Here is a 144,179-nt window from a genome sequence, read left to right as displayed (position 1 = left end):
AGTCTTATCTGAGGTATATTTATGCTGCCCAGGGCGACCCCCTGCGCCCTGCACCCTTACTGTGGCGCCTGTGTGTGTGAGCTGGGAGCAATGGCACGCAGCATTAATACTGCGCGTTACCTCATGAAGATCATGAAGTCTTCTGCCGCCTCTGAAGTCTTCTTTCTTCTTATACTCACCCGGCTTCTATCTTCCGGCTCTGTGAGGAGGACGGCGGCGCGGCTCCAGGACGAACGGCAAGGGTGAGACCTGCGTTCTGACTCCCTCTGGAGCTAATGGTGTCCAGTAGCCTAAGAAGCAGAGCCTATCATTTAAGTAGGTCTGCTTCTCTCCCCTCTGTCCCACGAAGCAGGGAGCCTGTTGCCAGCAGTGCTCCCTGAAAATAATAAACCTAACAAAAGCTTTTTCAGAGAAACTCAGGAGAGCTCCCCTGCAGTGCATCCAGTCTCCACTGGGCACAGGAACTAACTGAGGTCTGGAGGAGGGGCATAGAGGGAGGAGCCAGTGCACACCCATTCTAAAGCTTTACAGTGCTCATGTCTCCTGCGGAGCCGTCTATACCCCATGGTCCTTACGGAGTCCCCAGCAGCCTCTAGGACGTAAGAAAAATATAATGTACAGTAGCAACCTTGCTAATGATTTATATTCTGTAGGAAGGGTCCAGACGCAATCAGGCAATCAGAAGCGGTTGACGACTGTCATCATCATCAGCACTTAGTTTGCACCAGGTGTCGAGCACACACAAAAGAAATTCTTATAGATAGATGCTTATGCATGAGTCCAGATCTAACATTTATACAAATATGCCCTTACGTTTGCAGGCTCTTTCCAGTCCACCTAAGTGCAAAGAGTTTACTTATGTGTAATATGCAACAGAATATGCATATGGACAGAAATGTAAGCCTGTAAGTGTGCATGCCCGGTGATTAAATGCCTATTTTCTGTAAGAAAAAAATGCATACAGTATGTCCAACTCTACATCTGGTCCATAGACTGAAGATAAAAAGGAAGTAATGATACAAAAGAGAACTCCAATCATGAAGTAGGTTACCTGTGTACAAATGTAAACAGCAGCCCTAAATATAAACGTATAGAAGCAAACAGAATGTCTTAACACCCATGTTGTTATAAAATCACCCATAATCCATATATGCCATATAAAGTTTGCATGCACTGTCATTATGGTATAAGCAATGGTTTATACATTCCAGGGAGTCCCCTCCACCCCCCTCCCGTATTATGTAATTTGTGAATAGGTTAAGGAAAATATTGATATGAGTGCATAATAACAGGGATGGACAATGGTAATAAGGGCCACACTAGCAAGATTCTGGGAAATGAGAATAACTCCCACTTACGCCCTTTACTTCTTGGAATGCTGTGCGTGAGAGGGTTCTTATTCTTGTCCATGAGTTGAGTAAGTCAACATTAACTTAGTTTCCATACTGGTCCAATAAAGAAATCTCAGCCTGAAGACCTTCATGGAACCATAATTATGTAATTTGACAGAATATTCTTTTCCCCTTCTCTCCTGTACATGAAGGCACATTTGAGGCACATTTGATTTTGCTTAAAATGGGACTCATCCTACTGTTTTTTTTTTCACAATTACAAATCACTGCAACATGTTTGTATGTGTATTTTGTTGCTGCAGTTATGGAATGTATTTTCATAAAGATTAGTAAGACCACAGCTAAACAATATTTAATTTCATATGCAATTTTGTGATTGAGTTTGTCCCAATTTAGCAGAAAAATGTGGAGGGAAACTTTTAAAAGTACTTAGCAGCGCTATTATTTGAAACAAAAAATTGACTGTATATTTTTATAGCGTTTGAAGTTTGTTGATGAACTTTTAGTGACCCTACTATTCAGTTACCTTTTGTGTTTGCTGAGGGTCCTTTCAACATGGTGAAGAAAAACAGTGGAGTCAAACACAACTTTGTACAAAGGGAAATTCATACATTAGACTTGTGGTAAAAATCCCCCTTTTTAGTATAATGTTAAGCCATCAGGCACCATAGTCTTCATGCTGTGGTGACCATAGTTTCCTATTAAGAAGCATTCTGTACAGAGTATCATCATCCAGATAACACAGTGTTCTGTGACCAAGAGGATCCCCGAGAACGTAATCATTTTAGTTTGAAGTTGATTCTTTTCACTCTTTGTATTAGTTACCATCATAAGATATTCTAACCCTCTGTTCCACTTCTACCTCATCTGTGTAACTCCTGTCTGTCCCTCCCCTTTAGAATGTAAGCTTTCTTGAGCAGGGCCCTCTTCCCTCATGTGCTTTTCCCTCTCTTATACCATTTTCTTCCCCATACTCCCTACAATGGATCCTTACCCTCAGTTTCTGCCACTATGAGGATTATTTCAGTGTCCTGTCCCCTGAAACAGAAATGTTTCTATACATTGTACTTGTCCTACATTATTTTTTTTTTCTTCCAAACTGTTTTTATTACAATCTCACACAATACAGAATAGAGATGCAACATTTCGAGACATAGGATATACAGTTAGCATTACATAACAGGATAAACATAAAGTCATCCTGTCGAAAGACAGGAAGACATAGAATATTCAGTCTCATGTTATATCAGGTAGAGATCAAAACATATTTTCAAACTTTTCTTCACATAAAACCTTTAAACATTCCAAGAAAGGGAACGTATATATAACGAGTGAGAGCGGGGAATTTATAATATGGTTAAATTGCCGAAGTGGAGAAAACTAAAGATAAAAAGGGATAGATCAAACAGTGGTTCTCCACCAGCATAGGCATATTACATTAAAATCCCTAGATATAAACGCAATACCTAAAACATAATAAAATAAAATAAAATAATATGTAGTGCCTGCCGTGGGTCACGAGCCGTCGATCCATCCACAGAACTATCTCCAAAATCGGGGGTCCATATCCCCAATCAACCCGGCAGACAACAGAATATAGAAAGAAGTGGAGGGGGGATCCAGAGAAGAAAGAAGGGGGTAAAGTAGTCAAATGTCCAAGGGGTTAGGGTGGTCTATAGTGTGAAGGAGATACCATGAGGTAGATTGGAAGCATTTTTTGATGGCCTGTTTCGTATGTAGGGGAAGTGTCAAAATGTAGGTGTCCCAACACTGGAACAGAGCAGGGGTGAGCCTTTCCTTATGGATAGAGGCCTCCAGCCAGTCCATGGTAAAAAAAAATAATAATCTAGAGGTCACCATCGAGAGATTGGGAGCTACGTTGTGGATCCACTGCTGTAAGATTGCTTTCCTGCCAGCCGCTGATAATATCATAAGCAGTTTTTTGTTAGACCTAGGGATGTCCGGCTGGTCAGTCAAACATCCGAACAGTGCCCAAGAGATAGTGCAACGAAAAGATATGCCTAAGGACGTAGTTCCATAATGATGTACCTCATGCCAAAACCGTGACACCGAAGCGCAATCCCAGAAACAGTGGAAGAGATCAGCCCCATCTATTAAGCATTTAGTGCATTTAGCGTCTTCCGAGATGCCCATTAAGAGTCGGCGTTTAGGTGAAATATATGCCCTATGGAGCATTTTATAGGCCATTTCTTGGTATGAGCTTGCAGGAATAAGTTTCAGGGTCAGCTGAAAGTGATTTAAGAGGGAGTCAGGGGTGACCGTTGAAATGTGGGAGGACCATTGGGACAGTTCTGGAAGGTTCGTGTCTGGAACAATTTCAATACGAATACGTGTATAAATGGTTGATATAGAGTAGCAGGCCTATTGGAGAAGTGTGTCTAGAGAATTAAGAAAGTCGACACCTGTCAGTTTGGATAATACAGTTTTAAGATAGTGCATTGCCTGGAAATAGGCAAACTCGTGGTGAGGAGGCAAACCATATTTCTCCCTTGCCTCCGCGAAAGACAGCGGGAGGCGAGAGGAATTAAGTAGGTTGCGCAGGTTACGGATACCAAAGGAATACCAGGCAGTGAAGGGCTGTAGAGCCTCCCCCTCCTGAAACTCCAGGTTACCGATAAAGGGTAGTGAAAGTGAATAGAGATATCGAAGTTTGAGAGATTTCCTCGCCATTTTCCACGCCTGTATTATGGGAATTAACAACAAATTAGTAGTAATATGCAAGGCCAATTTGGAGGGTCTGGCATGGAGAAGATAACTGAGGGACAAGGGAGCGCAAAGCTGAGAATCTAGACTAGAATCCGTGTAATAGTTATTGTCTCCAAGCCAATCCATAGCAATGCAGAGGAGGCATGCAAGATTGTAATGTTTAATATCAGGTAGGTTGATTCCACCTCTAGGTATCGTCTGGGATAATTTTTTCATGCTAATCCATGGGCGCTTACCAGCCCAGATGAACTTGGAGATAGAGGCATTCAGAGAAGATAGATCCGACTTAGACAGTAATAAAGGGGTCATCTGTAAAACATAAAGAAGCTTCGGAAAGCTGGCCATTTGTCCTACATTATCTTATCCTGTAAGTAATTTTCCTGTTTGGCTCATTTATTTCTGTATTTTGTGAGGTACTGCGCAACCCTTGTGGTGCTGTGAAAATAAATAATAATGATGATGATGATGATGATGATGATGATGATGATAATAATAATAATATTGATACAGATGAAATTACAGATAAACCCACAGTTGTGCAGAATGCTCCACATGTTGAAATTCACTAAATCAAGAGGTGCAGAAATAATAAAATGCTATTGAAAAAAAATAAATAAAACACAATAATAAAATAGCAAGTTAAAAAGAAAAGCAATTTCTTTAAGTTACACAATTAAGAAAAGAGAAAACATTTTGAGCCTGCATGCTATCTGCACACAATATTAATATTTACATACTGTAGTTGTGCCATTATGTGTCACTGCCCGTGCGCAAATATTTTGGAAAACTTGTAGGGTGCATGTGCCACACAGAGTGTATGCGCAAAGGTTCTTTTGTGATCGGGACAGAGAGTATCAGAAATGGGGTGGAAAAGTGATGTGTTCCTGGGTGGTTACTGGTAAGTGGCTAGTAGTGCACACAAACATGGGCTGTTCGGTGGGCATATTATGGGCGTTTCATGGACGTGTCAATTTAAATGACTGCATTCCCAGACACTCAAACCGCTTACATAGAAGGTCATAGCCAGAAGGAGAAACTGCACCTGTCATAATTTTAAATGGGGAGACCGATGGTGGCATATAAAGATGCACCAATCGGTACTGGTTCTTGCACATTCAGCTACATGAATGTACACAAGGGGTTCGGAGTTCATTTGCTCACAGATGGGAGAATGCCAGTAGATGCAGCTTTGTGCACTTTTGCATTTGTCTCAGAATCAGCACTTTTACACATTATTTTGCTGTGGCCCAAAACATACACCAACCCTCCAATAAAGTGAACTCTTCAGAGTCCAATAAATAATCTAATAAACTAGAGAAAATAACTCTATTATGAGCTTTTGGGACATATACAAATATTTGATTATTTTGGTTGATGTACATAAAATCTGACCACCAATACAGCAAGATCTAATGACTCTTGTAATACTAAGTTATTGAGCTGTCATGTTTGCGGCATTATGGTATAAAAGTCATCCATCTCATTCATTGCTATGATGGACTGAGAAGAAGATTGGCTTCAATTGGAGGAAACAGAAAGACAAAAAATAAATATACAGTCGTATTCAGGGGGTAATTCAGACCTGATCGCAAGGATGCAGTTTGTGCAGTCTCTGCACAGCCCAGGACTTACTCTGCCGCTGTGATGTTTGGGGCCAGAGCTGACATCACGAATCCTCCCACAAAATGCTGGGTCCCTCCTATGTTTCTCCAGACACTCCCTAGAAATGATTAGTTGCCACCCACAAATACCCTCTTCCTGTTAATCTTCTTGCAATCGCCAGTGCGATCGGATTTTTCGCACCATCCCGTCGCTGCCTGTCACTCCCCATCATGCCTGCACATTGTGGTGCATATACATGTGCAGTTCAGATGTGATCACCCTCTGTACAAAAACGCACAGCAGCGATAAGGTCTGAATTAGCCCCTCAGTGAATACATATAATGGGCAGTGGAAACACATGTTGGCTAGGTTCATATTCTAGTCTGACAACTTCCTCTCAATCATATACAGGTGCTGACTCATATATAGTGGCATCCGTGTATGTGTTTTACTGGTTCCTCATCTGCAACATTAAGCTAATACCGCTAAATGCCTTTACCTTGTGTGCAACTGTTTCAGAGACCTCACACTATCCCAGACTGTTCAGATGACCCTGCATTTTAGACTATTGTTCAGAGCGCAGTAATTCAACACAACGCACTGCCACCACCTATGAAAACATTAAAAAGGTGGTCACAGGTCAACACCTTTATAAACAATTGCACATAGGCTGTGATATTGCCCCTTACTTTGGTAATTAATTACATTGTATAGCCTATTCTAACGGTCTACAATCTCTTCAAAGGATTGGGTTCTGGGAGCACATATGAATTAACTTACAAAGAAAAACTTCATTTTCTAAAACCGTAGAAATCTTATTTAGAAAAGGTTGTTACAAATAAAATGGTTATAAAAGTACATACGGTACATGCAAGTAAATTTCAACTAAAACAGGACAAAAACATACATATTAACATTCAGAATATCTATCACGGGAATAACGCCAGAAATGCAGGGTGAATGCAGGTTTAAGCTTCAATGCCTCATTGATCTCCAAGCATGAAACCAGAACAAAAGGTGTTCATACCTTTTATCAGCAGAACATCACACCTTTGATGATATCACCCAAGCTCCTGCTAATTGGTTGTTGATGATATAATTAAGCCTGAGGTAATCTCTTAACTGCTCAACTCACTTTTAACTTAAATTCACATAATTGGGCATACCTTTCCTTGCAAAATGATGACCTGAAATATGTGGTGTCCGTATTACTCTCTGCTATTTAACTGTAGATACCTATGCGTGTAAATGTCCTGTGTTTTTGTGATGTATGATGGTTGAGATGTTTTATATCCTGGAAAATGCAGATATCTCTTTATAGAAACTGCTATGCTCTTAGTAATTATGTAAATATAAATTTTACTTTATAAACCATATCCAGTATGATTTGACTTTAATCTAGGCTAGGTAAACTGTGCATCTGAATACATGTGTGCCCTGATTACCTCCTACCGGGTTGCTTCCTTTAGATGCAAAAATCAAGAGAACATGCATTTTACATGTTCCGTCAGACAATGTGACTCTTCCTGCTGACTGACTTACCATGATTAAATGTACAGTCAAACTGACAATCTTGGAATTATAGGAAAAATAGTTTAGCGCATACCTTGTACCTTAGTAAAAATTTATAAAAAATAATTCTATTTTATACCTTATTATTAAAAAGGAAATCTTATAATGGTTTCTTTGAAAGCAGAGCTTATTAATTGAAATATAAAAAAAGAAATACATCTTGTCAATCTTCTTGCGTTCGACGGTGCGACCGCTTTCTTTGTACAGTCCGTCGGTGCCCATCGCATGTACTGTTCAGACCCAGCGTGCGATCGGGTCTGAATGACCCCCTATGTTTGGCAGCAACTTGGATCTGAGAAGGTGTATCGCAGTCACCCCAGCAAGTCTATTCACAAATTGACAATCTGCCCTGGAATTCCACAGTTCACTATTATTCTAAATTTCTGTATGGACAGACTAGTACATCAAAAGAACCTAACAAAGGCCTGGGGGTGTACATTTACATTGGGCATCCGGTAATAAGAGTCTTCTGACTGTAATTAATCAACGTAGCATCACATGAGAACTATAACTTGCAATATCGTAATATTCTCTATTTAATATCTACAGTATATTCCTCACAATAATAAAAAAAATGTGTGAATGAATGTGCAAGGACTGAGACACCACTTTCAGTGTCCTTAGAAGCTGAAATACTGCTTGATGCATCTTTACCACACCATCTGACACACCACCAAAACAAGTCCTATGCTAGGGGCACATACTTTGAGTATGGTCTACAATGTGAGGTATTAAGTGTCTGTGTATGGAAACAATTCAGTAACACACCTAAGAAATTCCCATAGCACACCCATAACATGGACCAATGCCATGCATCTCAATGGCTACATCTCAGTCACCACTCAGGAACAGCCAATACATTTTCAGTACAGTTCTATGGGCATGTGTCTGAACTCTCAACTGTGACTTTGTATGAACACAGTCAGGATGCATGTATAGTGCAACTTAAATGCACTCCTCCTGCCTCCAGATTTCTCCCACACTGCTCTCTATCTTTAAACGTGTCCTCATAATTCATACCTTCATAGAACCCTACTACCACTCCTCCTAAATCTCCAAAATATTCACTAACCAACTGTACCACCTTTCCCTCTTTGTGTCAAAGTGTAGCCATTCTAGAATGTAAGCTCTTGTGTGCAAGTTCCTCTCTTCTTTTGAGGTCACTATGTTCATATCTAAATTGCGGGTTGAAATTATGTTGTCGAAGTAAAAAATATTACATACACACCACATACAAACTCCAAACAGATGGGTCTCTGTGCGTACGCATACACGCAGCGTGCACAGCGATATATGGTAGCATACACATTCACACAGACAAGCCACAAAGATATATTCAACACATATTTCATACAACACATAAATTACACATAGACAAAACATGTCAAGCACTAGACATTATAATGTATTTATATAATTGAGTTTAACATCAGATATATATGTATTATTGGAACGGAACAAGATAAACAAGTCATGCTTGGTGACAAAGTGATCAGGAGGATGTGTGTGTTGATTTGATGGCTATGAGTAGATTGTAGCACATTGCAATGATTAGTTATGACCAAATGTATGAAACTCAAAGGATTTCCTGAAGACACATGTGCCAGCAGCCTGAGACAAAAGCCCTCAAACTGACCGATCTCCCTCCCCTGGACCAATAACAGAAGACTCAGTCCCAGGCGGGTGTGGTTCATCAAATCGACAGGGTTTCTAGATCGACATGTGCTAGGTCGACAGGTCTAAAGGTCGACATGAGGATTTTTTTTTTGGTGTCGTTTTCTTCGTAGAGTGACCGGGATCCCAAATTAGTGCACCGCGTCGCCTCGCTTCGGGCATGGTGCCTTCGCACCGCTACCGCTATGCTCGGCACACTTTACCATTCCAATCGTAGTCCACATGGATTGTTAAGTATGAAAAAATTCAAAAAAAGAAAAAAAAAGTGAAAAACTCATGTCGACCTTTAGACCTGTCGACCTAGCACATGTCGACCTAGAAACCCTGTCGACCTTCCATCCATGTCGACCTAGTGACTGTCGACCTATAGTGGTCGACCTAAACATTGTCGACCTAGACACTGTCGATCTTCAGACCGGATCCCGTCCCAGACATGTACTTCCCCCAATACACAGTATATAGGTATATTCCCTCACCCAGGAAGCTCTGTTTTGTTTCGTTGCTGTTGGTGCAGACTCAAAGATGAAGAGGACTGTGCATTGAGGGACAGGGTATGCTGGCTGTAATTGATCCTTATGTAACTACAACTGCTTCTTGTGTAATTGTAACTCTGTAACCATATATATACTGTACATATGTTATATTGTATGCATACCCATTTCATATCAAATATATACATCTCTGAGTGTTGGACCTCAGCATATAATGTGTGTGTGTTTTCTCTTGAGGGATATAGTGTTTGCGATGTACAGTTAACTTTTATCGTATATGGTAATAAGATGCGCCTTGCGTCCGCAGCATATATTAACGCTGGCATTTGAAATGTTTATTTAGAAATAATCGGAAATTTACAGTTGGGGGCTCGCAGCCAGGATATCACGTACTTAATGATGTACAGTACAGACGCTGCTGTGGTCTACCAGCTAAGGATGGACGCATCTAGATGCTGCTGAACCGCATGCTGTATTTTTGTGTTATCAGTAAGGCGCTGATATGAATCAAGGGAAAATATATTTCTTTGTTGTGTGAGTGTGATAAAAACGCACAATATTAGAAATGCTACAGCGTATTTTTATTGTTGCTAAACGAGGTTCGATAAGTCATATTGTGTTTGATTCAGATTAAATTGTTTATCTGTTAAGTAAATTTAAAGAGCATTTAAAAGTTGGTGAATACGTATGATATAGCTGTGTTAGCATGCTGAGGCCTATTCGCATACTGCTAACATAGGCCTGAAGTAACAGACTTCCGGTGCTTGTATAACTTGTGATTTATTAGTGACAAAGGAGCTAGTGTTTGTATTTCTGGCCACATGGTGTGATCACCATTTTGTCCATGCACATGGCTTTGGAAGGGGGAGGGGCAGTGGCCATTTTATGTACGTAAGGTCACTCTCTATACACTTAGCTAACAGCTGACTTTCAGTTTGTTTAAACAATCTGTTTCCTTTGTCAAAAATAAACAATTTATATGTACAAATCCAACATCACTTAAAAGCTACCCAGGAATTTAACTAACCCATGCCATAGTCAAATATAAATAGTGTTTCAATTGGGCCTAGTGAGAGTAATAGTAATAGTGAGATAAATACTTGGCTTAATGGAAGAATTACACACAGATGAAGAGTTTTGTTTTTTTTCCAGGATTTGTTAACCCTCTGTTTGCTACAAGATAGGCAATTGAAATGTTAATGAACCTGTTCAACCACTCTGGTACAACAAGAATGTTAACATCTGTTGATATGCAAATTAGAGGCTCTGTAGAAACTACATTCATTCAGTATGTGTGTATGAATACATATGCTGTGTGAGGGGTTTCATAGAAGTGTAATAAATAATGTATATATATATATATGTATATATATATATATGTTATATTATTATTATATTGATATTTATATCAGTGTATGTTCTGCAAGATAGCTATCCAATCTGAATCATAGCATTTAAATTATAGTCAATAGCCATACTCTATTGAAGTGTTTTAAAATTGTTTGTTAGGGTGGGATTGTTAATGAAAATTCGCTAAATATTTGCATTTCAAAAGTGAAGCTCCGTTCCTGCCTAAAAGTTTAGGTAGCACATAGCGGAAGCTTTCCGACAGGGGACTTCCGGTGCTCAAAGGGAACGTGGAAGCATTTATCTAACTACTACAATACAATACAAATAGTGTTTTGTTCTTTTATTGTATTGCTAGAATTGGGTAAGACAGTGTGGCAAGCTGCGTGCAAAGGTACGCAGCGATACACATTTACATACGCAAGTATACACGTGTCATAGTACAATAGTACGTGGACACGTATATAGCGACGCACAGGTACACATGTGGACGCACAGAAGTCTGAAAACGTGAGTGCATATTTACGCAAGCGGAAGTTAGCCGCATAATAGAAATTGATTGTTAAGGAGGGATAAAACACATTTTAACAGGTAACTATCCGATTTTAAAGCACATTACTATAATACTTTGTTTAAAGTGTAATACATCTGAGGGGGATGTTATCAATCACTGGTAAATTATATTTTTTTTCTGTACAGAAAACATTGTGTATTAGTGTGGGTTGAAAGAAGGTGTGATTGTATTGAATCCCGGAATTCAGGTTCCCGTAGAAGACACTGAGTTAGCAGAGGCTTGGTGGCGTGAAGGCTAGTGACCTTACGTATTGAGATTGACGCACCTAGTGAAAAAATGTGCGGAGGAGCGTGATTTGATGTTACGCTCTGGCTGTGGAGCGCAGCTAGTAGAATTTGACTCCCGTGATTGTAGGGCGTATAGATAACAAGTATCTATAAGCTGTGCGATTGGACCGCACATCTGTGCGTGCAATACGCGGTGCAACGTGATAACATTTGCGTTATTTTGCGCAAATTACGTTATCATACGCACTGTGGTGGCATACGCAGACGTGATTTGTGTAAAGAAAAGGAAGTTTCACTGACTCTCTCTCAGGAAACATTCCAACATACTTTCAACCTCCACTGAAAAAGGTGCGGTATTAATTCTGTTAATGCTTCATACTTCCAGTGCAGGGGTCTGGTAGGGATCCTCAACTGGGCACGCAAGGGGGGCACTATTGGAGTGAGCCATAGTACATTCCAGCGGAGAAGGAGCGGGTGAAAAGCGCTCGAAGGAACTTTTCACCATCGTCTCGTGTGGGACATTTGGTGTGTTGTGAAAAAAGCCCACAATGGGAGCCAAATGGGCATGCAAGAGGCGTTTAGGAGCCAGGGTTCAGACTGAGGAGCAGAGGCCAAGAGGGTCCCCCCGGTATATTATGTATGAGAAATATGGTCCATACACAGAGGCTTTTTGTAATGATTGAGTACGTATGAATGGTGTTATATTATTTCTAGTGATTGGTGGTTTTGATCCTAGGGTATTGCAGGTAGTATGTTTAACCAAAGTCATATAAGACAAGAACAAAAACATAATAACTGTTTGAACTCGTAGCAACAATAAATAAATAAAAAAAGAGAAAGCAATTACACCACCATATGTGGATGTGGAAGCAGTTACACCCAGCATACAAACTATAGAAAATAATAAAAATAAAAATATGAATGTAACCTATATATGTACTAATGAATGTCAAAGTTTTATTTAGGAGGAGAAGGTGACCTGACTGGTTTCAGCCATTTCTCATGCACTCAGAGGAGTAGTATCCAACCGGTAAAAGAGGAGCTGTAGCCTCAAAAGGAGCTGTAGCCTGCAGGGGAAGTGGCTGAGACCAGTGGAACTGGTAAGTATGGAGCCATTCAAGTACATATATAGTAAACCCCAAAAATAAAATACAAACAATCAAGAAAGTAATGTCATAAATGGAGAATATCCTGTCCGCACATTAGTATTTCCCAGTAGGAAAGCGGACAGAGATGGGGTAACCCCCAGGGTATTTCTTTTTAATTACCACATAAGAAGTATTAATTTCTAGGAATGCCCTTGTCTAGATAAGCTCGGAAATGTTTGTTGGACCATGTACAGACCATTAATACGGTATGAGAAGGATTGAATGAATACTTTGCATGACCTAGAAGTTTTTTTTTTTTGCAGTACTAGAAAATTCTCCGTCAGGATAAGGTCACTGGTAAACACTGATTCGGCAAATGGGAGGAATGAGAGAAGTGCAACATTACCCTTTGACAAAACCTGCTGAAGTTACGATTGGGCCTCTATGATGCTAAACCCTTTTCTTTTTTTTTCCTAGCAGCAGTTGCCCCTGACTAACTTAATCGACTGAGATTTTGTTATGTAAATTGAAATGTGAAATACATACTGTATATTGTACTCCCGCTCAGGAAGTACAAGGTATGTTAGATACTCCTCAAAGACTAATGTTGCATTCCACTGTTCTAGATTCATGTCCATCACAGGTAGAGGAAATTATCTCGCAGATACCAGGTTTCCTATGAACTTAGGATGGACAGGACACTGGAATGATGGCTGAGGTAGTCCCAGTAGTGACACAGTAAGCACAAGATTTAAGGGGGGTAGACCAAGTAGTTAATCAATTCCCCATAGTGCCCAATCCAGTTGTCATTTTAATAAAATCCTTTCCACCTCTACAAACTTATCTGTCACCAACCTCTATTGTGTTTTTCTTCACAGTTTCCTCTTCATCTTTTGCGTTCACAAGGGGGGTACAATACATGGACCCGATTCTCCCAAGGTTTTAAGTGACAGCCTGAGTATTTTCTCCCAAGCCCTACATGACTGTTTACAGTCCTTTCAGCCTGAGAATGGGTTGGTGCTGATACAATATGTTGATGACTTGTTGTTGTGCGCTGATTCATTTAAGTTGTCCCTGGCAGATACAAAGCAGTTTCTGTTACGTCTCTTCCAAACAGGACACCAGGGGGTAAATTTACTAAGAATCGTATTTTCCCGTTTGAGGTCAAAGTTCAATCACGAATGACATCGAAAGTGTAAATATGCAACTTTTTGAATTGATTACGACTAATTTACTAAGCTGCCGTATTCTGCATTTTCGGTTTTTCCGATGTCGATGTCATTCGTTTTTTTAGGCAGTGTTTTACGTGAGTGACTTGTAAAACACTGCCGACTTTAATACAATGAATCTCGGCCGGATCTGAGAGATCCGTGCTGGGCTTCATTGTGCACCTTGTAAAAAAAAAAAAAATGTTTAAACTTAAAAAAAAAATTGTGTGGGGTCCCCCCTCCTAAGCCCCCCTCCTGGGAACTTTGTGGTCAGCGGTGAGGTTACTTTCGGTCACCCGCTGACCACAAAGTTCCCACCATTGGTTACAATGGAGCGCATAGGCGCTACATTGTAACACTGCCGTGTGCCGCCTGTCAGACAGTACAGGAGCACACAGCCTATCAGGAGGGTGCCACAACGTGGCGCTCCCTGATTGGCTGAAGAAAGCCTCTTAGACATAAGTCAGAGGGGGTTTCTGGCATTCGGGGAAAGGGGTCCCATGTGAAAACATGGGGTCCCTTTCAGTTCGTGGTCGGGTGTGCGGTTTTTTATTTTTACAAGTACGTGGATTACAAATGGATTCCCCGAGGAGCCCTCTACACTGGATTTGGTGAGTATAATTTTTTCAACAGGTACACCATGGATTCTACATGGAGAAGAGGACCGACCCTCGTGTGAACATAAGGTAAGTATGTGTATATGGTGGTGTGTATGTATGCATTAAAGTTATACTTTCAAGGTGTGTGTGTTATGTCTTTATTGGGGTATTTTTTTAGTAGTAGTACTACAGGTACCTGCGGGCCCGGTTTTCCGCCGCATGCTGGTACTTGTGGTTCTCCAAGTACCAGCTTGCGGGGGAGGCTTGCTGGGACTTGTAGTACTGCTACTAAAAACAATATTCATAACTTACAACAAAGGCTATCAGCCCCCCATCCGCAGCCCATTGGATGGGGGGGACAGCCTCGGGCTTTACCCCTGGCCCTTGGGTGGCTGGGGTGAGGGGACCCCTTGATTTAAGGGGTTCCCACTCCTCCAGGGTACCCCGGCCAGGGGTGACTAGTTGGGTATTTAATGCCACGGCCACAGGGCGCTGTATAAAAGTGACCCCCGGCTGTGGCATTATCTGTCCAGCTAGTGGAGCCCGGTGCTGGTTTCAAAAATACGGGGGACCCCTACGCTTTTTGTCCCCCGTATTTTTGGAACCAGGACCAGGCGCAGAGCCCGGTGCTGGTTGTTAAAATATGGGGGAACCCCTGTCAATGTTTTTCCCATATTTTTGCAACCAGGGCCGACTCAAAGAGCCCGAGGCTGGTTTGGCTTAGGAGGGGGGACCCCACGCAATTTTTTTTCAAAAAATTAACACTTTCCCATCCCCTTCCCACTGATATACATGCACGGATCTCATGGATCCCTGCATGCCTATCCAAACACGGGATAAAAAAGCAGGTCTGTTTTTTTTTAGCACTTTTTTACGATTTGTATTTCTGCACGGCAGTGTTTGGCTATTGTCGGCAGTGTTTGTGATTTGCACTTTTTAGTAAATTCCCGATTTCTACCAAATTGCAGGCGTATTTGACCGATGGTGTATTGATTCGTGATTTTTTCCTAGGACTTCCAAAATATTACGAATGCCCTCATCACTGCCGTGATTTTTGCTTAGTAAATTACCGAGATGACACTTTGAGGAAAAAACGGCATCTCGGTCAAAATCGGGACCTTAGTAAATATACCCCCAGGTCTCAAGGGATAAACTGCAGTTGTGTAGGACAAGGGTCAAATACCTAGGACGTAGTACTGGTACATGTTTTGACAGTTCATACACCACATGCCGTACTAGTCCTTCAAAGTTCTGCCCGAACCCTGTATGTCTCATCAGCACGATGACACCAGTATATTACTGCAGTGTGCCTTGTCATGCACAAAGGGTGGAGGATGAGAATACTGGTGAAGGAAAATTTTGTATAGACTCTGATATGCATGATGGTGTGGAATATCTGAATCAGACCTTTACTACGAGACCAGTCATAAGTGACAGCCCGTTAGTGAACGCAGACCTGATATGTATTTTTTTTCTTTTTCCCTCTAGAGATGTTTTTTTCTTTTTTTTGAGTGATGCTCATGGTACTCTACATTGCAAACACACAACAATTAAATTGAGATGCAAATTTTTGTTCCCTACAGGAAAAGGAGGTCTGGAAGGTGAAGGGGTATGGTCAGGAGTCCTCAGGACTCTGAAGAGATGGACAAGGTAAGCCAGAAGCCCCCAGGACGTATCTCCCAAGCCTTGCTGAGGCGGCACATGGTCTGACTCACCTAGGGTAAGGAAGGTATGTGCAAATTGGTAAGAGCTTACTGACGTGCACCAGGTTTCTCTTCTCAGGCAAGCAGGAAAGCAATGACCTGTCTTACTTGCATGAGAAAGAACATTTGGTAAGGTAGCACTGACAGAGCCATCCCATACTCCTCCTACAGACGGACCTTTTCAGGTAATACAAATCAACTTCGTACAGTTAACACCCTGCAGGAATTTGAAATATGTATTGGTGTGCACTGATGTTTTCTCAAACCGGGTAGAGGCATTTCCTGCCACCACAAATACTGCTGTGTTTACCGCAAAGAAAATTGTGCAGAAATTTGTGTGTAGATATGGTATCCTTAGGAGTTGGGGCAAAGTGATAGCTTGAAACTGGACTATTGTGGTCATAGACACTGCCACTAGTGTTACGTAGCATCAGCAGTCACTCCTCCCTCTCCCTGCCCCAAGTGCAGGCTCTGTCTCAAAGTGTGAAGAGGGGGCAGTGGGACCCGGGAACCCTTCGTGCGCCTCCTACATGCCCAGGCCAAGAGTATCCACTCCCCCTTGCCCCTCTCAGCACCACTATGCGTGCACTATGCAACCAATTCTTCATCAGCACCAATGTGTGTCAAGGGAAGCTGGCATTGCAAAATGTCACTCCTTCAGAGAGTTGCATAGCCATTTTGAGTGTAACTATAGCTTACTATTCCTTCTTATCGTTACTTGGCCTGTGTTTTCTTCCCTTTTAGCTTATGTCCCTCCTTTGTATTCCATGTGATTTTACCCATTAAATGTCAATCTGTTATCTAAACTAAAGGGGGTACACATGGAGTGATGTTCAGCTAATTTCTAAGCAATCTGACTAGATTGCTTAGAAATCTGCTGAACATCGCTCCGTGTGTAGGGGTGCCGGTGACAGCGATGTGCGGTCCTGCGCGTTGCTATCGCCGGTGCTAGATTGGCCTGCATGCAGGCACAATCTAGCAGGTCGCTCATTTCACCACTGGGTGAAATGAGCGGCCCCCCGTGTCCGTCCCCCCTCCCTCAGCACATCGCGCTGTGCTGAGCGGGGGGAGAGATATGTGCTGAGCGGTCTGTGCTAGACCGCTCAGCACACATCTCTGGGGAAATCTCCCCGTCAGTACGGCCCTTAACATAAGCTTTGATCATTTAAAAGGTTGCATACTGTATAAAAGGCTTAATTCAAGGTTGATTGCAAAACAACATTTTCCTCTAATGGGCAAAACCATGTGCACTGCAGGTGTGGTAGATATAGCATGTGCAGAGAGAGTTAGATTTGGGTGGGTTATATTGTTTCTGTGCAGGGTAAATACTGGCTGCTTTATTTTTACACTACAATTTAGATTTAAGTTTGAACACACCCCATCCAAATCTAACTTTCTCTGCACATGTTACTGTATATCTGCCCCACCTGCAGTGCACATTATTTTTCCCATTAGAGGTAAATTTTGTTTTGCAATCAACCTTGAATTAGACCCAAAACACTAATTTTATCTATTTTGGACTTTATTGGTGACAATCTATTGATTCTTCCTAACGTGTTAAGAATACTTTCTGACAAAATAATGATTTTATAATATTTACTGTTTATAATGACAAATAATAATTGTTTGCTAACAGTCTATTGCATGACTACTAATTCACAGTTTAAAATTACAGACAAAGGGGGTAATTCTGAGTTGATCGCAGCAGCAAGTTTGTTAGCAATTGGGCAAAACCATGTGCACTGCGGGGGGTGGGGTGGGGGCAGATATAACATTTGCAGAGAGAGTTAGATTTGGGTGGGTTATTTTGTTTCTGTGCAGGGTAAATACTGTCTGCTTTATTTTTACACTGCAATTTAGATTTCAGTTTGAACACACCCCACCCAAATCTAACTCTCTCTGCACATGTTATATCTGCCACCTCTGCTGTGCACATGGTTTTGCCCAACTGCTAACAAACTTGCTGCTGCGATCAACTCAGAATTAGGCCCAATATTTCACTTACTGAGAAATGATCACCTATCTACTACAGTAATTTATTGATGAAGAATACAGACAATATATCACCTGCTGACTAATTATCACTCCACTGATATTCACTCCTCGGTTCCAAGATACTCCAATCACTAACTGCTGTCTGTAATTTTGTAAAGATCAGCACTCACCTGAGTCTGCGTGATGTGGGTCTGATGGTCACTTGGTCTGTTTACAGAAATGGTCATACTCCCTAGTATTTCTCCCACTCACTATTAAGTTTATAATGCAACTCCCTTCAATAAAGAAACCTAAAGTCCTCCCTACATTTACAATTGAGTCCCAGTTATAATTACCCAAATAATAATCTGTAATACAGATATGCAGCATGGATTAGCGAAATCCAAAGGCAAAATGGATCTGATAAGAATCACAGAGACCAATCTTATTAAAATAAGTAAAAAATTAGAAAGATACAAGGCTTAAATTGTATAAAAAACAGTAAGAATGACATACAAAGAAATCATGGGGAAATCACAGTCTTATAGACCAAAAATATTTTTTATAGAACATTGGCCCTCATTCCGAGTTGTTCGCTCGCAAGCTGCTTTTAGCAGCATTGCACACGCTAAGCCGCCGCCTACTGGGAGTGAATCTTAGCTTCTTAAAATTGCGAACGAAAGATTCGCAATATTGCGATAAGACATCTCTGTGCAGTTTCTGAGTAACTCGAGACTTACTCTGCATCTGCGATCAGTTCAGTGCTTGTCGTTCCTGGTTTGTCGTCACAAACACACCCAGCGTTCGCCCAGACACTCCTCCGTTTCTCCAGCCACTCCAGCGTTTTTCCCAGAATCGGTAGCGTTTTTTCACACACTCCCATAAAACGGCCAGTTTCCGCCCAGAAACACCCACTTCCTGTCAATCACATTACGATCACCAGAACGAAGAAAAAACCGTGAGTAAAATACCTAACTGCATAGCAAATTTACTTGGCGCAGTCGCAGTGCAGACATTGCGCATGCGCACTAAGCGGAAAATCGCTGCGATGCGAAGAAATTTACCGAGCGAACAACTCGGAATGACCCCCATTCTCACTTACATGAATCTGTTTGCAGGGAGATGCAAGAATATGGAGCAATTCCCAATGTCAGATTGGCTCCCAAGTATTGTACAAAGTTTCAGAGTTCTACATAGGATTTTATGCTTACTTTGGCTTTCCTGCAATGTTGATTGCTAGTGTAGATGCTAATTAGGTTTAAAGGCCCAGCCCTTTATCCATACTGCTTTGGCTCATTTATCACTAATCTCAGTCTGTAAGATATTTATTACTTTTTTGCCAGAATTGGCTCAAGCTCTCCATGGCTCCTTCCATTTCTTGTTTAGCTGCCCTAGCAGGAGCAGCAAAAGGCTCACTGCGTCCAGCTGACCAAAAAGGGGGAAGCGGCACATAACACTTAGCACTGCTTAATAGCAATTGCCCATTATTTACCAAGTTTATTTATCCATACTTTGCTGCTTTGTAGCCTCAACATCATCAAACTTTTTTGAAGTGAGTGTAAACTACATTTTTGTTATCGTTTATTGACACCTTCTAATGCACTGCAACTGTTTTCTGTGCTAAAATTATACTTTCCAATAACTGAACTAATATGAATGGATTGTTCACTTTCCTTTAAAGTTTTCATGTCTTATTGAGTACATATTCTCTAAAAGAAGCTCATTACATTCCTGGTCTACATTGTCATATACAGTAGTCCTGTTGTTATCTTCCTCTCTCTAAACAATATCCTCATTGCACTTCTGAACTATTACTCTAATCTTGTAGATCCTCCACAAACCACTTGAAGCTTTTGTTCAGACAAAAAACAGATGATGTTGGGCCTTGGTAATGTATCTCAGCAAATTACACCTATCTGTCTCTTTGTAGCTGGTCCTATACTTAGGACATGAACTCTCTTACAACCTAATCACCTTTTGTCTTTCTAGATTCTAGCATTTATGAGCAGGACCATCTCATGACCATCTTAAGTTAGGTTTATACATTGTTTCACATAAATATATAGTTAAAAAAAAAAAAAAAAAAAAATATATATATATATATATATATATATATAAAATAAGATTTTAAACCTACCGGTAAATCTTTTTCTCGTAGTCCGTAGAGGAGGCTGGGGACTCCATTAGGACCATGGGGATAGACGGGGTCCGCAGGAGACATGGGCACTTTAAGAAAGACTTTAGATCTGGGTGTGCACTGGCTCCTCCCTCTGTGCCCCTCCTCCAGACCTCAGTTAGAGAAACTGTGCCCAGAGGAGACGGACAGTACGAGGAAAGGATTTTGTTAATCCAAGGGCAAGATACATACCAGCCACACCAATCACACAGTATAACTTGTGATATACTAACCAGTTAACAGTATGAAAACAACATAGCATCAGTCCAAGACCGATGCACTATAACATAACCCTTATGTAAGCAAAACTATATACAAGCCTTGCAGAAGTAGCCCGCACCTGGGACGGGCGCCCAGCATCCTATACGGACTACGAGAAAAAGATTTACCGGTAGGTTTAAAATCGTATTTTCTCTTACGTCCTAGAGGATGCTGGGTACTCCGTAAGGACCATGGGGATTATACCAAAGCTCCCAAACGGGCGGGGGAGTGCGGATGACTCTGCAGCACTGATTGAGCAAACAGGAGGTCCTCCTCAGCCAGGGTATCGAACTTATAGAACTTTGCAAATGTGTTTGAACCCGACCAAGTAGCAGCTCGGCACAGCTGTAGTGCCGAGACCCCTCGGGCAGCCGCCCAAGAAGAGCCCACCTTCCTAGTGGAATGGGCCTTGACCGATTTTGGTAACGGCAATCCCGCCGTAGAATGCATCTGCTGAATCGTGTTACAGATCCAGCAGGCAATAGTCTGCTTTGAAGCAGGGGCGCCAATCTTGTTGGCTGCATACAGGACAAACAGTGCTTCTGTTTTTCTGACTCTAGCCGTTCTGGCCACGTTAATTTTCAAAGCCCTGACCACATCAAGGGACTCGGAATCCTCCAAGTCACGCGTAGCCACAGGCACCACAATAGGTTGGTTCTTATGAAAAGATGACACCACCTTAGGCAGGAATTGAGGAGGGGGTCCTCAATTCCGCTCTATCCATATGGAAACCAGATAGGGACTTTTATGAGATAAAGCCGCTAATTCCGACACTCGCCTAGCCGTAGCCAAGGCTAATAACATGACCACCTTCCAAGTGAGATATTTTAACTCCACCGTTTTAAGTGGTTCAAACCAGTGTGACTTAAGGAAACTTAACACAACGTTAAGGTCCCAAGGCGCCACCGGAGGTACAAAAGGAGGCTGAATATGCAGCACTCCCTTCACAAAAGTCTGTACTTCAGGGATAGAAGCCAATTCCTTTTGAAAGAAAATGGATAAGGCCGAAATCTGAACCTTAATAGAGACTAATTTTAGGCTCCACTCCAGTTTGTAGGAAGTAAAGGAAGCGGCCCAGATGGAATTCTTCCATAGGGGCATTCCTGGCCTCACACCAAGAAACATATTTTCGCCATATACGGTGATAATGTTTAGATGTCACGTTCTTCCTAGCCTTTATTAGCGTAGGAATGACCTCATCCGGAATACCTTTTTTCGCTAGGATCCAGCGTTCAACCGCCATGCCGTCTAACGCAGCCGCGGTAAGTCTTGGAACAGACAGGGCCCCTGTTGCAAGAGGTCCTTTCTTAGAGGAAGAGGCCACGGATCTTCTGTGAGCATTTCCTGCAGATCTGGATACCAGGTCCTTCGTGGCCAATCTGGAACAATGAGAATTGTTCTCACTCCTCTTTTTCTTATTATTCTCAACACCTTGGGCATGAGAGGAAGAGGAGGAAATACATAGACCGACCGGAACACCCACGGTGTCACTAGGGCATCTACAGCTACTGCCTGAGGGTCTCTTGACCTGGCGTAATACCTCTGCAGCTTTTTGGTGAGTCGGGACGCCATCATGTCTATCTGGGGCAGTCCCCACTGTCTTGCAATCTGTGCGAAGACTTCCTGATGAAGTCCCCCCTGTCCTGGATGCAGGTCGTGTCTGCTGAGGAAGTCTGCTTCCCAGTTGTCCACTTCCGGAATGAACACTGCTGACAGTGCGCTTACATGATTCTCCACCCAGCGAAGAATTCTGGTGGCTTCCGCCATCGCCATTCTGCTCCTTGTGCCGCCTTGGCGGTTTACATGAGCTACTGCGGTGACGTTGTCCGACTGGATCAGAACTGGTTGGTCGCGAAGTAAGGTCTCCGCTTGACGTGGGGCGTTGTATATGGCCCTCAGTTCCAGGATGTTGATGTGAAGACAAGTCTCTTAACTTGACCAAAGACCTTGGAAATTTCTTCCCTGTGTGACTGCTCCCCAACCTCGGAGGCTCGCGTCCGTGGTTACCAGGATCCAGTCCTGAATGCCAAACCTGCGGCCCTCTAGAGGGTGAGCACTCTGCAACCCCCACAGGAGAGATACCCTGGGCCAGGGGGACAGGGTGGTCAACTGATGAATCTGTAGATGTGACCCGGACCACTTGTTTCCCAGGACTCGAGTGCAGTGATGCACTGACACCTGTTTTTGTTTCAATAAGTTCCTGATCAGAGTCATGAGTTCCTGGGTCTTTTCTATCAGAAGATAAACCCTTTTCTGGTCCGTATACAGAATCATGCCCAAGAAAGTCAGACGAGTCGTAGGAACCAACTGCGACTTCGGGATATTGAGAATCCAGTCGTGTTGCTGTAACACCTTCAGTGAAAGTGATACGCTGTTCAGCAACCGCTCTCTTGAGCTCGCTTTTATGAGGAGATCGTCCAAGTACGGGATAATTGTGACACCTTGCTTGCGCAGGAGCACCATCATTTCCGCCATTACCTTGGTGAAAATTCTCGGGGCCGTGGAGAGACCAAACGGCAACGTCTGAAATTGGTAATGACAATTCTATACCGCAAATCTCAGGTACGCTTGATGAGGTGGATAAATGGGAACATGAAGGTATGCATCCTTTATGTCCATAGATACCATAAAATCCCCCCCTGGTGATGACCGCTTTTAGCGATTCCATCTTGAACTTGAACCTTTTCAAGTATAGGTTCAGGATTTTAAATTTAATATGGGTCTGACCGAACCGTCCGGTTTCGGGACTACAATTAGGGTCGAGTAATATCCCCTTTCTTGTTGAAGCAGGGGAACCTTGACCACCACCTATTGAAGATACAACTTGTGAATTGCATTTAACACTATCTCCCTTTCCTGGGGAGAAGATGGTAGGGCCGATTTGAAAAACCGGCGAGGAGGCAACTCTTCGAATTCCAGCTTGTAACCCTGAGAAACAATTTCTATTGCCCAGGGATCCACCTGCGAGTGAACCCAGATGTGGCTGAAAATTCGAAGACGTGCCCCCACTGGGGCGGACTCCTTTAGCGGAGCCCCAGCGTCATGGGGTGGATTTTGTAGAGGCCGTGGAGGACTTCTGTTCCTAAGAACTAGCTGTGTTGTGCAGCTTTTTCCCTCTGCCCTTACCTCTGGCAAGAAAGGACGCACCTCGTACTCTCTTGTTTCTCTGTGATCGAAAGAACTGCATTTGATAATGTGGTGCTTTCTTAGGATGTGAGGGAATATAAGGCAAAAAATTCGATTTACCAGCTGTAGCTGTGGAGACCAGGTCCGAGAGACCTTCCCCAAACAATTCCTCACCCCTGTAAGGTAAAACCTCCATATGCCTTTTTGAGTCGGCATCACCTGTCCATTGCCGGGTCCATAGGACTCGTCTAGCAGAAATTGACATAGCGTTTATTCTACAACCCAGTAGACTAATGTCTCTTTGAGCCTCTCTCATATATAGGACAGCATCCTTTATATGCCCTAGGGTCAATAAAATATTATCCTTATCTAGGATCGCAATCTCCGCTGATAAGGTATCTGTCCATACTGCTACAGCGCTACCAACCCAGGTCGACGCAATTGCCGGTCTGAGTAAGGTACCAGAATGTGTGTAAATGGACTTTAGGGTAACCTCCTGCTTGCGGTCAGCAGGATCCCTGAGGGTAGCCGTATCCTGGGATGGCAGCGCTACCTTTTTGGATAAGCGTGTCAATGCTTTGTCCACTCTAGGGGAGGATTCACACCGTATCCTGTCCGTTGGCGGGAAAGGATACGCCATAAGAATCCTTTTGGGAATCTGCAGTTTTTTGTCTGGAGATTCCCAAGCTTTTTCAAATAATTCGTTCAACTCATGTGAGGGGGGAAAGGTTACCTCAGGTTTCTTTCCCTTATACATGTGTACCCTCGTGTCAGGGACAGGGGGTTCCTCTGTGATGTGCAAAACATCTTTTATTGCAATAATCATATATTAAATACATTTAGCCAATTTTGGCTGTAACTTTGCATCATCGTAGTCGACACTGGAGTCAGAATCCGTGTCGGTATCTGTACCAACTATTTGGGATAGTGGGCGCTTTTGAGACCCTGAAGGTCCCTGCGACATAGGGACAGGCATGGGTTGACTCCCTGACTGTTCCCTAGCTTCAGCTGTGTCTAATCTTTTTGTGCAATAAGTTTACATTAGCACTTAAAACATTCCACATATCCATCCAGTCAGGTGTCGGCGTTGTCGACGGAGATACCACATTCATTTGCTCCTGCTCCTCTCTAGGAGAGCCTTCTACCTCAGACATGTTGAGACACGCGTACCGATACACCATACACTCAGGGAATCCTCTTATCTGAAATCAGTTCCCCCACAAGGCCCTTTGGAGAGACAGAGAGAGAATATGCCAGCACACACCCCAGCGCTATATGACCCAGGAAAACAACACAATAATTTTAAGTTTACCCAGTAGCGGTGTATTCACATATATATATATATGCACCTAATTATGTGCCCCCCCCCCCTCTTCTTTAAAACCCTCTTTCTACCGTGGTATAAGCAGGGGAGAGTCCGGGGAGCTTCCTCTCAGCTGTGTTGTGGAGAAAATGGCGCTGGTGACTGCTGAGGGAGAAGCCCCGACCCCTCGGCGGCGGGCTTCTGTCCCGCTCAAATACAGTAAAAATTGGCGGGGGCTCTTATATATATACAGTGCCCAGCTGTATATATATTTATTTTTGCCAAAGAGAGGTTTATATGCTGCCCAGGGCGTCCCCCCTGCGCCCTGCACCCTTACAGTGACTGCCGTGTGTGAGGTGTATGGGAGCAATGGCGCACAGCTTTACTGCTGTGCGTTACCTCAGTGAAGATCATGAAGTCTTCTACCGCCTCTGAAGTCTTCTTTTCATCTCATACTCGGCCGGCTTCTATCTTCCGGCTCTGTGAGGAGGACGGCGGTGCGGCTCCGGGACGAACTCCAGGGTGAGACCTGTGTTCCGACTCCCTCTGGAGCTAATGGTGTCCAGTAGCCTAAGAAGCAGAGCCTTGAAACTCACAGAAGTAGGCCTGCTTCCCTCCCCTCAGTCCCTCGATGCAGGGAGTCTGTTGCCAGCAGGCTCCCTGAAAATAAAAAACCTAACAAATATACTTTCTTTCTGATAGGAAACTCAGGAGAGCTCCCTGAAAAGCACCCAGTCTCCTCTGGGCACAGTAGTAAACTGAGGTCTGGGGGAGGGGCATAGAGGGAGGAGCCAGTGCACACCCAGATCTAAGTCTTTCTTAAAGTGCCCATGTCTCCTGCGGAGCCCGTCTATCCCCATGGTCCTTACGGAGTCCCCAGCATCCTCTAGGACGTAAGAGAAATATATATATTTGTTTATTTTAGTTTATCGCAGTTCAAAATATGTTAACTGTTCATAAATAATAATAATAATAATAATAATAAATGCCACTATGTCATTGTGTTGCTAAGAGTTTCTTATAAAGAAATACAGTGATACTGGTCAATGGGGGTCATTCCGAGTTGTTCGCTCATTGCCAATTTTCGCAACGGAGCGATTAAGGCAAATATGCGCATGCGCATGGTACGCAGTGCGCATGCGGTTAGTATTTTAGCACAAAACTTAGTAGATTTACTCACGTCTGAACGAAGATTTTTCATCGTTGAAGTGATCGGAGTGTGATTGACAGGAAGTGGGTGTTTCTGGGCGGAAACGGACCATTTTCTGGGAGTGTGCGGTAAACGCAGGTGTGTCAGGGAAAAACGCGGGAGTGTCTGGAGAAACAGGGGAGTGGCTGGCCGAACGCAGGGCGTGTTTGTGACGTCAAATCGGGAACGAAACAGCCTGAGCTGATCGCAATCTGTGAGTAGGTCTGGAGCTACCCAGAAACTGCTAAGAAATTTCTATTCGCAATTCTGCTAATCTTTCGTTCGCAATACTGCTAAGCTAAGATACACTCCCAGAGGGTGGCGGCCTAGCGTGTGCAATGCTGCTAAAATCTGCTAGCGAGCGAACAACTCGGAATGACCCCCACTGTGCAGTATGTTTCTAATTCACCATTACAGGTATCAGTGCATTGCATATAAGGCTGATATAAAGTTGCAGACAGATCTTGCGATGTTACTGGGCATCTTTAATAGAAGTACTTTTGGAGCATAGAGTAAGTATTGCTGATTAAGAGTTGTAAGCACTATTTTCCACCAGTATGCCAGCAGTGGGGCGTGCCCACGCTGGGGCACGGGGGGCTCGCTACGCTCGCTACACGTTATATTCTCCCTGTATGAGTGTCGTGAACACCTACAGATGGGGAAAACCCTGTGGTGCCGGTGTTCTGGTGGCAGCAGTTCACCGCCGGTTAGAATTCCTGCATCGGCATTGTGACCACCGGGATCCTGACAGGCAGTCTCGTGATTGCCTCCTATACATAGTACACATATTTTGTGCTTTGATCATATTAGCAGTGCCAGTGGTGGAACTTATAGGTGGTGGGTCCAGGTGCAAAAATATAATTTCGGCCTCCCTGCTCTACCCCAACGTAAGTTCATAATATGCCTCACGGCAGGCAGTGGGTGACAGGGAGAGGCAGAGGGTGACAGCATAAGGCAGTGGGTGACAGAGGGTGACAGCATAATGTAGGTGAAGCTGTGACACTCACGTTGTGGTAAATGTATTGGTTGTTGTGTAAGGTAAGTATCAGGGTAAATTAACTTAATAACTGATGGCTGCCTGTGTGGAAGGTAAGTATCTGAATAAATAGCCCTTATCGAAAGTTCATCAAGTTAACTTTCAGGTTATTCGCCGCAGTTCCCCTCGCTCCGTGGTTCTTCAGGTAAGTGAGAGTGAATGAGCCGACTCAAGAGGTCTACTCCACATGAATACTACAACAATTTTATCATAAAATTAAATACAAGGCATTTAATACAATGACTGTTACATTAATGCCAATAAACAACTTTTATTATTCTGTAACGTATGGTCATTGTTTCTCCTTGTTCAACACAAAAGAACACAGCAAATGACAATAATACCCACTAGCATTTACATTAACTGAAAATACAATTAAACCTTCTCCGCATTATATCCACTACATTACAATTCAAGTTTAGGTACCGGTACTATCAAGTACTAATATTTTACATCGAGGTAAGTACCTTTAGTCTTACTGAGCTCTCTGTAGGTGGTGCACATTTGAAGTATATTTTGGGTGTTAATCAAAGACTCCTTGTGTCCTTTCTATTGGGTCTTAGAACTCTCTAGATAAATTCTCCTATATAAAACTCCAAAAAGGTTCACTAACACTGCAATAGGCTTCCTCAAACTCCCTTTTTCTTTTACAAATCAGCAGGTTGGTCGAGGTTAATGCACTTAGCAACAGTCTCTGGTTGTTGCGGAATTATAATAGTTTTGTAATCCTGCTCTATTTCTGACTGTCCTCTGATAGAGCAATAAGGGGAACACAGAGTAGTAATTTCCTGAATGATAATAGCAAGTTCTGCTCGTAGCAAGAATGTGTGTAAATTAGTGATCTATTAGTAGTAACTCAGATGCTGCAGACTAATAATCGTTATATGTCTGAGGAAGTTACTGTCTACTTCTGTGAATCCAAGTTCTCTCTTGTTCAAATCTCCCTCTCTCCTGGTTTAGGGGTAATTAAGTCTATTTATGGGACATTTATAACAGTGGGGCACCACAAAGCCAGAGGGTGAGAAGGGGAGGCACTGGGTGACAGGGGTAAAAGCACAATGTCCTACACAGTGTAGAGAAGAGGGAGCATGTATCTTGGTGGGGGCAGGAACACAGCGGCCTCTGCTCTGTCTGTAACAGGGCCCCCCACCTCTTGTGCTTTCCTTAGTTTGGCATTTGGGGTACTATTCATGAAATAGTGAAAAGAGTGGAGAAGTGAGCCAGTGGAGAAGCTTCATATGGCAACCAATCAGCAGTGAAGTAACATTTATAATTTGCATACTATAAAATTATACAGAGAAGCTGTATAATTTTATAGTATGCAAATTATAAATGTTACTTCAATGCTGATTGGTTGCACTAGGCAACTTCTCCACTCGCTCACTTCTCCACACTTTTCACTGCTTCATGAATAGAACCCTTGGTTAGACAGACTCTGACAGTTACACCAGTTGTGAGCGGCCTTTAATTCACAGATAGCAGTGAATCAGAAATAATGTACAGCTGTCTGTTAATTAGAGGCAGTATGAGGCTTGGAACATCAGCACCGATACAGTAGGTGGCAGGACTCCTCTATCAGTATGGCACACAAAAGGGTACCTGTGCCTACCTAAGGTAAGGGGCAGGTCCCTCAGGCAGTGGGACCACCCCCTGCTCTCTGCAATGGGCCATTCATCTGACATTGCTCAAAATATTCTGCAGGGGGGCCAGGGTATAACTCATTGCTGGTCTGGGCAGCAATGGGCCCCTTTGTCCTCAGGACCCCCGGTGCAATGCACCTGCTGCACCAATGTTAGTTCCGCCACTGAGTAGTGTTTAACAGGCACAAATTCAGAGAACAAATATTGAACAACAGGAAGCATAGTGCAACACAGTTGCGTTTTCATGGCAAGCTAAATGTTGCTTTTTGCTGTGATTTGAGGATAGGTGAATAAGTACGCATCTTTATGTAAACTTTAAAATTCATGATATTTGACCTGTTTGAGTATTTACCGATTTTTTAAGAATTGTTTTGCTAAAAATAATTGAAATGTTCAAGTGAGTGACTAAATGTTAACCTTCCGTTCCTTTTTTCTCAGATTTGTTTAAGAACCCTGTAGGATCTATTGGTTTTTCCATGTGTTGTGTCAAAATCTCTACAAGTCATACACATTTGCACCTGGATATCATCATGGTAGATTTCAGGTTTTTTTGTGGGTATTGGCATAATACAGACCACTCTATGGAGAGAATTACAGGTCATAATTTGTGAAACTGAGACACACATTGGGGGCTCAAATTACAGCAGCCTGCCACTAATTTACAAAATGCACAGATAAAGGGAAAATGCCTCATTTTGTACAAATGCTTTACCTGTTTTTGATTTCCAAGATGAAATTGAGAATAGTAAATGCATCAGTTACACATATTGAAATATTCTACAGTGTAATGAAAGCCTGTTTTAGTTTTTTCACATTTTTGTGTCTGGGTGCTCTTCACGGTATATTTGGTGCAGACCCTCTGAAATGTCCCCTTTCATTGGATACAAAATGCTCTGACTTTGCACCTGAACTTTCCAATTTATTTACTATTATTTACCAGTGCAAAATGGTAAATTGTATGAGAGACGGCTCTCATACAAATAATAACTAAGGAGTGGATTAGAACTAGAAGTATATCCACGTTTGTCCACTTCTAAATAAGTGGGTAATGTACATACATTTACAAGATGAGCGCGTCTGTATTAGGCCAATTAGCCCTAATGATACAATAGCTCTATGCCGAGATTGTACATGAGTACGAACGTAACGATGTCATATGCCGAGATTGTACATCAATATTAACGTAATGATTTGTTAAAAATTGATGATTTATTAATAATGATTATTAATTATTAATTATTAAAAATTAATTGTTTATTTTGGGACCTTACATTGGGAGAAGTGGATGTTCATTGAACTCATATGATACTTATGATAGTGTCTGACATGCAATGTGTGTGAACATTCTTCTCTCCTCCTTATTTTAGATTGGTATAGAAATAAAAGTTAAGTTTTAACATTTAATCACTAATTCTCAATATATCATATTATATATTATTTATTTATTATTTCAAAAGAGTGCTCCAAAAAAGGAATTTTCTTTGAGGCTAGTCCTCACAATAGTTCTGATCAGTGCACGAGTGTCAAGTGTATGGTTTTTCCGTAATTGCTCTTCTCCCTGATGTCATATTGAGATCATACAGTACATACTGTACCTCAGTTTCTTTCTAGGTCACTAAGCTATACAATAGTGAAAATGCAATACAAATTCATCCAGTAGTTTTTGCGTGATGCCGGAACAAACAGACAGACAGACAGACAAAAATTCTGAATTTCTTTTTTTTTGTTTGCATAGTTCATAAAAAGTCCCTAGAAGTATATTTCTGAGAAAAAAAATGTGCTGTGTACAGACACAACCATCACAGTTTTATTATATCTATAGGTATATATGGTGGGATGTAATGAAGTCCGAGTTATGAAGTCACATGAACTCAGACATAAAGGGGCAATCATGTACATGGTTTAGTATTGTACATGATTGCCTCTTTAAAAAGAAATCCTAGTTCAGTCGGCATCCTGCTTGGCTGTCGAACTCGGACTTCATTACTTCCCAGCGACTGGTATATACAGTATGTATATTACAACCTAATATGTGTAAATAATGAATACCGATACCTGCTGCAGTGTCAGTTTTTGTTTACAAATGTAGCCCCGGCAGATGGCATTAACCATTGTAGCCTACAGTATAGGTTACATAATGCATATTTATTTGGGACAGGGATCCTGTATGCTTGTATATGTGAATGAATGCTCAGTTGCATGGTGGGGGCCTGAAGAAGGAAGCATATGCAATCACTTGGGTGTGGTATGGAAGGTCGACCACACTTAGGTCAACGGTGTCTAGGTCGACCACTATTGGTCGACAGTAACTAGGTTGACAGGGATTCTTGGTCGACAGCGTTTCTAGGCCAACATGGTCTAGGTCGACAGGTCAAAAGGTTGACATGAGTTTGGGTTTTTTTTGGTGTTGTTTCCTCCGTACAGTGACCGGGAACCCAAATTAGTGCACCGTGTCCCCTCGCATGGCTTGCTTCGCTTGCCTTGCTTCAGACAAGGTGCCTCGCTCCGCTACTGCTACGCTTGGCACAGGTTACTATTCTCAATCGTAGTTCACGTGGATCGTTAAGTATGAAAAACTATTAAAAATTTTGAAAAATTCATGTCGACCTTTTGACCTGTCGACCTAGAGACCCTGTCGACCTAGAAACCCTGTTGCCCTAGTTACTGTCGAACAATAGTGGTCAACCTAGACATTGTCGACCTAAGTGTGGTTGACACGGAGACCGGATACCCAATCACTTTACTTCTTACTGATTATCAGGCATGGCTAAATCTCTGAGTTTATGGCATACAAAACCGTGCCATACATGGCGGGATATAGCAAAGATGTATGTGGACACATCTGTATATCTCTTTTAGCAAGTCAGAAATTATACATTTAGGAATTACGGCGATAAGGAATCTTTCCTTTCAGTGGCAGACCACAGTTAATAATAAATGATCTGCTTTGGTCCTGAAAGAAAAGTTGTTATTCATTATTATTATTTTTAATACATACCTCTTTACATCTGGGATAAACATTGCATAAAGCATTTGTACAAAGGTATTTTTTAAACAGCAAAGTGGTTGTGAATCTATGTTGGCGCTTGGCAGTAAAATCTGTGCATTTGTTCAAGGCCTGTTTTGTAGCTTTGGGAGGTTTCCTATAGTAACTTTATAAGTGCAGCTGCTCCTGCCGGGTACAAGTATGCAAGGAATGTGTTAACAAAAATCTGCATAGAAGCAGAATGAAAATTAACATGCCTTCATGACTTTGATGAATAGACCCTTTACCTGCCAAGGGAGTTCATTAAGCTAACACAGAATGTTCTGCAGACAATTTTTCATAGCATAACATTCTCACACAACACTCTGGCTTTTTTTTTTTAATAACCTAATTCCATGCCAGGATTAGCTGGGTAACAAAAAGACCAAAGCAAGGACATAATAACATAGTATTAAAGGTGCCAATTCAAACAAAACATAGTGGGTAGTCTGCAACAGATCAAAAGCTCTTGTGAAATGAGCAAACCAGTAGCCTTGGCACTGTGTGAAGTCAATACTTATTCCCACTAAATGTGACACTACTTTTATGCACTGTAGCTAGAACTCAGCATGTATTTTTTGCAATACATTGTCCAGCCTTAATATTAACAATAGACTCACAATATCCAAGGTGTATTAATTCTCATGGTAATTATACAGATCTAATTGATTTAGTTCACTCCCTACTGCTCCATGGCTTTCTTCATTTTACTTGCTGCTGGTGGGAGCCAGTTAAACTTTGTATAATATGTCCAAAAAGTACTTTCCCATTAACAGTGCTGACCTGAAATTTCACAGCCAGTGCTGTTATTTAATTATACAAGTCAGCAGCCATGCTTTTTCTTTTAATCAGGATCAGACTCAAAAAAGCACTTTCTGAAAAGCAGATGATTGCCTTCAGTTTACGTATTATACTCTTCCCAACATTAATCATTTTATGCTAAATAGCTCATGGTGAATGTCCCTGGGAAATGTGCTACATCTGTAATGCAGAAGTAGACAACCTACAACGCACAAGAATTTCCTGTCATCCAGCACATTATAAGCCAGGGAGCAAAAGTGTGAATATCTGTGATGAATATACTGTATATGCATACATTTGCTAAAAGTGACAAAACAGGGATTGCACAATATACTTGCTTCAAGTTCTTGGGAAACTGCACATGTTTATACATTATAAATAACAATAATAAATAACAAGAGCCTACATACAATTCCACACATGCCTTCACTAGTTTAGTCATTCAAAAGGTACTAATACTTCTGAATTACCATTTTTTTGTAGCTTAGACTAGTCTGGAGTTGCCCTTATGCACAGTTGTGTTAAAAAAACAATTGGGTAAAAAATATTTTTCTGTTTTCTGGTTTCAAATGTGGTTTCAATTCATACAACAGTGGCTGAGCATGATATTGCTGACTCTGTGGGATTCAGTAAATCTAGTGTTTCAAGGATGCTTAAAACTCATAGCAAAACCCTACTGATGACATGGAAATGGATTTAAAACAACTTTTCAAGATGATATACTGTTGATTACAAAAATTGTTATTTATGCTGATAAAACTTTAGGCTGTAATTAAATTTAATATTTTTAATATTAAATAATGTTAATGCTATATTAAATGATATTTGGACCCCTTATTCATTACAAATAATAGTAATACCCCCATTCATTTTAATAATGTGCTTTGTGTATTTATAACATTAATATTTAATGTAGCCCCCTTTTTTATGAAGACTGTGGGCTGATTCTGAGTAGGACAGAGTGAGATTAATTGCTGAACACAGCTGCAAATGGTGAGTGTTTTCATAGATTGTGTGTGCATATACAAATTTACACATGTCCATTTGATGGTTTAAATCTGTGCATGCATCCAAGACACACTGTGCTGGTGTCTTGATAGTTACTGCTGGGGGGATGCCATATCGGAATTGCTTGGAGATCTATGCAATTTTTATAGGCAGAGAGTGGGAGGGTTCTTTCAGCAGCCGGCATGTCGGTGGGAGTGTTGGTTGCATGCCAGTGTCAGAGACTTCATCAAAAGACTCAGTTCCACTGGTACCATTGGTCATGTACCATCGAACAGTCTGAGCAGCCACAGGGTTGCACTAATGATGCCAATATCCACTGGATGGTGCGACTTTCAACACACCACAGCAGTTTAGAGCTGCAGCCAATGGGCGTCTCAGTAGGAAGCCCATTAACTGCAACACTGGCATAAATTTGTAGTGGCAGTGGCAGCCACTACTGCCCCTCTGTCTACCTTTGAATCGGGCCCTGTGTCTTCAGATCTCTCCCAGAACTTTGTATTACCTGAGATTTTCCAGACAATAAACAACCCTTTTCTTTATCCAGACATACGGTTTTGAACAAAAACTATTTTCTGTAAAATAAACTAATCTATATTAGTTTCATGAAGTCATCTTCTACCATTGTAATATGGGGGTCTTCTAGTTTTTGGTATCTGGTTTAGGTCTTCCATCATCTGAGTCCAGGTCCTGCCATTTTTTAATCATTCTGAACCATATATGGGACGAGCCATTTTGTCACTTTCCAGTGAAAACGTAATACAGCTGAGCATACTCCTGATAAGTATCTTATGCTTCCCATCTTTTATCATCTTTGCTAGATTCACTTGTAGAGTTCAGATGTTCGTCAGTTGTCCACTTTTTGATCCCTTTTATGGGGAGGAAAAACATGAACTCTTCTGAGAAAGATCTTCATCCAAGCTTGATTAGCTGTCCCCTGTCATACTCTTTTTTATCTATGATTTTAGTTCTGTCCGCATTTTTTAAAATAATTACTTGCTATGTTTTGCGAGTGTTACAGAACCTCAGATTATTTCAATAGTTTAAATTTTGTACACCACTACATATTTATTTATTTATTAACAATTTCTTATATAGCGCAGCAAATTTCCATTGCGCTTTACAATTGGACACAATGATAAAAGAAAACTGGGTAATAACAAACAGTCATAGAGGTAGGAAGGCTCTGCTCGCAAGCTTACAATCTATAAGGAAGTAGGCATTGATACACAAGGATAGATGCTATTGGATAGGTGTTGTCCACTGGATTGCAAAGGATCTAGGTGGGCTGCTTGATATCACGTCACAGCAATGATGAGCCATGGTCAGAAGGAAGTGAAAGCGAAGAAAGAGAAAATATGAGGCGGATATGTGCGGACTGTACAGTGGGGATATAATTGGATTGGAAAGCTTATGAAGGTTGAGTGAGCGGTTGTAGAATGTGATAAGTTAGCCTAAAGAGGTGAGTTTTCAGGGAATGCTTGAAGGTTTGGAGACTAGAGGAGAGTCTTATTGTGTGTGGTAGGGCAATGCAAGTTCTGCAATCGTGCATGGGAGCAAGTAATGAATGTGGATGACAGACGTAGATCTTTTGAACAGTGGTGAGGTCGGGTGATATTTTGAGATAAGCAAAGAGATGTATATTGGTGTAGTTTGGTTAATGGCCTTGTGTGTGAGTAAAAGTATTTTATATTGAATATGGTAGAATACAGGTAACCAATGGAGGGACTGACAGAGTAGATCTGCAGCCGGTTAACATCTAGCGAGGAAGATTGGCCTCGCAGCTGCATTCAGAATGGATTGTAATGATGAAAGTCTCTCTTTGGTAAAACCAGTTAGAAGACTATTGCAATAATCAATTTGGGAGATAATGAGAGCATGGATTAGAGTTTTTGCAGTACATATGTTCTTTAGCTTCCATCAGCATGCTCCTGTTAACACTACAACACCAGATACAGTGTCTCACCTGGGCTTGTTGCATCGCTAATTGGATCCTGGAGGACTGGCAACAAGTGTTGTGGGGCAGATCCCATGAGGCCATAGATGACATTTGTCTCTAAGGCACGGTGCAGGCTGGTGGTGGTTCAGTAATGGTGTGGTGTGTGTTCACGTGGCATGGGTTGGGTCTGCTGGTCCACCTGAACATGTCAACTGGCAAATTATATGTTGAATTGCTTGATAACTGTTTGCAGCCCTTCATGGACTTTATGTATGAGAAGTGTGCAAGTTTCTGGATGTGCAGTGCATAGGTAGAAATGTCAAGGCACAGAACATATATAATCAGTACTGCACACTGAAGAAGTGAGCATGTTCACTTCCTTCAAGAACTCATTATGGAGCTCAACAATTTCCACTGGAGAGCTATGGCCTTCTACGACTACAAGAGTGGTCTTTGACAGCATGAGAGTTTTGACTGAGTGCGAGCTGCTTGTTTTTAGGAAGAAAGCACTGTCCCAAACCACTGTGTTTAAGTGATATGTAGAATTTCTGTGTGGGAGATAGCTCTTATAAGATGTGGAGTGCTGCAGCCGACATTTGTCCGCTATCACTAAGGACATTGTTGCTGCTGTGCGGGCCATAGTTGAGGTGGTGACTGTGGCCCAGTTAGAGAAGGAGATAGCCAACTCATTGGGCTCCATCCTCTTGATACTCCACAAAAAGCTTGCAATGAGCAAAGTTTCTGCACTCTGAATATCCCATCAACTAATTCAAGAGCAGAAGGAGGCTTGGGTGACTTGGTGCCACAACATGCTGGTCAGGTTTGATGGCGGTCACTCAAACTTTGGGAAATCATCAGTGACAAAGAATCTAGGTTCTACAGTTTTGACCCCAACACCAAACAACAGTTGGCCCAGTGGACCGCAGTTGTAGCAGGGCGGGTGCCCGGGGAGCTGCAGCCCGCGGGCACGGCCGCATTCACCCCGCAGGCACCCGCCACAATGCCGGAGTCTACAGCGCCATGCAGAGGAGGGGGCCCACCCGGAGGTGCACAGGGCCCCCTCCTCTGTAGAAATGCCCCTGATTGAAAGGCTCTTTATTTTATGAAAAATTTACAGAAAACCCATCCATATTGTGCAGGCATCACTGGAAGGCAAGCTTAATTATGCAGTGGCTACAGGAAGCCCCTCTTTATTGTACAGGGGTAACAAAGACTACATGTACTGTACAGGTATCACTAAAAGGCTGTCTTTATGGTGCATGGGTTACTGGAAGGCTCTCAGCACAGTACAAAGGTTATTGTAAAGCTCTCTGCTTTGTGTAATGTCACAAGAAGGCTTCATGTAATGTTTACTGGTTAAAGTTATACTTTATTGCACAGGTGTTACTGGATGGCCATCTTTATGGAGCAGGGGTTATGGGAAGGCTTTCTATGTGATGCACAGATCACTGGAAAGCACTATGGGGGGGTCATTCAGATTTAACTGTCCTGCGTTCAGATAGTCGCCGCCTACAGGGGGAGTGTATTTTCGCTGTGCAAGTGTGCGATCGCATGTGTAGCAGAGCTGCTAAAAATCAGTTTGTGCAGTTCTACGCAGCCCAGGACTTACTCTTTCAGTGCGATTGAATGAACTAATCATCAATAGGGAAAAATGTGGAGTACAGTAAGCAATCATAGAATTACTCAATATGCCATATAGATGGGATCATTAATAAACAAAGTCAAGAAAACTCATTACTAAGGACATAAGGTATGGAAAGGCAGGGTTGCCTTATTGAAAGGTGGAGATCCGCTGCAGACGAAATCATCAGTGTTCTAATACAGATGAGCATTCAATAAACATCTGGCAAAACTTGTCTCACTCATTTTGGTCCATAGAACTGGGGGTTGAGGATTCCATATCTTGTTTAGGAAAGCTCTTGCATCATCTACATTTGTGAAGTCCTTCGGACCCTGTGGTAAGAAAATGTGTAGTTGGGCTGGGTTGAGGAGGGCAAATTTAACACCCGATTTGACCAGTTGGGCACAAACAGTAGACATCTCGCGACGGGCTCTGGAGACCTCTGCAGAGTAATCTTGAAAGACAAAAAGCCTCTGAACATCCCATTGGAGAGTGCATTTGGCTTTATCCGCTGACCATATCATTTCATTGTGATGGAAATTCAAGCATTTAAATATGACTGGTCGAGGACGGGATTGATTAGAGTCTCGCGGAGGGCCTAGTCTATGTGCTCGTTCAACTTCCAGAGATGATAATTCTTCCTGGATCCCAAGTAACTCGGGCAGCTCCGATGTGAGGAATTTAAGCAAATCTGGGCCTCATAGATTCCTTCAGACCTACAATCCGTAGATTGTTCCTCCTTGATCTATTTTCAAGATCATCGAGTTTAGATAGCATGTATTGTCGAGAAGGCGACAACAAGGTCATCTGCTGTTTTAGGTCTTCTATCTCTTGAAAGTTGGAACCGATCCGATTTTCATTGATCGATATCCAGCGAGACATGGTACCAAATTCCAACTTAATGTCAATGACGGCCGACATAAGCTTGTCAGCTTGCGCTTGTAATAGCGGTTCAACTGTCTCTTTTATAGCTTTAACAATCTCTGCATATGAAGGAGGCATAGGAGGAGCTTTCGGAGGCATTGCATCTGTTGTGTCAAGTTCTATTTCAGAATTATGTAATGACAACAAGTTAGAGACTAAGGTTGCAGATAAATCAGCTCTCCGTACTCCACTCTTGGTACGTTGAGGTTTAGGTGTAAGAAATTTGTCCATAACACTAATAGGAGATGGAAAGAGCAAAGCTCAGTGAGACCAGGAAGTGACCCACATTGAGATCACTGTGTAGAAGTATCACGGTTGCTACTTGACCTAGTGTATCAAGTAAACATTATAAGGAGTAGATAATATATAGCTAATTAGTAACACCACCGGGTGGGAGGAGCTGTGAGATGATAGAAGTGCAACTGGAAATGGGCTGAGTCAGCACGACCCTCTGTATAGAGAACTCTGTGTCACCTACGATGATCTGTCCAGCAGCACCATCAAAGCAACAACAGTCTGTATATAAGCAGAAAGCACAGATTTCATTCCACTTACAGGGTGAGGTGGGGGGTTGAAAGATGGTAGTAATCATATGGTGGATGGCTGGTTAAGTCAGTGATTGCAGAATTTCTAATAGAGAAGATTTAGAGATAGTAGGGGTAGCTGCAAATAAACTTCCCTCTGTGGCAACAGTAGCAGTGGTGCAGTGTATTATTGACTGGCAGCCAGGAGAATGAGCCACAGGTACACACAAGCATCTCCCCTGTAATAATGTAGAGGTCTGGCAGGAACACTGGATTCTGTTGAATACCCTCCTGAGCATAAGCACTACAGGGGGCAAAGTCACAATTTATATGCAGGAGGAGGCTCGGTATAATCCCTGTCCCTCTCACCTTAAGAGCCTGTCACATATAGTACAGGCCGTTTCTGTGTGTAGGGTAAGATGGGCGCTATGCAGGGAGATCAGGCTGAGATGCATCTCCAGTGCTGCGTACAGAGCTTCCGAGCGGCCAGCAGGAGGACACCCAGGCGGCAGGTAGAGACAGGGGTCAGGGGGATATTCCAGCACCGAGCCAAGGAACGATATGCATCTGCAGTCTGCCGCAGCTGCAGGTCCACGATTCCCGGTACTTGAGGTCCCGGTCTCGGAGGGGCAGGAGGGCAGCAACCTGCACAGATAGCAAGGGCTATCTCCCGGCTCCACAACGCACTTCTGTCACCTCCAGCACCCGGGGCAGAGGTAGAGGGGGCTGCAGATGGGGGATTGGGATGTGATAGGGGCTGTTGTCAGGTCTTCTAGGCAGGAGCTCACCAGACTCGCAACCTCTTCATCCGCCAGCCAGGCCTCGCCCCCCACATCACCATCTTTACGTGTACTGCTCCCCAGATGTGCAGATAGTACCGAAATGGTGGAAGGAGGTGAAAGAGGCTTCTCTTTGTCAACAGTATGAGAAATGTCAGACTTACATATAGCTAATGTGGACACTCCTAAATGTTCCTCAGCAATGTGTGACACTTTAGTTGTTTTCATTTTTTTGACCCCTCTTCTAGACTCTGAGTGAAAAGTTCTTGTATCATCATGAGAAGCAGAAGAACATGCCTGACAGTTGCAGAAACACCACTTATAAATAAAGGCCAACACCTTAGTCTTTCATTGCCACTTTGTGTGGTAAATGGCATATTGCCAATGTTATCTTTCTCTGTAACTAACTTTATTTTTTATAATTTTTTTCATTATCACTGTAAAATGATAAAATGGTACTGCTTCTTTGATTTTACATACCCTGACTTAAGTCGTCTATGGCCTTGGTCATCGTCCTTGGCAGATGACGTTGACGGACTTGTATCGTCATGACTAGTGGCAGCACCTGAACCATTAGTATGTGCTACCTGCTCTCCTCTCAGTTGTTCATCATCCATATCTATCCAGAAACATGAACAAAGTTGGGTACAGCACACACCACAATTTGTGCAAAAATATACCACCTACAGCAGGCATTCCCAACCACGGTCCTCAAGGCACACTAACAGTGCAGGTTTTAGTGATATCCAGGCTTCAGCACAGATGACTTAATTGGCAGCTCAGTTATTTTGATTTAATCATCTGTGCTGCAGCCTGGATATCACTAAAACCTGCACTGTTGATGTGCCTTGAGGACCGTGGTTGGGAATGCCTGACCTACAGTGTCACAATACGTGTATGAGTCAGATATAATAACACAGGTCTGTGAAATTTAAGTTATTGAAAGTTTTTTTAATAATACTTTTATATTCTTAATTATACTCCTGGGAACATCAAGAAATAGTATATAAAACAAAATGACCACATCACATTTACCTATAAGGGAATTACATAAATTTTTAAGAAAAAACAAGAAGTTCAATTGTACTTGACATTTATTGTGAATTACGAAGAAGTGTAGCTGATATCACTGTGTTTTTGTCTTAATCACCTAATAAAATAACAATAAAATCAATCAATAATAGAAACAAAACCATAATTATTGAAAAAATCATAATATCGCTTTTCACTTATACTTTTTTTCTGTGTCGTCTCTGTGTATCATTCAGCAGTAGTCAGCCATCATGCTGATGTCCCAATGCAGCGCCGTAACTACCTATATGCCAGGTGTGCCTGGCACACAGCGCAGTTACACTGAGGGCGCATGGACCGTGGCATGTAATGAGTCAAATTTACTCATTACATGCCATCTGTTGTGTGCCGTGCGCCGCGCTGGAGAGAGAGCAGCAGCCGCGCCAGAGGCAGATAAGGAGGAGGTAGGAGGGGGACTTGAGCCGCAGTAGCGCTATGTCATTGGTAGCGGCACCGCTGCAGCACTCCCCTCTCCTTCTGTATTGGCTGCCCGGTGCTGCTGTGAATGCTGGGATGCGGTTCCCTCATCCCAGCATTCTCAGCAGCGGGCAGCCAATGGGGAAGGAGAGGGGAGTGCTGCAGCGGTGTCTCTACCAATTACATAGCGCTGCTGCGGCTCAAGTCCCCCTCCCTCCTCCTCCTTCTCCCCTGCGGCTGCCCGGGATCTCTGCCAGCACGAGGAGCCTGACTGCCAGCGGGAGAGATGGTAAGTATATCTCTTTCTTTCTTTCTTTCTTAATGTGTACAAAAAGGGGACGCTGTCTGCCGTAATGTGTAATAAGGGGGATGCTGTCTGGTGTAATGTGTAAAACGGGGGATGCTGTTTGCTGTAATGTGTAATAAGGGGGACGCTGTCTGCTGTAATGTGTAAAACGGGGGACGCTGTCTGCCGTAATGTGTAATAAGGGGGACGCTGTCTGCCGTAATGTGTAAAAAGGGGACGCTGTCTGCCGTAATGTGTAATAAGGGGGATGCCTAGTTACGGCACTGTCCCTACGACCCTGGTATCTTCTTTCTACACCTTTAACGTCTTGGTGGAACCATTCACCCTGTTCTTCACTGTAGTCTCCGAGATTATTTGTGAAAAACTCAATATGGGAATTTATAAAATTTACCTTTAATCTAATATTGCAGCCAAGGTTTCTGTAACTATTATGCATTTCCCTGACAATTTTCTTTGTAGTTTGGATCCTTGACATTGCCCAAAATTTTTTAAATCACAGTTCTATGATGTCTACTTGATGAGTAGCATCAATTAGTGTGTATACTGTACTGTATGAGTTATGTGTACTGTATATGTACTGTGTGTGTGTGTGTGTGTGTGTGTGTAGTGTGTACTGTTTGTGTGTGTATATGTGGTGATGTGTGTGTGTAGTGTATATATTTGGTGGTGTGTGTGTACTGTAAGTGTGTGTGTGTATATGTGGTGTCAGTGTGTACTGTCTATGTGTGTAGTGCGTACTGTGTGTGTATATGTGGTGGTAGGCAGGGGTTAAAATGAGCCGGCACAGTGCAAAACTGTGTTGCATCTGTTGTATTTGGTTCGCCTTGTAGTTGTTGTGTGCAAGCAATGTTCCTTTAGACAGTATGAAGTTTAGGCTCTTTTTTAAATTTAATCTCCAAGCCCATGTGGACCTGAATCTGGCACTGGGTGGTGGGAAGTTTTAGGACGAGAACTGAATTGCAACATTCTATACTACTGACTGAATTCATTTAACACAATGTTTTATAATAAATGTAGGCAGAATACATTTATTACTTTAATGAATATGAAAAAAATGACTTATTCATAAATACACGTTTTGCAGAAAAACATGATGTGATATGCAAAACGGGAGTCATTTTCATGTTCAGAAGCCAAAAATCTATAAGTATCACATAAATTTGTTAAAAAGCTTTTTCATCATAGACCTGGTTATCTAATGCTGCGGTTTAATTTCTCCAACTGTGTCACAGAGTATGTGTATGAGAAGAGTATGAAAAAATATATTACTGTGATACCACCTTCACCCACAGTGTCGCACAATACATGTATGAGTCAGGAATAGTTATCAAACACTGCGGTTTAATTTCACCAACAGTGTTGCACAGTCCTTGTATGAGATGAGTACAAAAACATATTACTGTGGTACCACAAAAAAGAGGCAGACTTTCAAAGAATTTAAATCTGATGGAAAGGTGGAATCATTCCATTTCTACAAGGAATGTACCAAAAAAATGCAAAAAAGAAATCAGAGCAGCTAAAATACAATAGAAAACGAAAAACAAATTACAAAGGAGAGTAAAACAAACCCCAAAAAGTTATTTAAGTATATAAACTGTAAAAGATTAAAGAAGGAGAATATTGGACCATTAAAGGGCGAGTTAGATGTCTTGATTAATGATGATAGGGAAAAAGCAGATTTATTGAATAAATTCTTTTCATCAGCATTTTTTACGAGAGGACCAGTTGACGAGAGTAGTGCACAACATAAGCTATTATAATGACCTGTTGCTAAGTATGTGGTTAAACGAGGAAGTAGTCCATAAGAGACTATATAAAATTAAGATAAATAAATCTCCTGGTCCAGATGGACTTCATCCCAGGTTTCTTACGGAACTTAACTCAGAGCTATCGAGGCCCCTATATTTGATCTTCAGTGAGTCAATTAATTCAGAAATGATACCGGAGGACTGGCATATAGCAGAGGTAGTCCCAATATTTAAAAAGGGAATTAAAACTCATCCTGGTAACTAAAGATCGGTAAGTCTGACATCTATAATGGGGAAAAAACTAGAAGACATAATAAGGGATAGCATACTAGAGTACTTGGATACCTCCAAGGTTATTAATAGGAATCAGCATGGTTTTGTGAAGGACAGGTCATGTCAAACTAACTTAATAAGTGTCTACGAGAAAGTGAGCAATAATATTGATCAGGGTAAAGCAGTGGATGTAGTCTTTTTGGACAAAGTCGCACATAAGAGACTAATTTTCAAAGTAAGAGAGCTTGGGGTAGGAAACTCTATTTGTACTTGGGTGAGTAATTGGCTGTACAACAGGGAACAGTGAGTGGTGACTAATGGGATGTTCTCTAAATGGGCCTCAGTGCTTAGTGGAATACCGCAGGGTTCAGTACTTAGGCCACTGCTGTTTAACATATTAATGACCTACTATAGGAGTGGGCCTAGATAGCACAGTGTCAATTTTTGCAGATGATAATAAACTATGTAGAGTAATTATTTCAGACAAGGATGTTGAGTCTCTACGGAATGATTTATCAAGACTGGAGGTCTGGGCAGACAAATGGAGAATGAGGTTCAATATAGACAAATGTAAAGTTACTGTATGCACTTTGGGACTAAGAACAATCGGGCAGCCTATAAACTAAATGGGGAAAATGTAGGGATAACGGTAGTTGAAAAGGATTTGGGTGTGCTCATCGATAATAGACTTAGTAGCAGTACGCAATGTCAAAATGCAGAATCAAAAGCAAATAAGGTGTTAGCACGCATAAAACGGGGGATGGAGACAAGGGATGAGAGTATAATCCTGCCACTGTATAAATCATTGGTACGGCCACACCTGGAATATTGTGTACAGTTATGGGCACCTCACTATAAAAAAGATATATTGGAACTCTAAAGGGTTCAGAGGTGAGCCACCAGACTTGTTAGGGGGTTAGAGGCACTGAATTATGAGCAAAGACTTATAAGGTTAGATATGTTTACACTGGAAAAGAGGCAGCTGAGAGGGGACATTATTAACATTTAAAAATATATAAAGGGACAATACAAGGCTTTATCAGACAATCTGTTTATGAAAAAAAAAGCTACACAGGACACAATGACACCCCCTGAGGTTAGAAGAGAAAAAATTTCATACACAACGAAGGAAAGGGTTCTTCATAGGAAGAGCAGTAAGGATTTGGAATTCTCTGCCAGAGAAGGTAGTAATGGTGGACTCCAGCAATAAGTTTAAACATGGATTAGATAAATTCCTAACTGAAAGAAATATCCAAGGATACAGCATTTAAATTAAATAAAATGTTATAATACAGGTTGAACTCAATGGACATTTGTCTTTTTTTAACCTCAATCAAACACTGTGGTTTAATTTCACCAACAGTGTCACACAATACGTGTATGAGGCGAGTACAAAAATGTATATTACTGTGGTACTACCTTTACCCCCAATGTTGCACAATATGTGTATGAGTATGAAATATTAATATACTGAGGTCTGACCGGCAGTGTCACAGTACTTATGAAAATAAAGTAAAAATTGTATAGTACACTGGGGTACAGCACAAACAACAACAACAACAGCAAAATTATAGAAAGAACCTCAAGGAACGAATAGCATATTCCGACATTAGCCCGAGAGTGGTAACCAATGCGGGCTGGCTCAACTTACAAGTAGGATCATACAAGTGCGGTTCTTGTGCCAATTGCAGTTATATGATGACAGGGAAGAAATTTGTTCATCCGACCAGGGGTGATATATACGCACTGCGGCACAGAATGACGTGCGAGACAAAATTTGTCACATATGCCATCGTATGTCCTTGCAAAAAATTGTATGTCGGCAAGACAATACGCATGCTCAAGGAGCGAATATCAATGCATCGATCCTCGATCAAGAAGGCTATAGTTAAAATAGAACCAAGCACTCCTCCGGTAGCTAAACATTTTGCTTTGAGTGGACATACTGTGAAAGACTTCAGATGTATACCTCTGGACCATGTCCCGCCCTTGGGGAGAGGTGGTGACAGAGGCAAGATTCTGCTAAGGCAAGAAAGTAGATGGATTTACCAACTGAAATCACTTGCTCGAGAAGGCCTAAATGAGGAGTTTCTGTTGACACCTTATTCATAGGTTAGCTGTATGGTGGGTACTTTGATTGATCCGGGCCCGGTATAATGAGGTGACCAGTGTATACAGTTGATTTTATATTATATAAGATTATTCTGTATCTAATATCTGGTTGTCATGTAGCTATGAATTTCATGATGCGCTATTGTGTTTTTATGGATGTTATGTTTATTTAGTATAATGGATATGTCGTGAATTGGTACCAGAGTTGCACAGTGTCAACCAATACCGTTGTGTTATTTGTGATTAAATTAGATGTAAATATATTACAGTGCACCTATGGTCCAATTCAGACAATGTACACACACTCCGGTTTACTCTTGTCACTGATGGTTGAGGATGGGGCTAATAGATAGAATATCAAAATCAATGCCTCTTGTTTCATGTGGTGTTTGGGAGTATCAGGTAGTTTGTGGATTTTATTTTTAATTGTTATATTATATTACTGCTGTGCACTGATCCTTTCCGTAACACCGACAGGGGGGAGCGTGTCATCGTTGCTAAGCAACAAGAGGAGGTAACCTCCAGCGTCACTGTTTACATATGTGATGCTCCACGTCGTATTGAGCGTGCCTGTTACCTGGCATCGTGGGCGCTGGTGCCGCCACGTCACAGCGTGATGACGGCGGGGCCGGATGCAGTGGTGCATAGTGCAGATGGGAGGCTCACCTCGGGTTGCCTAGCAACGCGGGGATACCATCATGAGCGTCGAGCGTTAGTGACGTCATCGTGATGCGCCCCGGGGATGCAGACGGCCGTGGAGTACGAGTGGTAAGTTTGGTGGCGGGAAATTTCGGAGCATTACACAACAGGTGGTCAAAGTGTGGGGGTAATTAGTAAAGGTAGATAAGGATACACATGTAATTAGTATGTTGGATTCTCCCCTGATGACGGCGTTGCCCGAAACGGCTGTTGGGAGTCACCCCTGGTCAGGATTGCATTCCCCAGGTTATGTCGAGCTTCAAGGCTGATAAGTAGCTGTACATAGTTCATGTTTGCTCATATGTGACTTGTCTAAGGAATAATGACATTAAAAGCTACCTCAATTTGCTGTATGGAGTGCTGGTTCTTCTTAACCATAGCCCCGGCTGGAGCCTCATGGTGAGGACTGTTGTGTATATATATATATATATATATATACAGATGGTTGCACCGGTGTGGAATAGGGCACTCTCTCATAAACACATCGGTTTATTCATTTGGTTCATATGTTGCCATTGATGTCGACGTTTCGACCCCTCAACAGAGCTTTCTCGAGACAAGGCATACATGTCGATACTATTGACAAAAACAACAAATAAATCCATAAAGTAAAAATCTATCAAAAAAAGGAAAAAATACATCAAAAATAACATAGACCATGCCTTATGGGTTCCCGGGTGTGCTAAAAATAATAAAACTAACATACTACATTCAAAGTAGTCTCAATTCCCTTAGACATTGTGCTCAGAAAGAAGTTTAGTACGAATACACCATTAGTGCTGTGTATTATCTATAAAAGCACAGTATACAACACTTACTGTCAAACCAATGATGACTCAATGTAGAATATACTGTCTGTAATAGGCAGAGAGCTGTCAACATCCTCACTGAAGGGGACAGAAGTGTAAAATATCCATAAGAAAACATCTGGGACATAATGAGTCCCCACAAAATAAACACATGAATACCAATATAAGATATATGTGGCACTTACTAATGCTGAATTCAACAAGTCAAATATCAATTCCTCAGTAAATCCACATATTGGAGCTAAATACAAATGAATTTAACCTATAATCAGCATATCGATCATAAAAGTATCAGTAATTACAATAAAGCACTAGTAATAACAATAGGATCAAGTGCATAATACTTACAGGGACATCACAGGGTCAGGATACACCACGCTGACAGCTCACAACCATGGTCAAACAACCACTGAATATATAGCTCATTGACCGGAAGTGAACTTCTGGACCGGAAGTAATCGTAAAATAACAAATAAAACTTATATACTGGCCGGAGTATAACAGTCAGTACTAGATTACAAAGTTACAATGAGATAGGGACCAGCATGCCTGCACTCACCATAAACAGACCAACTAAGCAGTCCTTTACACTTAATTACGTCCGCCAGGGGTACATGGGCAGAAGTGCTATGCGTTCCACCACGGCGGAAGTGGGAGGCGCCATGCGTTCCACCGCGCTGTACTCAGTGTTTATGAGAGAGTGCCCTATTCCACACCGGTGGAAACATCTGTATATTTTGGTGGACCCTGATCGAGGGCCCATTTAAGAGCACACTACAGTCGTCTGGCTAATCGGATGTGAGTGCAGGACTTTGGGTATATATATATATATATATATATATATATGCACTGAAAGTCCGCAGCACACGGTCAATAATCAGAGCAACTACAGCAGATATACTGCAACGTTTCAATATTTTAATATATCGTCATCAGGCACAATAAAACATACAAACAAACAACTGACCTTATATCCCCTAGCACCCACATGGCGAGGGCTGCCTCCGGAAGCAGGGGGACGGCACCAATAAATGATGTCATCACCACCCGTCCGTTGCTAAGGCCACACGCCAAAATAAAACATTAAAAACAAACACCAAAAAAAGGAACATCGGCAGAGGGTACATGCAGGAGCAGCATATAGAACATCATATGTTACATTTAGAAACATAGTATTTATGTAAACTACAATAGATACAAAAAACACCACAATAAATAACAGTTGTAACCTTTAAATACATGCAGAGACACCAGAATACTCGTTCAAGCCCCTGGGTGATAAAGTTTGCAAGCAGTGAATCCATCGTGCTTCACATTTCAGCAATTTAGATGCACGGTCACACCTCCTCAAATTAATCGGTACATGATCAATGATCATGTACCGTAATGTAGCCAAGCTATGCCCCGCCTGCATGAAATGACGGGCCACAGGTTGGTCACTTTGTTTAGTAGAGATGGCCTGCCTGATAGCATACCGATGCGTAGCCATGCGCTCTCTTCAAGTGCGCTCAGTTTTCCCTACATAACTGAGTCCGCAGGGACATGTAATAAGATATACAATGTAACGTGTAGTACACGTTACCTGGTGTTTAAGGAAGAATTTCTTACCGCTGTATGGATGGCAGAAACCGTCACCCACAACCAAGGAGCGACAGGTGGTGCAATCCAAGCAGCGATAACAGCCATTCCTACGTTTTAAAAAATTATCCTGAGTGGTTTGTGTCTGATCCATACCGGTGATATCAGTGCGCATCACCATGTCTCTAATATTACGTCCACGAGTATAACAACTCATGACTCTGGTTTGAGCTAAATTAAGAGTTTGATCCGATTGTACTATTGGCCACAGTTTTTTACTAATGTGTCCTATAGTACCACTAAATGAATTATAGTGATTGACCCAGGGCATGACTGAACCAACAGGTTCCTTCTTCCTGGATTGTAACAATTTGTAACGGGGAATGCTCAATGCCCTCTCTTTGGCTTTCTTGAGATAACATAATTCATACCCCCTCTGCAAGAAATCAATTATCTGTTTGTCTATATTCGCAATGGCTATCTCTCGATTGCTACAGATGCGGCAAGCACGAATAAATTGAGAATATGGAAGACCATATTTAAGAGGTTTAGGGTGAAAACTTCCAGCGTGGAGAATAGAATTCCTATCACTGGGCTTCTGACATATGGAAGTAATTAGTGTATCATTCTGTAAGGTAATCTGAACATCTAAAAAGTGTATAGTAGTCTCATCAATATCATACGTAAATTGAATGGGATGTTTAGATTCATTATGCATAGAAATGACAGTTTCCAAATCTACCCGCGAGCCCGTCCATATGATGAACAAGTCATCTATATATCGGCTATAATGAGTGATATGTCTAGAGATCTCTGGTTTAGAATGAAATACAGCATGCTCAACCTCAAACATGTACGCATTAGCGTAGCTAGGGGCCACATTCGACCCCATCACTACGCCGGCCATTTGCAGAAAAAACCTACCATCAAAGATAAAATAGTTACAGGTCAAAATAAGTCTAAGTAAGTCACAAATCAATTCCACATCAGGACCTATATACGCTGGATGTGTCAATAATAATTTGCGTACTGCTGCTATCCCCGCCTCATTGGGGATGACAGTATAAAGGCTGGAAATATCAATGCTGCAGAGCAAACACCCTGGAGGAATCTGAATGTTACTAAGTTTTTTTAACAAAGATGTAGTATCCAGTAAATAGAATGTATTGTCCACTATACATGGTTGGAGCAATGAATCAATATAGACCGCACAGTTTTGGAATAAAGATCCCCGGGCAGATATGATGGGTCTGCCAGGGGGAGAAATTAGATTTTTATGAACCTTAGGTAAGGTATACATTAAAGGTACAATCGGGTGTTTAGGTACCAAAGCATCAGCCAATGATCGGGGGATCTTACCATCCAAAACTGCCGTGTCAAGAATAGTACTCAGTTGATCCCTAAACATATCGGTGGGGTCAGAGTCAAGCAATCTGTAAACAGATGAATCAGATAGCTGTCTTTCAATCTCAGATTTATACGCTGATAAATCCTGTATCACAATTGCCCCGCCTTTATCGGCGGGGCGAATGATGATATCAGTATAAGTGTATAAATCGCGTAGTGCCTGAGTTTCAGATGCTGAAAGATTACTATGAATATTACCTACAGGCTTATTGATAGCATCACTACCTTGCTGGTCAAGCATGCGTGTGAAAGTTTTAATTGAAGCATTGTTAGTAAACGGCTCAAAGCTGGACTTCGGTAGCAATTTACGTAATTGAGGAGGGAGTATACTAGCAGGCTGTACAATCAATTCTTTATTTTTGTTAAAGTGCTCATGAAGGCGTAACTGCCTATTTAACCTATATTTCTCTATTTCCCAACAAAAGCTATCAAATTTACAAACAGGCACAAAAGATAGTCCACGATTCAGAACCTTTGTTTCTGCACAGGTCAAGGAACGTGAGGAGAGATTAATCACGATCTCTTGGGAAGAGGGGGCCTGCCGACTCTTCCGCGCCCTCGACCTCTTACCACCTCTACGCGTGAATCGCCTTTTGGGGCCCGCACTTGCCGGCGGGTACGTACCCCCAAAGGGGCATGGCTGGCCAACTCATCAGCATAGTCAGAGTCACTGGTAGTAAGTCCATCATGCTGGGACTTGTAGTAGAGTCTTGTATATCGACCCTGATTGTGATGGAAGCGTGAGTTCTCACCACGGTGATTCCCAATCCAGGAATACACCTGATTCTGTTCATAGTCAGCAATGACTTTGGTGAGTTTTTGCTTTTTAAATCGAACAAGATCACGCTTGTAGATGGTAATTTGTTTGTTGAGTTTATCAACCTAATCAATAGTATGATCATCCACAAATGTAGATTTATGCTGTGTTTCAAAAGCCAGCAATTTCTCCCGGGTCATTGCCAGCTCCTTACCCGACTCCTCAATTACCAGTAGCATAAGATCGTAACTACATTTATTCAATACGGCTATCCACCGCTTACAGAAAGTGCTATTATAACGACCAATTGTAGGGCAGTTCTTAACACGAAAACCACGGGGGATACGTTTTTCCTTATAATAGTCACTGAGAGTGACCCCGTGGTAATAAAAGTCCTGCTCACGTTGTTTAAGTTTTACCCAATCCCGGTATAAATGTTCCAGAGATTTAAATTCAGCATCATCGTTCACTGCATCTTTAAACAATATGCTTTCAGCCTCCGATTCGGAAAATGATAACGCAGTGCCTTGTGTAATCTTTGAAAGATTAATGGAGTCATGTATATAATCACCTGTTCCGCTGATGCCCTCTGCCATCTTAAGGACGTAGCTCCGTCCACAACGAAAATGTAGCCAGGCAGATAAACGGAATGTAAACTTGGTGGGTGCTCAATCAAGTGAGGGACATTTACTGCCAAATGACCAACACAAATATTCACAGCAGAAGGGAGAGCACACCGGGTGAAATAAATGATAGTCTCGGTGCCCGCGGTAGGAGTTTTCAGCCGAAAATCTAATATATGCACAGAAAGTCCGCAGCACACGGTCAATAATCAGAGCAACTACAGCAGATATACTGCAACGTTTCGATATTTTAATATATCGTCATCAGGCACAATAAAACATACAAACAAACAACTGACCTTATATCCCCTAGCACCCACATGGCGAGGGCTGCCTCCGGAAGCAGGGGGACGGCACCAATAAATGATGTCATCACCACCCGTCCGTTGCTAAGGCCACACGCCAAAATAAAACATTAAAAACAAACACCAAAAAAAGGAACATCGGCAGAGGGTACATGCAGGAGCAGCATATAGAACATCATATGTTACATTTAGAAACATAGTATTTATGTAAACTACAATAGATACAAAAAACACCACAATAAATAACAGTTGTAACCTTTAAATACATGCAGAGACACCAGAATACTCGTTCAAGCCCCTGGGTGATAAAGTTTGCAAGCAGTGAATCCATCGTGCTTCACATTTCAGCAATTTAGATGCACGGTCACCCCTCCTCAAATTAATCGGTACATGATCAATGTACTTTCACAAGGTGTGCTCTCCCTTCTGCTGTGAATATTTGTGTTGGTCATTTGGCAGTAAATGTCCCTCACTTGATTGAGCACCCACCAAGTTTACATTCCGTTTATCTGCCTGTGTTACGCACACCAGTGCTAACAGGAGTATACCGGTGTATGAACAGAGAGGGAAGCGAAGCAAACAAACTCACAGACAGTATAACATAACATACACAGGAGGTGATGGAATAACTAATAAACACAAAGTGAACGGAGAAGCCCAAAGGCTCAGGAATTGGGTGTCTCCCTAGTGTCAGGAATGCTCAGATGGAATAGAGCGGACAATGAAGCGATGTGTAGTGATTTAACATGTGGAGCACCTGAAATGATGTTGCTAAGAGCAACAAAAAAAACCCCAAAGGGTTACCAACGGGTGTGGGAATAAACTCCTTGGTCAGAGATAGAAATATAGACACAAGGAGAGTATCCACAATCCTAACCCCCACTTGCAGGGCACAGGTTCAGCTTACTGCCACTAAACTGACACCTGGACGCCCTGCACAGTGAGGGAGGATTAAGCAAGCAGGTCTGAGAGTACAGCCGCAAACCTGCTGGGTTCACAGAATAGCAAAAGAACCCCAGCAGGTCAAACAACTGACTGCAGTCTTACTGCTAGGTCCGGATTGGCAGAATGAAGTACCAAATCCCAAGGCCTATTCGCAGTAAGCAACAAGTAAATACAAAGTCACACAGTACTAGTTAACTCTCTGGAACTGACTAACAAACAAAGATTCAGCAGCATTTGCCTAGCCTGAGAGGATGGTTTATATAGCAGGTGCTGTCCACGCCCCACTCAGACCTCACAGACTGTGAGCACAAAACCAGCGCCGGATTCCCTGCCGTGCACAGAGCCTGTAACCACTACACAGTAAAAACCCAGACCGGAGTATCAGCTGCGCTCAGGTTACTTCGCTAACACTTGCCTCCCGGTTGCCATGGCGACGTGGCAGCACAGAGCAGGAGATCCTAACAGTACCCCCCCTCTGACGAGGGGTCAAAGAACCCCTACCACCGGGTTTATCGGAGAACTGCGAGAAGAAAGAGCGTATCAGTCTGGGGGCATGAAGATCACAACTGCGCACCCACGACCGCTCCTCCGGGCCATACCCCTTCCAGTGCACCAAAAATGACAGCCGACCCCGAACCATCTTGGAGTCAAGAACCCTTTCAACCACAAACTCCCTCTGACCCCGTATCAGAAGAGGAGAAGGTCTTCCACTGGAAGAAGGATTACTAACCACCAGTTTTAAAAGGGAACAATGAAATGTTTTATTGATACCCAATGAACGGGGCAGATCTAACTGAAATGCCACCGGATTGATAACCCTGGTGATCTTATAAGGGCCGATGAACTGGGGGCCAAACTTATGAGATGCCTGTCTCAACTTCAAATTCTTGGTGGACAACCAGACGAAGTCTCCTAATTTGAAGCAGCAGGGTCTTCTCCGCTTATCAAAAACCCTTTTGGTCACTAATGACACAGACACAAGGGCTTTCTTCACTTTCCTCCAAATACCCCTTAGGACCGAAACAACAGAGGAACCACCAGACGTGGAATCCAGGGGGTCAAAAGAATTGGCCTTAGGATGATGCCCATACACACAAAGGAAGGGAGAGATCCCTGTAGCAGAGTGAGCCGCGTTGTTATAGGCAAACTCCGCCATGGACAGATGAGCAACCCAGTCAGTATGACACTTGGAGACATAACACCTGAGGAACTGCTCCAAGGACTGGTTCACCCTCTCAGTCTGCCCATTAGACTGTGGATGGTAGCCTGACGACAAGCTCACAGAAATCTGGAGATCAGAACAAAATGCCCTCCAGAATTTGGCCACAAACTGGGATCCACGGTCAGAGACCACATCAAGTGGCAACCCGTGGAGGCGCACAACATGCTGCATAAATAACTCAGACAGGCGTCTGGCCGATGGCAACCCAACCAGTGGAACGAAATGCACCATCTTCGAAAACCTGTCAACGACAACCCAAATGGCTGTCATCCCCGAGGATTTGGGCAAGTCCACCACAAAATCCATGGAAATGTGGGTCCATGGCTTAGACGGAATAGAGAGTGGATGTAATGGGCCGACAGGAACCCCTCTAGGAGTTTTATTTCGGGCACAAACGTCACATGCCCGAACCCACTGATCCACATCCCTAGCCACCGAGGGCCACCACACCGCCCTAGACAGCAACTCCCGAGTTCTGGCAATACCCGGATGCCCTGCCGACCTCTTGGCATGGAATTCCAGGAACACTCGCTGTCTTAACCTAGGAGGCACAAACAAGAGACCTACCGGAAGGTCTGGAGGAGCCTGCTCCTGTGCTCTAAGGACTAATGATAAGAGGTCCTGGGTAATGCCCACTTTAATACATGATGGGGACACAATGGGCAATGGCTCCTCGGTGGTCTCTTGAACTGGAGCAAAACTCTGCGAGAGCGCATCAGCCTTGATGTTTTTTGACCCAGGGCGATATGTTATCAAAAAATTAAAGCGAGCAAAAAACAAAGCCCATCGTGCCTGCCTGGCATTGAGCCACTTCGCTGACTCTAAATATGCCAGATTCTTATGGTCGGTGAGAATTGAGATCACAAACTTAGCCCCCTCAAGCCAGTGTCTCCACTCCCCGAGTGCATCCTTTATAGCCAAAAATTCCCGGTTACCCACATCATAATTCATCTCGGCAGACGAAAATTTACGGGAAAAGTAAGCACAGGGATGAAGGCGATTATCAGACACCCCCATCTGAGAGAGCACTGCCCCAATACCTATCTCAGAGGCATCCACTTCTACCACAAAAGGACGCTCTGGATCTGGGTGTCGCAGCACCTTGGCCGAGACAAATGCCCTTTTGAGACGAGCAAAGGCCACTTTGGCCTCACAAGACCAGTGAGCAACATCCGCCCCTTTCTTAGTGAGTGCCACCAAGGGGGCCACTATAGACAAAAATCCAGCGATAAACCGTCTATAAAAATTTGCAAAGCCCAGAAAACGCTGAAGCGCCTTCAAACTAGTGGGCTGCACCCAATCCAGGACTGCCTGTACCTTAGAACCCTCCATTTGGAAACCTTCTGAGGAGATAATATACCCTAGAAATGCGATTTGCTGGACTTCAAACTCGCACTTCTCCAGCTTCGCCCCAAGCTGGTGGTCTCTGAGTTTCTGGAGGACTAAGCGTACATGCTTCTGATGTTCCTCCAGGGAATAAGAGAAGATTAGGATATCATCTAGATAAACAACTAAGAATCTATCCAAATATTCCCTGAGCACATCGTTCATGAATTCCTGGAAGACTGCCGGGGCATTAGAGAGCCCAAAAGGCATCACCAAATATTCATAATTCCCTGAGTGGGTATTAAAGGCAGTCTTCCATTCATCCCCCTCTCTTATTCGGATTAGATTGTAAGCACCGCGTAGGTCAATCTTAGAAAAAATGGTGGCAGTACGAAGCTGGTCAAACAAAACCGAAATGAGAGGCAGTGGGTACGAGTTTTTAATCGTGATATGGTTCAATTCCCTGAAGTCGATGCAGGGTCGCAACGAACCGTCCTTTTTACCCACGAAAAAGAACCCCGACCCAACTGGGGACTGTGAGGGTCTGATAAATCCCTTAGCCAAGTTCTCCTGAATGTACTCTGCCATAGCCTGAGTCTCAGGACGTGACAGGGAGTACAACCTGCTCTTGGGAAGCTTAGCATCCGGCAACAAATCAATGGCACAGTCATAGGGGCGATGGGGAGGTAGTACCTCCGCAACTTTTTTGGAGAACACATCCGCAAAATCTGCATAACATCCTGGCAATCCTGGCAAACTTAGCTGCGAGAGCCTGACTGGAAGGCTCAAGCAACTCCTGAAACAATCACTACCCCAACTAAGAATCTCCCCAGAGACCCAGTCAAATTGAGGGTTATGGGCCCTTAACCAGGGTAACCCCAAAACCAATGGGGCAAAAGAACAGACAGTCACATAAAAAGACAATTTTTCAGAGTGTGTGGCTCCAATAAACAAAGGAATTTGGCTGGTGCAGGAGGTAATTTTACCCTGGGACAATGGTTCCCCGTTTAACCCACAGATCTCAATCTCTGATGCCAAAGGTACTGAGGGAACAGAGTGTTCCAGGGCGAATTGACGGTCCATGAAAACCCCATCGGTCCCACTGTCAACAAAGGCCTCAGTCTTGACAGTTTGACCGAGGATCTCCAAAGTCACCGGAATGAGAAAAGTATTTTTAGGAAATTCTGACTTCTGGCCTGACAGGATATTTCCCATCACCCTCAGGCCCTGAAGTTTTCCGTTTTTTTCTGGGCATGATACTACAACATGACCTTTATTCCCACAGTACAAACACAAACCCTGCTGTCTCCTCCGCGTCTTCTCACACGAGGAGAGGCGGGTAGCCCCAATCTGCATAGGCTCCTCGGAATATTCCTCAGAGTCTGAGGTTCCCTTGGGAAAAAAGGATACTGCGGTCTCCCTTTCAAGCCTACGCTCTCTCAGCCGTCTATCCACCCGGATGGATAACTGCATGAGCTGATCTAAGCTATCAGGCGAGGGATATTGTACCAGTTGGTCCTTTATCTGGTCAGAAAGGCCCCTTCGGTACTGGTTTCTCAGGGCTGGGTCATTCCACTGGGTATCATGAGCCAACCTCCGAAACTCCGTACTATAAACCTCAGCTTGCCGTCGCCCTTGCTTAAGAACTGTAATCTGAGCCTCGGCTGAAGCCATCTTGTCAGGGTCATCATACAACATGCCCAGTGCCGTAAAAAAAGCATCAACACTTTTAAGCGACGGACAGTCAGGCTGTAACCCATATGCCCAGACCTGTGGGTCTCCTTGTAGCAAGGAAATCACCATGCCCACCTGCTGAATCTCCGACCCAGATGACTGGGGCCTAAGCCTGAAATATAGCTTACAGCTCTCCTTGAAACAAAAGAACTGCGAGCGATCTCCAGAAAAACGATCCGGGAGATTTACTTTCGGCTCCTTAACCCCTGAACTTGCCGCTGCTGCTGCGGGAGCTCCGCTAGCGGCCTGCGGGGTGTTCATTTTAATGTTCATTAAATTGTCGAGTCAGGACCTGCACCTGATCGACCACCTGTTGCAAAGTATTTTGAGGGGTATTCTCCATATTCCCACAAAATTTCAACAGGAGTAGGGCTGCTGAATATGTTACGCACACCAGTGCTAACAGGAGTATACCGGTGTATGAACAGAGAGGGAAGCGAAGCAAACGAACTCACAGACAGTATAACATAACATACACAGGAGGTGATGGAATAACTAATAAACACAAAGTGAACGGAGAAGCCCAAAGGCTCAGGAATTGGGTGTCTCCCTAGTGTCAGGAATGCTCAGATGGAATAGAGCGGACAATGAAGCGATGTGTAGTGATTTAACATGTGGAGCACCTGAAATGATGTTGCTAAGAGCAACAGAAAAAACTCCAAAGGGTTACCAACGGGTGTGGGAATAAACTCCTTGGTCAGAGATAGAAATATAGACACAAGGAGAGTATCCACAATCCTAACCCCCACTTGCAGGGCACAGGTTCAGCTTACTGCCACTAAACTGACACCTGGACGCCCTGCACAGGGAGGGAGGATTAAGCAAGCAGGTCTGAGAGTACAGCCGCAAACCTGCTGGGTACACAGAATAGCAAAAGAACCCCAGCAGGTCAAACAACTGACTCCAGTCTTACTGCTAGGTCCGGATTGGCAGAATGAAGTACCGAATCCCAAGGCCTATTCGCAGTAAGCAACAAGTAAATACAAAGTCACACAGTACTAGCTAACTCTCTGGAACTGACTAACAAACAAAGATTCAGCAGCATTTGCCTAGCCTGAGAGGATGGTTTATATAGCAGGTGCTGTCCACACCCCACTCAGACCTCACAGACTGTGAGCACAAAACCAGCGCCGGATTCCCTGCCGTGCACAGAGCCTGTAACCACTACACAGTAAAAACCCGGACCGGAGTATCAGCTGCGCTCAGGTTACTTCGCTAACACTTGCCTCCCGGTTGCCATGGCGACGTGGCAGCACAGAGCAGGAGATCCTAACAGCCTTGCTACATTTTCGTTGTGGACGGAGCTACGTCCTTAAGATGGCAGAGGGCATCAGCGGAACAGGTGATTATATACATAACTCCATTAATCTTTCAAAGATTACACAAGGCACTGCGTTATCATTTTCCGAATCGGAGGCTGAAAGCATATTGTTTAAAGATGCAGTGAACGATGATGCTGAATTTAAATCTCTGGAACATTTATACCGGGATTGGGTAAAACTTAAACAACGTGAGGAGGACTTTTATTACCACGGGGTCACTCTCAGTGACTATTTTAAGGAAAAACGTATCCCCCGTGGTTTTCGTGTTAAGAACTGCCCTACAATTGGTCGTTATAATAGCACTTTCTGTAAGCGGTGGATAGCCGTATTGAATAAATGTAGTTACGATCTTATGCTACTGGTAATTGAGGAGTCGGGTAAGGAGCTGGCAATGACCCGGGAGAAATTGCTGGCTTTTGAAACACAGCATAAATCTACATTTGTGGATGATCATACTATTGAGTGGGTTGATAAACTCAACAAACAAATTACCATCTACAAGCGTGATCTTGTTCGATTTAAAAAGCAAAAACTCACCAAAGTCATTGCTGACTATGAACAAAATCAGGTGTATTCCTGGATTGGGAATCACCGTGGTGAGAACTCACGCTTCCATCACAATCAGGGTCGATATACAAGACGCTACTACAAGTCCCAGCATGATGGACTTACTACCAGTGACTCTGACTATGCTGATGAGTTGGCCAGCCATGCCCCTTTGGGGGTACGTACCCGCCGGCAAGTGCGGGCCCCAAAAGGCGATTCACGCGTAGAGGTGGTAAGATGTCGAGGGCGCGGAAGAGTCAGCAGGCCCCCTCTTCATAAGAGATCGTGATTAATCTCTCCTCACGTTCCTTGACCTGTGCAGAAACAAAGGTTCTGAATCGTGGACTATCTTTTGTGCCTGTTTGTAAATTTGATAGCTTTTGTTGGGAAATAGAGAAATATAGGTTAAATAGGCAGTTACGCCTTCATGAGCACTTTAACAAAAATAAAGAATTGATTGTACAGCCTGCTAGTATACTCCCTCCTCAATTACGTAAATTGCTACCGAAGTCCAGCTTTGAGCCGTTTACTAACAATGCTTCAATTAAAACTTTCACACGCATGCTTGACCAGCAAGGTAGTGATGCTATCAATAAGCCTGTAGGTAATATTCATAGTAATCTTTCAGCATCTGAAACTCAGGCACTACGCGATTTATACACTTATACTGATATCATCATTCGCCCCGCCGATAAAGGCGGGGCAATTGTGATACAGGATTTATCAGCGTATAAATCTGAGATTGAAAGACAGCTATCTGATTCATCTGTTTACAGATTGCTTGACTCTGACCCCACCGATATGTTTAGGGATCAACTGAGTACTATTCTTGACACGGCAGTTTTGGATGGTAAGATCCCCCGATCATTGGCTGATGCTTTGGTACCTAAACACCCGATTGTACCTTTAATGTATACCTTACCTAAGGTTCATAAAAATCTAATTTCTCCCCCTGGCAGACCCATCATATCTGCCTGGGGATCTTTATTCCAAAACTGTGCGGTCTATATTGATTCATTGCTCCAACCATGTATAGTGGACAATACATTCTATTTACTGGATACTACATCTTTGTTAAATAAACTTAGTAACATTCAGATTCTTCCAGGGTGTTTGCTCTGCAGCATTGATATTTCCAGCCTTTATACTGTCATCCCCAATGAGGCGGGGATAGCAGCAGTACGCAAATTATTATTGACACATCCAGCGTATATAGGTCCTGATGTGGAATTGATTTGTGACTTACTTAGACTTATTTTGACCTGTAACTATTTTATCTTTGATGGTAGGTTTTTTCTGCAAATGGCCGGCGTAGCGATGGGGTCGAATGTGGCCCCTAGCTACGCTAATGCGTACATGTTTGAGGTTGAGCATGCTGTATTTCATTCTAAACCAGAGATCTCTAGACATATCACTCATTATAGCCGATATATATAGATGACTTGTTCATCATATGGACCGGCTCGCGGGTAGATTTGGAAACTGTCATTTTTATGCATAATGAATCTAAACATCCCATTCAATTTACGTATGATATTGATGAGACTACTATACACTTTTTAGATGTTCAGATTACCTTACAGAATGATACACTAATTACTTCCATATATCAGAAGCCCAGTGATAGGAATTCTATTCTCCACGCTGGAAGTTTTCACCCTAAACCTCTTAAATATGGTCTTCCATATTCTCAATTTATTCGGGCTTGCCGCATCTGTAGCAATCGAGAGATAGCCATTGCGAATATAGACAAACAGATAATTGATTTCCTGCAGAGGGGGTATGAATTATGTTATCTCAAGAAAGCCAAAGAGAGGGCATTGAGCATTCCCCGTTACAAATTGTTACAATCCAGGAAGAAGGAACCTGTTGGTTCAGTAATGCCCTGGGTCAATCACTATAATTCATTTAGTGGTACTATAGGACACATTAGTAAAAAACTGTGGCCAATAGTACAATCGGATCAAACTCTTAATTTAGCTCAAACCAGAGTCATGAGTTGTTATACTCGTGGACGTAATATTAGAGACATGGTGATGCGCACTGATATCACCGGTATGGATCAGACACAAACCACTCAGGATAATTTTTTAAAACGTAGGAATGGCTGTTATCGCTGCTTGGATTGCACCACCTGTCGCTCCTTGGTTGTGGGTGACGGTTTCTGCCATCCATACAGCGGTAAGAAATTCTTCATTAAACACCGGGTAACGTGTACTACATGTTACATTGTATATCTTATTACATGTCCCTGCGGACTCAGTTATGTAGGGAAAACTGAGCGCACTTTAAGAGAGCGCATGGCTACGCATCGGTATGCTATCAGGCAGGCCATCTCTACTAAACAAAGTGACCAACCTGTGGCCCGTCATTTCATGCAGGCGTAGGCATAGCTTGGCTACATTACGGTACATGATCATTGATCATGTACCGATTAATTTGAGGAGGGGTGACCGTGCATCTAAATTGCTGAAATGTGACGCACGATGGATTCACTGCTTGCAAACTTTATCACCCAGGGGCTTGAACGAGTATTCTGGTGTCTCTGCATGTATTTAAAGGTTACAACTGTTATTTATTGTGGTGTTTTTTGTATCTATTGTAGTTTACATAAATACTATGTTTCTAAATGTAACATATGATGTTCTATATGCTGCTCCTGCATGTACCCTCTGCCGATGTTCCTTTTTTTGGTGTTTGTTTTTAATGTTTTATTTTGGCGTGTGGCCTTAGCAACGGACGGGTGGTGATGACATCATTTATTGGTGCCGTCCCCCTGCTTCCGGAGGCAGCCCTCGCCATGTGGGTGCTAGGGGATATAAGGTCAGTTGTTTGTTTGTATGTTTTATTGTGCCTGATGACGATATATTAAAATATCGAAACGTTGCAGTATATCTGCTGTAGTTGCTCTGATTATTGACCGTGTGCTGCGGACTTTCTGTGCATATATTGGATTTTCGGCTGAAAACTCCTACCGTGGGCACCGGGACTATCATTTATTTCACAAGGTGTGCTCTCCCTTCTGCTGTGTATATATATATTATGATTATATTTTAATCTTTTTAGCTTTTATTATTTTAATTTCACACTGGGGCCGAACCCCTGGATGGACGGACAGATAACACCTAGGTGGACCAAGCACCCCTTGTCAGATACACCAGACAGTCAGAGCATCCATGGACTGATACAGATACATAGGACACACTAACACACACCAGCCCCTGGATGTCAACACAGTATACTGGTGGGGGGTTTTAACACTGGGGCAGAGCCGCTGGATGTATATGGACAGATCACTCATTTTTAGCTAACCACCAGATGACAGACTGAGTACCCCTGGACTGATACTGATACATAGCACACACTAGGCCACACCAGCCCCTGGATGTATATGGACAGATCACCCCTTGTCAGATACTCCACCAGACTACAGACAGGGCACTCCTGGACTGATACTGATACATAGACACACCAGGCCCTGGATGTACTGTTATTTCTACACACAGTACTGTATACTGGGTTTATTTTAAGACTGGGGCAGAGCCCCTGGATGTATGTGGATTATGGACAGATCACCCCTTATCAGATACACCACTTAACGACAGACAGAGCATCCCTGGACTGATAGAACTGATACACCAGCCCTACAGCAGCCCCACGTCCACACCTCATGCCACACAGCCCAGCCCTAAGATGGACATGTCCGTTCAGTGCACTCTCCACAGCCGGAGTGGAAATGGCGCAGATCACCTGGACCTTTACAGAATTAAAAACCCCGCAAGAATCTGACAGTGGGATGATGATGTTTTGTCTCGTTTTGCGATCCGAGGCCTGGCGGGAAACCCCGAGCTGGACTCGGAACTGTAAGTTCAGGCAGGTTCAGTTCTCGAAGAACTGGACCTCATCTCTAATTACCAATAATATATAGTACACTCATAATTATTTGTTTCCCTATTCTCTTTTTAATTCTAGGTGATTCTGACTAAGGGCCTAATTCAGACCTGATCACAGAAACAAAATTGTTCTCTAATGGGCAAAACCATGTGCACTACAGGTGTGGCAGATATAACATGTACAGAGAGAGTTAGATTTAGGTGGGTTAAATTGTTTCTGTGCAGGGTAAATACTGGCTGCTTTACTTTTACACTGCAATTTATATTTCAGTTTGAACACACCCCACCCAAATATAACTCTCTCTGCACATGTTATATCTGCCCCACCTGCAGTGCACATGGTTCTGCCCATTAGAGAACAATTTTGCTGGTGCGATCAGGTGTGAATTAGGCCCTATGTCTGTTGCTACTGGCTTGTAACTTACTTGTTGCTTTCACAGACTCCTCCTGGCATAAGTTCATGGTAATGAGGCCATAAATCCAATAATTCACTTCTGCAAACCAATTCTGCGTTACAGGGCAGAGCAAAATGATATTGCGCAAACAAATACGTACAAAGTTACAGACCAGTATGTTTAATCCATGATCAACTTTCTTTTCCTATATTTATGAAATAATGCCTATGGTAGTAAAGTTTAACGTCAATCATGCTGCATCTGACTGAGGGTAAGCTCAAGTCACGGGCATGTTAGGGGCGTGCTGATCTTAGGGACTGTGCCAAAAGACACAGTTGCTTTGACACCAGGAACCAAATACCATTGAGACCGATAGTGCAGCCGATGTCCACTTGATGGTGCACCTTTGTGTGCACCATGGTGGATTAGAGCTGTAGCTAGCCTGGTAGGTGTCTTAATGGACAGCCCATCAGCTGCAGCCTTAGCAGTAGTCCTGCAGTAAAAACCATAGCTGCTACTGCTTATCATCCACCTCTTAATCAGTTACTATGACCAGTACAGCCATGTTTCTGAGAGGGGAATAGTGCAAATAGAATCAGTATGATTTGCCGGTGGACAGGATGCCAGCTGTCAATATCCAGACAGCGGCATCCCACCCACCAGAATGCCGGCAGTGGGGCAAGCACAAAGAGTACCCTTGCGGGCTCAGCTGCTTGCTGTGCTCGCCACAGGATCTATTCCCAGTCTATGGGTGTCATGGACACCCACGAATGGGAATAGTCCTGTTGCGCTGGCATCCCGTGCAAACACATGAGACAATCAGGAACTGAAGAGCAAAAGAATGAATGCATGATGTGAATGTCATCAGCTTTATTTAATAAGTGGCGGTTTAAATATTACTATTCTTAAGGGCCCCATACACTAGAACGATAATGCCCAATTTCATCCAATTTCGGGCATTCGGGCCGATATATCGGGTGAAATCGGGCATTTTGGATGTGTTTCCGATCCAATGCGCATTCCCGTGAGGGTCGGATTGGCTCCCCTAGATTGTTAGTGCTGCACTCGTGTAATGTCGGTTCCCGAAGGCATGGCTGGGATCGCATAAGATATATCGCATTCAAAACGTACCAAATCGTATGGAATCATATGGAACCACTCAACGGTAAGCTCCCGGGAGAGTTCAAGGGAAATCGCCTCCGACTTCAGCCTCAGACATATCATTGTAGTGTATGGGGCCCTTTAGAAATAGGTAAAAATTAATTTAAACAGGATAACAAAAATTGGGAAACACAAAATAGCAAATTGTATAGTTATTTTCATTTGTTGGTTTATTTCAATTATTGCGCTATATCCTCATTTATTTACAATGAAAATGGAGTGTAGTATTTTTACTACGTTGATTGATAGTGCACTTTATAGCAATACCTTTAGTTTGTTAGAAAATAGTAAGAAAATTAGAGCAGGGTTTTGAGAGACAAATCCTAAGCAAAGCTAGCTGTTATTATGAAAAACATGTTTAATGTGAAAAATTAAAAAGGAAATCTTTATTGTACAAATAAATACTTATAATCCCAGTTAGCAAACACCAACTAAAGCCAAATAAAGATTTTACAACAAACCATAATTTTGTTTATTCTAAGATGGTTGTTTATTTAGGAATTGACAAGAAACACAGGGAAATAGCATAAATACTTGAAAAATCACAAACAGTAAACAGAAGGTAGAACGTTAATTAGGTGTCAGGTTCCATGCCCTCCCTGATTATTCAGAGCAAAATCCAGCAACAAGAAGAAATAACTTCCAGAGACTGTCACTGAGCATGCTCAGTGTGGCCCTGATTTTCACGGATCTCTTTGCACACAGCACATGCGCAGAAGAGAAGTGACACATTTTTGCATATGTGTCCTACTGTATTTTAGATGGACAGAACTGTCCAGGAAATATGGAATTTTGAGGTGGGAACTGGACAATGACACTGCCATCGCACATAGCCACCCTGACATTTGTGAGTTACCTGGGAGTGTTGTGGGCATGTATCAAAGCTCTGTGTGATTCTTAATCATGCGTATGGGGAAGGTAAAGCTGGTTTCCGATGATAGCATGGAACTAATGCAACTGCCGATACCAATGATGGAAGTTAGAGCGGCAAACATAATATCAATGGACGACACGGGTTTCCACTTACAGATGCACAATCCTGCACATTAGCGTAAGGTAGTAAATCGTGCATACAGTATGACTCAGAATCAGTCCCTATGTTTCCAGGACTTCACCAATATTCCATATTGTAGGACTCCACCCGGCTGATGGCTAAGGTGTTATATGGAGTTGGATCTATATACAATTTTTAAGAAAATAAATATGTAATTTCTTACTGAAAGAGCACAGAAAATCCCTGTGCAAGATGCATTTTACACGTACATTGCTGTATGCTTAGAGAGGCTGAACAGGGGAGGGAAGAGGTTGGAAAGCATAAGCTATGTGCAGTATAGGTGCCTAACCCCTGGTGCAAAATATGTGCTAAAGATCAATGGAAATTGTTGCAAACCCCCCCCCCCCCCCCCCCCCCACACACACACCTGTGGATTAACCGTGTATAACCAATCAAAGCTGTTGTATCATGCTCTGACCATTCAGTGTGCAGCCACTCTTTTTGGTTGGGATGGCTCTAAGGGGCATAATTATCACAATCTGCATCTCAGATGCAGCTGGGATATGAAAAATTCACCCAAATTTGCATTGTGGTATTTTAAAACATTGCAAATATTATCAAATGTTGCATGCAGCCTGGGACAGCGTTTGTGAGAAAACTCTGTCCCTGCAAATCTCTTACCAGCACTTCACCAGCTACCCTCCTCCCAATCACCACCCCTGAGTGCTGTACTAAGCTAACACATACATCAGGTGATCCGTAAGCTCCTCTGTGACTCTAGTGATCTGATCGCTTGGATCCTGCTCTGTGACCCCTCTCAGATGAGATGCAGGTCAGGAGTTTTACAGCATCTCAGTTCAGCAGGGTCACAGAGGGAAGGAGCCACCTGGACACTGATCCCTTGGTACAGAAGTACGTAGTTAAGTTTTATTGTATTATTTTCTTTTTTAACTACAGGTTGAGTATCCCTTATCCAAAATGCTTGGGACCAGAGGTATTTTGGATATGGGATTTTTCCGTATTTTGGAATAATTGCATAGCATAATGAGATATCATGGAGATAGGACCTAAATCTAAGCACAGAATACATTTATGTATCATATACACCTTATACACACAGCCTGAAGGTAATTTTAGCCAATATTTTTTATAACTTTGTGCATTAAACTAAGTGTGTCTACATTCACACAATTCATTTATGTTTCATATACACCTTATACACACAGCCTGAAGGTCATTTAATACAATATTTTTAATAACTTTGTGTAATAAACAAAGTTTGTGTACATTGAGCCATCAGAAAACAAAGGTTTCACTATCTCACTCTCACGCAATAAAGTCAGTATTTCGGAATACTCCGTATTTCGGAATATTTGGATATGGGATACTCAACCTGTATTAATTTTCTTCAGTGTTCAATCTGAGCAGACAAAACTCAAAATGTGATCCATAAAACAAGTGTGATAAGCAAAATTCTTCAGATTTCAAAGAACAATGAAAGTGCTTGCCATACAGAAGAGGGGAGAGAGGTTAAAGCGTAGTAAGATGTACAATGGGTGTTAGCATAGGGAAACAAGTGGAAGAGAAGAGAAAATGAGAGAGTGTGAGGGCCAAGCATTTGTAATTGCATGAGGACCATGGTAGGAAAAAGGAGAGGGTCGCTTTATAGGTTAGGGGAGGAACAAAAGGGGAAAACCAAGTACTCCAGATATTCAGAAATTGGTTAGGACAGTCATAAATTATGGCAATCATATTGTTATCAAATTTATACATCTGCCAAACCTTATTGGTAATGGCTGGGGCTGTGAGAGGATCAACATATTTTCAGTTGAAAGCTATATGGCATTTAGATGATGTAAGTATATTTTGGCACCTATGGAATTGGTCACGGGAGAAGAAAATAGATGGGGTTGGCTAGAAGGCTGACTTGTTGTGAGTATAGTAAGTTGCTTACCACCTGCTATATCCCCTGTAGTTTAGGACAGATTTACCAAATGTGAGACAATATACCCTGAGCACAGCAATTCCATTAACAAATGTCAGATAATGATAGGTAGATGGGCCCATATACTGCCAGAATAAATACTTTTACACATTTTTAAAACATGTACAGATTGAGCTCCTGGTCACCTCTCCCTGGCTCAAAACAATCTTCAGGTATAAGCATCTCCTATATACTGTATGTTCTCCAATGCCAACAATTCCATCTTCCCTCACTGCTCATGACTTAGTCTCCTACTTTAAAGGGAAAGTAGTCACCAGCCATCAAGCCTATCTTCATCCATGAACAAATTCTTCTGTCTGCCATCAAATATACACTCATCTCTCCTATTCTCAAAAAAAACAACAAAAAAAACAAAACATCTTTTGACCCTACTTTCTTCAGCTACTGCCACATTTCTCCGTTTCCTTTTGCATTCAGACTTATAATGGCTCTCTTTTCAGCACCCACCTGTCACATAGCTGTCCCTTAGACCCTCTTAATGCACTTGTTGTTGTCAGTATTCTTTGGTATGGTATGTCTCCACTGCTCAGACTCCTCTTGCCACATCCAGCATGGATCCTGGGTGACAGCATTCCTGAGAACTGGCATGGCATGGGTGCTGCCATTTTACCTTTAGTTATCTGACTGTATTGACCCTATGCCTGCCATTATTGCTGAAATGACCTTCGCAGCCTATCTTGTTCCTGTGTGATTCAAAGATTCACACTATTGGGCCACATACCTGCAAACATTGCATGCATGGTTGCACCCACCCTAAACATAAAATCATGAAAGTAGCTGTCATCACTATTCATGTGCATTTGCCCTATCATTACTGCAGATGGGTCTCTGCGCATACTCACATCTGAATAACAATTCCGTCTACATGCCCATGACACGCCCACAGACCACAGGACCCCCTGTTGCTGCTTAGCGAAACACTGTAAGCTGCAAGTGGAAATGTGGCTAAGATGTGCGTGTCTCTTAATGATCTTTACTTACTCAAAGTTGTATATGCAGGTTATGGAACATATGCAGTTGTCTATCAACAAAGCAGAATTATGTGCAACTACGAATCAACCCCTGTAATGGGGTATGAAAAAGATAACATAGCATACATTGCCAAATATAGTAATGCGTTCACTTTTTTGATTACTTAGTACAAAAGAATTGTAAAGTACTAACATTTTGTTTGTATGTTGAAATTGATGTTTTTAATTTGAAACTAATGATGAAGGAATTTTGAGCATACTATTCTACAATAATATCTTTTTAATTTCAATGTGGAGCTATTCAGCAGCACTACGTACATACATTCCAACCATTGTTTAGTAGAGCAATATGCCACCACCCTTTGAACCAAGAGATTGATACAATCTGTCCACCAACTCTTCACTCATGTGTTATTCATTCTTTGTCTTATATGTTTCCTGGAATGATTCACTGTAATATGGAAATATATTATTTTTAATATGAAAATTTTCTCATTAAATGACGGGTTTTTTAATCTAAATCCACCCATCCCCATGTCATAATTAAATTTCAACTGTTATTGAAAACTTTTATTTACGATGTGTCCATGAAAAAAGATGAGCTGCCAGATTTAGAAGGTCTTTAGTCTTCTAAAAATATTTTTTTCATGTTATGCTCAAGTGAAGAACATAGGGGGGCAGATGTATTAACCTAGAGAAGTCATAAGGAAGTGATAAACCAGTGATAAGTGCAAGGTGATAAACACACCAGCCAATAAGCTCCAATATGTAAATGACAGTTAGGAGCTGATTGGCTGGTGCATTTATCACCTTGTACTTATCACTGGTTTATCACTTCCTTATGCCTTCTCCAGGTTAATACAACTGCCCCATTGTTAGTAAACAAGCAATCCAGTGTATGTATTTTAGACCACCAGCTGAAAGATACATAATCTCTCCGCTATCACAGGTTAAGCCTGGTAGTATTAGATGGAGGTAACTACATACTTTGGTCATAGTCTATTTGACAACAAATTTTAAATTCCTCCATATACATTCAGGCCCAAAAATCAGACAATGCAGGCTTATCAGCATTGATATTCCCCGATGCCGAACCGATCCACTGATGGGTGATTATAACTACCAATCAGAGGATTCTGAAAAAATACAGCATGTTAACAATCCGATCATTTTGTTGGAAACGGTGAATTGGGGATTTCCAACATGTTGAATTTCCCCAGTTCCTCAACCCCGGCATTGGCAGAATGGGGAATGGTGGCAATCCATCACAGATGACTGGACCCCATAAGACATCCCATGCCTCTAGTTTACAGTATGTGGTAAACAGTGGTAAGCAATCTGATAGCCAATGTGGGGATAAGTTCTATACTCTAGACCAAATAGTAGATAGTTGATCACAAGGCAGTGTACAAATGTATTGATTGTGTGCCTTGATGGAGTTGAAAGTAGGAAACCCCACTATATACTGACAAATAAACTGTTTTTCTCTATGCATGCTGCTTTAATCTGCTTTTAGGAACTCATGGCTGACAGATATTTGAGCTTTGTTAAACTGGATTCATTGCTTTCTGTTTCCAGGGCTTGCGTTCCACAATCTGTTTAAGCATAGTCTCTTCAATGTTTTGTGCCCCATTTATACTGTGTTGCATGTCTGATCATATTCTGTTTAGCCTTGTCATAATTATGACTTTTTTTGGTTTACATGGGGGCAGGAAGTCACATGGCTATCACATGCAAAGAGTTCAAGAAAGAAGAGCCTTATGTTGTTCCTCTTTAATTTGAAGATACACTTATAATTAGGTTTCTTAACTGTAGTGATTCCTCACTTTAATCTCTGGCATATTTTCTCTAATGTTTTCCAGTTCTGTACCTTTATTGTGTTGTTTCAGTTAAGAAACCAGGCCTGATTCAAATTTGCAAGCAGGCACAACATCTTATACCTCAGCCGTGGCTGTGTCTTATGCTAATTTTCTTATTATTGAGATGCCCACTTGCAGCAGATTTAGATGCACCATCGTTGCACCACCAGTTGGATCATTGAAGTTTTTATATCTGAGTATGGCCTCCTGTGTAAGCAACTGTGCATCTTTGGGAGCACCTGCTTACAGTGACACGCATGCAGCATGCCTGCTTCTGTTTATCCACTTCCATATGTTACCTACCAGGAACGTCCACTGACATTCACAGAGACTGCATCAATATCTTCATGTGGTAACAATTGGGATGCATGTATTGTGCGACTCTGACTCATGTGCGAAAGAAAAAAGCATTGGCCATTTGCGCGAATATCGGCATAGCATGCAACTCTGAATCAGGCTCATCATCTCTTGACCCTACTTTTCCCTCAAGCTGCCACCTTATATTTCTCTTCCCCATTGTTTCCAAACTACTTGTGTATAACCACATGACCAACTTTGTTCGCACTCCTCTTGACCAGCTGCAATCAGGCTTCCTTCCTCTACACTCCAAAGTGTTACTTCTCCTTAATAGTTCTCCTGTATGTCTGTGCAACTTTCAATACACCTCCTTTTTTCCTCAACACTCTTCACTTCCTTGACCTTCACATCCCACTATGTCCTGTTCACCTCCTACCTTTTGCTCCTTCAGAATCTCTACTACTGAACTCCCCCACTTCCTCTTTCCATTGAGTTACCACCTCTGTGCAGTTAACATACACATTTACTTCTCCATGACTTCTCTGATTTTTTTCATTTTGTTTGTCCAGCTGATTCTCTGCCATCTCCAGCTAGATGTGTCACTGTACACAAACCTCAGCATGTCCAAAATGGAGCTAAGCATCTACTCCCTCATAATCTCATGACTCAAACTCTACATTTAATCACAGTGACATCACATTCTCCCCTAATGACTGGTGTTATCGTCAGCTCCATATCATATTCACTCCACACATGCAGTCTCTTGAGCTGTGTTTTTCCTCCACTGTATAAATATTGTCAGACTATACCTCTTTTTCCCTCAGAATGTTACAGAAACATTTATCATTTCTCTATTTTTTTCCTCCTTTGACTGCTTGACCTTCTGCTAGATGGCCTGCCCCTCAACAATCTCTCTGCTATACAATCTTTGTTAAAACCAGTGGCAAGATTGATCTTCTCTCTCCTCTCCATATACATTACACAGTGCAAAACTCACTGCTCTTAAATTCAATCCACTTAACCTGACTTTTGAAGCCCTCAATAAAAAACAACCAATGATACATGCCCTAATCAATATGCCTTTAACCTATGCCTCTTCTATCTTGTAAACAGGAGTGCCAAGAGATAGTATGGACCCCACTGCTAGGAGCAGGGGGCAGGGTCACACTCTATTGGGTACCCTCATAAACAAAGTGTCAAGCAGAAATGTGGCAGTGATGCTTATGCATCCCTGGCAGAGTGTCAGTTCTGACTCACATTTTGCCTGTGGTGTACAGATTTTACTATACACCAGCTACTCTTTACCAGCTTAGTAATTTTTTTTCATTGTCTGTTAAATGTCTAATGGCAAACAACCAAAGGCAGAAATGAACAGCTCATCACATGTGCTGATATTGCCTGTTGTTTCTAAGGATAATCTGTGATTAATAGATCTCTCACTCACCATTCACTGCTATTGAACAAATGGTGAGAAGCATAATCTAAAAAACACACCTTTTTATTATAACTATAGTAACTTTGCATCATTAATGTAATTAATCACTTGTTTGTTGCAACAACACACAAAGGATACCTGTACAAAATGTGTTGTTTGTACATGAGTAAGATAAATTGTTACAGTGATATATACAAGCATATATTTTCTTTTGCAATGGAAACCAGTGGGCAATATTACCTTGATTGAAACCTAGAGTATTTTAATATCATATGTATTGTGATTAGTTTTATGTGTATATTGTATCTATATAGACTGCCCCCAGGAATACTGAAGAGCTTATCGTACATTCCTACCTTTCACATTTCATTCCAGCAGCTGTATTTTGGACTCGTGTCTCAATGTTGTTCATAGTGAGCCTATTTTAACTATAAATAAAAGGTAAGAGTTAAGAGTTCCCAGTCTATAAAATTCTTTGTTCTGTTTTCCATTAATTGCTACTTGGATACTCTAAATGAGCATCACCACTGCTAAGAATGAATGTGTGAAATAAGAGTCTGATTATTAGTGATGAGCGGGTTCGGATCCTCGGGATCCGAACCCCCCCGAACTTCACCCATTTTACACGGGTCCGAGACAGACTCGGATCCTCCCGCCTTGCTCGGTTAACCCGAGCGCACCTGAACGTCATCATCCCGCGGTCGGATTCTCGTGAGATTCGTATTCTATATAAGGAGCCGCGCGTTGCCGCCATTTTTCACTCGTGCATTGGAGATGATCGTGAGAGGACGTGGCTGGCGTCCTCTCAGTTTCTATGTTCAGTGGGCTGCAAATTGTGCTGCAAATATCTGTGCTCAGTGTGCTGCAAATATCTGTGCTCAGTGTGCTGCAAGTGCAAATATCTACGTTCTCTGCCTGAAAAACGCTCCATATCTGACTGTGCTCAGTGTGCTGCAAATATCTGTGCTCAGTGTGCTAATTGCTTTATTGTGGGGACTGGGGACCAGCAGTATTAAATAGTAGGAGGACAGTGCAGAGTTTTGCTGACCAGTGACCAGTGTCCACCAGTATTATACGTTCTCTGCCTGAAAAACGCTCCATATCTGTGCTGCATTGTAGTATACAGTAGGAGGACAGTGCAGAATTTTGCTGACCACCAGTATAACTATATATTTAGCAGTACGGTACAGTAGTCCACTGCTCTACCTACCTCTGTGTCGTCAAGTATACTATCCTTCCATACCTGTGGTGCATTTCAGTTTTGCACAGTTTGCTGACCACCAGTATATACTATATAGCAGTACAGTACAGAAGGCCACTGCTCTACCTAACTCTGTCAAGTATACTAGTATCCATCCATACCTGTGGTGCATTTCAGTTTTGCACAGTTTGCTGTCCACCAGTATATAATATATAGCAGTACGGTACAGTAGTCCACTGCTCTACCTACCTCTGTGTCGTCAAGTATACTATCCATCCATACCTGTGGTGCATTTCAGTTTTGCACAGTTTGCTGACCACCAGTTTATACTATATAGCAGTACGGTACAGTAGGTCACTGCTCTACCTACCTCTGTGTCATCAAGTATACTAGTATCCATCCATACCTGTGGTGCATTTCAGTTTTGCACAGTTTGCTGTCCACCAGTATATAATATATAGCAGTACGGTACAGTAGTCCACTGCTCTACCTACCTCTGTGTCGTCAAGTATACTATCCATCCATACCTGTGGTGCATTTCAGTTTTGCACAGTTTGCTGACCACCAGTATATACTATATAGCAGTACAGTACAGAAGGCCACTGCTCTACCTACCTCTGTGTCGTCAAGTATACTATCCATCCATACCTGTGGTGCATTTCAGTTTTGCACAGTTTGCTGACCACCAGTATATACTATATAGCAGTACGGTACAGAAGGCCACTGCTCTACCTACCTCTGTGTCGTCAAGTATACTAGTATCCATCCATACCTGTGGTACATTTCAGTTTTGCACAGTTTGCTGTCCACCAGTATATAATATATAGCAGTACGGTACAGTAGTCCACTGCTCTACCTACCTCTGTGTCGTCAAGTATACTATCCATCCATACCTGTGGTGCATTTCAGTTTTGCACAGTTTGCTGACCACCAGTATATACTATATAGCAGTACAGTACAGAAGGCCACTGCTCTACCTACCTCTGTGTCGTCAAGTATACTATCCATCCATACCTGTGGTGTATTTCAGTTTTGCACAGTTTGCTGACCACCAGTATATACTATATAGCAGTACGGTACAGAAGGCCACTGCTCTACCTACCTCTGTGTCGTCAAGTATACTAGTATCCATCCATACCTGTGGTACATTTCAGTTTTGCACAGTTTGCTGTCCACCAGTATATAATATATAGCAGTACGGTACAGTAGTCCACTGCTCTACCTACCTCTGTGTCGTTAAGTATACTATCCATCCATACCTGTGGTGCATTTCAGTTTTGCACAGTTTGCTGACCACCAGTATATACTATATAGCAGTACGGTACAGAAGGCCACTGCTCTACCTACCTCTGTGTCGTCAAGTATACTATCCATCCATACCTGTGGTGCATTTCAGTTGTGCGCAATATATATAGTAGTAGGCCATTGCTATTGATATATTACTGGCATATAATTCCACACATTAAAAAATGGAGAACAAAAATGTGGAGGGTAAAATTGGGAAAGATCAAGATCCACTTCCACCTCGTGCTGAAGCTGCTGCCACTAGTCATGGCCGAGACGATGAAATGCCATCAACGTCATCTACCAAGGCCGATGCCCAATGTCATAGTAGAGAGCATGTAAAATACAAAAAAATAAAGCTCACTAAAATGACCCAAAAATCTAAATCAAAATCGTCTGAGGAGAAGCGTAAACTTGCCAATGTGCCATTTACGACACGGAGTGGCAAGGAACGGCGGAGGGCCTGGCCTATGTTCAAGGCTAGTGGTTCAGCTTCACATGAGGATGGAAGCACTCATCCTCCTGCTAGAAAACTTAAAAGAGTTAAGATGGCAAAAGCACAGCAAAGAACTGTGCGTTCTTCTAAATCACAAATCCCCAAGGAGAGTCCAATTGTGTCGGTTGCGATGCCTGCACCTCTTTTTTCTTTAATTTTTCTTTGCATCATGTGCTGTTTGGGGACTATTTTTGGAAGTGCCATCCTGTCTGACACTGCAGTGCCACTCCTAGATGGGCCAGGTGTTTGTGTCGGCCACTTGGGTCGCTAAGCTTAGTCACACAGCTACCTCATTGAGCCTCTTTTTTCTTTGCATCATGTGCTGTTTGGGGACTATTTTTTTGAAGTGCCATCCTGTCTGACACTGCAGTGCCACTCCTAGATGGGCCAGGTGTTTGTGTTGGCCACTTGTGTTGCTTAGCTTAATCACACAGCTACCTCATTGCGCCTCTTTTTTTCTTTGCATCATGTGCTGTTTGGGGACCATTTTTTAAATCTGCCATCCTGTCTGACACTGCAGTGCCACTCCTAGATGGGCCAGGTGTTTGTGTCGGCCACTTGGGTCGCTTAGCTTAGCCATCCAGCGACCTTGGTGCACCTCTTTTTTTCTTTGCATCATGTGCTGTTTGGGGACTATTTTTTAAATCTGCCATCCTGTCTGACACTGCAGTGCCACTCCTAGATGGGCCAGGTGTTTGTGTTGGCCACTTGGGTCGCTTAGTTTAGTCATCCAGCGACCTCATTGCGCCTCTTTTTTTCTTTGCATCATGTGCTGTTTGGGGACTATTTTTTGGAAGTGCCATCCTGTCTGACACTGCAGTGCCACTCCTAGATAGGCCAGGTCTTTGTGTCGGCCACTTGGGTCGCTTAGCTTAGTCACACAGCTACCTTATTACGCCTCTTTTTTTCTTTGCATCATGTGCTGTTTGGGGACTATTTTTTGGAAGTGCCATCCTGTCTGACACTGCAGTGCCACTCCTAGATGGGCCAGGTGTTTGTGTCGGCCACTTGGGTCGCTTAGCTTAGTCATCCAGCGACCTCGGTGCAAATTTTAGGACTAAAAATAATATTGTGAGGTGTGAGGGTTCGTTAAAGTGTGCATGTCCTGTTTATACAACATAAGGGTGGGTGGGAGGGCCCAAGGACAATTCCATCTTGCACCTCTTTTTTCTTTCATTTTTCTTTGCATCATGTGCTGCAGTGCCACTCCTAGATAGGCCAGGTGCTTGTGTCGGCCACTTGTGTCGCTTAGCTTAGTCACACAGCGACCTTGGTGCGCCTCTTTTTTTCTTTGCATCATGTGCTGTTTGGGGACTATTTTTTTGAAGTGCCATCCTGCCTGACACTGCAGTGCCACTCCTAGATGGGCCAGGTGTTTGTGTCGGCCACTTGTGTCGCTTAGCTTAGCCATACAGCGACCTTGGTGCAAATTTTAGGACTAAAAATAATATTGTGAGGTGTGAGGTGTTCAGAATAGACTGGAAATGAGTGGAAATTATGGTTATTGAGGTTAATAATACTATGGGATCAAAATGACCCCCAAATTCTATGATTTAAGCTGTTTTTGAGGGTTTTTTGTAAAAAAACACCCGAATCCAAAACACACCCGAATCCGACAAATTTTTTTCAGGGAGGTTTTGCCAAAACGCATCCGAATCTAAAACACGGCCGCGGAACCGAATCCAAAACCAAAACACAAAACCCGAAAAATTTCCGGTGCACATCACTACGTGATTATTAAATAATAGTGATCTTATTACCTCTTAGTTCCTCTGTTAGCCAGGGCAGTGATCAAACCACCTTCCAACTGCTATAAAACTACCAGCAGACTTGCCAAAATCAAGCCCATGCCTCAGAGCTGGATTAAGGCCTCGGGGGGCCTGGGGTACTTAAGACAGGGGGGCCCTAAGATTTAAAATTAAAATCATATATATATATATTATATACACACACACCTTTATATATACACATATATATATATGTATATATATATATATATACACACACAATATGTATATATATATATATATACACACACATATATATATATATATATATATATATACACACACACACACACACACACACACACACATATATATATATACACATATATATATTCACATATATATATACATACATATACATATATATATATATATATATACATATTTATATATATACACACACACACACACATATATATATATACATATATATATATATTTTATATATATATATATATATATATATATATATTAAAACTAGAGATGAGCGGGTTCGGTTCCTCGGAATCCGAACCCGCACGAACTTCAGTTTTTTTTTACACGGGGCCGAGCGACTCGGATCTTCCCGCCTTGCTCGGTTAACCCGAGCGCGCCCGAACGTCATCATCCCGCTGTCGGATTCTCGCGAGGCTCGGATTCTATCGCGAGACTCGGATTCTATATAAGGAGCCGCGCGTCGCCGCCATTTTCACACGTGCATTGAGATTGATAGGGAGAGGACGTGGCTGGCGTCCTCTCCGTTTAGAGTGACTAGTACTAGAGAGAGACACAAATTTTGGGGAGCATATAGGAGGAGTACTACTTGCTGCTGATAGTGTGACCAGTGACCAGTGCCACCAGTTTAATTAATCCGTTCTCTGCCTGAAAAAAAACGATACACAGTATGACACAGTCACACATACCATATCTGTGCTCAGCCCAGTGTGCTGCATCATATACTGTATATCATTATCTGACTGTGCTGAGTGCTCACTGCTCACACAGCTTAATTGTGGGGGAGACTGGGGAGCAGTTATAGCAGGAGTACATATTTTAAGTACAGTGCACACTTTTGCTGCCAGAGTGCCACTGCCAGTGTGACTGACCAGTGACCACTGACCACCAGTATTGTGATTGTCTGCTGACCACCAGTATATTGTGATTGTCTGCCTGAAAAAGTTAAACACTCGTCGTGTGGTGTTTTTATAAACGCATTCTGCAGACAGTGTCCAGCAGGTCCGTCATTACATAATATATACCTGTCCGGCTGCAGTACTAGTGTGATATATATATATATTTTTTTATTTTATCTCATTATCATCCAGTCTATATTAGCAGCAGACACAGTACGGTAGTCCACGGCTGTAGCTACCTCTGTGTCGGCAGTCGCTCGTCCATCCATAATTGTATACCACCTACCCGTGGTTTTTTTTTTTTTATCTTCTTGATACTAGTAGCTTACTTTAGGAGTCTGCAGTGCTGAGTCTGACAGACAGTGTCCAGCAGGTCCGTCATTACATAATATATACCTGTCCGGCTGCAGTACTAGTGTGATATATATATATATATTTAAATTTTATCTCATTATCATCCAGTCTATATTAGCAGCAGACACAGTACGGTAGTCCACGGCTGTAGCTACCTCTGTGTCGGCAGTCGCTCGTCCATCCATAATTGTATACCACCTACCCGTGTTTTTTTTTTTCTATCTTCTTGATACTAGTAGCTTACTTTAGGAGTCTGCAGTGCTGACAGACAGTGTCCAGCAGGTCCGTCATTACATAATTTATACCTGTCCGGCTGCAGTACTAGTGTGATATATATATATATTTAAATTTTATCTCATTATCATCCAGTCTATATTAGCAGCAGACACAGTACGGTAGTCCACGGCTGTAGCTACCTCTGTGTCGGCAGTCGCTCGTCCATCCATAATTGTATACCACCTACCCGTGGTTTATTTATTTTTTCTATCTTCTTGATACTAGTAGCTTACTTTAGGAGTCTGCAGTGCTGAGTCTGACAGACAGTGTCCAGCAGGTCCGTCATTACATAATATATACCTGTCCGGCTGCAGTACTAGTGTGATATATATATATATATTTTAATTTTATCTCATTATCATCCAGTCTATATTAGCAGCAGACACAGTACGGTAGTCCACGGCTGTAGCTACCTCTGTGTCGGCAGTCGCTCGTCCATCCATAATTGTATACCACCTACCCGTGGTTTTTTTTTTCTATCTTCTTGATACTAGTAGCTTACTTTAGGAGTCTGCAGTGCTGACAGACAGTGTCCAGCAGGTCCGTCATTACATAATATATACCTGTCCGGCTGCAGTACTAGTGTGATCTATATATATATATTTTAATTTTATCTCATTATCATCCAGTCTATATTAGCAGCAGACACAGTACGGTAGTCCACGGCTGTAGCTACCTCTGTGTCGGCAGTCGCTCGTCCATCCATAATTGTATACCACCTACCCGTGGTTTATTTTTTTTCTATCTTCTTGATACTAGTAGCTTACTTTAGGAGTCTGCAGTGCTGAGTCTGACAGACAGTGTCCAGCAGGTCCGTCATTACATAATATATACCTGTCCGGCTGCAGTACTAGTGTGATATATATATATATATTTAAATTTTATCTCATTATCATCCAGTCTATATTAGCAGCAGACACAGTACGGTAGTCCACGGCTGTAGCTACCTCTGTGTCGGCAGTCGCTCGTCCATCCATAAGTATACTAGTATCCATCCATCTCCATTGTTTACCTGAGGTGCCTTTTAGTTGTGCCTATTAAAATATGGAGAACAAAAATGTTGAGGTTCCAAAATTAGGGAAAGATCAAGATCGACTTTCACCTCGTGCTGAAGCTGCTGCCACTAGTCATGGCCGAGACGATGAAATGCCAGCAACGTCGTCTGCCAAGGCCGATGCCCAATGTCATAGTACAGAGCATGTAAAATCCAAAACACCAAATATCAGTAAAAAAAGGACTCAAAAATCTAAAATAAAATTGTCGTCGGAGAAGCGTAAACTTGCCAATATGCCATTTACCACACGGAGTGGCAAGGAACGGCTGAGGCCCTGGCCTATGTTCATGGCTAGTGGTTCAGCTTCACATGAGGATGGAAGCACTCAGCCTCTCGCTAGAAAAATGAAAAGACTCAAGCTGGCAAAAGCACCGCAAAGAACTGTGCGTTCTTCGAAATCCCAAATCCACAAGGAGAGTCCAATTGTGTCGGTTGCGATGCCTGACCTTCCCAACACTGGACGTGAAGAGCATGCGCCTTTCACCATTTGCACGCCCCCTGCAAGTGCTGGAAGGAGCACCCGCAGTCCAGTTCCTGATAGTCAAATTGAAGATTTCAGTGTTGAAGTACACCAGGATGAGGAGGATATGGGTGTTGCTGGCACTGGGGAGGAAATTGACAAGGAGGATTCTGATGGTGAGGTGGTTTGTTTAAGTCAGGCACCCGGGGAGACACCTGTTGTCCGTGGGAGGAATATGGCCGTTGACATGCCTGGTGAAAATACCAAAAAAATCAGCTCTTCGGTGTGGAAGTATTTCAACAGAAATGCGGACAACATTTGTCAAGCCGTGTGTTGCCTTTGTCAAGCTGTAATAAGTAGGGGTAAGGACGTTAACCACCTTGGAACATCCTCCCTTATACGTCACCTGCAGCGCATTCATCATAAGTCAGTGACAAGTTCAAAAACTTTGGGCGACAGCGGAAGCAGTCCACTGACCAGTAAATCCCTTCCTTTTGTAACCAAGCTCACGCAAACCACCCCACCAACTCCCTCAGTGTCAATTTCCTCCTTCCCCAGGAATGCCAATAGTCCTGCAGGCCATGTCACTGGCAATTCTGACGAGTCCTCTCCTGCCTGGGATTCCTCCGATGCATCCTTGCGTGTAACGCCTACTGCTGCTGGCGCTGCTGTTGTTGCTGCTGGGAGTCGATGGTCATCCCAGAGGGGAAGTCGTAAGCCCACTTTTACTACTTCCACCAAGCAATTGACTGTCCAACAGTCCTTTGCGAGGAAGATGAAATATCACAGCAGTCATCCTGTTGCAAAGCGGATAACTGAGGCCTTGACAACTATGTTGGTGTTAGACGTGCGTCCGGTATCCGCCGTTAGTTCACAGGGAACTAGACAATTTCTTGAGGTAGTGTGCCCCCGTTACCAAATACCATCTAGGTTCCACTTCTCTAGGCAGGCGATACCGAGAATGTACACGGACGTCAGAAAAAGACTCACCAGTGTCCTAAAAAATGCAGCTGTACCCAATGTCCACTTAACCACGGACATGTGGACAAGTGGAGCAGGGCAGGGTCAGGACTATATGACTGTGACAGCCCACTGGGTAGATGTATGGACTCCCGCCGCAAGAACAGCAGCGGCGGCACCAGTAGCAGCATCTCGCAAACGCCAACTCTTTCCTAGGCAGGCTACGCTTTGTATCACCGGTTTCCAGAATACGCACACAGCTGAAAACCTCTTACGGCAACTGAGGAAGATCATCGCGGAATGGCTTACCCCAATTGGACTCTCCTGTGGATTTGTGGCATCGGACAACGCCAGCAATATTGTGTGTGCATTAAATATGGGCAAATTCCAGCACGTCCCATGTTTTGCACATACCTTGAATTTGGTGGTGCAGAATTTTTAAAAAAACGACAGGGGCGTGCAAGAGATGCTGTCGGTGGCCAGAAGAATTGCGGGACACTTTCGGCGTACAGGCACCACGTACAGAAGACTGGTGCACCACCAAAAACGCCTGAACCTGCCCTGCCATCATCTGAAGCAAGAAGTGGTAACGAGGTGGAATTCAACCCTATATATGCTTCAGAGGTTGGAGGAGCAGCAAAAGGCCATTCAAGCCTATACAATTGAGCACGATATAGGAGGTGGAATGCACCTGTCTCAAGCGCAGTGGAGAATGATTTCAATGTTGTGCAAGGTTCTGCAACCTTTTGAACTTGCCACACGTGAAGTCAGTTCAGACACTGCCAGCCTGAGTCAGGTCATTCCCCTCATCAGGCTTTTGCAGAAGAAGCTGGAGGCATTGAAGGAGGAGCTAAAAGGGAGCGATTCCGCTAGGCATGTGGGACTTGTGGATGGAGCCGTTAATTCGCTTAACAAGGATTCACGGGTGGTCAATCTGTTGAAATCAGAGCACTACATTTTGGCCACTGTGCTCGATCCTAGATTTAAAACCTACCTTGGATCTCTTTTTCCGGCAGACACAAGTCTGCTGGGGTTCAAAGAACTGCTGGTGAGAAAATTGTCAAGTCAAGCGGAACGCGACCTGTCAACATCTCCTCCTTCACATTCTCCCGCAACTGGGGGTGCGAGGAAAAGGCTCAGAATTCCGAGCCCACCCGCTGGCGGTGATGCAGGGCAGTCTGGAGCGACTGCTGATGCTGACATCTGGTCCGGACTGAAGGACCTGACAACAATTACGGACATGTCGTCTACTGTCACTGCATATGATTCTCTCCCCATTGAAAGAATGGTGGAGGATTATATGAGTGACCGCATCCAAGTAGGCACGTCAGACAGTCCGTACTTATACTGGCAGAAAAAAGAGGCAATTTGGAGGCCCTTGCACAAACTGGCTTTATTCTACCTAAGTTGCCCTCCCACAAGTGTGTACTCCGAAAGAGTGTTTAGTGCCGCCGCTCACCTTGTCAGCAATCGGCGTACGAGGTTACATCCAGAAAATGTGGAGAAGATGATGTTCATTAAAATGAATTATAATCAATTCCTCCGCGGAGACATTGACCAGCAGCAATTGCCTCCACAAAGTACACAGGGAGCTGAGATGGTGGATTCCAGTGGGGACGAATTGATAATCTGTGAGGAGGGGGATGTACACGGTGATATATCGGAGGATGATGATGAGGTGGACATCTTGCCTCTGTAGAGCCAGTTTGTGCAAGGAGAGATTAATTGCTTCTTTTTTGGGGGGGGGGTCCAAACCAACCCATCATATCAGTCACAGTCGTGTGGCAGACCCTGTCACTGAAATGATGGGTTGGTTAAAGTGTGCATGTCCTGTTTATACAACATAAGGGTGGGTGGGAGGGCCCAAGGACAATTCCATCTTGCACCTCTTTTTTCTTTTCTTTTTCTTTGCGTCATGTGCTGTTTGGGGAGGGTTTTTTGGAAGGGCCATCCTGCGTGACACTGCAGTGCCACTCCTAGATGGGCCCGGTGTTTGTGTCGGCCACTAGGGTCGCTTATCTTACTCACACAGTCAGCTACCTCATTGCGCCTCTTTTTTTCTTTGCGTCATGTGCTGTTTGGGGAGGGTTTTTTGGAAGGGCCATCCTGCGTGACACTGCAGTGCCACTCCTAGATGGGCCAGGTGTTTGTGTCGGCCACTAGGGTCGCTTAGCTTACTCACACAGCTACCTCATTGCGCCTCTTTTTTTCTTCTTTGCGTCATGTGCTGTTGGGGAGTGTTTTTTGGAAGGGCCATCCTGCGTGACACTGCAGTGCCACTCCTAGATGGGCCAGGTGTTTGTGTCGGCCACTAGGGTTGCTTAGCTTACTCACACAGCTACCTCATTGCGCCTCTTTTTTTCTTCTTTGCGTCATGTGCTGTTTGGGGAGTGTTTTTTGGAAGGGCCATCCTGCGTGACACTGCAGTGCCACTCCTAGATGGGCCAGGTGTTTGTGTCGGCCACTAGGGTCGCTTAGCTTACTCACACAGCTACCTCATTGCGCCTCTTTTTTTCTTCTTTGCGTCATGTGCTGTTTGGGGAGTGTTTTTTGGAAGGGCCATCCTGCGTGACACTGCAGTGCCACTCCTAGATGGGCCAGGTGTTTGTGTCGGCCACTAGGGTCGCTTAGCTTACTCACACAGCTACCTCATTGCGCCTCTTTTTTTCTTCTTTGCGTCATGTGCTGTTTGGGGAGTGTTTTTTGGAAGGGCCATCCTGCGTGACACTGCAGTGCCACTCCTAGATGGGCCAGGTGTTTGTGTCGGCCACTAGGGTCGCTTAGCTTACTCACACAGCTACCTCATTGCGCCTCTTTTTTTCTTCTTTGCGTCATGTGCTGTTTGGGGAGTGTTTTTTGGAAGGGCCATCCTGCGTGACACTGCAGTGCCACTCCTAGATGGGCCAGGTGTTTGTGTCGGCCACTAGGGTCGCTTAGCTTAGTCATCCAGCGACCTCGGTGCAAATTTTAGGACTAAAAATAATATTGTGAGGTGTGAGGTGTTCAGAATAGACTGAAAATTTGTGTAAATTATGGTTATTGAGGTTAATAATACTTTGGGATCAAAATGACCCCCAAATTCTATGATTTAAGCTGTTTTTTAGGGTTTTTTGAAAAAAACACCCGAATCCAAAACACACCCGAATCCGACAAAAAAAATTCGGTGAGGTTTTGCCAAAACGCGGTCGGACCCAAAACACGGCCGCAAAACCGAACCCAAAACCAAAACACAAAACCCGAAAAATTTAAAGTGCACATCTCTAATTAAAACCCATAACATACTGTAAATCAGCCTTACGTTCTGAGAGCTGGCTGAGAATGGGTGCTGGGCTGGCTGCTGCCTCCACGCGCGGCTGTCCTCTCTCCTCCTTCCTTGCAGGCCGCAGGCTGCTGCTCCTCATGTTATTGGACAGCTGAGCCGTCGCTCAGCTGTCCCATCACACAGGCAGTGAAGTCAGTGGAGCCGCCGCCGGGAGCCGGGAGCCAGAGCCGCCAGGGACAGCAATCGCTGAGCTGCCCTGCCGCTGCGTGTGGCGCCGGCTCCCGGGAGCGCAGCGCAATACCGCAGATCGGATCTCTGTTCCGATCTGCGGCGGCGACGGGGGGCCCTTTGAAAAAAGGGGGCCCGGGGTACTTATCCCCGGGACCCCCCTCTTAATCCGGCTCTGCCATGCCTGTTGCAGGACATTGCATATGGCCAACTGTGCAAGTTTAGACATAAAGTGCAACTTCGGAAGACTTGGGTGTTTTGTGACAGTGGCAGTTACACCCCAAAAAATTCAAATCTGTACATTAAAATCCTTGTAACCCTGCCCCCCACAAAAAAATCATAATAAAAAATCATAGTTTATTTCTTTTATGTGCGATCTGTTACCGCCTCATTTACACGGATGTATTGGCCTGGTGTACTACTTACTTACACCCCCAAAAATGTATAATCTATACAATAATAAACACAATTATATTCAAAGAAACCATATTTTATGTTTCTACTATGTGTGGTCCATTATTACCGTGAGTGCTGTGTATGTTTGACTGAGCAAGATACCACCAAACATAAAAATATATATTTTTAAATGACACAACACTGTTGTATTACTAAATGGAATAATATCATGAGGCAGTGTTTACACTGTTAACAGTCCCTCCTTTCTGGATCTCTTAATGTGTACACCTGCTGTGGTGCCAGCAAGTACTGGTTAATCATCAATCTCTCAATAAAATGGGACAATCTCATTCCCAGTACTAATAACAGCAGAAGCAGTACATTTATACCCATTACTAGTAAAAATTATCATGTGGCATAGAAGAATAAGAAAGTGTATGCCAAATCCAAATACTATGGGAGATATTCAATTGTTTGAAAAGTCAGTTCGGTGTATGTTTTTCCCCCCTATCTAATAGACAGGAAAAAAGAGACACCAAACTGACCTTTCAAACAACTGTATTCCCCCCTATATGTCAATCTCTAAGAAAAAATTAGGTGTTAATTGTTAGAGACAGTGAAGAATGCTTTGATTTTTGTAAAAATATAAGAGAATAGCTAACGTCCCAGTCCCATACACCACCCACAGCAGCAAAGTAAAGATCAAGTAATTTCATGTTTTGGTAGTGGTGGTAGTAGTAACTGCGGTTACCTTTACTAGAAGAATGTCCACAAATGCAGCATCCAGAGCCCAACATGGTCATGCGTCTTCTGTCATTTCCTATGCGCCACAATAAGAATTAATGGTTATCTACCATTCAGTCTCATCTCCACATCAGTTTACTCATCAGCATATCACCATACAACCTTGAGATATTTACATGGAAAAACTGACCACGTGTTGCCATCAATTCAAATTATACTTTAATCCACTTTTGCTACACCTATTCCCCATAAGAGCACACCTGTTTCTGGTGGGCTACAATAGTACAATTATCTATCCAATAATCTATCCAATAATCAGGACTATTATCTAAAAAAGATCCTAGGCCAGATGTATTGGCTCTCAAGATCGTTGGAGGTGCGGATGTTTTTTTTTAAAGGGGCAATCACTTACAAGACATGGTTTTGCATTTAAGTGATTACCACTTTTTAAAAAAAAAATCTGATCTTGGGCGTCATCTATGCAGTCCAGCCCTTTTTGGCCAACCATTTACCCTGCGACTGTACAGTAGCTTGGAAGTGTGATGTCACATCTGCTTTATAGATTGTTTGAACATACTGTACTTGAACTGAATTGCCTGCACGGTGTATCTAAGGGACTAGCCCCCACACTCATGAAATCTCATAACATCTAGACGTGCATTCAGATAGGCACTGTGCAAAAAGTGTAAATGTGTCATCACAGTAAAATCTCCTGCTATTGTACTATCATCATTCACTAGAATAAACTTTTCCGTTTTTCTCTTAGATCATTGCTCTATTTAGCTTCATTTGTGAATTACACAAAAATCACATTTCCAAAGGCTGGGACTCAAGATTCCTGTTGGTGACCCTGTCTACAACAGATGCACTTCCTAAATGACCTACAGAGTGATTTATCCCACTTGAAATTTCTGGTAGATGATAGTTTTAATGAAACTCACATGCCTAATAGATTTAAGCAAACTGGAGCCAATAGGACACATTTCAGCTAAAAAAAAAAACCCTGAACCCTAATCAAGTTAGAAATGTATTCAATAAAAAGTACAAAAAGTGTTACACCATTTAACTAGATACATGGTCACACTATATATATATAGAGAGCACCTGGTAGTCTTATGTCATGCAGATACTTTGGCCAAAGTATTGGTATGATTCTAGATTGTTTGTCTGGCACATGAGATTTACTCTAGCAGTCTGGTTCCCGATTATGGAGCTCATCCATAGTCCTGTTGGTTTTTGATTATACAGATTGTGTTTGAAGTTATTTGACAAATTAAACTTGTATATCTAAGGTTTGTTAAGCCTCACTATTTTCTACTGTAAAAAGACCTGCAAAGGTTTTAATGAAATCGCATTGATTTTTCAAAAGATAATACAAATGCAGAGAGTATATAGCATAGTAGTAAGAAATCAATAATGAAAACACAAAACTATATTTTATTATTTATTATTATTAGCATATAATTAAGTAGAACCAGCATATTCTACATTGATTTACAATTAGGAACAAACATACAGGTTGAGTCTCCCATATCCAATATGCTTGGGACCAGTGGCGGATATTAGCTATATTACGTAGGACTGCAGCCTCCCCATAGTAAAATCCACCACCCAGACAGTGAAGCCAGATGCAGTCTATGACTGCACTTGCTTCACTGTTATTGGCAGTGACTTCCTGTTGGAAGTCAAACCTGTCAGTCACAGACACTAAAGGCAGTCCCATTTTGGGGTGTTTTCTCCCTCTGGGACTGCCAGACTGGGCTGCGATTAGCAGATAGCTGGTTTCCTGTAGGAAGCCACTCCCTATCTGGTTGTCAGCCCAATCCAGCTTCTATGTGCTGCAGCCGATACAGTACATAGAAGCTAGGGGTTTACACATGTGCACCAGTACTGGTGCCTGTTAGCTCCATTGCGCAGGCACTGTTATCCAGGACACTACTCTCCGGCATGCGTAGCTGAGCCCCCCTACCTAAAAAAGGTAAGAGCCGCCACTGCTTGGATCCAGAAGTGTTTTGGATTTTACATTTTTCAGTATTTTGGAATATTTGCAAACCATAATGAGATATCTTTGGGATGAAGCCCAAGTCTAAACACAGAATACATTTATGCTTCATCTACACCTTTTACACAGAGCCTGAAGGACATTTTATACAATATTTTTAATAACTTTGTGATAAATGTATTACCCTTCATTATGTGGGAGAAGTGGTATCAGCTCACATTGGGGGTCATTCCGATTTGTTCGCTCGCTGACGTTTTTAGCAGAATAGCGATCAGGCTAAAAATTGGTGATTCTGCGCATGCGTATGGGCCGCAGGGCGCACGCACTAAGTATTTTCACACAAAACTATGTAATTTTACACAGGTCCGAGCGACGCTTTTCAGTTGCTCTGCTGATTGGTGAGTGATTGACAGGAAGTGGGTGTTTCTGGGTGGAAACTGACCGTTTTCCGGGAGTGTGATAAATAACGCAGGCATGTCAGGCTAAAACGCAGGAGTGGCTGGAGAAACGGGGGAGTGGCTGGCCGAACGCAGGGCGTGTTTGTGACGTCAAACCAGGAACCAAACAGTCTGCAGTAATTGCAATCTAGGAATAGGTCTGGAGCTACTCAGAAACTGCAGGGAAATATTTAATAGCAGAACTGCTAACCTTTCGTTAGCAATTCTGCTAAGCTAAGATACACTCCCAGAGGGCGGCGGCCTAGCGTTTGCAATGCAGCTAAAAGCAGCTAGACAGCGAACAACTCGGAATGAGGGCCATTATGCACACTGATACTGCTTTTTCCCCATGTATGACAGTGGTGGTGTGTAGCAAGTGACAGGGATGCCCCTTCATTATCGGCACTGCTATCTTTTGGATATCTGTAGCACACTTATATGCAGGGCAATGTAAGAGCAGACAGTTGCACTGACCATACTGACACATACAGCTATTGATTTAGACAGCTGCAGGTGTCATTGCCTGTACACCAAAGCCAGGAACAGCACTGTTCTTGGCTGCTGCGAGAGTAGCGAGATCTTGCAAATGCGCCCTGCAGCATCCCAGGTAAAAGGGATAATATGGTCACCCTATTTTAATGCTTGTTAGATTGTTGATTATGGAACATACATTATTTTTTTTACTTGAATATTTAATATTTTTCTTCATGAATACTAATTGCAAAACTGTTTTACTTGATAAATTGTATTACTGTGTGTTCTTTTTATGATAAATGACTGCTATTTCCATGTTCAATAATTATATCATACTAGGTGATTCATTGCGCCCTACGGGTGCTCTTCACTCCGTCGTAAGGGGCTATGCCTCCTTAACCCCTGCACGCCCTTGTGGCATGCAATATTTTTATTATATGGAGTATTACCTCCAATCATAATTGTGTGAGTGGTTAAGTATTGCACGGACAAAGGGCGTGCAATGGTTAAGGGGTTGTAGCCCCTTGCAATGGCGTGAACAGCGCACGCTGGGCCTGATGAATCACCTAGTAGGTGGTTGGGGGAGTGGCGGGTGCGGGGAAGACACGAATGGGGTCCAGGGGTGCCATGGGTGGGAAAGGGGCAGTTGCGGGGGTGCGCTGGTGGGGGAGGGGCTGTTGCAGTGGTGCCATGGGTGGGGGAGGGGTGGGAGCGTGGGTGCCGCTGATAGGGGTGGGGCGGATACGGGGGTGCCGCAGGTGGTGGATGGGCAGATGTGGGGGTGCTGTGGGTGAGGGAGGGGGTCCGGAGCCACCGCTTGTGGTGGAGGGGAGGTACCGCGGATGGGGCTGGAGGTACTGCGAGCTAAGTTGCTGTCCTTCCTTTGGCAGTGGCTCTCCTGGAGACTCACACAGCAGCCAAGCAGCCAATCACTATTGTTAGTGCCAGTGTCCCAACACGCCGTATTACAGGGAAGAAGATGCACTCAATAAACTACAGCTCCCAGCAGCCCTTAGCGCCGGAATGCTGGAAGCTGTAGTTTATTTAGTGCGTCTACTTCCCTGTAATGCGGCACATTGGGACACCGGTGCTAACAATAGTGACTGGCTGTCAGAACTGACTGATTCGCTGAATCAATGTAAAAGGTGAGAATGCGGTGCAGTGTCAGTGACACTACACAGCTTTGTCACCTTTTACATTGATTCAATGTCCAGACATTACCCTCTGCGATATCACCCACTCTATCCGTTACATTAGCCATCTCGGGGCTTCCATGCTGGCAGCCCAGGTGCTGTGTTGCGGAGTCAGTGCCTCTGGGGATCTGGGCGCGGCTGTGGCGTGGAGGCACTTCTGTGACATCATGCACAAAGGAGGCTCCAGGGCTCAGAGAGTATGTGGTGCAGGGAGGGCTATGAAAGGCTTCCACTGCACCGCTTTCATACACATCTATGCCGGTGGCCGCAGAAGTTTTCATTCCACCTGCGCCGTGGCTAGGGAGTGGGGATTGTTGATGATGGAGGGGGCAGGCGGACATTCAGCAGTACATAGAACGCTGCAGTAAAAGTTTTTTTTCCCTACCTACAGCGCAGAGACTTGCTGCAGATGCAGTGGCATACCCTCCAACTGTACCTATTTGGCAGGTACAGTACTTTTTTTTATAGTCTGTACCTATTTCTGGCTCTCCAAACTTCCCTGAAAGTAAAGGAAAGGAAAGGGGGCGTGGCCACGTCCCTTTACCTATAGCCACGCCGACTTTTTTAATTTGTAGCGATTTTTATGTGTAAATTGTTGGAGGGTATGGTGCTGCAGATGCAGTGGACCTATTTTGGGGTGTGGACTAGGAGCTGCTTTAGCTCCATCAGCCCCATTGTTAATCCTACTCTGGGAACACACAGCAGCCAAAGGGCAGAGCCTCCCATTAGATGTAACCTGTGTGGGAGGGCGTTTCTCACCCAATCAGCTGTGGACTGTGTGTGATAGACCTGCCGCTAACCCAATGAGAGCTCCTAGCTACGCCCAGCAATATCCACACAGTCACAGAGTGACAGATCTTGGCTATTATATAGGAAATTTGTCTGTTATAATATACACATGTTGCAACAAAGTGAATAACGTATTGTGTGTTTAGCAGATAATCTTATGTGACAGCTAGGAGTCCTATTATGGACCCTATTCAAAGTCCAAATAGAGCACATGTTCTAATCACCTTTGGTGGGCTGTTTCACACTCTGGGGGAGTAAGAGGTTGTCACCTGTCAAGATAGAGATGGGAGAGGAGGTTTATGTTTGCTGTGGATGGGGTGCTCTATCCTGTAGATTGGTGGTGTACACTATCTTATGGTAAAATGGATATGGTGGTTTGGTGTTTGAAATTGGCGCTGAAGTTATTTGGAGGATCTTGGAAGTGGTGTGGGAATCATTTATAGCTACAAGTTTATATGGTGCACACTTAAAAAGATAGTGATGTGAACAAGGAAAGGGGTAAAAACAGAATTTTAATACCTACCGGTAAATCCTTTTCTCCTAGTCCGTAGAGGATGCTGGGGTCCATTTCATGACCATGGGGGGTATAGACTGTTCCGCAGGAGCCATGGGCACTTTAAGACTTTTCAAGTGTGTGAACTGGCTCCTCCCTCTATGCCCCTCCTCCAGACCTCAGTTATAGGAACTGTGCCTAGGGAGACGGACATTTCGAGGAAAGGATTAACATTTATACTAACGGTGAGAATCATACCAGCTCACACCTCAACCATGCCGCACAACATGGCATTCAACATAACACACGCCAACAGGCATGAACCATTTACAGCAACATGCTGAAAACAAATGTAACACAACTTGTGTAACTAACTGAACAAAACTGCAGGTAAAGTACGCACTGGGTTGGGCGCCCAGCATCCTCTACAGACTAGTAGAAAAGGATTTACCGGTAGGTATTAAAATCCTGTTTTCTCATACATCCTAGAGGATGCTGGGGTCCATTTCATGACCATGGGGTTTATACCAAAGCTCCAGTACAGGCGGGAGAGTGCGGATGACCCTGCAGCACCAATTGACCAAACTTGAGGTCCTCATCGGCCAAAGTGTCAAACTTATAAAATTTAGCAAAAGTGTTTGACCCTGACCAAGTAGCTGCTCGGCAAAGTTGTAATGCCGAGACCGCCCAGGATGAGCCCACCTTCCTAGTAGAATGGGTCTTCACCGACTTCGGCAATGGCAAACCAGCCGAAGAATGAGCGTGCTGAATCGTACCTCTGATCCAGCGCGCAATGGTCTGCTTGGAAGCAGGACACCCAATCTTGTTGGGAGCATACAGGAAAAACAGAGCCTCTGTTTTCCGTATCCGAGCTGTTCTAGCGACATAAATCTTCAAAGCCCTTACCACATCAAGAGATTTTGACTCAGTGAATGTGTCAGTAGCCACTGGCACCACAATAGGATGGTTTATGTGGAAAGATGAAACCACCTTCAGAAGAAAATGTTGGCGAGTTCTCAACTCCGCCCTATCTTCATGGAAGATCAGGTAAGGGCTCTTGTGAGACAAGGCCCCCAACTCAGACACCCGCCTTGCGGATACCAAGGCTAAAAGCATCATCACTTTCCAAGTGAGAAACTTCAACTCTATCTCCTGTAGAGGTTCAAACCAACTTGATTGAAGGAACTGCAACATCACATTAAGGTCCCATGGTGCCACTGGAGGCACAAATGGAGGCTGGATGTGCAAAACCCCTTTCACGAAGGTCTGAACTTCTGGAAGAGAAGCCAATTCTTTTTGAAAGAAAACTGATAAGGCCGAAATCTGGACCTTGATTGACCCCAATCTAAGGCCCGCATCCACACCAGCCTGCAGAAAATGGAGAAAACGACCCAACTCAAACTCTTCTGTAGAAGCCTTCTTGGATTCACACCAAGACACATATTTTCTCCAAATACGGTGGTAATGTTTAGATGTTACTCCTTTCCTGGCCTGAATAAGAGTGGGGATGACTTCCTTGGGAATACCCTTTCGGGCTAGGATCCGACTCTCAACAGCCATGCCATCAAACGTAGCCGCGGTAAGTCTTGATACACACACGGCCCCTGCTGTAGTAGGTCCTCTCGAGGAGGAAGAGGCCGAGGATCTTCTATGAGCAACTCCTGAAGATCTGGATACCAAGCCCTCCTTGGCCAGTCTGGGGCAATGACGATTGCTCAAACTCTTGTTCTGCTTATTATTTTGAGAACTTTTGGAATCAGTGGAAGTGGAGGGAAAACATATAACGACCGAAACACCCACTGGGTCACCAGTGCATCCACTGCTATTGCTTGAGGGTCTCTCAACCTAGAACAATATCTCTGAAGCTTCTTGTTTAGACGAGATGCCATCATGTCTACTTGATGAACTCCCCAAAGACTTGTCACCTCTGCGAAGACTTCTTGGTGGAGGCCCCACTCTCCTGGATGGAGATCGTGTCTGCTAAGGAAGTCTGCTTCCAAGTTGTCCACTCCCGGAATGAAAATTGCTGACAGAGCTCTAACATGTCTTTCTGCCCAGAGGAGAATCCTTGTCACCTCTGCCATTGCCGCTCTGCTTTTCGTTCCACCTTGCCTGTTTATGTATGCAACTGCTGTAACATTGTCCGACTGGATCTGCACGGGATGATCTTGAAGAAGATGTACCGCTTGTAGAAGGCCGTTGTAAATGGCTCTCAATTCCATAACGTTTATGTGAAGGCAGGCTTCCTGACTTGACCATTTTCCTTGGAAGCTTTCCCCCTGTGTGACAGCTCCCCAGCCTCGGAGACTTGCATCTGTGGTTATTAGGACCCAGTCGTGAATCCCAAACCTGCATCCCTCTAGTAGGTGAGAACTGTGTAGCCACCACAGGAGCGAAATCCTGGCTTTGGGGGACAGGATTATTTTCCGGTGCATGTGTAGGTGGGATCCGGACCACTTGTCCAACAGGTCCCACTGGAATACTCTGGCATGAAATCAGCCAAACTGTATGGCCTCGTAGGTCGCTACCATTTTCCCCAACAACCGAAATGCATTGATGGATCGACATGCTTGTTGGGTTCAATATTTGACCATTTTCTGGAATTCCAGAGCCTTTTCCACTGGAAGAAATACTCTCTGTACTTCTGTGTCCAGAATCATCCCCAAAAAGGACAATCTTGTCAGTTCCAACTGCGACTTTGGAAAATTCATGATCCAACCGTGTTGTTGGAGTATTGACAGCGAGAGTGCGATGTTCTGCACCAACTGTTCCCTGGATCTCGCTTTTATCAGGAGATCGTCCAGATAAGGAATTATATTGACTCCCATTTGACGAAGGAGGACCATCATCTCTGCCATCACCTTGGTGAATACCCTCGGTACCGTGGAGAGTCCGAATGGCAACGTCTGGAACTGGTAATGGCAATCCTGTACTGCGTATCTCAGATAAGCTTGGTGAGGAGGATAAATGGGAACATGCAAGTAAGCATCCTTTATGTCTACTGACACCATGAAGTCCCCCTCCTCCAGACTGGAAATCACTACCCTCGGGGATTCCATCTTGAACTTGAACCTTTTCAGGTAGGGATTCAGATTTTTCAAGTTTAAAATCGGTCTGACCGAGCCGTCCGGAGGCTTGAATAAAAACCTTCTACTTGCTGTGACAAGGGTACCAGGACAAAATTACCTAATCCTGACATAATTTTTGAATTGCCGTCGTTAATGCCTCTCTTCCTGGAAGAGAAGCTGGCAAGGTCGATTTGAAAAATCGGCATGGGGGACATCTTGAAACTCTAGTTTGTACCCATGGGACACTATTTGTGAGACCCATCTGTCAAGGCCAGATTGAATCCAGATTTGGCTGAAAAGTTTCAGACGTGCTCCCACCCGAGCGGACTCCCGCAAGGGAGCCCCAGCTTCATGCTGCAGATTTGACAGGAGCAGGGGTTGACTTCTGCTCCTGGGACCCTGGAGACGCTGCGTACTTCTTTCCTTTTCCCCTTCCCCTACCTGCAAAGAAGGGGGAACCTTTGGCCTTTTTGTATTTGTTGGGCCGAAAGGACTGCATGTGAGAGTGATGTGTCTTTTTTGCTGGTGCAGGAGCAGAAGCCAAGAATGTCGACTTACCTGCGGTAGCCGCTGAGACTAACGCATCCAGCCCATCACCAAACAAGGCCTCACCTTTATACGGGAGAGCCTCCATATTTATTTTGGAATCTGCATCAGCATTCCTCTGGTGAATCCACAATGCCCTCCGAGCCGATACTGCCATGGTAGCGGTTCTTGATCCCAAGAGACCAATATATTTCATGGTTTCTAGTACGTACGCAGCAGCGTCTTTGATATGACCTAACGTTAGGAGTATCTCGTCTCCATCTATTGTGTCAATGTCTAATGACAAGTTTTCTGACCACTTTTCAATAGCACTACTCACCCACGCACAGACAATGGTAGGCCTGAGTAGTGTCCCATTGGCCACATCAATAGATCACCCCACTCACTTGCGGTCTGTCGGCTCCTTAAGTGAAGCCATTCCAGGCGCAGGGAGAAACACCTTTTCTCTTTTATGACAGGGCCCTGTCTAAAATGCGGTGTGACTCCCACCTTTTGGAAAAAGGTAAGCTACCTGAATTCCTTTTGGGAATCTGAAATTTGCTTTCAGGTTAAATCAGACTCCCTCCAAGAGACTGTTCAACTCCTGAGGTGGAGGGAAAATTACATTACTTCTTTACTATATTAAACCCTCTCCTTGTGGTAAAAGAGGGGGCTTCGTAACTTCTAACACCTCCTTTATAGCTAAAACATGTTATGAATGCTTTTTGCTAACTTAGGACCTATTCCCTGGAATCACTAGTGTCAACACAGGAATCAGAGTCCGTGTCGGTATCAATTTGTACTGCTTGTGCAAATTTGGATGTGACCCAGAGGGGTTCCTGTGGATGAAAGGCAGAACTATTAAAAATCCCATCTTCAACAGATTATATTCAGTTTTCTGTATGAGATTCAGTAGTGATTCACACTATCATGTAACCTTTCACCCAGTCAGGCTCTTGGTGTCATATTACACCTCTGTTTCTCTAACATGTCTCCCACAGAGGAAGAAATTCCCTGCCACAGACATGTCACACACGTGCACAAACACACCACAGACACTCCGGGACTTATAGGGGACAGACCCACAGTAAAATCTGTCAGAGGGACACAGATAGGATTTGCCAGTTCACAACCCAGCGCCAGTAACACAATGTCTGTGAACACATAATGCCCACTGACATGCAGCGCTTTTATAATGCTAATCACACAATTATATAGCACCAAATTCACTGTGGCCCCCACTGTTTTGCACCCTGATACTTGTTCAGTAGTGGAGGAGGACCAGCGTTGTCTCTGCAGCCTGAGGAGAGAGATAAAATGGCGCTGAGCAGTGTGCTGGCTGACTGAGGAGGAAGCTCCACTCTTCAATGGCGTGTTTCTCCTCAGCTTTTATGAGGTCATTTTTTATACTGGCGGGGGTAGGACTGTGCCTCAGCAACTTATGCCCCTTATTTATGCCAGTTTCCATAGGTTTCATGCTGCCCAGGGCGCCCCGCGCCCTGCACCCTGCAGTGCCTGTGTATGTGTGGGCAACTTGGCGCGCTGCACTCCCGCCAGCCGCGCGGTACCTTTAGCCGTCACTTTCTTGATTGAAGATCTGTCTTCTAACACTCACCTGTCTTCTGACTTCTGGCTCTGTGAGGGGGTGACGGCGTGCTGTGGGAGTGAGCATCTAGGCACGGCTAGCATTCAGTTCCCTTCAGGAGCTAATGGTGTCCTGTCAGCCAGAAGCAGAGCCATGAAACTCTTTAGGACGTTGGTTTCTACTTCTGCCCCCTCAGTCCCACGAAGCAGGGAGACTGTTGCCAGCAGTTCTCCCTGAAAATAAAAAACCTAACATAAGTCTTTTCAGAGAAACTCCGTAGAGCTCCCCTGGAGTGCATCCAGTCTGCCTGGGCACATTTCTAAAACTGAGGTCTGGAGGAGGAGCATAGAGGGAGGAGCCAGTTCACACCCTTGAAAAGTCTTAAAGTGCCCATGGCTCCTGCGGAACCGTCTATACCCCCCATGGTCATGAAATGGACCCCAGCATCCTCTAGGACGTATGAGAAATAATACTTATCCGGAGATGTTGGATGTGGGAGGTTGGTTGTTTTCTTTATCTGTTGTCTTTTTTATTGATGTCCTCTCCTTATGTTGTCTTAGTACATGAAATTACATTTTAGGAATAATATGCGTATTAGACACTGGTATTTCTCTTTACAGAGTTTTCTTGAAAATAACGCTTTATAACTTTTCCCCCCCTCAATTTCTATAAAGGTGATTTGATATAGATGAATGTACCTTGCTTACATAATATGTAGCAAGATGAGGCTTATCACGGTTTCTATTCAATAAATAGTGTACATTTTCCTAGTAAGGGAACTGACCAATTCTATGCTTCGGAAATTGTACCTCGACTTACACAGTATGAGGTGTTGGTAAACACATTAGGGTTTCTTTTTTGAGGGGAATCAATGGTTGTCCATACTAATGGGATGGTGTAATTGGGTGAAATATGCATACCTGACTTACACTTTTTTAGTGTGAGTTAATCCTATCAGGGTATCTTCTTTATGTGTGGTATGATGCGTACCGGTATTCATGGACATAATAGAATGCTTCAATTATATCAAGGTTTCTTTTTCCTCTTATCAAGGAGTAGTTGATTTTAGGATTAGATTTTTTAGCAGATTTTAATGTTACAAACATAGGATTAAAACAAAATTATGATAAAAAAACATTTAAAACATTTGCTGCAGGAGGCTCTTACCCGTCAGGAGGACAGGAGTGATCCACTATATTTAACCAAACCAGGACAGGTTCCTAATGAGGCTAAACAGAAAGAATAGGGGTCATACTTTCCTCCAGTTGTTCAGAGCAGAATCCCGGCAGGCAACGGATCCTCCAGCCATCCCATTTCGAGTAGTCTCTCTTTATGAAACCTTGGTAAGGTGATGCTTTTGCATGTTTAGGGTTTCCCACTGCTTATGCAGCCTAGCTGCGAAGGCATATGGCTACCGATCATCTTTTATCTTCCTGTAGTGACAGATGCTCTCTTTAGTCCATGGTATGCTCTTCCAAACTGGGTAGGTACAGCAAAGTGACTTGCCATCAGAAGGTTTTGCTACTATGATAACACTGCTTCAGTATACTGCAGGGTTTGCGCAAACATGTTCAGGATAATATCCAATTTGGCTAATATATAGGTGCATTTACAGTGACTGATAAAACAAAGAAGGCTTTGAGGGTTGTAAAGACCAAAAGGGATATTTTTGAGGAGACTTACAAATTTTTTTATAATGTCATCTTCACTTTTGCCTCATGCTACTTGGAGACTCACCCTTGGAGGCATTAAATGTTGGATGTACTTCATGTGGATCTTTCCATACAGGATATATCATACTCCTACATAAGTGTCAGTTTTCCCATATATGCATTGGACCCTTGCATGGCTCACCTCCCACAATGTAACCTTCATAGTGAGCACAACATGGCAGCCTCATCTGGTACACTTGGGAATGGAATGAAAAATCATGGACCTGATAGTTTTGTTGGGACTCTACTCTGAGCGTTAGGATGTTGCAATCACCCCATTTTATGTAATTTCTTCTAGGGGTAGACTATTCCACCCAGGGAAATCTTACACAGTGCGCCCAAGATGGCTGCCTCACCTGGTACCTATGAGGGTGGAATACAAAATCTGTGTAAGTATTTTCCTAAAATGCCTACACCAATCTTGCATTATGCTTACTTGTGCGATCAAGGTTTTCTTGTTATGTCTATGTGGCTTGTCTATTGCTGTATTACCTAAATCTTATGTGCATTGTTTTTGTTGTCTGTAAAGTTTCTGGAGTCCTGTTGGAGAAAGAGCACTATGTAAATAAACATTATTATTATTATTATTATTATTATTATTAACAACCTATATTTCATCCATGGGTTGTACAGGAAATCCCAAAGTGACATGGCATCATTATGGTGACCAATTCTGGAGCAATCATAATGGTCAGGGAGGAGTAGAATTTTCCTGCAAGGATGAAGAGGTGTTTTTTGAGAGCTGCCATGGAGGGTTATCCAGGAGGGCATTTTGAAGTACAGTTTTAGTTTTCATGCTCATCAGTGCGGTGGAAGGGCAAACGCTTTGTGTTTAATAATGGCCACTGTTGTCAAAGAGAACAAGTTGTTCCTGGGTACAGACAAGGAACTGGTGGTTGTGATGTTCCAGTAGCAATGTTAGAACATCCTACCTGGCTGCCATCATAGCAAGTTGCCTATTTACAGTACATGTTGTTCGAGAATTGTATTCTTGACACAAGTCAGTAATTATGTTGGCTTTGGGAAGTAGTTAATTAAAAAGCAATGGTAGTCTTTACCTTCAGGCATTGGTGAATAATTCATTATGTGTACACAAGCACTTTTATTTGGCAGTTCCCATGTCTGTGCAGTAAGTGATGTAGGAATGCAGTTGTTTGAGAGTTCAGTTATCAGATTCTTTTCCCTCTTTAATTCATAGCAATAAATTACTTGTAGTGCATGTTATTAGCCAGGTAGATAAGAAAACTGAGCTATATATGCATCCTTCTAGTGGAATTTAACCTTCTGACCTTGAGCTTATTATGAAAAGACTTATGAGGTTTGAGAGATACTGTACACATGAAACAAAAGTATTGTTGTCAAGACTGTACATTTTGAACTAATACCTTGTTTAAATGACATGCCAGTGTGTAAGCTGTTATTATAACTTACACACAATATTAGTGATTGATGCTGAGTTACAAAATCCAAGTTCATCTTTACTAGAGTACATTTTAGTTCTGACTATTTTGTAATTGCTATAATATAAATGAAAACTCAACATCATCATTTGGTCAATTTATTTTGTGACCAGATAAACATTGCACTAAGAATCACATAATATGGTCTACAGAACTATTATTGAATGGGGTTACTGTATACACTACAAACCAGAGGTGTAACTAGAACGTTGTGGGCCCCATAGCAAGATCTAAAAAGCCTCCCCCCGAACCACCGTCCTTGTCGTTGCCATTACAATGTCCTTTAGTGGAGTAGGAAAGAGACAGTGAGGAGAGTGAGAAAGAGACAAAGAAAGTGTCAGAAGAGGAGAAAAAGTGAGCGAGAGAAAGAAAGAAGGGGGGGGTGTCAGGGAGGGAGAGAGAGTTTCATGGAAAAAGACGGAATAAGAGAAAGAGGAGATAGAGGGTGTTAGGGAGAAAGAGAGAGAAATGGATGATAGGGCAGAGAGAGAGAGGAGTCATCAGGAAGAGAGAGAAGGTATCAGAGATAGAGGAAGAGGGCAAAAGAGAGTGAGAGTGTTAGGGAGAGAGAGGGAGAGAGAGAGAGAGTTGGGGGGAGAGAAAAAGAGAGGGGAGAAAGAGAGAGCATCAGGGAGAGAGAAATTATGTCAGAGAAAGAGAGAGGGTGTCAAGGAGAGAGAGAGAGAGAGAGAGAGAGAGAGAGAGAATGTCAGGAAGGGAGGTAGAGAGACAGAGGGGAGAAAGAGATTAAGAGTGTCAGGGAGATATAATGTCAGAAAGCGAGAGAGACAGTGTCAGGGATAGAGCAAGAGGGAGGAAGACAATGTCAGGGAGAGAGCAGAGCACCCTATGGGGGCACAGATGGGGGCATAGCAGACAGGCAGGGGAGAAGAGGCATGTACGGACAAGCAGAGCACCATATGATGGGGGCATAGCAGACAGGCAGGGGAGAAGAGGCATGTACGGACAAGCAGAGCACCATATGAGGGCATAGATAGACGTGGGGGACTCACAGACAGCGGGGCTGCACTGGTCACACATGTACCTACAGTCCCATCACCAGTGTAACTAGAGGCAACTCTCACTCCCTGACTACCTCCCTATTTCTATACACAGTAGGGGGGTCAGTGCTCCTGATCATCTACCTCCCGTATCTCTTAGGTATGTCAGGATGACTTGGTCTCTCTTGTCATCCAAGCTTTTGTGTAAAAGTAGCCCATGCACATTTAAGTATGGTGGAGGAGAGCTCTGCACACCAGCTCCCAACTCTGCTGATCCATAAAGTGGTGACTCTACTGATGATGCCGCTGCTGCTCTGCGGAGCCCTGACTGATCACTCCCTCTTCATGGCACCCACCAAAGGACAGCCAGCCAGACTGCACAGCAGCACCATATGAGTTGAGCTCACCATCAGCGGGACTGCTCACTCTCCAATCATCCACTCATTGGGCTCCATCAGCCGCACTGGCCCCTCCATCAGCTGTGCTGGTCCCTCCAGCCTCCATCTGCCAAGCCATTACGCTTAATTCTGATAACATCATCATCTCATGAGTCTTTCTCACCAACAAGGAGGTTCGGGCACACATGGAGGATGGCTCTCCTCCCTCCTGCTAGTAAGTTAACTGCCGGGCCTGAACTCTGCGGCGATGGCACACAACTAAATATAAAAGACAAAATAAAAAATAAAATTACAAAATGTGCAGTTGGATTGCTTACTGGTCTTTTGGGCACCCCCAAATGACCGGTCCCTATAGCAGCTGCATCCCGTGCACCCTTTGTAGTTACACCACTGGTACAAACATTTTTATGATTTATTTGTAGGTCCCTGCTTGAGGTTGTTGAAGGCAAGACTAATATCCTGTTACATATGTGACAAACATTGAGTTGAGTACATGGCCTTTTACTCTAAAGTGTGCAGATGATGTAATTAAAGGTCACATTTCTAAGAATATCTCTCAACACATTGAAGAAGTTATACTGACCCACAGTGGTAAAACGTAATTGTGCTCATGTGTGAGCCGACTTGTAAGCGCAAACAGATGTACAACATAATTATATGCTATCCTCAACTAACAAGTAAAGACTATAACCTCACCCAAAGTATCAATATCTAAGTGCACATTTCTCCATTGCAATATCCATAACATTTTATAATTAGGGAATATGCCTACCCATGTTATTGCAATACATTCCCACACACAGATATGGAAAGGTTATTATCCTTGGGGTATTTCCATAACACAAGCCAAAATGATGCGGTAGGGTGTCCATATTTAGGAAAGTCTGAGATATTCCTGTTTTTCATCTTTAGTAGCCTAAGTGGAATGAACTACAGTAGTTTATTAGATTTTTTTTTTTAATATGCAAGATGAACAAATGTAACAGTTGGAATTCCACACAAAATGTAGCATTTTTGGTACAGTAAATGCATTTTGTCCCACTCATTATCTGAAACTTGACCAGTACAGTATCTTCCGTCTGAGTTTCAAAGCCCTGTATGCAGTTACAGTATGTATACAATCTAGAACTTTATTTACAGGAGCCTATATTACAACTATATTATTGCTGAGATTGAAAAAATACAATTTGTTCATCAATTTCAACCTATATTTAAAACCATTATTAAAGGATGTATCTTTGTATTTATTTTTCTGCTAAAAATTTGTCCAACCCTTTCTTAAACTTATCAATTGAGTTAGCTATTACAACATTCTCCGACAGAGAATTCCATGACTAAACCGCCCTCACTGTGAAGAAACCCTTCCTTCGCTGGGTATGAAAAGTCCTCTCCTCTAACCTTAGAGGGTGGCCATGCACCCTGTGCACATATCTCTCAATAAACAAATCGCCTGATAATTCCCTATGTTGCCACTTAATGTATTTGTAAATATTAATCATGTCTCTTCATAGTCACCTCTTTTGGAATGTAAATATATCTATCCTGGTCAGAGCCGTCTTAACAGCAGTGTAGGCCCCTGGGCACAGCAATGCACTGGGGCCCCTACCCATCCATCAGCGGTAGGGGTGGGGGGTGCTATCAGCGGCAGCTTTGATGTCACGCGGGGGAAGGGGGGTTCTTTCGCTCAGCATGTAGGACCTGGAGAAATAATTTCTGCTAATTACTCCTTTACTGCACAAATGGGACAGGAAGGAGAACCCTAAACTGTAGAAGGGGACACTGTTCTGAATGACGGGGCCCTGGTACATGACTTCCAGGGTGGTAGGGGCTGTTTATTACACAGGGGAGGGGTGGATAGTGGAGTGGGCTTAATATTCATCATTTTCCGGGGGTCAGGGCAGCTGGCTTTACTGCAGATATCTTCAGTTCCTGGAAATAGATTTCTTAGCTTTAATGAGATTAAAAAAAAACCTAGAGAGTCTCACCTTTCAGAAGGTACTGGGGACTTGGGGATCAGACTTCAGGAGTCAGAGCAATCCACCAACAAAAATCTAAAACTGCATATTAAGCGTGTGGAGCTGGAGCAGGGACCAGCTGCTTGAAAGCTGATATCTCTGGTTCTGGGCATAGAAGAGACAAGCTGCCAGCGTCCACTGAAAGGGGAGAGTGCCAGATTTTGTAGTATACCCTCAGAAAAACTCTAAGTCAGACAGAACCCGAGATATCTGGCTGGGAAGAACAATTAACAGGCTTGGATGGGGACCACTGCTTTGAAGTCGGATATCCCCGGTTCCCCACGGCCGATTTTCAAAACTCTGGTACCCCTGGAAAGAGGGGACCCTCAGCTATCAGCATAGAGCCCTTTTACTCCTGGGGCCCTTGGGCAAGAGCCCATTGAGCCCATACGAAAAGACGGCCCTGATCCTGGTTAGCCTTTCATTATAATCCAACGACTCTATGCCCTTAATCAATTTTGTAGCTCTTCTCTGAGCTTTTTCAAGTTCTAATATATATGTTTTTATAGTGTGTAGCCAAGAACTTATGAATGATTAAATAGTTGCAGGATTACACTTTTTTTTTCTTGTTTGCATCCCCCGTTTTATGCATTTAAATACCTTGTTTGCCTTTGCTACTGCACACTCGCACTGGGCACTGCTACTGAGTCTATTGTCAATTAGCACACCTATATCTTTCTGCATTACTGATTCCTCTACCATTTCCCCAATAAATTTATAAATTGCATATTTGTTCTTAGTCCCAAAATGCATAACTTTAAATTTCTCTATATTAAACCTCATACTCCACTTTGCTGCCCAAACTTCCAGTTTGATTAAGTAATTCTGTATACAGTCAACATCTCTATCTGATTTAATTATTTTACACAGTTTGGTATCATCTGTGAAAATGGACACTTAGCTCTCAAGACCGTCTCCCAGGTGATTTATAAATATGTTAAACAGAAGTGGCCCTAGTACAGACCCTTGAGGTATATCACTTAATACCTTAGCCCAGTTAGAATACTTACCATTTACCACAACTCTATGTTCCCTATCTGCCAACCAATTATTGACCCAAGTACAAATTTTGCTTCCTAGACCAAGCTCTCTTAGTTTGTGTATCAACCTCATGTGCGGCACAGTGTCAAAGGCTTCAGCAAAGTCTAAAAATACCACTTCCACTGCATTTCCCTGGTCTTAGTTCACACTCACGTCCTCATAGAAACTAATTAAGTTGGTTTGACATGACCTATCCCTCACAAGTCAATGCTGGTTCCTACTAATAATCTTGCAGGACCCTAAGTACTCCTGAATGCTATCCCTTAATACACTTTCTAATATTTTCCCCACTACAGATGTCAGACTTACCGCTGTATTGTTTCCAGGCTGAGTTTTGCTTCCCTTTTTAAATAGTGGCACTGCATCTGCTATTCGCCAATCCCTCAGTAACAATTCAGATGTAATTAAATCGCTGAAGATTAAGTATAAAGGCCTTGCTATTTCTGATCTTAGCTCCATTAAAACCCTTGGGTGAAGTCCATCCGGGCCAGAAGATTTATTAGTCTTAATTTGGCTTAATCTCTCACAGACTTCTTCTTATACATTATTATATAATATTCCCACCATTTGGTCCTCTCTAGTATAAATTGACATAGAAAAATGTATTCATTCAATTTCTCTGCTTTTTCCTTGTCAAAATGCATAATTCACTTTTTAAGGGTAAATTTACTTTTTTACAAAGGCACTTCCACACATGCAAACTGAGGGCCTAATTCAGAGATGCACATTCTATTGTAGCTGCAAATTTGTACACAGCGGCTGTGTGAAAATATGGAAATTTTGCAGATGCCAAGATTTGTATTGAGATTCTTACTTGTGGCTTTGAAGATCCGAGCGGCTGCATACCGTGATGCAGCATCTGTCGCAGCCATTATCAAAGTAACCTATGGTCGCGTAGCATGGCCACAGGAAGTAAGATGCTGGAAACATTGCAGCTACAAACGGAATTGCAGGTGCAGCCTAAAACATGCCCACCAAATGGTTACAACTCACTTACAGTTTTGCCGCCACTCCCTATAACCTCCCCTAAATGGTCCCTGACTCTCAATAACTTTCAAATAAATCCTCTCTGCAACATTATTAACAAGACGACTGTGGCAATGTGCAGACCACCGATAATTGCTAAACGGCAAAAAATCGGGTTTGTGTACATCTCTGAATTAGGTACTGAGCCCCTAAAGCTATTGTATTTGTAGATTTCTATAGAATAAGATATTTGGAATGCCATATTATAAATACAGTTGTTCAAAATATGTTAAACTACCCGTTCTTCACATGGGAGTTTCTGATTTTCACAGTTGCTAATATAATGTGTCAACAATTTGGTAAATCTATAGAGATGAAAATGTGAGACGTCTTAATGTAAGTATATATTAATCTATGGTTCTTGGCATTACCCGAGGAGCACCCATAGCAGATATGGTAAAAAGTGACAGGACCATTTTTGTAGTTTATTAAATTCTACACTCTGGAGGTGCAATCCAAATTTTGATCCGTTTGTCCATTTGGGCATTATCGTTCACGCAACACAAGCCACACATTAGTAATTACATCATTATGTCAACCCCTTTTCATCCCCTAGGGGAGGTTTATTAAAAATGTAGTTATGTAGTTTTCCTATTTCCCACCTGCAGATTATCTATGTTAAATTTCACCTTCCTAACATATCGGGAACTTAGAGAATTAGTGATGAGTGAGTGAGTGAGTGAGTGAATGAGGGGTTTTGAATTTTTATGTATAGATGGTTTTTTGATATAACTGGTCATTTGAATTCATTACAGATTCACCCCAGATTTTGTCCTTCTCCATTTTGCCAATTTTGCCCAAATTAACCATTATTTTATAAAGATGTATGCAAGTCAATACCTGTTACCAAGCAAACCAGACCTATGCTAAGGCTACCATCACTAAGCGTAACATTGAAGCTATTGACACCACATTCCTTTCCTCCCTGTTTGACTCACTTCTCTCTCCTATTCTCTCACTCATGCCCTGAACAAGCCACTTCCACATACTTCTGCTCTTGACTCTGTTGCTCCACCAACCACTATTCACCCTCGCAAATTAACACCTCAACCCTGGCACACCAAATGCACCAGATATCTGCAAAAATGCTCACGTACTGCTGAGCGACACTGGAGGAAATCACGCTCTAAGGCAGACTTCCTCCATTTCAAACTTATGCTCTCATCCTTCAGTGCTGCCCTTTCTCTTGCTTAACAGTCATACTTCAAGAACCTCATCTCCTCCCAGTCTTCCAACCCCCGGCGCCTCTTTGCCACTCTCAACTCACTCCTCTGCCCACCTCCACCTCGTCTCCCTTCCTCACTCTCTGCTCTTGACTTTGCCACTTACTTCACATCCAAAATTGACTCCATACGTCAGGACATCACATCACACCAGACCATCAGTAACCAGCCTTCTCCCATCCCTTACCAACCCTCCCCATCCCTCGCACCAACTCTGTCATCTTTCTCCCATGCATCTGGAGAGGAAGTCATGGCCCTCATTCGTTCCTGTCCCCTCACCACCTCCCCACTTGACCCTATCCCCTCCCGCCTCCTCTGCTACCTCTCTTCTTCTGCTTGTTCCCATCTTTCCCACCTTCTCAATCTCTCCCTCTCATCAGGCACTGTCCCCTCTGCCTTCAAGCACGCACTCATCTCTCCTATTCTTAAAAAACCTACCCTTGATCCAAACACTCTCTCCAACTACCGACCCATCTCTCTCCTCCCTTTTGCCTCCAAACTCCTTGAGCGTATTGTGTACAACCGCCTTACTTCCTTTTTTTCCTCACACTCACTGCTTGACCCATTCCAGTCTGGCTTCCGTCCTCTCCACTCCACTGAAACTGCCCTTACAAAAGTATGCAATGACCTCCATGCTGCTAAATCTAAGGGACCATACTCTCTACTTATTCTACTTGATCTCTCTGCTGCTTTTGACACTGTGGACCATCCTCTCCTACTGCAAATCCTTCACTCCATTGGTCTGCGTGACACTGCCCTCTCTTGGTTGTCGTCCTACCTTTCTGACCGTTCATTCTCTGTCTCCTCTCATGACTCCACCTCCCCCTCACTTCCACTAACTGTAGGGGTACTCCAAGGTTCTGTCTTTGGTCCTCTTCTCTTCTCTCTCTATACGTCCTCACTAGGTAAGCTCATTAGTTCTTTTGGTTTCCAATATCATCTCTATGCTGATGACACTCAAATCTATCTTTCCTCTCCAGACCTCTCCCCTACTCTCCTCACTCGTATCTCCAACTGTCTCTCTGCTATCTCTTCCTGGATGTCCCAGCGCTTTCTTAAACTTAACGTGTCTAAGACCGAGCTGATCATCTTCCCTCCCTCCCGCATAACCTCACCTCCTACAATCTCATTATCTATTGATGGCACTACTATCTCCTCTACCCCCCAAGTGCGCTGTCTTGGAGTAATCCTTGACTTCTCCCTCTCCTTCAAACCACACATTCAGCACCTCTCACAAACCTGCCGTTTTCATCTAAAAAATATTTCCAGGATCAGACCCTTTCTGACCCAGGATGCTACTAAGACTCTTATCCACTCACTGGTCATCTCCAGACTGGACTACTGTAATCTCCTCCTGACTGGCATTCCTGACAAATACATCTCTCCACTCCAATCTATCCTCAATGCTGCTGCCCGGCTCATTTTCCTCACCAAACGCACTACGTCCACCTCTCCTCTCTTACTAGACCTTCACTGGCTCCCCTTCCCTTTCAGAATCCATTTCAAGCTTCTCACACTTGCTTACAAAGCCCTCACCCACTCCTCTCCCATCTACATCTCTGATCTTATCTCGCTTTACACTCCCACCCATCCTCTTCGCTCTGCTAATGCTCGCCGACTCTACTGCCTACGGATTACTTCCTCCCACTCCTACCTCCAAGATTTTTCACGTGCTGCACCACTTCTCTGGAATTCCCTACCTCTCCCCCTCAGACTCTCCACCTCTCTACAAAACTTCAAACGGGCTCTCAAGACCCACTTCTTCACCAAACGCAGACAAATCTCATCCTAAACCTCTGTTCCACGCTCTCTATGTACCCCATCTGTGTCACCCCTGTCTGTCTACCCCTCCTCTTTAGAATGTAAGCTCTCACGAGCAGGGCCCTCTTCCCTCATGTGCTTACCCTTTTCTTACTTTAATAATCTTCAGCTGCACCAAATCCAGCAGTCTTCTGCCACCTGATACTTATTCCAGTGTCATTTGCTGATGTAGCTATGTTTATTTACCCTGTACTTGTCCTATATTGTCGTCAACTGTAAGTTGCTGTTTTCCTGTGTTGATTATTTGTTTATGTACTCTGTAATTGGGCGCTCCGGAACCCTTGTGGCGCCATATAAATAAAGGATAATAAATAAATAAATATGCTGCATGTCTAATCATTGGTGCATTTTCTTATTTGCCAGTAAGACTAGCATAGGAGTGAGTGATATCACCATCTCCTCACTTGGGAAAGTTTTCCAAGGTCCATCTTGGTGAATTTTCATCCATTCTTTCAAATATGCCACCTGTCACCTGAAGCTAAAGATCAGCACTGTGTATTATTCTTAATTCTTGCTCTCTTTTTCCCATTCAGTAGGTAAGAGACGATAGTGTGGTATTAAAATATGTGCGAAACCTTTAGAATTACCTGGATTTCTGCATATATTGATCATAAAATGTGATCTACTGTACTTAAATTTGTGGATCTTAATAGAAGTTAACCCCAGTCTGGATCCCCCAAGGAGAGTTGATCCGAACCAAGGGGCTAATTCAGACTGGATCGCTGCAGTGACAGCGATTGCATTCTGAATCCTTTTGTGGAGTGCGCACGCGCAGTGGCCACACTGCCCGTGTGCAGCCTGGGAGCCCAGTGAGATGCTGAAAGCATCTCTGAGCAACAATCGCCTCTGCCTGATTGACAGGCAGAGGCAGTCACGGGGCGGGAGAGGGTGTGCCAACAGCATGAGAATGCTGTTGGCCGGGCGCAGGGCCGCGGCGGCTGCGTGACATCACACGCAGCCGCTGTGACCCGGGACGCGGTGAGTAGCAGGAGCTGCGCTGGCAGGGAGCTTCTCAGCGGGTGCAAAAGCAGTGCCCAGTTTTTATCTTGCTCTTACAAACAGTACCACTGGGGGTAGTTCCACCCTGTGGTCTTTTTTATCATTCATGCTATCTCACAAAATATAAATAAATACATATTGCATTTCAGTTAAACAACTGCATGTAACAATTTCCTTCTTCCTATTCAAATATATAACCCAAACCAGTTTGCTTCCCTAAATGCAATCTGATTGTCTCTCAGAATGTAAATACAGGTTGAGTATCCCATATCCAAATATCCGAAATACGGAATATTCCGAAATACGGACTTTTTTGAGTGAGAGTGAGATAGTGAAACTTTTGTTTTTTGATGGCTCAATGTACACAAACTTTGTTTAATACACAAAGTTATTAAAAATAATGTATTAAATGACCTTCAGGCTGTGTGTATAAGGTGTATATGAAACATAAATGAATTGTGTGAATGTAGACACACTTTGTTTAATGCACAAAGTTATAAAAAATATTGGCTAAAATGACCTTCAGGCTGTGTGTATAAGGTGTATATGTAACATAAATACATTCTGTGCTTAGACTTGGGTCCCATCGCCATGATATCTCATTATGGTATGCAATTATTCCAAAATACGGAAAAATCCCATATCCAAAATACCTCTGGTCCCAAGCATTTTGGATAAGGGATACTCAACCTGTATACTGTAACTCCAATTTCAATTGCCTTCCTTATTGCACATATGTACACTAAAAACTGTTCGGCTTAATCACGGTCTTAACACCTTTAACAGGAAATTCAGAAAAACAACAGTTTCTTAACTTGTGTGCCTGTTATACATAAAGTCACACAGGACACTGACTGTAAACAATTTTTGTTATCAAACTAGGAGGATAATTAGTTTATGACTTTCTTTGTGAAAATGTCCCATAAACGGTTTTCAAATGTCAAAGTATTTTAAAGCCAAAAATAACTTATACATTCCTCATAAGTGCATCGTCCATGTGTTCTCATAATTATCCAACTGTGCACATTATTACCTATACTTTTATAGTATGTGGCATGTAGCGCTGATTCATCCATTTAGAAAATGACTAACCCATCATGAGTTTATCATGTACGACGAGTCTCTGGCAACACTTAAAAGTTGATTTTTGATAAATTTGGAAAAAAATAATAAGTAAATTATGCCTGCCTGTCATCCTTACATACCTCCCAACATGACCCATCCCAGGAGGGACAAAAAATGCTCTGTTCCTGGACTTCCCTCTTAATTTATGATTGCCACCACCTGTTTTGAAGCACCTTTCTTATCAATTAACTAGTTCATCACAGGTGACGGCAATCAAATTAAGAAACAATCCCGGGAGCAGAGCATTTTGTCCCTCCTGAAATGGGTCATGTTGGGAGGTATGTCCTTAGGATCAGATCACATTTTATGACCAATTTATGCAGAACTCCAGGTGATTTCAAACAGTTCACATTCTTTTTCTTGCCACCTTATATATTTCTAGAAGTTCTGGAAGACGTGCTGGGAAGCACAGCAAATCTGGGTGTGTTTTATAGGATATAATAGTTTAAACTGTATTATATTTTTATTTAAATTAGCCCTTCGTAATCCCAGATGGGACTACAATTGTAAATCTACTAAATTGATCAATATTTGTGCTACATAATCTGAAACTACTGTATACAGTCTCATTCTGCATTGCAGTAAAGATGAGTATGGCTACATCTGTAGTATACAGTAGGGCAGTACGAACGGTGTAATGGTTACCATTACTACCTAACAGCACTAAGGTCATGGGTTCAATTCCCACCATGCCCCTAACTGTGTGGAGTTTGTATATTCTCCCTGGCCATGCATGGTTTTCCTCCAGGTTCCTCACACAATCCCAAAATATATTAGTAGATTAATTGGCTCTTGACAAAAATTAACCCTAGTTTGTAAGTGTGTGCATGTACAGTAAAAGTGTTAAGGGCAATCAATGGGCCAAGTGGTTAATATCTGCTGTCAAATTCTCTGAATCTGTGTAACCCATTGCCCAGTGGCTAATGTACAGTAAAAAGTACATGATTTGGATCTTGATTAATTTTGTGGTTTTTTTTTCTAATTTTGCAAAACTACTTTCATGTGTTTTGGTTTTGGATCTGTATTTTTTCGAAGATGCTAAAAACAGCTAAAATCATGTAATTTGACCATATTTTTGTTCCTACAGTAATTTTTACCTCAATAGCAGTCATTTGCAGTAATTTCCAGCAAATTTTGACCACCTCACAGCTCACAATATTTTTCACCAATATTGTCCAAAGGCTGACTGGCTAAACTAAGCAACAGAGCAACAGCACATACACATGGCATTTATTTCTGTTTAAATATGTGATGAAACTTAGTAATGTATTAGAGCAATAACCAATGAAAATGTCTACATGAAAAAATCTGTACCCAATGCCCCACCAAACTACAGCCCATTATGAAAAGAAAAGTGGTACAAGATGGAATTGTTCTTAAGCACTTCCACGCTTATGTTAGATATTAAAAAGGACAAGCACAGTTTAGCAAACCAAACACTTCAGCAACATGGACTGCCACTTTTGTGGCTGAAATGCTTAGTTTGTTTGGGCCACCACAAACCATTTTTTTTGGAAGGACTACCTCTGATCCTTAATGAGGAGATTGCTGATGAGTGTGATGGTGGTGGAGATTGTATGGTTCATCCAAACTGCTGATACTGGACTGCTTATAAATTATTATAATTTTGTAAAATAAATTTAATGAACTCACCGCAAATGACGTAACACGAAGGAGGTTCCTAGATGGGTAATGTCCCTACCTCTAACTTTGGCCTAACAATGGAGCAGATGCCTTCACAAATGTTGTTAGGATTTGTGAAATATAATCTCACACCCAAGAGTTGGATTGTTTAGCCCAGGCATCACAAAGACTTTCTTTTCATCAGGTGCAAGAACTGCTGTTACTGGTGCAAACATCATCAACAGCATCATCATCATCATCATCATCATCATCAATATCCTCATTAGCATCAGATAGTACAAAAATATCCCTCTTATCCTGTTGCACTTCCACAGTAGTATCCTCGATTTGTATTTTGTCATCACTGTCTTAACTTGTACTGCACACCCCCAGAGGTTGCAGACATGGTGGAAGGAGGCTTCTCTATGAGTACAGTGTGAGAAATGTCAGACTCACACATAGCTATTGTTGACACCCCTAGACTTTTGTTGGGGATTTGGAAACAGTTTGCTCTTCATCCTCAGTGTTCCTTAATTGGGGGTACTGATTTGTCAGTTTTAAATATGATACCTCTGACTCTTTTTTAACATTGTGAAATATTTGGATTTCAGTTACCCTTTCTTAAACTTTCTGCTTTCCGGACCAACTTTAGTAGATGTTGTAGTACTATCATGACTAGCAGCAGCCACAGCACTAGTACTTGGTTGCTGCTCCTGCTCATCCATCGACTGATCATTATCCATTTCAACTCACAGTGCTTTATAATTATTAACATGGTAGCATGGCACCTAACAAGCTTATTGTAACAGAGTGCTACTGCCTGGCCCTGAACATACACAAGTTAAAAAAACCTTTTTGCTAGTTTTTAACAAATAGCAACATCTTCATACTGCAACTCACATAGTGCTTATATTAATAACATGGTGGCACGGCACCTACAGAGCATTATTTTAAGACAGTGCCACTGCCTGGCCCTGTACACACACACACATTTTAGAAAAAAATAACTTTTCTGTTTTTAAACAAATGACAACTTCACACTGCGACTCACACAGTGATTATATAATTAACACAGTAGCACGGCACCTACTGAGTGTTATTATAACACAGTACCACTGCCTGGTCATGAACACACACAAGTTTTAGAGAAAGAAAAGTTGCTGTTTTTTTAACAAATGGGATCAAACTTCACACTGTGACTCACAAAACCTCACCTACTGCACGTTATTGTAACATAGTATCACTGGCTATCCCTTAACACAGATAAGTTTTTTATGTACAGATGGAGCCACACTAATCGTGGCTCCATCTGTGCCTGGTCACGCCCGGCGAGGCAGACCACCAGAAGAGATCGGGTGCATGTGCATCGTAGAAGTGCACATGTCGCATTCAAAGTGAATGGGAACATCTGTGTACACTCGGTAGCCGGCCAAGCGCAGGCACGTCACCCACCCCTGCCTGCGATGTAGCTACATTCAATTAGTGTGGTTCCATCTGTATATATATATATATATATATATATATATATTATTTTTTTATTTTATTTTTTTTACACACTGACATCTGCAACTCACTGCACTTAAAGTGGGCAATTACAGCACCAGTGTGCACCAGAAAGGTGCACTGCGGGCAGTTTCAGCACCAGTGTGACTGTGCAGTGCACCAATTAAGGGTAAATGCCAATGAATGCTGCTCTGTATATTAGGAGGAGCTCTGCACTGCAGTGTGGGCAGTTACAACACTAGTGTGCACCAAGGGTTAATGCTGCCCTGTACTAGGAGATCTGGACTGCACTGCGGACAGTTACAGCACCAGTGTGACTGTGCAGTGCATCAATAAAGGGTTAATGCCAATTAATGCTGCCCTGTATGTTAGGAGGTGCTCTTGGTTTGTGCACCAGTAAAGAATATAATGTTGCCCTAGCAGTCCAGTGTGCTCGCCCTCCAGTGGTCCTGTGTGAAATGGCTACTGAATCACTGCGTGATCAACTTATATCAGATTTAAAACACCCGAGACATTATGCTGGGAAGATGACATTTTGCCTTGTTTTAGAATCCGAGCCTGGTAGTAAAACTCGAGCCACAGCTCAGATTCACTCGGATCCCTGAAGTTCAGATAGGCTCGGATTTCAGGAAACTGAGCCTGCACATCTCTATTAAAAACTCCTTTGATTGGTCACTTGTGTAGAAATTAGTGCCAAGTCCCTGGAGGCCAGTCATTAGAGATCTCATTCCCTGATGATCACGATAAAATACAAAAAATAAATAAATAGTGGCCCACAGAGCATACTTCCTAGATGTCCATTCTCTGGTGATGCATTTTGCATCAAAGCCCATAACATGGTAATAACATAGATAATAGAGACAATTCCCTGGTAGCATTGTTGTTTTTATAATGATTGCAATGTCTGCGGTGCCCACGGGCCCCTGGATCAAGGGGGGCCCACACTGCACACATTGCACTCACATTTTAATGCTTACCTTTCCTGAGAACCGCATCGGGTGCTGCAGCCGTGGAAAAAAAATCATACCCAAAATGTCCGCCGCGCATGAGCAGTACTGAAATTAGTCTCCGGAACATGGTAAGCACCATGTTTCCGGAAACCTGCACAATGCTATACGAAAAACACACCTCAAATAAACAAATACAGAACAAGACACAAGACAAAAAAAACTCATAACAATCAGCAATCACTTTATATCTTACTCCACTTAAACTCCTCATATAGTCACAAAGTAAAACTAACCAGCTGTCTATTTCTGCGATGTCAGTTGAATGTTGTTTCTGTAAAAGCACTATTAAATTAATATGAAAAGAATAGCTTCTAATCCGCTGTGGTCTGTTATGTTTTCCGATCAGCTGATTGGTACATTCTATAACAAATGGAGTAGCACAATCAAAAAATTATGAATAGAATTGCTTCTATTTCAAAGTGATCTGTTTCTATTATGTCAATTGAATATTGTTTCTATAAAAGCACCATTAAATTAATATGAATAGAATAGATTTTAATCTGCAGTAGTTTCAATAGAAACCACGGCCAAATAGAAAACACCTCGGCAGATTGTAAATTAGAAACTGACAATGATCGACAGCAAAATCAGTACAGAAACAAAAACAGCTGCTTAGTAAAAGCTTAGTCAATTTGACATGGAAATAAGTGTCTGAATGACACCATAACCACCACCTAGTAAAGTTAGCCTCTATAGTCTATACTGTACATATAAATGCGAAAGCCCTCACTGACTGACTGATTGACTGTCTGACTGACTCATCACTAATTCTCTTACTTCCCGATATATTAGGAAGCTGAAATTTAACACAGGTATTTTTCAGGTGGGAAACAGGAAAACTACTTAATTAGAATTTTAATAAACCTCCCCTAAGGGGATGAACAGGGGGTTGACATAATGACGTCATTACTGATGCATAGCTTGCATTGCGTGAATGATAACTCCCAAACGGACAATCGGATCAAAATTTGGTTTGCACCTCCAGTGTGTAGAATTTAATAAACTACAAAATGGTCACTTTTTACTGTATCCGCTATTGGTACTCCTCGGGTAACGCCAAGAACCATGGATTAATATTTACTTACATTAAGACGTCTCACATTTTCAACTCTATAGATTTACCAAATTTTAAAAACTCTTTTATATTTACAACTGTGAAAATCAGAAACTCCCATGTGAACAATGGGTAGAACAGCTAGTTCACAATAAAGCTGTGTTTTATAAATGATGGATCATAATAATGTGGCAGTTGCTTGTACACTATGTGCAAAACCTTCTGAAATGTGTTGAAGATACAGTATCTGCAGAAAAGAAATGAAAAATATAAAAATAAAATTTGCTGACTATAGCACATGGAAACATATGTAAGAATATATATATATATAAGGAAGTATTTACATAAGGAAAACAGAAACAACAAAATTAAACAAACTGCTAATAAATATCATCTCATCTACTTACGTTACAAATAAATAATAATAAGAATTGTTAAAATCTATGTATTCTTCATAAGAATTGTTTATAAGAATTGTTCATAAGAATTGTTCAAATCTATGTATTCTTCCTAAACTACTGACATATAGGATGGTCAGCGAAATCAAATCAGTGACTTGAAAAATTGGTCTGGAAAAGGATTATTCAGGTCAATTTTTCATTTTAATAATTCATATTTGTTACGTTTTCTGTGCTCCGAACGTAAGATATAGAGTGGGTAAGTCCCGAGCACAGGAACGTGACGCTGATATTCAGGACAAAGTAAAGCAGTACCCCTAGAACCCTAACTCCGTTGTTCCACCCATGTGGTCAGTCTACGCCTGCGAGACTATGTGTTTGTGGGCCCATGGCAGCCGCGTTTGAAGGGCGGATTAGGTCTGCCCAACTCCGATGCCCCTGGGTCTTAGTATGAGACAAGGCGTAAACTGAGACTGGATGGAAAAAGGGGACCTCTAACTAAACAAAATACAGAGCTAGGGGTTACTACTGAACTAAAAACTAAACGTATGTGTGGCACGGCCGCCAATGGAAAAGGCAACAAAGGTAACACTGTCCACCCCTACACGGCACCGTCGTGTACTGGGGAGGACAGCTGTGGCGGAGCACCTCCACAAAAACACCAGCAAAGAATATAACGGAAACTCCACGGCCAAGGCCGCTACTCACAACACCGGGGAACAACCGCAGGCGAGCAGGAACCTCGATATCTTACGACACAGGTTTCTACCAACAGGAAGGTTGGAAGGACCCCAGGAGTCAGCACCAGAGGAATGAGGTGGACCGGACCACAGAACACCGGACAGGGAATTTCTCCAGTGGAGGAACAGCTCACAGGAAGCTATCACCGTCGTCTGTGTGAAGCACTGAGGGAGAATATAACAGGTCTCTGTACCAATGGCTGCAGAGAACCTAATTAGAAAATGTTGTGCAGCTGTCCTGCTGCACGACCACATGCTGACAGGTGCTTGATTAATTGGATAGCAACGGGGAACGCGGTCCGCCTGTGGCATCCCCGTTGCTATGGACCCGGCTGCTCAGCGCACATGGCATCCCAGCGTTGCCATGGACCCGGCAGCTCAGCGCGCACGGCGTCCCGGCATTGCCAGGCACCGTGCGGGGAACAGGAGGAGGAGGCACAGCGGGCGTCATGCGCCGGGGCCGTTGCTTAGCAACGGTCGGGCACTGACAAGAGCCGCCGCGCCTAACAATATTAGCCTCGCTGCCAAATATATATTTAAATCCTGTTCTCATCAATAATTAAGACAAGCTGGTAAACATGTAAGTATAATGCACAGGTACAGTGTCTTCTGTGGACTGCCATTACCATTCAAGCATGGTAAATTTACCACACTGTACATAGTTATCCATACGGTAGATTAGAAAATTGTATCCAGTCCTTCATACCCAAAAACTTTTCAGAAAGTTATACTTCAGAAGGGCCCACTTGGGGAATGTAGCGGTAAGGGACCATGCTGAAAGGACTTGGCAAATCATGAGAGAGAACATAACCTGCAGATAACATGGATACTACAGCGCCTGGACCCATGTACATATGTTAGCACAACCACTAAATTGTTTAGTAGTTTCTATAGAAACAAATTAAGCAGCCATGGTCACCCATGTTCCTGCTCTACCAGGTAACTGACCCTCTAACAAAGTAACAATATATAATGCGAGTGGAACCTGATATTAGTGGCAGGCTCTGGGGCCCACCGGGGAATTCCTTTGTACCCCTATGGGCCAGTCCAACTCTGCTTCAGATTCAGATATTGTTAATCAATCTCAGTAAGTGACTTTTGATAACTGTTTAATATTATTTTATTTTATCTTGATCAAGTTTTGTGACAAATTCATCATCACAGATGCTATTACGTGTAATCATCTGACACTTAAAGAACCTTATGCTCTGATTTCTCACAAGTATAACCAACTACATTCATGTTTGTGTTTTACCTAAAATAAAATTCAAGCATATTTTGCAAACAGCAGATTATTTCCTTAGTGAAGAATGAAGCTTTTTATACATGTCACCCATTTAAGTACAACAGGTTGGATGCTAACGTGATAAGAAGTACAATTACAAAATTAATATCAAAAGATGTTTTTTTATAAAATACATCATGGATCAATTGCTTTTGGAATGTGGCCAGGAAGTACCACAGGGGGGCAGGAAATCATTTCATCATTTCAAAGGAGACGACTGGTTAGGAAATGAGTTTAACACAAGATTTGGACTATTTGCTGACAAGTTATGATTCATCTAAGGGGTATTTCTGCTAGCCGATCAGAAGGTTGACATAAAAAACCGACCTGGATTAGATTGAAGGCAGACACGATGTCAACATTCTTGGAATGTCAACATGTTTACCATGCCTTGGAATGTGAACATACTGAGCATGCTGACTGTCAGAGTTAGGCGCACCAGGAGGGCCAGGATTATGCTGTGGAGCAGAGATTAGGGCTAGGCATGAGGGTGAGGGTTAGGGTTAAGGGTTTGGATTAGGATTGGGGGTTTAATACACACAGGAATTCTACTGCAGAGACATCACTGCTGGAAATCCTCCTCACGTGACCGTCAGTACCTACCATAGATGGTGGGCTATGATGATGATGATGATTTCCACATGATAATATAAATACTGTCTTGTAAGTGACATCCCAGGAGAGAATTTTGAAAGCTCCTTGCATATTATGAAAACTTGTTAGTTCTAGGTCATATCTGGCTTTTTTCTTTTTAGAACTAATAAGATTAGCATTTACAGCAAGTAAGAGTAGTAAAGTGCATTTACATAGTGATCACAATGGAAAATATTAAGGATTAAAGTTCACAATAAATTCATTTATCCACACAGATAATAAAATAGTTTGATGTTGATAAATAAGCACCCTTGGTTATTATCAGTATAATGTTATATGGTCATGATGTATTAATTATGCACTGATATATTTTAAAAGAAGCACAGCTGTATCTTATTATTTAACTTGTGATAATGGAGATCTTGAAAACATGAACTGTTTAGGGTCCTGATGACAGAGTTTGAGAGCCTATGGCTTATCTAATAAAGGACATATTTTAAGGCCATGTTTGGGTGCTCATGTTGGCCTCACTGCCATGTTTTTGGTGGGGAAAAATTGCAATCATGGATCTAACAGCTTTTTTCTTGGTTGACAGCCAGAATACAGTATATAAAGTGAATAAAGTTTTAGTTAGATCAAAATAAGAATATAACAGTAAAGTGGCAATAGTGCATCTATATAGTGTATCCAATGGTAAATAATTAATTTAAATATTAATTTATCTGCACAGACAAAATAAATATCCTAATTCAGCATTCATAAATAAAGCCACATGGTTCTAAAAGAGGGAGAGGGAAAATTACACTATTCAGATTTTAACATAAAACAGCTAAATTCTGAAAATAACAATAATAGAATAATCAAAGAAAACAGTGTTGTTGATACAATTTAAATAAATGAGTACCTGTTAAAACGGTAAGAAAAAGACAAAGCAAAGAATGATGTTTATAAGAATGAAGCCATTTCCAAGGTATTGTTTAGTTTATAAGATAAAATGTATTGAGCACAAGATTCCAAAACATCATTTCTGGATCAAAATGTATCCAGGTCACTGGTCACCATTTCGCCCTCCTAATCTTATCAGTTCAATCTTATTGTAAAATAACTAAAATTCTGATTAGTTATTTGTCTTTCAATAAAATATGTGTAAATAAAGTGGAGCTTTGGGTGTGTTGTTTCAGGTGGATTTTTTACATTTACTTTTGTTTTCCTGATACAGTATATTTAAGGTTACATGTGTATTTTACTGACTACATAATGCTAATAGATGACCAATTCCTAAAATGTTCTATTTTATATTTTTTTTTATTTTTCAGAAATCCCACATTTTTGGGGCTGGTACTGACAAAATTATACATTCAGTATGAAAATGTGCACATTGTAGAAAGAAGAAATGTTACCAATGGATTCAAATGATCCTTTTTCATATCTTGGAGAAAGCTTGAGGCTACAGAGTTCTGCAGGTTATTGTCTCTCTGAAAGACATTATCAGGCTTAGAGGATAAATTTGGATCCATATTAAAGATGTTCAAGTGTTTATTAAAGATGTTCTTCATATAGTGTACTTGTTTATCATATCTGCTAATAAAAGTGATAATTTTTCTGCTTCTCTGCTTTTCTTCTGGATAATTTAGTAAAACTAGGTATGTCAATGATTTTACTTTTTAAAGAAAAATTACTTCATTAATGATTATATCTGGATAACCTGTATTTCTTGAATTTAGAGGAAAACCTAATTATTTAATCTGAGTAGGACTAATATGAGTAAAAGTAAGGTTAAAATGATTTTTCTTAATAAAATTTATGAAGTCCTTAAACAGTTGTTTACTACAATTTCAGATTATTAAAATTTCATCGATGTGCCTCTTAAAAAATTAAGAGATTTGCAAAACTGGGGTAAAAAATTGTCCCCATTGCAGTATCACATAGCTAGATTTAAAACACGCCTAAAAAAATGTAAAATAATTGTGTTAAAATGAACTTCATAGCATCACATACAAAATTAATGCAGCCTGGGTCCATATCTGGGTCTTAATCACACAATTATTTTAAACAACTAAAGACACTTAGCACTCGAATCAATGTTATACCTATAATGAAAAGGAAAAATTATATTGCTAGTAGGAATATAGCAGCAGCTATTAAATCAGACTGTTAGGTCAAAAGAGTAATTATAAAGCAAAAAGAATGTAGAAAAGCAGCACTTTATATAGATAGGTAAAAACTGGAAAGCTGTTATACTGTACAGTAAAATACAATCTATTGTGCAACACAATGTTACATATTTAACTATGAGGTATAGCACAGTAAATTAAATTTCAATTATAAAATCGGGGAAGCATGAATTCATATCCAGTTAAAAGTCACTTATTGGCACCATTCAGTGGATCTAATTATTGGTATATAATGCGTTAGGATTATTACTGATACAAATTTCTTAATTGATGAATAAGGAGCAGTTACACCAGAGTTCAAATGGCAAAGCCTAAGTATTTTTATCTTTCAAAGTTGGCAAATCTTTGTCAGTTCTAATATAGGCCATACTTCCTAAACCACTGTTTTGACCTTATAATGTAGCTTAATGTTGTATATAATATTGGCCAAACCACAGCTGTTGAGGTATATTTATTTCTAGTATTTAAGTGTTGTTTCTCCAGGAACATTCAGAATGCAGTCTCTAGTTTTCTCAGAAGCAGCACGATCGTATCCTCTCTAAATAAATGTATTTAACATAATATCCATCTGGATATTAAGATCTTCCTCATTACTAAACATTTGATGGCTCCTCAGTATTTGTGACAATGGCAAACTTGGAACTGAAAAAGATTTGTCAACTTTGAAAGATAAAAAACATACATGTTGTACCACTCCATGGCTAGGAAAATTAGAGATTGGATGGTGAAATCCGATATCACTAACTCTGATAAACCTGCTAGCTGGGACCTTCGAGTAGAGGTGCCCTCTTGTCAGATGGCATCTGACTCCGTCCTCTCTGGCAGTTCCTCCCCTTTATGTGTGTGTATATATATATATATATATATATATATATATATCTGTCCACAATATGCTTCTCAATGATTCAGCCTGCTCCGGTGCCCGAATTTATGTCATACAAATCCAATCCAGGAACACCGCTCAGAAACAAGTCGTAGCCAACGGGAAGTGTATTTGGACACACGTTTTAAGCACATAATATACATATATATGATAGATTCCCTGTTAGCAAGGATCAAAAGATTACAATATCAAGGACATCAGTGGGTGCTATAATGATACAATAAAAATTAATTAGGGGTGTGCACTGGGACATTTTTCGAGTTTTGTGATTTGCTTTTGAACCCGTATTTCCTTCATGCTTTGGATCAGTATTGGTTTTGCCAAAACCACCCTTGCGGGTTTTAGTTTTGGTTTTGGATCTGTATTTAAAAATAATAATAATAAAACAGCTAAAATAACAGAATTTGGGGGTGTTTTTGTTCCTGCATTATTATTAACCTCAATAACATTAATTTCTAATCATTTCCAGTCTATTTTAAACACCTCACAGCTCACAATATTGTTTTCATCCAGTTTAGGCCAAAAGGTTGCACAGAGGAAGCTGGATGACTAAGCTAAGTGACAGAAGTGGGTGTCACAAACACATGGCACATCTAGGAGTGGCACTGCAGTGGCAGACAGGATATCAGTTTTATAACATATGCCAAAAAATGCTCCAAAGAGCACATAATGCAAAGAAAAGAAGTACAAGATGGAATTGTCCTTTGGCCCTCCCACCCTTCCTTATGTTGTATATTAAACAGGACATGCAAAGTTTAACAAACCAATCATTTCAGCAACACGGACTGTCACTTGTGGCTAAAATGATTGGTTTGTTTTGACCCCCACAAAGCAAGCTGGCAATGGGCAGTGCACAAACTGGCTTTAGTACTTTAAATAGGAACAATGTCATCATCAGCATCTAATTCTTCACCCCATCAGTGTGTACATCCGCTTCTTCACAGACTATTAATTCGTCCCCACTGGAATCCACCATCACAGGTCCCTTTCTACTTTTTGGAGGCAATTGCTGGAATTTATCATTAATTTTGATGAACATAATCTTTTCCACATTTTGGGGAAGTACTCTCCTACACCGATCGCTGACAAGGTTCCCGGCTGCACTAAAATCTGTTTCTGAGTACACACTGGAGGGTGGGCAACTTAAGTAAAACAAAGCCAATTTGTGCAAGGGCCTCCAAATGAAACATTCTTTCAATGGTGACAGCATCATATGCAGTGATAGTAGACATATCAGTAATTGTAGGCAGCTCCTTCAGTCCGGACCAGATATTAAACTTGTTCCTGATTGATCTGCATCACCGCCAGTGGGTCTCTTTGGAAAATTTTGTTTTTTCCTCGCAGCTGCAGTTGCCAGAGAAAATGAAGGGGGAGATGTTGCCGTGTCATGTTCGGCTTGAACTGACAGTTTTCTCACCAACACCTCTTTGCATCTCTGCAGATTTGTGCCCGTTTGCAAGAAAGACACAACAAATGACTTAAACCTAGGATCAAGTATGGTCGCCAAAATATAGTGATCTGATGTCAAGAGATTGATGACCCTTAAATCCTGGCAAAGGGAATGAAGGGCTTCATCTACAAGTCTGACATACTTGGTGGAATTGCTCCGTTTCAGCTCCTCCTGACTCAAGCTGGCAATGTCTGAACTAACTTCATATGTGGCAACTTCGAAGGGTTTGAGAATCTTGCACAACACGGAAATTATTCTCCACTGCACTTGACTCAGATGCCTTCCCGCTCCTTTCCCTATGTCATAGGTGGATGTGTAGGCTTGAATGGCCTTTTGCTACTTCTCCATCCGCTCTAGCATATAAAGGTTAGAATTCCACCTCGTTACTACCTCTTGCTTCAGATGATGACAACACAAATTCAAGAGTGTTTGCTGGTGCTCCAATTTTCGACATGCAGTTGCTGAATGTCGGAAATGTCCACAAAATTTTCAGGCCACCAACAGCATCTCCTGCATGCCCCTGTCATTTTTTAAAAAATTCTGCACCACCAAATTAATTGTGTGAGCAAAACATGGGATGTTTTGGAAATGGCCCAGATGTAATGCTCTCACAATATTGGTGGCATTGTCAGATATCACAAATCCCAAGGAGAGTTCAAGTGGGGTAAGCCATTGTTCAATGATTTCCCTGAGGTTCTCAGTGGTGTGCCTCTTACTGAAACCTGTGATACCCAGCGTAGTCTGCCACTGAATGAGTTGGCATTTGTGAGATGCTGCTGGTGCTGCTGCTGTTGGTGCTGTGGAAGCAATACATTTACCCAGTGGTCTGTTACAGTCATATAGTCTTTAGTTTGCCCTATTCAACGTGTCCATATACAGTATCTGCGGTTAAGTGGACAGTGGGTACAATGGCATTTCTGAGGATACTAATAACACTTTTTGGAATGTCCTTGTACAGGCTGGGAATTGCTTGTCTAGTGAAGTGGAATCTAGACACGATTTGGTACCAGGGACACAGTATGTCAATCAACCGTCTAAATCCCACTGCACTAATGGCATATACTGGATGCACGTCTAACACCACCATAGTTGTTATTGCCTCAGTAATCCGCTTTGCAACCGGGTGACTGCTGTCATACTTCATCTTCCTTGCAAAGGATTGTTGAACAGTCAGCTGTTTTGTTAAACAACAAGTAGTCTTCCTGGTCCCCTTCTGGAATAAAGATCGACTCCCAGCATTCAAGGATCCTCTTGAGGAATAGGATGCAGGACTACTTCCGAACCTGATTGAGGAGGAAATTGATGATGAGGGTGTTGGTGGTGGGGATTGCAGGTGCTTGGATCCAACAGAGAAAAGGGAGCTAGGTGTCGCTGGACTGGTTACGTACTTATACGAAGATTCTGAATGTTTGAACAACATGTGATGTATGTGCTGCAAGTTGCATAACAGTGAGGAGGTTCCTATATGGTTACAGTCCCTACCTCTAAGTACAATGGCGTTACAAAGGCTACCGATGGCTACATAGTAATTGTCTGGGTGTGAGGAGAAATAATTCCACACAGAAGTGGGGGATTTTTTTGCCTTTTGCTCTGGTATGACAAAGGGCTTTTTCATACCATGGGCAACAACTGTCTCATTAGCGTCAGCTACACCAATATCCTCCTCATCCTGGTGTACTTCTACAGTGACATCCTCAATCTCAATGTCAGCACGTTGACTGGCGCTGCTCCTCCCAACACTTGCACGGACTCGGCTTATTTATTTCGCAATTTAGATCGCAATGTTCGGGTGGGTTCGGTTCCCAGAGAACTGAACCCGCTCATCCCTACAATTAAGTATTCATATGTGAGAAATGAAGTCCAAAACATAAAGTCCAATTTGGAACTACAGATCTGTCTTTATTCCCAATAATGTTCTTGAAGGATATACCCACTCACCAAGGACTCACCCAAAGCCAAATGGCTAAATATGTAAAAATCCTAAATTTTATTCTCCATAACATTGAATACACAACGTTAAAATTGTATGCTAACAGTGTAAATACTGCAGGTGACAGAATATCCACAACTAACAGAGAAGAAGATGATGATTCTGACAAACACCCTTATGGGTGTGAGCTCAATTGGTGGTTTATTTCTATTGAACGTGAGGATACTGCACCAAAAGGGTCTTTTGTTATGGACTTCATTTCTTATATATGAATACTTGTTTTTGTATCATTATGGCACTCTCTTTTGTTGTTTCTTGAGATATTTTATATATGTGTATATATATATATATATATATATATATATATATATGTCTGGAAAAAATCAGGAGAATGCGCCCATAGTGCAGATAAATTTATTTCACACATAAATTAAAAACAGGACATTCCATGGATTATAAAAGACTCGTACCATAAAAGACCCACTCTTTGGGCCAGTTAAAACACATGAAACAATCCACCAGGCTATATATATATATATGTAAAAAAGTGAAAAAAGTGCCTCCTAGTGCAGTATTTCTTAAAACACAGTTTAACATCCACCACCCTCTGTCACCTATCAAAGTGTACAAGTACCGTGTTAGGCGGTAATCCAACCACCTTTTCTTAAGCAAATCCAATATAACCACAAGTAAGTAAGGAACACGATTGTCCACGATCCCAAGATCCGAGTATGCCATATAGTAGAGATTCAAATGGACATAATAGTGCAATATGTTTCACACAAGTAAAATAATAAAAACACATATAAATGCTTGTACATTCATAACGAATAAAACAGCTTATCTGATATAACACTTCCTCCCACCTGTGATCAGGGTGAAGTTACAGTCCTTCCTAAACGCGTTTCATCCATTTTGCCTCTGCTGGACTTACACAGGAGTATGAGGTCATGCTCCCTGTTTCCATATTTATACCCATATCAATTACATAAATGAGGGGGTGTGTACAGTCATAGTCACAAGAAGTGATGTCACTTCCTGTGCGTTCATTGTAAACAAAGGTTTTATATCTCAAAAAGGAATCTATTATCAGCCTCTATAGTGATTCCATTTATTCTAAATAGGTGATGCTAATAAGGCCTTACACCTCTTACTGTTATTATGCTGATAGTGGTGATGCTTTGGATGAGTGCTCCGGTGCCCTCAGCTACTGATAAAGACAATGTAGAAAAGATAATAAAGGACAGGTTTGATTCCGCACAGGTTAGTTTTGTGGTAATTCAGAAAGATTAATGTAAACCAACAATTGTGAAATAAATGGACACAGATCCCTATATATCACCGTTGGTGGTGCACCAGGAAGTCAGTAATTGCTTACTGTGTTTGGAGAGTCAGAAGACATAGAAAAAAGACTCCTTTTTTGGTGCACTCTTAATAGAAAATTGTCTCCTAACAATAATTGACAAAAAGAGAATAGATAAAAACAATCTATAATATCTTATGCCCCTCATTCAGTAATAATTGGCAGGAAGATCAAAATAGACCCTTGCACCTTAATCTGTGCACCTGCTCTATTGCAATCAGATAAGTTATCGTAATAGGTATTTTTCACTGTATATAGCTCTCGTATACTTCCAAACAATACACAATTATATGTAAAATGGAGAATAGAACCAAAGAGGGAATCTTCTGTCAATGTTAGACTGGAGTCTTGAATGTGGACCTACCACACCAAGTCCTGGGGGTCTCCCACCGGGTACTGGCTCGGCCCTATACTGAATAGCTTCCAAGATCGAATGGAATTGGGCCTGTGCAGTATGGTATAATAGTAGGTCACTGTATGCACCACTCCAGAATCGTTGATGAGAGTTCAGAAAAATAGAATTCAGAGAGATGCAGTGCAGATGGATCTGCTTTTGGCATTAGACAGTGAGAGGATCTTTCCCACCAGTTAGGAAACTGCCATGGGAAATAGTCACTGAAACACCAATGAGAGTCTAGAAAATGAAAAATTAAGTAGAATTTAAATTCAGAGGTTGTCCATGTTAATTAATGGAACACATACAGAAATAGGCATTATTGATGGAGTGTAGTGTGCTAAGTCCCTAAAATATATGTATATTTGCTCTGTGTAAGGGCTTGTATTTTTTAAGTGCTGATTGGATTTGTAAGTGTGAGTTGTAAACAGCAAAAAGGAGCTGGAAGCCGAGTGAAAAGGAGGTGCAGTGAGCTGGAACAACTGCAACTGCTAAGTGGAGTATAGGTGCCGCAGGAGAGAGTACTACGGCTGCATAAAAGTGAAGGACCAAGAACCGTACAAAGATAGATAAGTATAAGCCAGCTTAATTATTGTATAGTGAGATTGCTTGTCTTCTACTTTTTATTTTTGCTGCTTTTTCTGTGAGAGTAACAGGGAGTTAGAACTTACAAACAATATGGGAGGGGCTGTGATTGGGGACCTCACTGAGTGCATGTCGTGCAAGATGTATGCACACCTGGAGCTACCGGCCCAGTGTGATTACAACTGCACGAGGTGTGTGCGAACGGTTGCCCTGGAAGCCCAGGTAACTGATCTAGAGCAAACCGTTACGCGACTGAGGGAGATTCACAATCTCGAGCGTAGTTTAGACAGAACGGTGGAGGAGTTGTGGGAGGGGTCACAGGTAGAAGAGGATGATGATCAGGTAGCCAGTTGGGTCACAGTTAGAAGGAAGAAAAAGAGGGGGAGGCTCAACATCTCTGAACTATCAAACCCGAACAAATTTGCCCGATTGGACGAGGAATCGGAGGATGATAGTGAAGAAATGACGGTGCCGGAGGAAACTGCTCCCTCTAGCATCCAGAGGAGCGGTCCCTCTGGCGCGGTTGGGATAAAAGATAGTGAGGTACCTAGTCAGATGGTGGTGGTAGGGGATTCTATCATCAGGAAGGCAGATAGGGCAATCTGCTACCGGGACAGTGATCGCCGTACAGTCTGTTGTCACCCGGGTGCTCGGGTACGGCACATCGCGGACCGGGTAGATAGATTGTTGGGAGGGGCTGGGAAAGACCCGGCGGTCTTGGTGCATGTTGGCACCAATGACAAAGTTAGCGGAAGGTGGGATGTCCTTAAGAAAGACTATAGGGACTTAGGAAAGAAACTGAAGGCAAGGACATCTAAGGTAATATTCTCGGAATTATTATCCGTGCCACGCGCTAGTCCAGGGAGGCAGAGGGAGATTAGGGAGGTAAATGTGTGGCTTAGGGATTGGTGCAGGAAAGAGGGGTTTGTGTTCCTGGAACACTGGGCGGACTTCTCAGTCAGGCGCCATCACTTTTGTCATGACGGATTGCACCTGACTGAGAAGGGGGCAGCGGTGCTGGGGGGAAGGATGGTTAGAAGGTTGGAGGAGATTTTAAACTAGGAGCCTGGGGGGAGGGTTTAGCTAGAAACTACGGGTCATGCAGTGAGAATAGTGGGGATGGCGGTAGTAAACGAAATGGGGGAGAAGTTGGGGGGAGGGTAAGAGCAGGTGGTAAGGTTACTAACATGGGTACTAAAAGAGATTTTACCAAAGCACTAACCAATGACGATTACAGGTCATCATTGCTACATAAGGTGAAAGATGTCCCTAACGCAAGGGAAAATACTTATCTTAGTTGTATTTATGTAAACGCCAGAAGCATTACTGGTAAAAAGGGTGAACTAGAAATACTTGCATCAAGCAATCAGTATGATATTATAGGCATTACTGAAACGTGGTGGGATGAATCTCATGATTGGACAGTCAATCTAGAGGGCTATACACTGTTTAGGAGAGACAGACTAAATAAAAAGGGTGGAGGGGTGTGTCTTTACGTAAAGCCGTTTTTAAAACCTGATATGCAGGAAGATATTCAGGAGGGGACTGTTGACACTGTCGAGAAATTGCATGCGGTGAAAAAGGATTAAAAAAGTTAGTCTTGGGTGTATGCTATAGGCCGCCTGGTATCAACGCTTCTGATGAGGAATTGTTACTAAAGCAAATTGAAAGAGCAGCAGGAGTAGGAGACATAGTAGTGATGGGAGATTTTAACTATCCAGAGATAAACTGGAAAAATGATTCATGTGATACTGCTAGGGGCAATATGTTTTTCAACACACTTAATGATAACTACTTAGTCCAACTAATTGAGGAACCAACTAGGTACAATGCAATCTCAGACCTGGTATTAACAAACAATGGGGATTTGGTATCAGGTATTATAGTAGAGGAAACCATAGGAAACAGCGACCACAATATGGTCACATTCAATATCAGTTTCCATAAACAGCCCTATACTGGCTTAACTAGGACTCTAAACTTTAGCAAAGCAAATTTTGAAAAGATGAGGGTATTTTTCAGGGATATTGAATGGGAAGGTTTGTTTTTAGGAAAAAATATTACAGAGAAATGGGAGGTACTAAAATTCTTGCTAGCTAAAAATACACTCAAATTCATTCCTATGAGTAGCAAAAAAAAGGAATAAAAATCATAAACCGATGTGGCTTAACAAAAAGATTAAGGAACTTATGGGCAGGAAAAGGCGAGCATTTAAAAAATACAAATCTGACGGGGAAGCAGAGTCATTTCAGCACTATAAAGAATGTAACAAAATTTGCAAAAAGGAAATAAGAGTGGCTAAAGTAGAAACGGAAAAACTAGTAGCAAAGGAAAGCAAAGCGAATCCCAAAAAAATCTTTAAATACATTAATAGCAAGAGAGTAAAGAAGGAGAGTATAGGCCCTTTAAAAGACAAGTTGGGAGTCTTAAGCAAAAATGATAATGACATAGCGGGCACACTAAATGAGTTTTTTTCAACAGTATTCACTAGAGAGGACCCAATTCAGGGACTGACACACAATCTCAATAATGAGAATATCCCACTGATAGGTACTTATTTAAGCGAGGAAGTAGTCTGTGACCGATTAAAACATTTAAAGATTAATAAATCACCAGGGCCCGATGGTATTCACCCAAGGGTTCTAATGGAGCTTCACTCTGAACTGGCAAAACCGCTATCTTTGATCTTTAAGGATTCAGTTATATCAGGTATGGTTCCCAAAGACTGGCGTATAGCGGAAGTAGTGCCTATATTCAAAAAGGGAAGTAAAGCTGAACCAGGTAATTATAGACCAGTTAGTCTTACATCTATAGTGGGGAAAGTATTGGAAGGTATTCTAAGAGATAGTATTCAGAAGTTCCTTGAAGTCAATAAGGTCATTAAAAGGAATCAACATGGGTTTATGAAGGACAGAGCCTGTCATACCAACTTACTTGGCTTTTATGAAACAGTAAGTGCAAACCTAGATCAGGGTAAAGACGTGGATGTAATCTTTTTAGACTTTGCCAAAGCGTTCGATACTGTACCACACATGAGACTTATCTACAAGCTACAAGAATCAGGGCTAGGAAGCACAATATGCACTTGAGTCAAAAACTGGTTAGATAATAGGGAGCAGCGCATTGTGGTTAATGGATCTTTTTCAACTTGGACTGAAGTGCTAAGTGGTGTGCAGCAAGGCTCAGTATTAGGACCGCTATTGTTCAATATTTTCATTAACGACCTAACACAAGGTCTAGAGAGCATGGTGTCAATTTTTGCAGATGATACCAAATTGTGTAAGGCTATAAATACAGAGGAGGATGCCGAGTCTCTTCAGAACGACTTAGTTAAATTAGAAGCATGGGCAGCCAAATGGAGAATGCGCTTCAACACAGACAAGTGTAAGGTAATGCACTGTGGTAACAAGAACAAAAATTACACCTACCTACTAAATGGGGTAAAATTAGGGGATTCTGTACTGGAAAAGGACTTAGGTGTCCTCATAGATAGCAAACTAAGCAGTAGTACCCAAAGTAGGACTGCAGCAAAGAAGGCTAATAAGATATTAGCATGCATAAAACGGGGTATTGATGCTAGGGACGAGAGTATTATACTCCAGTTATATAAATCACTAGTGAGGCCACACCTTGAATACTGTGTACAATTCTGGGCACCGAACTACAAAAAGGATATCCTGGAGCTAGAAAAGGTTCAGAGGAGGGCGACCAAACTAATTAAGGGCATGGAGACGATGGAATACAAGGAAAGGCTTGAAAGACTAGGCATGTTTACATTGGAAAAGCGGAGACTAAGAGGGGATATGATCAACATCTACAAATATATAAGGGGACAATACACAGAGCTTGCGCGGGACCTGTTTTTGGTTAGATCAACACAGAGGACTCGTGGACACTCGCTCAGGTTAGAGGAGAGGAGATTCCGCACAATACGGCGTAAAGGCTTTTTCACGGTAAGGACAATACGTGTTTGGAATTCCCTGCCTGAGGGAGTTGTAATGGCGGAATCTGTCAACACCTTTAAGAATGGGTTACATAAATTCCTAATGGATAAGGATATCCAGGGGTATGGTGCATAGTCATGCATTATAGTTACTATAAATAGGGATAAATGCAACGGCTGACAGCAGCATCAGTCAGAAATTTTAGTCAAATCATCATGCATAGGAGACCACAAATAGGTTGAACTTGATGGACAATTGTCTTTTTTCACCTCAGATACTATGTTACTATATTAGCAGCAATTTTTGCTAAATAGACAAGACACACAAAAACTGAAAGTGGTTTTCTCTCCAGTTAAATGTATGTTAGCAGCAAGGTAATAGGATATAAGATGCGGACAGGGATGTCCATAATATATTAACACTGGTTAAGATAATAGAAATTCTCACTCTCTTTCACAATTCACCATTCATAACACAATGGGTCCTCATAGAATTTAGGTTAGCAGGCCGCTTCCTTTTGTCATACATAACGCTTGACATATTACAGCGTTTAGTATTAGTGGATTATCTTGGAGATTTCAATAAGATACCACTTGTTAGTATAACTATATAGTAATGTTGATTAATACTGCCCTAGAGAACATGTCTGTAAATTGTATTTGGAGACTATATGCTGGATTTATTTGGGCGTGGTTTCTGTAAACTGTCACTATGTTTCCTATTCCAGCGTGGGTTTGCAGCCACGCTGGGCGTCCAGGTTTCCATTATGACCCAGCGCCACACAGTCAATGACGCGCTTGGAAGGCACCAGCGTTCTGGACCGGAACTCCAGATACCAAGAGGCGCTGAGCACTGGCGGGCTTCTCCTGGGTATATAGGTAAGATTTGTTTTTATTACTTGTTACTCACCTTGACAAAGGGGCGGGACAACCCCTAAACATTGGAATGTTTCTGTGAGATTGTTGAATACACTTTGATTTGAAGTAAGCCACTGAGTGGCGCTGCATCTTTTCTACATTGTGTGTGTGTATATATATATATATATATATATATTATATATATATATATATATATATATATATACACATATACATACAGTATAAGTCCTGTAAAATAACGAAAGTATGAAACACATTGGGCTACATGCTGTACTCCTCCATAAGCTTTTAAAATGTTTACTCATAGTACAGGGTTCACTTTGTATGTTTATGTTATATATGTTGGTAAATAAATTTTTTAAAACTTATTCAAATGGAATCTTTCCCACTTGGGAAATTATGCTTGGTTCTAAGGTGGAATTCCATTCCTCTAACACGAAGCAAAAGACCAAAATGACCCCACTATATGAGAGAACCATCATCTTTAGGGTATTAGTATAATATTTATATTACCCACTTGGATTTGCCCCACTGGATATGGGCACTTTTGACACTTTGTGTATTTTTTAACACTGTGTATTCTTTCAGATTGGGTGTTTCTTAAGTCTGTGCTATATAGAAACTACCATCACACTAAGGGCCAGATGCATCATCGCTTGGAAAGTGATAAAATGGAGAGTGAAAAAGTACCAGCCAATCAGCTACTAACTGCCATTTTTCAAACACAGCCTGTGACATGGTAGTTAGGACCTGATTGGCTGGTACTTTTTCAATCTCCATTTTATCACTTTCCAAGTGATGGATCTAGCCCTAAGTTTTCTCAGAGCACTTTAGAAGCAAATTTTTGCAATATTGCACTATTGTTGTCCTCTTTTTTCCGTCTCATGGTCCATACACTTAGGCCCTCATTCCGAGTTGTTCGCTCGCTAGCTGCTTTTAGCAGCATTGCACACGCTAAGCCGCCGCCCTCTGGGAGTGTATCTTAGCTTAGCAGAATTGCGAACGAAAGATTCGCAAAATTGCGAATAGAAATTTCTTAGCAGTTTCTGAGTAGCTCGACACTTACTCAGCCACTGCGATCAGTTCAGTCAGATTCGTTCCTGGTTTGACGTCACAAACACACCCAGCGTTCGCCCAGGCATTCCCCCGTTTCTCCAGCCACTTCCGCGTTTTTCCCAGAAACGGCAGCGTTTTTTCACACACACCCATAAAACAGCCAGTTTCCGCCCAGAAAACCCCACTTCCTGTCAATCACACTACGATCACCAGAACGATGAAAAAACCTTGTAATGCCGTGAGTAAAATACCTTACTTTTGAGTAAAATAACTAAGCGCATGCGCTCTGCGAACATTGCGCATGCGCAGTAAGCGACTAATCGCAATATAGAGAAAATCGGCAACGAGCGAACAACTCGGAATGAGGGCCCTAGTTCCTTTGCGATACAGAGAAAGGTAATGCAGGAGACAGGAACCAAAGACAACATTACACGTCTGATTTCTTCATTCATTTGATATGCATATATTAATCTCATTTATTGGATTTCAACCACACTGAAGGCACTGAGTCCTACCACCTTTTTTAATATATATATATATATATATATATATATATATTATGCCTGCCAGCACTGCCACATGGCGTCACACCCAGTGCTCACATCACCATAATTACATAGGCTAACAAATCGGAATAATATAAAACAGTATAAATATATAAAATACTGAGTTATACTGTTTTATGTTATTCCAATTTGGCGCACTGGGGGGTATATTTACTAAGCTCCCGATTTTGACCGATTTGGTGTTTTTTCTTCAAAGTTTCATCTTGGGAATTTACTGAGCACAAATCTCGGCAGTGATGAGGGTATTCATATTTTTTTTGAAGGCAAAGAAAAAAAATACAAATGAATGCACCATCGGTCAAACACGCCTGTTATTTTATACAACTCGTAATTTACTAAAAATTCGAATTCACAATCACAGCCGGCAATAGCCAAACACTGGTGTGAAAAAATACAAATCGTAAAAAAAAAGCAGTTTTCAAATAGACCTGCTTTTTTTCCGTGTTCTGATAGGTATGCACGGATCAGTGAGATCCGTGCATGTTTATCAGTGGGAAGGGGTGTGAAATGGTTAAAAATCAGAAATTTTTTTGTGTTGGGTCCCCCCTCCTAAGCATAACCAGCCTTGGGCTCTTTGAGCCGGTCCTGGTTGTAAAAATACAGGGAAAAAATTAACAGGGGTTCCCCCATATTTTAACAACCAGCACCGTGCTCTGCGCCTGATCCTGGTGCAAAAAATACGGGGGACAAAAGATGTAGGGGTCCCCCGTATTTTTAACACCAGCACCGGGCTCCACTAGTCAGAGAGATAATGCCACAGCTGGGGGACACTTTTATATTGGTCCCTGTGGCCCTGGCATTAAATCACCAACTAGTCATCCCTGGCCGGGGTACCCTGGAGGAGCGGGGACCCCTTAAATAAAGGGGTCCCCCCCTCCAGCTACCCAAGGACCAGGGGTGAAGCCCGAGGCTGTCCCCCCCATCCAAGGGCGGCGGATGGGAGGCTGATAGCTGCACTTTTTGACACTCCACTATTCAATTGAAATTCCAGTTTTCCGCCCTATTGAAAATGCAGAAATGTCAAAAAAACACATGGATGAAGCTTATCCATGTGTTTTCAACTCCGCTGCAGTCGAAAATGTGTCCGGTTTTGACAATTCATTTTCGCCCATAAGAGAGGATGAAAATAAATGGTCGGTATAAGCACAGAAACGGGTGGAAACGGCCCGTAATAGAATAGTGAAGTGTCGGATCCTCAGTGTTGGAGAGGATCCATCACTAATTGAATACACCCCTGAGGAGGTTTTCAAATTCACAGCTCCAAAATATGTACTTGAGTCTAATTATGATTTTACACTGTTGCATAAAGTCCTGTCTCACTTTCTCTTTCTCTCTCTATACAAATAATTGGGTTGCTTACTTTAAATAAATTATGAAACAAATATAAAGGCTAAAACTTGCAGAGAGCCCATGCAGCTTCTTCAAAGGCAAAAGGTAACTGATCATGTTTAGACAGCATACACGAAAAGCCTGCTTAGGAATCATATGTATCCATAGATTTAAAGCTGAAACAAAAGCACTTCAATTTGTCCTCCCAATCATGTGTGCTGCTTTGGATTGGCTATTTCCTGTTTTTGGACATACAGTATGCTGCTTCTTAGTAAACTCCCCATGATGCTTTATTAGCTATTGCAAGTAAAAACATCCACAAAAGTGTTCAGTAATGCTTTGAGATCATTATCTACAAGTATAAAGTTTACTGCTATGCCTTTTCTCATAATGAGTACATGTTTACTTTAAGCACAAGAAGATGGTTAAAATCCATTCCTTGATAAGCGGTATGCACGGGAAACAAAAGAATTTGAAAGATCAGCTTTACCTTGAAATAAAAGAAAAATTATTTGTACACGATCAGTGCAGGCTAAAGAACAGCTGTATTCTTGTTTAGAAGTCTTGCATGTCTTTTTGGCAATATATTGCTGGAATGTCAAAGTACATTTGTAGCCTATTAAAATAGTAAAATAACAAACCTTAAAATGTCCCCATCTTCTAGGGAGGAGGGCTATCAGCACAGATGGTTAAAATTCAAAGCAGAAGGATCACCTCCCTCCACAGGAATCCGCTACATGTTCATTTCAAAGAAAGACAAGCGGCCCATCTACGTTTTCATGCCAAGTAATTCAAACATTGATAACCGCTCCTTAGGTCAGTGGATCAAACTCTCAGAAAGAAGTGTTCTAGGCTTATAGAAGCAAATACATCTCTATATCCATTACAAAATATAAAAAAGAACTTTGTTAGACCTTCCTTGAACTTAACTTTTAACACCTTTGATTATAGTAGTATGGAAAATCATGTAAAGGATGGTAGGAAAAGAATAACCTTATGCAAGATGGACTAAATTATATTTTTAGGATCACAGAGTAAGTTTTAAAGGGCACATCAGCAGCTGAAATTCATGGGCAGCTTGTCAAGGTGTACAGTGATAATGTCATGGATACAGGTTTTGGTTTGATGTACTGGGGTGTATTCAATAACTGTCGGAAGCTGCCGTCTTGTCGGAAAGACGGCAGCTTCCAACAGAAATAGGTCGGAAGGGGTTCCAACCTATACAATAGGGGCTGATTTTTTTCTGACAAGTCAGGAATTCCCAACTTGTCGGAAAACACGTGGATCGGCTGAATAGACGCCGATCCACGTGCTTCTGTCGGAAATGGGACCAAATCCAACAGGTTTTGGCCCCCTTTCCGACAAACTCAATCTGACTTTAAAACAAGTCGGATTGAGGTGAGGAGATGAGCGGTGCTGCGGGCGGCTGGGGGAGCTGAGATCAGGGCCGGCAGGGGGAGCTGGCTGCAGAGGGACATGTCTGCGGCGGAGGCGCTGCAGGGAGAGAGGTGCCTGGCCGTCCCACAGCCAGGCACCTCTCTCCCTGCAGCGCCTCCCCCGCCACCGCAGACATATCCCCCTGCAGCCAGCCCCTCCCACCGGCCGCCGATCTCTTCTCCCCCCGCCACCCGCAGGCACCTCTCTCCCTGCAGCACCTCCCCCCGCCGCCCCACACATGTCCCCCACAGCCAGACCCTCCCGCTCACGGCTGGCGATCTCTGCTCCACTGGCCGCTGCTGTCAGCGCATCCGCAGCCGCTGACAGCAGGGTCCTGACAGGACCCTGTGTATGACCAAATCCGACAGTCGGATTTGGTCATCCATTGAATAGGGGTTGTCAGATCCATTCCGACAACTGCATGTCGGAATGGATCCGACTCTTATTGAATATACTCCACTGCCTTTGATAACTGCAGGACAGATGTTCAAGATGTGCAGCGATCCAGTCGGTCAAGCACATCCACGTATGACAGTGCCCCACACTCAAACCTGTTTCCATGACATGACGTTATTATTAAATTGAGGAACGAATGCTGGTGCCAGATGGAGTGATGTGAGTATCTCAGAAACTGCTGATCTGGGCTTTTCACATTCTCCAGAGTGTACAGAGAATGGTTTAGTATGTAATAACAAAAAGCATCCATAGAGTGGCAGTTCTTTGGGTGAATGCCTTGTTAATAATAAGAGAGGTCAGATAAGTATGGCCAGGTGGAAAATTACAGTAATGTAACTTAAATAACAATGCGCTATAAGAGTGGTATTTACTCTGAATGCGAAAATACTGTACATTGAACCTTAAAGTGAATGTGATGCAGCAGCAGACTAACACATTCCTCTCAGCTAAGAAGAGGAAACTGAAGCTACAGTAGGCAGTCTCACTGTACAGTTGAAGATTGGATACATGTTGCCTGATCTTCAGGATCTCTATTTCTGCTGAAACATACAGATGGTAAGGTCATAATTTGATATAAACCACATGAATCTATGAATTCATCATACATTTTGTCAACAGTTCAGGCTCCTGGTGGTGTAATGGTGTGAGGAATGTTCTCTTGGCACACATTAGGCCCCTTAATACCATCTAAGCATTGTTTAACTGCCAAAGTCTGTGTGAGTACTGTTGCTGACCATGTGCATTTCTCTATAGCCATGGTTTATTCATCTGTTTATGGCAGGACAATACGCCATGTCACAAAGCACACATCATCTCAAGCTGGTTCCATAAACATGACAATTAGTACTCCAATAGCCTATACAGACACTAAATATCATCACAATAGAAAACCTTTGGGATGTAGGAGAATGGGAGATTTACAACATGAATGCAGAGCTGACAAATTTGCAATAAGTACAAGATGCTATCATGTAGAGATGTTCGTGTTCGGTTTTCCAGTTCCAAGTTGATCTGAGTCCCGGCTTGGTCCAGATCCAAAAATGAGTTAAAATGTAATCTTCTCAGTGTTGGATCTCACATGTTTTGGTTTGCTTGCAGATCCGACAGGAGCCAGGGAGGGAGACTGAGGTGTCCACCTCTCCCGTGTCATTCACATCGGTACAGCTTGACGGAACCGCAGTCTGCACTCTTGCTGTGAAGACAGCTCACAGGTAATTTGTACCCTTCCAGGGGCAACAGGGAAGTAGGGAGAGAGTGGAGGTGCTGCACCAGTCTCACCCAGTGTCAGCTGGTACATACATAACCAGGCAGCAGCGGAGGGAGGAGAGGGTCGGAGCCTCACAGCCAGGCTTTGCGGTGAGGAAGGGGCTGTGTTGCTAGAGGGGGGAAGGAGGCTTTTGTAGCTAGGCAACAAGTGGACCGACCGGCACTGGGTCAAGGTGAGTATGTACAGTGAGTGTGAGTGTGCAGGTGAGCATGTATTAGGGCTTTATCATTCAGTGTGTGTATGTCTTTACTTTAATATTTCTATTACAGGGGTACCAGCAGGCCCTTAATGCCCTGCATGCTGATACTTGTGGTTCTCCAAATATTTGCATGCAGTGGAGGCATGCTGGGACCTGTAGCCTTCCTGTAATAGACTATACTACTTTATTTTAACATGTCCCGAATATCAACCTATCAACTCTTTTATTGGGGAAGGGGGAGGGGGGGGGGGTGTTGTTGCTTCCCCAGGAATCCATAGCCTGGACTGGCTAGTTAGGGGGGAAATAATGCTTTGGGCGGGCTGTTCCCTGGTAGTGGCAAACTCCCCTGCTAGTGGAGCCCGGTGGTGGTTCCAAAAATATTTGGTATCCCTACTAATTTCTTTCCTGTATTTTTAGAACCAGGGCTACTGTAGCTCTAAGAGGCCGGTGCTGCTTTGCTAAATATCGGGGACCCCTACACATTTTGTTTCCATATTTTTTTAACCAGGACCAGTGCGGGGTGGGGTGGGGAGGAGGGGAGCCCCATGCATTATTTTTCTAATTTTAACTCTTTATTTGATGGTACACATAGAAAAACATTGCACAGATCACACTGATCTATGCAGACTTCTGCAAACACGCTGTGAGGTGATCAAAATTGACTGTAATTAACTGAACAATGAGTGGAAATGAATGTTATTGAGGTTAATAACACTGTAGGAACAAAAACAGGCCCAACTTACATGATTTTAGCTGTTTTTATCATTTTTTTTTTTTAATTCAGATCCAAAACAAAAACACGTGATGGTGGTTTTGTCAAATTAGAATCAAAACCAAAACGCAAGGGTTTAGGGACATCTCTACTATTATGTCAATAGAATTACTTCAAATTAAATTTACTTTTTCTGAACTGCTGAGTGCTTTGCTTACTATTTTGTGAGTGCCTAGCAGAAGGGAATTATTGATATTCTTTTACAGCAACTGGGAAGTAAGTAATCATAGAACTAATTCACTGTCCATCAGTTATGGCCTCACCAAGTCAGATTTTACGGTCTACTTTTAATATATTAAAGCTGTAATTTCATATCAGCCAAATCTTTAAATCCTTATACATTAATTCATAATTCACAAAACAAGAAAGACAAAATCATATGTTACATGAGTGCAAGCCAAAAGATCTGCTGCTTGAAAATCTTTAGTGTGTATACAGTATATTGTGGCTAGAACTGCTCTTTGCAATGAGGAGGATTATTTTCAGTGTCATCACAAGGAAATCATTCTTCAGAAAATTCTGCAAAGCGGCATGACCTAATCTGCTTATGGTTAATACAATATACAGTATAATAAAAAAAATACTCTCTATGTTGTACTGCCATTTTACTGGTTTAAAGTGAAAATTTTAGTACAGGTTGAGTGTTCCATATCCAAATTGTATGGGACCAGAAGTACTGTATTCAGATTTTTTCATATTTTGGAAAATATTTGCATACCAAAATTAGATATCTTGGGGATGGGACCAAAATCTAAACACAAATTGCATTTTTGTTAGATATACACCTTAAACACAGCCTGAAGGTCATTTGATACAATGCGGTTTATGCACTAAGCTTTGGAGATAGAAAATGTGGACAGAGATAAAGTACCAGCCGAAAAAAAAGTATATGTACATTGTACCATTAGAAAGCAAAGCTGTCACTATCTCATTGGATTTTGGAATATTTAAAATATTTAAAATTTTTAAAACAGTATGGGAGACTCAACCTGTACACATTCAACATGTTAGTTACCCTCTAAACATTGCCAAGTCAAATCCAAGTGATGCTTTACGACAATTTTCTTATCGTACTTCAGAGAATAAATTGCTAAGAATTACAAAAATATTAATAACCTCACTGAAGCTCTCAAAGGGCATCTGAGAGAAGGGGTTTATATTAAGGACAGGGAAGATTTTATTTAAAAAAGCTGGAAATGAGGGGGGCGTGGCTAGGCTGAGGGACAGAGCAGATGTGCCTGTCTGCAACTCCTGCTCTATTGCACTTAAAGTGGGGGTTTTCTACCTGCACCCCGACCTTGGCTGCACCTACTAAAAGCCCTTTAGTAGTCCATAGACACTGTGCCCTGTGCTGCGGAGCCAGGAGTCAGCTTGTCTGACTCTGCATGTTGCAACCTATACACAGCATGCGGCTGAGGCCTCAATTACCCTCCCTTCCCACAGGCCGAGCTCCGGGGATCATTCGCGGGCGCATCATGAGGCTGGGAAGCTGCATACCTGACCACTGGGATCCCTAGTCCCTGCTCCTCTGCCCTGTCTGTGTCCGCGCTTGGGCAGTGAGCTGGCACAGACTTCCGGCGCTGTGCTGCTGCCAGGAGCAGATGTTGCTGGTTGCACTCTGACGCTGGCTCCAGCGCATCTTCCTCTCCCGGCGCCTCCGCTGTCTATGGACCCACTGACCTGCTGGGGCCCCAGAGTCCTCTTTCTATTTGCTGCTTGTCTGGGGACGCAAGACCTGGTGCATTCTTCCTCTGCTCCAGTTCAGGGAGTCATCAGTCCACAGCCCTCCTGCTGCATTCACATAATCCAGAAATGCCCTTGCCATCTGCCTGAGTGAACTTTGGGCTGCAACAGCCCTGTATTATCTGGTTTAGCCTGCGGCCACGATATAGCCAACTCTGTCGCTGCACTGACCGATGTCTGATACCACCTTATAGCAGCCTCTACGTTATAGCCGCCCTTCCACAGTGCACAGCTGTTTACCCCACTTCCTGGTAGATATATCTGTGGTGGTACTGTAACTCAGACTGGAAATCTCCGGTCACCAATTCGCCCTCCCAGTGAGTATGCTCAACCAGCCCTGCACAGAATCTTGTGCCATTTCTCATAGTATACCCACTTAGGACATGCTTTTGTTGTGGAATGTCATGCTGCAGTGAGTGCGTGATGTGACGTACTGCTCTCTACCCCTCCACCCAGGGTCTATATGTTCATTATATGACTTTTCTTTAGAACCAACATTTCTTCACCTCTGCAGGCTCTTCACCTCTACAGCTTCATTGTACTTATTTGAACGTTTCCTCTCTCGTTTGTTACCATGCCTCCTAAGAAAGCTAAAGGAAACCCTCCCTGGTGTCCTTCTCTGGCCAGAAGTGACCCGTACCCAACCTCTTTCTCACAGGGTACATACCTCCATCTCTGCAAGCAGCCCTGGTCAGAGTGATATGGTGCATTTGTTATCTGTGCCAGGGGTGGATCCTAACTCTAGTGATCCTCTCACGGTGAAGACTCCCTGTCAAGTTCTGGCAGATCTCAAGTCAGATCTCTTCTAAGACCTAACTGTTGCTGTACATGAGGTACGGGTCAAGCTGTCCGCCATTGGCGACCGGACGGATCACCTAGAGCGGAAAATGGAGGAATTGGTGGCTTCACATAACGATCTCATTTCTGCTCACGATCATCAACAAGCTGAGTTGGAGACGTTTAAAAACATAATGGCAGATTTGGAGGACTGTTCTAGGAGGAATAACATAAAATCTGAGGGATTCCCAAATCTGTTGCTAATGCGGAATAGTTGGACTATGCGATGTCTCTGTTTCATAAGCTTCTACCAGCGGCGGATGACAATGAACTGCTTCTCGATCGGATACATCGTCTTCTTAAACCCAGGTCCCTATCTACTTCCCTTCCATGGGACACACTCCTCCAGGTCCACTTTTTCACCACAAAGAAGCTTATACTTCAGGCAGCTCGCATCGCAGATGGATCTACTATTCTGGGAGGTTTACAACTTTTTCCGGATTTCTCTGCCCCCACTATTTCAAAGCGAAGATTATTGGTTACTATTACCCCTGCCCTTCGAGCTCAGCAGATCCATTATCGGTGGGGATTCCCAGTGAAGTCACTTATGATAACTCCTCATTTGTTATTTCTGACCTGGAGGCTGATGTTTAGCTGCATGCTGATTGGGACATTCCAGTGAGGAGCCCTACTGCACCTGAGAGGCGTTCTGCGCCTCGATAGGACTGGTCTGCTACTTGAACGCCCTCTCTAAATGTTGTTTTTATTTGTCTTATTGCATTTCATTGGAGTGTACTTACCCTCTTGCTGGTTGAGTTTATGAGACTGCCTAATTCGTTTCACCTAGTTAAGTGAGTTACTGTGTTGGTTCTCTATATTTCTACTTTGATACATGTCTTTATTGTTTTTCTCTTACATTTTCTGCTTATCTAGATGTCGCACATCATGTTAGACTCTGATTTCATAGCTTAAGTTAGTCATTGTTGTGACATTCTTATTATATATACATTCCATTGTTTGTGATCGGCCCTGGATGGATTGCCAATGCCATTACCTCCTTGTTTGACCTACTGTATCCTCTTTCCCCTACAGTAGCCATGCAGACCCGATATACTGGGTCATTTTGTTTTTTTCCCTTGTGTTTTTCTCTTCAACACCCTTTCCTCAGTTTTTTGCTCTCCCCTTTCCTTCTGTCCCTCCCCCAGAATGTCACCTACACTATTGTAATTGGACTGCTTTGCCAGAGTCCTTTCCTTAAATGGTAATGGATTAAACTCCCCTAAAAAGCATAGGTTGGCATTGTCCTCTTTTTATAAACAAAGGGCCAATATAGTTGCCTTGCAAGAGATCCAATTTTCCTCTCCAGGCTCACCTGTACTGGAAGATCAGAGATTCCCAGTAGGGTACTTTGCTAATGGTCCTTTAAAGAGAAATGGGGTAGCTGTCCTTTTTAGGAACACTGTCTCTTTTACTTTACATTCCCACTTAGCTGACAAGTCGGGTCTGATAAAGCTAAATATTTAACTTACTTAAAAACCCTTTAAGAGGTCCAAGAACACAGTACGCTATTGGCGTATGGAATACCGTAAGGGTACGCACGTTGCGTAACAATCGCTTAGCCGTAGTCGAGACGCTCAAGCGTCACGTTCGCTCACGGCCAAGAGATCACAGGCAGGCACGCTATTGGCTGCCGACTAACGTAATGATACGCTATTAGCGTAGCGGACGCTCGGGACCACGAGGAGATCACAAGCGGCGCTGACGCTCACAGTGTAAAACCTTTATTAACTTAAAACTGTACGAGCGTCTCCGATGCTCAGAGAATACTTAGAGATATAAGAAATACACAGATATCGATCTTAGGTTCTAACACCTTATATAAACGTTCTATTTGCAAAAGAATAATACAATACAAGTCATACACTACCAATATAACATAGACTAACTAACCAGATAACTACACATGAAATACTATAACAGCACAATAACACTTTAAGAGGAAAAGAGAGAGAAAGAGGAGATATGGCTCACAATAACAATAAAGACAATATGATTGCGGAGAAACTTCCGCACAAGGGGAACAATCGCATGCGCCTCTGGATATCCAGCTCCCGATTATCAGCGATGAGAACCGTTGAAGAGAATAGAGAGCTGGCCCAGAGTGGCTTGTCCTTTTATACCCTACACATAATACAGTACAATGGTCCCTATATTCTTATTGTTCATTGGACACAGGAATTCGTCTTCGCATTATAACAAAAGGTCATAGGTTGATTCATACAGGTGGGCTGTGACTATTTCCAACTGCTCAGGTGGGTTGGAAACTAGGTTTCCCGCCGCATGGATAATAAAGTGCAAATAATAGTAAAAGTCCATAAACTGCTTATGTCCATAACTATTCGCACGAGCGATTAATCCGCTTCAAACCAACACCGGAATATTGCTAATTAAATACTCTTCCGATGGATACTAAACACCACTGTATAACCTCTGTCTGACCCTTCGTATAAAAAAAAAAAGAGGGTTCTCTTTGTCTATGAACATGCTACCTTAACTAAACTTTCAGATTCTATCAAAGGGACCATAATTTACAAAATACATTATACAGTTAAAATATGTAACGATCGAGTCGCCCGCTAGACGCACACAAACTCTACCGTAAATGCGCATACCGTGCGCCTGCGGGTGCACGCACCAGCGGGTATGCGTACGCACGGGAGAGCGTGGGCACGTGCAGCGGGGACACGCATGAGGTGCAAATATGGTAGTGTGTATCATGATATTTTTCTGACTTTGACAGTCCACCCTTTGGCAGTCACCAATAACTGCCACTTCCTAAAACATTTCAAAAAGTGAAAAATATATGTCATGTGTAAATATTTCTATGGTTGGGTAGGGGAGGAGAGGAGAAGGTATTGCGAAGTATACATTGAATTCCTTCTTATCCCGTGGTACGGGTCTGTGGATGGGCTGTCAAACTTTACCGAGCTCTTTTCGGCTTTTAGTTGCAAAAAAATGGGGGAGCACATTTTAGTTGATGATACATGAATGGGGGGGAATATGTGAATGC

The sequence above is a fragment of the Pseudophryne corroboree genome, chromosome 2, assembly GCF_028390025.1.
Source record: "Pseudophryne corroboree isolate aPseCor3 chromosome 2, aPseCor3.hap2, whole genome shotgun sequence".
NCBI classification, from domain to species: Eukaryota; Metazoa; Chordata; class Amphibia; order Anura; family Myobatrachidae; genus Pseudophryne; species Pseudophryne corroboree.
The sequence above is the reverse complement of the archived record's forward strand: the minus strand, read 5'-3'. Positions refer to the sequence as shown.